This window comes from Schistocerca gregaria, chromosome 1, assembly GCF_023897955.1.
Source record: "Schistocerca gregaria isolate iqSchGreg1 chromosome 1, iqSchGreg1.2, whole genome shotgun sequence".
In the NCBI taxonomy this organism is placed as follows: Eukaryota; Metazoa; Arthropoda; class Insecta; order Orthoptera; family Acrididae; genus Schistocerca; species Schistocerca gregaria.
The window spans coordinates 1,157,711,879-1,157,856,057 of NC_064920.1; the positions used below are offsets into that span (position 1 = coordinate 1,157,711,879).

General features: G+C 41.8%; 2 protein-coding genes across 2 annotated transcripts; both read left to right on the top strand.

The window, feature by feature from the left end:
- Positions 1 to 27,084: 27,084 nt before the first annotated feature.
- LOC126295487 (uncharacterized) lies at positions 27,085 to 29,454 on the top strand. The gene has a single exon (XM_049988088.1). It carries the CDS (start codon positions 27,085 to 27,087, stop codon positions 29,452 to 29,454), a length of 2,370 nt encoding a protein of 789 aa, XP_049844045.1.
- Positions 29,455 to 34,401: 4,947 nt separating this feature from the next.
- LOC126295618 (lysine-specific demethylase 9-like) lies at positions 34,402 to 107,051 on the top strand. Its single transcript, XM_049988089.1, has 5 exons — positions 34,402 to 35,266; positions 99,292 to 99,431; positions 100,874 to 100,945; positions 104,148 to 106,034; positions 106,080 to 107,051. The coding sequence occupies exons 1-5, from the start codon at positions 34,402 to 34,404 to the stop codon at positions 107,049 to 107,051; spliced, it is 3,936 nt and encodes a 1,311-aa protein (XP_049844046.1).
- The last annotated feature ends 37,128 nt before the right edge of the window (positions 107,052 to 144,179 follow it).

Consider the following 144,179-nt stretch of genomic DNA (forward strand, 5'->3'; position numbering starts at 1 on the left):
TCTGTACTTCGATCCTATGCAAAGTGATGGTGAAATATGAAATCGCGACGTTACTTTTAGCAACGAAATAAATTTCGGACTCGTAAGTTTCACATCTCTGCATTTTAAATTATTTCTCTCTTATAAAGACAGAATCCCTTAATTTCAACTCGCAATAGATTAAAAATATGGTTCAACTGGCTTTGAGCACTATGGGACTCAACATCTGAGGTCATCAGTCCTCTAGAACTTAGAACTACTTAAACCTAACTATCCTAAGTATACCACACACAACCATGCCCGAGGCAGGATTCGAACCTGCGACCATAGCAGTCACGCGGTTCCGGACTGAAGCGCCTAGAACTGCACGGCCACCGCGGCCGGCAATAGACTAAAACTTCAACAAAATATCACACGTGTGATCCGCAGGTATATATTAAAGTTCCATCTGTTTACATCAGAAAATGATTCATTTGTTTTGCGTACACGTTGACACTGTCGGTGGCCCTTTTACTCCAAGACTTCCTTGACACTATGAACTCGGAGTATCAAAGCATATCCTCGTGCAGCAAATGAGTGACACTCATCCCATGACGCACTCCGCTACTTTCGCTCGAACTGTTCACGTACCGTCTGTACAAACACAGACTGGAGCGCAGGGTATCTGCTTCTTTTGTTCGACACTGCTTTTCATATATCAACTACAACGATCATCTTTAGCTGGTACTAATATTAATAGGGGAGAAGCGTATTTTATAAAACGCCTTGATACCCTACCTATATCCGCACTCAGAATAAAGAAGTCGTCCCAAATTGACTATTGTACCCACGGAAAGGGATCAGCAGGTATGCAATGATGCGATTTAAAGTTTTGAGTGACAACTGAGGGTGCTAAAAAGGGGTTTCCTAGCTAGTTAAAAATTTACTATTTTGTTTACTCAACGTGTGTTTTATTTACACGTCTCAATATTGACTTACTTTATCGCATAATAAACTTTATCCAAAAACAAATTCGAAAGAAACATACATTCTTCATTATAAGTATCAGACGTCATATATGAGTCTTACACCGTATCATGATCAGTTTCTCTTGTACACTGAGTATAAAAGTTACTTAACTTCTCTCGGTAATTGGGTACAATTTGTTCTCGTAATACTTTATCGATTTGCTTTAAGTTATGTGATTCTTACTTTGTATATATTCTCGTACATTCTATCATTACAATTTCCTGTTTCAGAGATATCACAGATTGACTGGACCTTATTTGTCACGAGTACACATTCAAATTTCAAATATTTCTACGTTAATATGCGTGGAGATGTAGATGGTTTCCATAAACTGTATCTTAACTGGCTAGAAAACCTCTTCTTTGGCATCATCAGTTGTCATTCCAAATATATTTCATCGCGGAACTACTGATCGCTTTCCGTAGGTGCATAATATACAACCTTACTATTAATGATATCAAAGTGTCTCATACAAAATCCCTACCAATCTATTATACAGACCATTTTTACCCAAATGTACCTGATAAACGGCGTAGTTTATTTATTTATTTATTTATTTATTTTTTGATGGACCTGTCTATCCGACCTTTTATTTGTTGTTTGTACTAACGGGAGTACACTTCCCATTTTATTTTAAACCAATTGCATAACTCCTCCACAGTTTTTACCCCCTATTTGTCCAATGTCAACTAATACTGTTCCTCATTAAATACCTTACACTTCCTTATGCTCTAAGTAACTCATTTGATTCAGAACAAATCCACATACTTATAACATTTTATACAACAGTGCAACGTCCTACCTATTTCATTATCAGTAGAAGCCTTAAACCTACCTTCGTATTACCTACCATGGCTCACATCTCTCATTTTTTATCTTCATTAACGAAATCATTCTTTTCTACATGTCAGATAAGGTTACTTTGTTTTCGTAACTAATGTATGTTCTTGGGTCCGCGCATCCGCTATTCAAACAAAGGACGCTTCAGTCACCATGTGTTTAGCGCGTCATCTTCGTTGCATATTCCGCTTCACACCTGCCTACTACTCCGAAAATTTTTTAAGCGGCTAAACCTCTTGACACTTAAATTACTTGTCGTAGCTGTCAACTTCTTATGTCACACGCGAGCTGAGTTATCCCACCAATCCTTTGAAAACAGGTTGAAGGGTTCCATAATGGTATTGCTTATTAGAAGAGGCAAAGCAAAGTGGACCTTTAAAGAAGAAGAAAGGAAAACAAGGTGTGGATTTGTTGAAATATAAGAAGATTAGAAGACGGACTCCAAAGACACATTCCTATTCCACTCCTCATTTCAAAAAAGGACTCCGCATAGAGTGATAACATTCCTAATAGAAAGGCTTGTTTCGGCTTCACCTCACAGACTCCGAAAACTGACTTCGATAAATGCCTTTTGTATACCAGAAAAGGATTATCTGACACAATGTGTTAAAAGAGAAACCAAAAACGCTTCCTAAACCGCAGTTCTCAACTTCTTGTCTCAAGTCTCGTCTACCATCCTCTTTCTTCCACCATATGCGTACATTTACTTCCAAAATAACCTCTGTCTCCTAATTTGTTTGCAATGTATTTGATGCATGTAATAAATATTATTTATTAGTATGGAAACTAATCTTTAGATTAAGTGTACCCCTATGATTTGTTAAAGATGACGTAGCCCAACATCAGCCATATTATACTTGACGTGGATTTAACAGCAGCTGATAATAGTATCTCATAGTGTGTTAATTATATTGCATAATAGAAATAACTTCGGATTGTGTTCTCTTTACTGTCTCCACTTTTAAAATAGCGGTGGTTTATAAATATTTTTCTTATCTACGTTGTATATATCTTTTTCTTGACAACTTTTGGGATCCACCAAGAAAACAGCTTTTGGATGTGGTATGCTTAGATTTTGTATGGCCCACTGTAATGAGGAAAAAATTTAAGTTAGAACTGTCGTGTGTATCTATCACTAATACTAAGTCATTGTTATTAAATGTTGGTGATTTTTCATTCTCATTAAATTTGTTATGCAGTCCTTCAACTGTTTGCTGTAAATGATTCCTTACTACGTCCTTTAAATTTTCTCCCACCACCGTACTGTTGTTTTGCCATTTACATAATTTAAGCTACGTTTCACCACTAAATTTTCACTTCATTACTTCTGCTGGGGATAAACCTGTAGACAGATCTGACAAATTTAATATTACCTTACATTCCTATATCATTTGTGCCCAAGTGATATGTTTGGTGGAGCAATACCTTCTATTCAATCTTCCAATTTCCTTCATAATACGTTCACATCGATTCTATTTCAAGCTATACTTCCATGTAGTTATTTGACGTACGCCTTCCAAAGTTATCATGTCCTTAAAATTACGACTTGTAAAGCGTGACCGTCGTCAGTTAAGAGTCCTTTTGCTTTCCCAACGTCTGCGAAGGAACTGCGCATACAATTAATCACTGCATCCGTGTTTGTATGCTTAATGAGGTACAGTGTGACGTATTTTGATAACGTTCTATAAGTAACTAAATAGATGTTACGCCTCCCCTACCCATTGGTAAAGGGCTGTGAAACTCTGATGCGTTTAAGTCATGTAAACCCTTCGACAAAATACGATGCATTGCATAATTAATGCCACTGTGACCCTCCTAAGCTTCTTGACAAATTTGACTTGACGAAACCCCATAAAACAGTAAAACGTTTTTATATATTTTATACACTTGCGAATACCAAAGTGACCATAGCTTTTGTGTACGAATCATTCCAACTTGGTCTCCGCACAATGCGGAATACATAGCTTCCAGTATTGTGTGTTTGCATTTTCTCTCCAAAATAATGTTTTTACCACAAGTGTTATAGACATTGTGTTAATGACGCTAATAATGCACTTTTAAAGTAGTCATCGTTCCATCCTCATCTTGTTTGACTGGTTTGATGCGGCCCGCCACGAATTCCTTTCCTGTGCTAACCTCTTCATCTCAGAGTAGCACTTGCAACATACGTCCTCAATTATTTGCTTGACGTACTCCAATCTCTGTCTTCCTCTACAGTTTTTGCCCTCTACAGCTCCCTCCAGTACCATGGAAGTCATTCCCTCATGTCTTAGCAGATGTCCTATCACCCTGTCCCTTCTCCTTATCAGTGTTTTCCACATATTCGTTTCCTCTCCGATTCTGCGTAGAACCTCCTCATTCCTTGCCTTATCAGTCCACCTAATTTTCAACATTTGTCTATAGCAGCACATCTCAAATGCTTCGATTCTCTTCTGTTCCGGTTTTCCCACAGCCCATGTTTCACTACCATACAATGCTGTACTCCAGACGTACATCCTCAGAAATTTCTTCCTCAAATTAAGGCCGGTATTTGATATTAGTAGACTTCTCTTGGCCAGAAATGCCTTTTTTGCCATAGCGATTCTGCTTTTGATGTCCTCCTTGCTCCGTCCGTCATTGGTTATTTTACTGCCTAGGTAGCAGAATTCCTTAACTTCACTGACTTCGTGACCATCAATCCTGATGTTAAGTTTCTCGCTGTTCTCATTTCTACTACTTCTCATTACCTTCGTCTTTCTCCGATTTACTCTCAAACCATACTGTGTACTCATTAGACTGTTCATTCCGTTCAGCAGATCATTTAATTCTTCTTCACTTTCACTCTGGATAGCAATGTCATCAGCGAATCGTATCATTGATATCCTTTCACCTTGTATTTTAATTCCACTCCTGAACCTTTCTTTTATTTCCATCATTGCTTCCTCGATGTACAGACTGAAGAGTAGGGGCGAAAGGCTACATACTTGTCATACACCCTTCTTAATACGAGCACTTCGTTCTTGATCGTCCACTCTTGTTATTCCCTTGGTTGTTGTACATATTGTATATGATCCGTCTCTCCCTATATCTTACCCTTACTTTTTGCAGAATCTCGAACAGCTTGCACCATTTTATATTGTCGAACGCTTTTTCCAGGTCGACAAATCCTATGAACGTGTCATGATTTTTCTTGAGCCTTGCTTCCATTATTAGCCGTAACGTCAGAATTGCCTCTCTCGTGCCTTTATTTTTCCTTAAGCCAAACTGATCGTCACATAGCCCATTATCAATTTTCTTTTCCATTCTTCTGTATATTATTCTTGTAAGCAGCTTCGATGCATGAGCTGTTAAGCTTATTGTGCGATAATTCTCAGACTTGTCAGCTGTTGCCGTCTTCGGAATTGTGTGGATGATGATTTTCCGAAAGTCAGATGGTATGTCGCCAGACTCATATATTCTACACACCAACGTGAATAGTCGTTTTGTTGCCACTTCTCCTAATGATTTTAGAAATTCTGGTGGAATGTTATCTATCCCTTCTGCCTTATTTGACCGTAAGTCCTCCAAAGCTCTTTTAAATTCCGATTCTAATACTGGATCCCCAATCTCTTATAAATCGACTCCTGTTTCTTCTTCTATCACATCAGACAAATCTTCACCCTCGTAGAGGCTTTCAATGTATTCTTTCCACCTATCTGCTCTTTCCTCTGCATGTATCAGTGGAATTCCCGTTGCACTATTAATGTTAACACCGTTGCTTTTAAGGTCACCAAAGGTTGTTTTGACTTTCCTGTATGCTGAGTCTGTCCTTCCGACAAACATATCTATTTCAATGTCTTCACATTTTTCCTGCGTCCATTGCGTCTTAGCTTCCCTGCACTTCCTATTTATTTCATTCCTCAGCGACTTGTATTTCCGTACGCCTTACAATCCAGTATCTGACTTCGGAATCTCTGTCTGACCATGATGTAAACTAATTGAAATCTTCCCGTATCTCCCAGCCTTTTCCAAGTATACCTCCTCCTCTTGTGATTCTTGAACAGGGTATTCGCTATTACTAGCTGAAATTTGTTACAGAACTCGATTAGTCTTTCTCCTCTTTCATTCCTTGTCCCAAGCCCATATGCTCCTGTAACGTTTTCTTCTACTCCTTCCCCTACAACTCCATTCCAGTCACCCATGACTATTAGATTTTCGTCTCCCTTTACATACTGCATTACCCTTTCAATATCCTCATACACTTTCTCTATCTGTTCATCTTCCGCTTGCGACGTCGGCATGTATACCTGAACTGTCGTTGTCGGTGTTGGTGTGCTGTCGATTCTGATTAGAACAACCCGGTCACTGAACTGTTCACAGTAACACACCCTCTGCCCCACCTTCCTATTCATAACGAATCCTACACCTGTTATACCATCTTCTGCTGCTGTTGATATTACCCGATTCTCATCTGACCAGAAATCCTTGTCTTCCTTCCAGTTTACTTCACTGACCCCTACTATTTCTAGATTGAGCCTTTGCATTTCCCTTTTCAAATTTTCTAGCTTCCCTACCACATTCAAGCTTCTGACATTCCACGCCCCGACTCGTAGAACATTATCCTTTCGTTGATTATTCAATCTTTTTCTCATGGTAACCTCCCCCTTGGCAGTGCCCTCCCGGAGATCCGAATGGGGGACTATTCCGGAATCTTTTGCCAATGGAGAGGTAATCATGACACTTCTTCAACTACAGGCCACATGTCCTGTGGATACACTTTACGTGTGTTTAATGCAGTGGTTTCCATTGCCTTCTGCATCCTCATGTCTTTGATCATTGCTGATTCTTCCGCCTTTAGGGGCAATTTCCCACCCCTAGGACAAGAGAGTGCCCTGAACCTCTATCTGCTCCTCCACCCTCTTTGAAAAGGCCGTTGGCAGAATGAGGCTGACTTCTTATGCCGGAAGTCTTCGGCCGCCAATGCTGATTATTTATCATAATTTAGGCAGTGGTGTGGATCGAACCCGGGACCGAAGACGTTTTAATTATGAATCAAAGACGCTACCCGTAGACCATTTACTCCCACTAGGAGTCCTAGAAAGCTTAATTCTTGTCGACGAAAATGTGACTTTGCCAATTTAACAGTTATTCCTTTTTCATGGAGTTTTTGTAATGCCTTAAGTAATAAAGCAAAAAGATCGTCCAAAGTGTCGGATACTAATAAAATATGGTGTACATAATTTAAAAGTTCTTGTAAGAGTTCTCCTTCCAGAGCTTGATCAAGTGCTCTAATAAATACTGAAACGGAAATATCTAATCTAAAACTGCTGTATACAGCTTAGAATCTTCATTTAATCTTCAAATCCATCGAAATAAAGTATTTTCCTTGTTCGAACTTTGCCAGTATCTCATCGATACTTATAGGTCTATCACCTTGTGTTTCTGTGTGTGTTAAATTTCGTTTGTCCAACACGAGTAGATCTTCGCGTTTAGCTTTCTTAACCAATAGTAATTGGTTATTACAAACACTTCAACTAAGTTGTGTTACTTATTTGTCTATCATATTGTTGATTTATTCTTATACCCCTGCTTCCAATCCTGTTGGTATTAGTAAGATTTCCAAAAAAAATGGTTGTTTGCTTTTGATATTAAATCTACATATGCAGTCACCGAGGACAGTGGTTCACCGAGGACATTATAAGTCTGTCAGCAAAGGGCTTGGAAGAGTAGTTGAATGGAATGGACTACCCAGTATTTTATATTCTGTCTCTCTGACACAACGACAGATCTCCTTAATTACAACTCGAAATATTCCGAACCTTCATCACAATATTATTTGTGTGATCCTCAGGGCGTACGTTAAAGTTCTGTCTTCATACATCAAAAAGTGATTCAACTGTTTCGGGTCCCCGTTGACACTGTCGGTGTCCCTCTTACTTCAAGCCGTCCACGACACCGCCAACTCGGGTGCCAAAACACATCCGTATCCTTGTGCTGCAAATGAGTGGCGCTCATCCCATGGCTAATCGCCGCTGCTCTCGTTGTTGCCGCTTGAATGTCTTCTGTACAGAGACAGACCGGGGTGCACAGTACCTGCTCCTTTGTTTCTACACTACATAACGTGTATTAGCTGCCACGATCATCTTAAGCTGGCACCAATATTAATAGCGGGCCAGGGTATATGAAGAAAACGCATTGTTGCCCTACATATCACCACACCCAAGCTAAAAATAATGTCGTGATTACCTATTCATGCTTATCTATTCTGTTTACTCAACATGCATTTTATTTATGCATCTGACTAGCTGGAGTGCCCTTCTTCGCTCATACAGCTGATATGAGATTGTGTAGTAGTTGGAATAATAGGATAAACTTTAAAGTATAATAGGTAAAAAAATTATTTAAAACATATACTATGTACAATACTAGTTAAAGCATAAGAGGAAAAAATCTGTATTGGAAACATATTCTCAATATTTACAGTACCTGTTTGTAAACAACATTTTTCATTTTGTTATCCAGGGTATATGTGTCAAAATTTTTCTAATTTCCTACTCGAGGGCAAGATATGTAAAGTTGACCGTGAGAGAAGCAGGAGTGTTTGCGGTTGATGCCGCATTGTTTAAAGTTTGTCCATGCCCTTTGATAATTGCAGATCGGTAGGCTACTTTGATTGGAAATTGCTTGTCTTTGAAATTGGAATGGTGGTTCAGTAGAGATCAGTGGTAATCTGGGGATAAATAGTGTGTGTCCTTTGTACGTTCCGGTCGTAAGTTCGGTTTCTATGATGTTGTTCGATAGTTAATCCTTGTTTCATGAAGACGGTTTTGGCGTGTTGAGATTTACGAGGAGTATCATCGGAGATCCAATTTTAAGTCGAAGGCAGTGTAATGGGATTCCTGGTACTTGCAAAAAGTTTGGAAATCCTCTAGGGAAGTTCACACTTCCTTAAACGTTTACCATCGTGTCGGTCCATTTGTATTTTCTCTGTTTACCTGAAATTTTCATATGAATATTAAAGTTGATATAGTCCATAAAATTATTTTCAGTTGCCAAAATTACCCTTTCAGATTCGAATAAATTTGGTCGATTTGTTCGTTTCCAGCAGTGTCTATGTACCATAATGAAGCCAGTTGTCAGTATGATATGTGCCTTTACTGTTTCTAAAAGTTGAGAAAAATCTGTTGGTGTTTCGTCTTTCGATAGTTCAGCTCTCATATTTTTCGTTAGATTCCGTGTTTTTGTGTGTCTCTTGGGATGGTTTTTGAGCATGGAGTGATCTCGTCTGCTGCTGCTGGTGATAACTGGAAGTATTTGCCGAAAATCTCCTTAGGATATGAATTTAGCTCCTCCCATCACTTCAAAGTATTCTCTCGAGTCTTTTAATGTTCTGTCCATGGCTCTGAATGATTTTTTTTTTATTTGCCGTTGGGCATTCGTCACAGAAGATAATTTTAGCTCACTTCACCCCGTCCAGAGGCTCTTGAGATTTTGCAAGCTGGGAATTGTTCTTCGGTTGTATTGAGCGGTACGAGTTTGGCGGAAATGGCAGCTCTTCCTCCTTTCATAAGTGTGGCTGCATACACGCTAGGGAGAAGTTAATACACTTTTCCAGAGTAGGAAGAAGCGCCTGGTCCCCGGCACGAATCCGTTGGCGGACTTGTGTCGGGGTGCAGTGATCCAGTGGATGGTTTTTAAGGAGATTTTCCGTCTGCCTCGGCGAATGCGGGCTTGTTCCCCGTATTCCGCCTCAGCTACACTATGTCGGCGATTGCTGAGCAAACAAGTTCTCCACGTACGCGTACAGCACCATTACCACAAAAACATAGGGGTTACACTCGTCTGGTGTGAGACGTTCCCTTGAAAGGGGGGGAGGGGTGTTTACTGGGGACCGAGCCGCACAGTAGCCCTGGTTTCGGTGTGGGGTGGCGCAGGGGTGAAGTGGACTGCGGTAGTCGTCGTGGGGCTGTGGGCCACTGCGGCTGCGGCGGAGACGGAGCCTCTCCGTCGTTTCTAGGTTCCCGGCTAACATAAACATATATACTCTTCAGACAGCAGTTACATACCTGCTTTGGATTTGATTGATTACATGTTAGAATTATGGTGACTAAGTCTCTCATTTGTTGAGCTGAGGTTGTGAATGAGGCATCTTGTAGGGTAGATTCCAAGTGGTTATCGTTTTCCAGTAGTCCTAAGAATTGGCATGTTTCTCTGTACGTCAGGGATGGATAAACGTCAACAGTCTTGAGGTGTGTGAAAGCACTTCACGTAGCAACATCCCGAGATGGAAACATTCGACGTTGTTTGGGTGTACGATTTGTACTCAGCATAGTGCGCAAGTTTTTATGATTCCTGGATGATCTACTGGCATTCCTAGTTTTCGTCGTTGACATATTTTTCTTGTTTAGCTCAATGTATAAGAGATAGGGACGTCGACATACAGTAATGTTTCTCCGAATGGATCCGCTTGGCACTGTTGGTAAAATGCTGGTAATGTTGTCTTCTGAGGTGGTTCGCTTGCAATTTTTCTGGTGGTGTCTTTTGCGAAGTAAACCCACTGTCAAGCCTCAGAATGTAGTACTACATGTTGACCAGTTGGTTCGCGTTCGTGTGCCGGGAAACCAAACAACCGCCACCCTGCTTCGTTACTGTTGGTGTACCAACCAATTTGGTACAAAGGATCTCTGCGTTCCTGTTTCGTTGTTCCTTGTCTTTGCCTAATCGAAATACCGCCATGTCAATACGTTTGTTCACATAGAGACATATTTAATGCATTTCACTGAACTGCAGAATTCTAAGTTTATGCATACTTGGCACATTTTGTGAACTCGGCCTCATGCGCAAGTTTTTATGATTCCTGGATGATCTACTGGCATTCCTAGTTTTCGTCGTTGACATATTTTTCTGGTTTAGTTCAATGTAAAACAGATATACTTGATGACAATATTATGGAAATGGAAGAGGATGTAGATGAAGATGCAATGGGAGATATGATACTGCGTGAAGAGTTTGACAGAGCACAGAAAGATCTGAATCGAAACAAGGCCCCAGGAGTAGACAACATTTCATTAGAACTACTGACGGCCTTGGGAGAGCCAGTCCTGACAAAACGCTACCATCTGGTGAGCAAGATGTACGAGACAGGTGAAATACCCTCAGACTTCAAGAAGAATATAATAATTCCAATCCCAAAGAAAGCAGGTGTTGACAAATGAGAAAATTACCGAACTATCAGTTTAATAAGTCACAGCTGCAAGTACTAACGCGAATTCTTTACAGACGAATGGAAAAACTGGTAGAAGCCGATCTCGGGGAAGATCAGGTGGATTCCGTAGAAATGTTGCAACACGTGAGCCAATTCTGACCTTACGACTTATCTTAGAAGAAAGATTAAGGAAAGGCAAACCTACGTTTCTAGCATTTGTAGACTTAGAGAAAGAAATTGATAATGTTGACTGTAATACTCTCTTTCAAATTCTAAAGGTGTCAGGGGTAAAATACAGGGAGCGAAAGGCTATTTACAATTTGTACAGAAACCAGATGGCAGTTATAAGAGTCGAGGGGCATGAAAGGGAAGCAGTGGTTGGGAAGGGAGTGAGACAGGGTTGTAGCCTCTCCCCGCTGTTATTCAATCTGTATATTGAGCAAGCAGTAAAGGAAACAAAAGAAAAATTCGGAGTAGGTATTAAAATCCATGGAGAAGAAATAAAAACTTTGAGGTTCGCCGATGACATTGTAATTCTATCAGAGACAACAAAGGACCTAGAAGAGCAGTTGACCTGAATGGACAGTGTCTTGAAAGGAGGATATAAGATGGACATCAACAAAAGCAAAACGAGGATAATGGAACGTGTTCAAATTATGTCGGGTGATGCTGAGGGAATAAGATTAGGAAATGAGACACTTAAAGTAGTAAAGGAGTTTTGCTATTTGGGGAGCAAAATGACTGATGATGGTCGAAGTAAAGCAGATATAAAATGTAGACTGGCAATGGCAAGGAAAGCGTTTCTGAGAAAGAGAAATTTGTTAACATCGAGTATCGATTTAAGTGTCAGGAAGTCGTTTCGAAAGTATTTGTATGGAGTGTAGCCATGTATGGAAGTGAAACATGAACGATAAATAGTTTAGGCAAGAAGAGAATAGAATCTTTCGAAATGTGGTGCTACAGAAGAATGCTGAAGATTAGATGGGTACATCACATAACTAATGATGAAGTATTGAATAGAATTGGGGAGAAGTATGTGGCACAACTCGACAAAACGAAGGGACCGGTTAGTGGGACACGTTCTGTGGCATCAGGGGATCACAAATTCAGCATTGGAGTGCAGCGTGGAGGGTAAAAATCGTAGAGGGAGACCAAGAGATGAATACACTAAGCAGATTCAGAAGGATGTGTGTTGCAGTAAGTACTGGAAGATGAAGAAGCTTGCACAGGATAGGGTAGCATGGACAGCTGCATCAAACCAGTCTCAGGACTGAAGACCACAACAACAACAACAACAATGTTATATATTACTACACATTGATTATACACTCCCAGTTGGTCACTGCTTCTTATTCAGATTTTTGGGTGATCGTCTTCTGTATTTGGGATAGCCATCAACTTCTGCTTGTGCGTCTTCCCAGTATCGTTTTGGGTATTTTTTTTCTGCAATGTCGTGTGGATGCATGGGAGCTTGTCCGTATATTGTATTGTACTGTACTGTATGAGACTGGCGACCTAGAAACGTCGGATAGGCTGTGTCCTCGCCATAGCCCATAGTGGTACACAACCCCACAACAGGCAACAGCAGTCCATTCATCCCACCACCGCATCACACCGAACCCAGGGTTACTGAGAGGTTTGGCCCCCACTGGAACACCCACTATCGTCTCTCCCAGCCCCCTCCCCCTCCCACACCCCCTACCCCACGGATACGTTTCACACGAGACGAGTGTAACCACAATGTTTGCGTGGTAGATTAGTTATGGTGTACGCGGTCGGATTCGTGCCAGGGACCGGCACGCCTTCCCGCCCGGAAAGCAGTTAGATTGCATGGCTAACCAGGCGGGCATGTCTGTATACTAGTTTTCTTTGATTTCTGGCTTAACGAGTTGCATGTGAATGTTGTGAACAGGTCAGGTCGTCCATATTTTCTTATGTAGGTCATCGAATCTTGAGCGTATTCGTGCATGTGTCTCGCACTCCCTATCTATGACGAGGGTAAGATTTCCATTGCTACAATGCCGCCAATGATTCCGCCATATATGGTTGCGTCACGAAGGTGGATGTATTCTTCCGAGCATAGTTTCTTGTGATTCAGCCTTATGTAAAGTATCCGTTCCGCATCTACACTCCTGGAAATGGAAAAAAGAACACATTGACACCGGTGTGTCAGACCCACCATACTTGCTCCGGACACTGCGAGAGGGCTGTACAAGCAATGATCACACCCACGGGACAGCGGACACACCAGGAACCGCGGTGTATGCCGTCGAATGGCGCTAGTTGCGCAGCATTTTTGCACCGCCGTCGTCAGTGTCAGCCAGTTTGCCGTGGCATACGGAGCTCCATCGCAGTCTTTAAAACTGGTAGCATGCCGCGACAGCGTGGACGTGAACCGTATGTGCATTTGACGGACTTTGGGCGAGGGCGTATAGTGGGTATGCGGGAGGCCGGGTGGACATACCGCCGAATTGCTCAACACGTGGGGCGCGAGGTCTCCACAGTACATCGATGTTGTCGCCAGTGGTCGGCGGATGGTGCACGTGCCCGTCGGCCTGGGACCGGACTGCAGCGACGCACGGATGCACGCCAAGACCGTAGGATCCTACGCAGTGCCGTAGGGGACCGCACCGCCACTTCCCAGCAAATTAGGGACACTGTTGCTCCTGGGGTATCGGCGAGGACCATTCGCAACCGTTTCCATGAAGCTGGGCTACGGTCCCGCACACCGTTAGGCCGTCTTCCGCTCACGCCCCAACAACGTGCAGCCCGCCTCCAGTGGTGTCGCGACAGGCGTGAATGGAGGGACGAATGGAGACGTGTCGTCTTCAGCGATGAGAGTCGCTTCTGCCTTGGTGCCAATGATGGTCGTATGCGTGTTTGTCGCCGTGCAGGTGAGCGCCACAATCAGGACTGCATACGACCGAGGCACACAGGGCCAACACCCGGCATCGTGGTGTGGGGAGCGATCTCCTACACTGGCCGTACACCTCTGGTGATCGTCGAGACGACACTTAATAGTGCACGGTACATCCAAACCGTCATTTAACCCATCGTTCTACCATTCCTAGACCGGCAAGGGAACTTGCTGTTCCAACAGGACAATGCACTTCCGCATGTATCCAGTGCCACCCAACGTGCTCTAGAAGGTGTATGTCAACTACCCTGGCCAGCAAGATCTCCGGATCTGTCCCCCATTGAGCATGTTTGGGACTGGTTGAAGCGTCGTCTCACGCGGTCTGCACGTCCAGCACGAACGCTGGTCCAACTGAGGCGCCAGGTGGAAATGGCATGGCAAGCCGTTCCACAGGACTACATCCAGCATCTCTACGATCGTCTCCATGGGAGAATAGCAACCTGCATTTCTGCGAAAGGTGGATATACACTGTACTAGTGCCGACATTGCGCATGCTCTGTTGCCTGTGTCTATTTGCCTGTGGTTCTGTCAGTGTGATCATGTGAAGTATCTGACCCCAGGAATGTGTCAATAAAGTTTCCCCTTCCTGGGACAGTGAATTCACGGTGTTCTTATTTCAATTTCCAGAAGTGTATTTTTGGCCAGCCGCAGTTGGCCGAGCGGTTCTAGGCGCTTCAATCCGGAACCGCGCTGCTGCTACGGTCACAGGTTCGAATCCTGCTTGGCCATCGATGTGTGTGATGTCCTTAGGTTAGTTACGTTTAAGTAGTTCGAAGTCTAGGGGACTGATGACCTCAGATGTTAAGTCCCATAGTGCTTAGAGCCATTTGAACCATTTGTAGCTTCTATTTTTGTATAGATATACATCAGGAATTATTGGTGTAAACGGCAAGTGTTGAGAATGTCATTTATGTTTCATTGTCTCTGGTCATTAAGCGGTAAGCATAGAACCTCTTGGAAGTAATTTTTTTGTTTGTTTGTTCCTACAACTGTTTCAGGTTGGATTTGTTTCACATTAGAATAATATCCGTGCTACCTGAGCAGAAACGTTATTGGATGTTGGAGGGCATTGTATGAACGGTGTGTCTCTTTCCCTTCTTCATTCTTTAGTTATGTCGAGCTTGTGTTTTCATTGTCCACTATTACGATGGTCACTTCATCTACTTGAGATGCATTAAAACGACCGTCGTGTTCTCTATGTGGTATTTTGTCGGCTCGAATTATAACTTCATAGTCATCAGAAATCATTCGGTCCAGTGCTGTTTTCAATATGTGAATCTGTTGATTGTATTCGGATAAGATTCACTGCACATGTCGGACTGCTTCTCAGCACAATCAACTGATATTTGTGCATCACTGATACATTTCTGTTTCTCCATTCCCGATGAAATATACTTACAGATATTTATGGTCTTCGTAGCGTAGTGGTATTAATGATCCCATGTTGTGATAGATTTGGCTATGGATGGAAAAAACGAAGTCGATTTCATCTCGGTTAATGCTGATGGAAGTGACACCGAAAGAATAGGCAGGCACTGCGCTCTGATATTTTGAAGAAAGTGTTCCGATCCTTGAGTTTCTCCGGTCATTTAACAATTCCTGCGGAAGTGCTTCTTGTGGGGGTAATGGAATTTTTCCGTTCATGCAACAAGATTCTGGTGTTCCTCTGCTGAATTTTTTTCCCTTTACAAGATTGGTAGATGTTATCCATTTTTCCGATGACGACCTGTTTGTGTTTGTTACATTAATTCGTCGGGTCGCAGCGGATTTTTTTTTTTTTGTTAAGTTGTACTGTTTACTTATCCTCGTCCGCGCTTCTCATTCGGTGATATTTTAGTGGCTGGCTTGAATTCGCAGTCTTTTATTGTAAAATTGTGTCAGAATTCTTGATCCATCAGTTCGTCCAATTCATTATTGTTCTGTTTCTCTGCTTCTCACGGTTCTCTTTCTCGTGCGCTGGGAAATTAAACGTGCTTTGCGCTGTTCAAAAATGCTTCAAATGGCTCTGAGCACTGTGGGACTTAACGTCTGAGGTCATCAGTCCCCTAGAACTTAGAACTACTTAATTCTAAATAACCTAAGGACATCACACACATCCATGCCCGAGGCAGGATTCGAACCTGCGACCGAAGCGGTCCAGTCTGTAGCGCCTAGAACCGCTCGGCCACCCCGGCCGGCTTCGCGCTGTTCGTCTGCTTCGTTTTTTGGTTGTTCTTTTTTAATTCGCTGATTTACTTCAGAGCTGGAAAGATCTCCTCCTCTCTTTACGTTTGGACGTGGTGTAAAATATAAATAAAATCAGATTTTTATCTACAAATTCACCAAGTACACTTTCCACACTTTATTTTCGATTTATATTCAGTCACTGTAATATTTTGACTACTCACACTTCACTGTTTGTTTTTATTTACTCACTACCCTACTTTGTTACTTCCTCCCTTCATCACTGGTAAGGAATATACGTTCTAACACTCGACGAATCCTTCTTTATACACCTCTACCAATGGGTAACCCCAACAGAGGTGAATTCCGGAACATACGAAAACGGCTTCGAATGGTCCACAACGATCCAGAAAATTCAACAACATTCTAGAGTGTTCTGGAATATTCCACAATGATCTGGGATGCTACGGGATGTTCCCAAACATTCTGGAATTTTTCAGAATAGTTCAGATTATTCCAGAACATTCCAAAACATTCCGGATCGTTGTGGAACATACAGAAACAATCTGGAATGTTGTGGAATGCTCTCGAATACTCTCGAATGTTATGGAATGTTCTAGAAATTTCTAGAGGGCGAAACTTCATAGCCCTTATATGATCATACGGATTCCCTTCGGGTAAAAACAGGAACATTCTTCATGAATGGGGGATACAGGGCTACCACACCAAATACCTCCCTTGATCGTACCGGGACTGGTTTATTAATTTTAGCGTCACGCCCGTTGTACATTTACTTTTATAATATATATTGATTGTAGACTCTTACTGCATTTCATAATCAAACATATCTAAAAAATTACTCAATGGAAAACGTAAATTGTTCATTACAAGTACCACATGTCATATTCAAGTTTTACGCCACGCCATGACGTTTTTCCTTGTACAATGTGTGTACACTCGTTCTTTGAAACTGCTTATCTTCTCTCGGTAGGTCTGTATAGCTTGTTCCCTGAGTACTTACCTCATTCAAGAGATGGATTTTATTTGACTTAAGAGATTCTTACGCTATATATTCTCTTATACATACATTCATTACAATTTCCTGTTTCAGAGGAATCACAGATTGACTGTGCCTCCTTTCTTCCGAGCCCAAATTCCAATTTCAAATATTTCCGCGTTAATATGCATGGACATGGTAAAAGTCCCCACACACTGTAATTAGGAAACATACCTATGTTAACTAGCTAGTAAACCTCTTCTTTGGCATCAGCGATTGTCGTTCCAAAACTTTAAATCGTTTCATTACATAATTGCTCATCCCCGTCTGTGGGTGGATGTTGTATGATGTTACTCTTAACCATATAAAAGTGCCTTATACAAATTCCCTACGAACATGTGGTACAGACTATTTCTTTCCCGAATGAAGCTAACCTCGTGCATAGCTCAACGTCCTTCTTGAATCTGTCAATATTGTTGTTGTTGTTGTTGTTGTTGTGGTCTTCAGTCCTGAGACTCGTTTGATGCAGCTCTCCATGCTACTCTATCCTGTGCAAGCTTCTTCATCTCCCAGTACTTACTGCAGCTTACATCCTTATTTCCGGTTTCTTTTCGGAATGTGAAGCTACCTCTTAAGGATAGGATTCGCTAATGAAATTTCTATACAAAGTTTAAGATTGTTTTTGAGTTGGCAGAATGGCTGAGAGCCGCGCCTACTCAACTTGAATAATCAACCGTTAGAATGTTGCTAGGTACGGTCGATGCAGTCACATGTGAAATGCAGTGAAGTGTACTGTTGTGGAGGAAATATGGGGCTCGCAAGAGCTGTAGCGCACAATACCGTAAGCTGCAATGTCTGCTCTCTGCGCCGCTCGCTGCTGACAAATAAGATAACTCTCGTTCTATCTGGATTGACCTTCACCAATCAAACTCTCCCTACGCCTTGATGAGGTCAAGGACTCATATTCGCCCCTAGTCTAACTATTGGCGTGGTACACCGGTCAGATAACCAGTCCACCGCGATGCCACTCAAAAATTCGCTCACAGGCGTTTAACTATAACTCTGTCTGTTCACACTGCACAATAAGTGTGGCAGCCAACACAGTGAACTACACTTAATCGCAAGGACTCAGTATAGAGTCACACTCCAATTCGCTCTCGACAGAGGTGCTCTCCCAGAGAAGTACTGAGGAGAGACTTGTTCCTCGATCTTTTCAGTACACGTACGAGAGCGCACGCTCTCGTTACGTGTTCTCTCTTCTAGAGCGGCAACGGAACGGCCCCTCTCCACGCCAGACGTGTCAGTCTCTTCCATTACTCCTTCAGCTCAAGGCGTCATGAATATCGTCCGCCAATCAGCATGGCTCTTCTAAAACGGGAGAATGTCGTTTCGTTTAAGACGACCATTCCGGAAATCTGTAGCATCGGCGTTTGGCGTTTGCTGTCTCCTTGTGAAAAACCTCTGAAACTGTGTGCTATGTTAGTAAAGAATGCGTAGGCTGGGCGCTCCCACACAGTGTAGCGGAATTTGCTTTTAATCCGAACACGGGGTCGTTCTTCCTTTCACTCGGGCAAACGCTGTCCGCTTCACGGGCGGCCACCGGCTGATGTAGGTAGCCCCTTGTGAAAACCTCTGAAGGGACCAGCCTCCTGACGTGCGGTGTTTGCCTCTCCCGAACTAAAAGCTTTTGTGACTGTTGTGTCTTGAATGTGTGCGTGTGTATGCCAGCTTCGAGTATCTCAACCCCAGTGCGCACTTGTTATTTGCGCATCATTTACATGAATTCATACAACATTGACTTTATCTTATCGAGTTTGGGTTTGAATGAAGCGTCTTGATGTGGAGAATATGATTGTGAGGGCGGAATATGTAAGCAATGAAGGTCAGGAGACCACGACGTCTTACAGCCCTTACACCGGCATTTGGGACTTCAGTGGTGTCAAGAGAGTGTTCATTGTGTTAGCTGGTTCTGATTCTGTGCCGGTGATGGCCGTGTGTTGATTAGGAGAAGGCCAGTTGAGGGCAAGCGACCAACCAGTCATCGTGCTGGACACACGGGACCTACACCTGGAGCTACGGTTTGGAATGCAATTTCGTGTCACAGCAGGAGCACTCGTGTGGTTATCCCATACACCCTTACTGCAAAATTTGTGCGTCAATGTGTAGTTTCGACCTGTTGCGCTGCCATTCGTGAACAGTGTCCCAGGGGGAGTTTTCCAACATGATGCTGCTCGCTCACTTACGGCTGTTGTAACCCAACATGCTATAAAGTGCCCACTCACTCTCTCGGCCTATTGTGTCTCCAATTTGTCTATTAGAGCTTTCTTGTATCAATGTATGTGGGCTCCAGCGTAAGCAGTCAGAATCTTATACCATCTGCAACGTGCGACCTGTGTCCTGCAGACGTGCTTCGTGACCATAAGGCGCGACTGCAGCGTCTGATAGTGGCGGAGTGCGCTTACAGTGTAGTTACATTCTCTGGAACTATTAAAATTAATAACTGGTCTATAAATAGTCCGACAAACTTGATATTAGGTACATAGCCTTCTGTTGTGTAAAGGAACAATCTGTCAAAATCTGAAGTCAATAACGGTCATAATTTGGAAGTTACAAAAAAAAGTCATTAAAAACGTAATTATCCGACATTTAAAAAACTAAATCGTTAGTATGCTATTTAGGTTTTTATATTGGTAACGCCACGTAGCGCTCTGTATGAAAACACTAACTGTGCTGTGTTCAGCCTGTGGCTGGTTTGTATTGTTGAATTATTCGCTATTGTAGTGTTGGGCAGTTGGATGTGAGCCGCCAGCAGTGGTGGATGTGGGGGGAGAGCGGACGATCTGGACATGTTTCCACCGGAAAGAGTAAATTTGTAATACTGTGTTTCATGAAATGATGTTTGTGTGTGTGTGATGACTTTTGAATATTATTAAGGTAAATACATTGTTTGTTCTCTATCAAAATCTTTCATTTGTTAACCATGCCCATCAGTAGTCGGTGCCTTCAGTAGTTAGAATCTTTTATTTAGCTAGCAGCATTGGCGCTTGCTGTATTGCAGTAGTTCGAGTAACGAAGATTTTTTGAGGTAAGTGATTCATGGAAGGTATAGGTTAATGTTAGTCAGGGCCATTCTTTTGTAGGGACTATTGAAAGTCAGATTGCGTTGCACTAAAAATATTGTGTGACATTTTAGTGTTGATGAGAATACGTAAAGAGAGAAGTGTCTGAGTACGTTCAGTTCTGCTCAGCTGTTTAAAAATCAAATAACGTAAGAGGTTTATCAGCATAGGAATTCACTAATTTTTCTAAGGGGATGTTTCAAAATCACTAACTGTGACGATTTGAAAAGATATGAACACCTTCAGTGCTCAGATTCAAATATGGAAAGTTCTCATTTTAGAAAACCTTTCGTAATTTTGCTCTACTAATAGCTTCAAGAATTTCAAGTAGATATTTATGTTTTATGTTAGGACGGGTGTGAAAGAGAGTACCTGTGTGAGTGTATGTGGGACATTCGCCAATATTAAATTTTCAGTTTGTAGTTCTCTATAGGAACTTGCAAGTGTTCCAGCTTTGTGTCGTGGGAGCGAATCCACCAGTGGTTCCCGTGCTAGTGGATGGCGGATGTCCAGGCATGTTTGAATGTGTAAGAGACAGCCAGAACGTTCGCGATTATATAGTTAAATTCCTGGACGTTAAGTGCAGCTTAAAATTTATTTCATTTCATTTGTTTAACAAGGGAGTTTTGAGTTGTTTATTTTAATGATGTCAATGAACTGAGAGCAGTGGTTGGTTCTTTCTAGATTTTGGCGCGAGCCGCGCCCTGAAAGTCAGCTCTGATTGGCCGTAATTCTGTACAGCCAATAAGAAGGGAGACGGTTTGCCACCTAAGGTATGAGATAGAGGTGCTTGTAGAGGCAGAGAGAAGAACGGAATGGTGGACTAATTTGTATGGGGTGTATGGAGTCGCAATGGGACGTCATCTATAACCAGCATTAACTGTCCCTGTGTTGTCCGAGCAAGTGAAATAGGCACCGAATTCTGTCAAACAAACAGCCATCCGGCACCTGTAGAGCGCAACGCACGCACCTTTGCATCCTTGCAATCAACATTCTGGCGGCTACACCGATTATTAATGTATCAGAATTTCACATTTGCGATGGCCACCTTGCACTTTAATTTACCCTGAGATCTTGCAATACTGAGCACTTAAATATGTGACCTAGGCAAATATATTCCCTAAATTTCAATATTCTACGTTAATTATTTTTTGAAGTTGCGATTTTTCTCCGTCAGTGTCTATATCTGCAATCTTCGTTCAGGAAGGCAGTTCTGTTCTGGTTGTGAGCTAGTTTCAGTAACTAACGTGTTTCAAGTCTAAATATAGTACTTCATTGACCAACCTAACTTAAGAACTTGACTGTGGTTTCTACGTGACAATACCAGAACCGTTTAACAACTGCTAAAACTATTTCTCTATCTGAAAACTTTCCCTTCTTTTGGAACTACTCGATATTGCCACAAATTGGTTTTTTGCGGTGCTGAACACGCCATCTATTTCACAGTATGGTGACAACAGGAAAGATTCTACTGTGCAGCACAGTGCAGCAATTACTATACCGTAAACGATTCGGCAGCTTGTGGAACAGGCTCTTCTCTGCTGCAGATGGGTTGGAGGAGATACTGGACAGCGTGCTGTCCTTGTTTCGGCCGAAGGAAGACGATGCAGGGGCATCGACGGCTGGTCGAGTTGGAGCAGGTCACCAAAGCTCCGAAGGTGAGCACCACTCCGTTTCCTGACGACGTACAACACAGCAGTAGCACACACACACACACACACACACACACACACACACACACACACCATGTGCTCACTAACGGACGTCACTCACTTACGAAAATTTAGATGAACATCAACAAAAGCAACACGAGGATAATGGAATGTAGTCGAATTAAGTCGGGTGATACTGAGGGAATAAGATAATAAAATGAGACACTTAAAGTAGTAAAGGAGTTCTGCTATTTGAGCAGCAAAATAACTGATGATGGTCGAAGTAGAGAGGACATAAAATGTAGACTGGCAATGGCAAGGAAACCGTTTCTGAAGAAGAGAAATTTGTTGACATCGAGTATAGATTTAAGTGTCAGGAAGTCGTTTCGAAAGTATTTGTATGGAGTGTAGCCATGTATGGAAGTGAAATATGGACGATATATAGTTTGGACAAGAAGAGAATAGAAGCTTTCGAAATGTGGTGCTACAGAAGAATGCTGAAGATTAGATGGGTACATCACATAACTAATGAGGAAGTAATGAATAGAATTGGGGAGAAGAGGAGTCTGTGGCACAAATTGGCTAGAAGAAGGGATCGGTTGGTAGGACATGTTCTGAGGCATCAAGGGATCACCAATTTAGTACTGGAGGGCAGCTTGGAGGGCAAAAATCGTAGAGGGAGACCAAGAGATGAATACACTAAGCAGATTCAGAAGGACGTAGGCTGCAGTAGGTACTGGGAGATGAAGAAGCTTGCACAGGATAGAGTAGCATGGAGAGCTGCATCAAACCAGTCTCAGGACTGAAGACCACAACAACAATATAAAGATCTCTTTCCGCTGTCTTCAAACCTGTCCTTTTCTGCCTTAAGATGTTCAGGAATCAAATTTCTATATTGACCTATAAGGCTGTCCATTCTTTGTTCTGAATGTGGTTATTTCCAAGCGTCGCTTTTCCTGTTTTCTTCGCTATTGATCTTGTCTCTACTTTTTCATTGCTATGTGGGAGATTGCGACACTGTACCCACTAACACCAAGATACTTACTTCGACTGAGTTTTGGATTATTGCTGATGGCCGCTTTCTTTAACTTTACACAGCGCTCTATTTAACTATGTGATATGGCCGGTGAATTACCTTCATGTCAAGTATTTATTCCTACATCTGTATTTACTAGCCTTGAAGTACTCATACTCAATAAGCTGTATGCACTGGAAAAGTCAGTCATCACACTAGGGCCCTCCTCACTTCAAATGTAATTGGTTCGACATCAGGATCGATTCTGTAGCACTTTCCAGTCTATTTTATGTTGGTGTTAAATGGTTTCAGCTATAGATGTAGTCTGTAGTGTTCCTGTGGGTACATACGTTAACTACAAAAAATTTTTCTTTCGATTTTGTACAGATGCAGTGGGTCGAACATCTCCATTCGCATGCGGCAGCTGGAGAGTGCACTGGGCTTTTACGTGATGATCTGGTGAGTGGCGTACAGCACTTATCTTAAGCTGACTCTCGTAAATGTCTAATACTCTGCATCCCGAAGCAGTAATGAAACATGGGATATGTTTTGTCAGCTCATTTTTTACCTGCCTTACACAACTGGATAGATTCGATAATTGCTGAGGAGGTACTGAAACGAACTGGACAGAAATGAGATTTATGGCACAACTTACTAAAAGAGATATCTTTTAACGGGACACTTCATGTGGTATCAAGCAATCGTCACTTTGATTCCAAAGCGTCACGACGGTGAGGTGGTTCAAATAGGTGTAGCTTGCAGTAGTCGTACACAAATAAAGGAGCTAGCTGTTGAGTATAGACAACTGTGGTCAGATGCCTCAAAACGGTCTTCTGGCTGAAAACACCAAATGAAAAACTTTCACCGGAGTACATAAAAACGTCACATCCACTGCTGAACGTGCTGAAAGCAAACACATTACCTGTGTGATCCTTGAATACGCAGTACTGTTCAAAAACACGCCTCCCACAATAACAGGATCAGAAATTGCTCTGATCTGACAATCACTGATCAATTATATCACCCAGTGCAGCGAAAAATACTTTCTTCATTAACACACCCATAACACATCCATGGAAACTTCTCACAAAAGGAAGTAAATAGAAGTAATCACACCACTAGAAGTTAGCAATAGCTTACAAACAAAGATTGCTTTATCTGTGCGACTAGATTCTAAACAATGTTAAGAAATGTAGTTAGCTTTTCAAATGGCTCTACCACTGAGCTCACCAAAAGAAGAAATGAAGCATACCGCCATAATGTATTCAGGAACCGTCTCTCGTATAATTGCTACTTTGTGCAACACTGTTTCTGATTCAATATAACAGCCCAGTGTAACATTTCCCTTCACTTTTACTGATGACAGCAGTGCCACCACTGAATCTTACCACTGACATCCTTCCATCCTGAATTTAAACCCACACATGATCCTTTCATTTACTTTTGTCATCATTTCGCTGATGGGCAGACTGAATAGTATGGGCGAAAGACTGAGAAACTGAAACATATTCCACTATTTTACATCGTGGAACTCTTTTTGCAGTCTTGCTTCTACAATAATGAGCGACGTCAGAGGTGCCTCTCTGGTGCCTTTTCCTACATCAACATCCATACTCCGCAAGCCACCTGACGGTGTGTGGCGGAGCGTACCTTGAGTATCTCTACCGGTTCTCCCTTCTATTCCAGTCTCGTATTGTTCGTGGAAAGAAGGATTGTCGGTATGGCTCTGTGTGGGCTCTAATCTCTCTGATTTTATCCTCATGGTCTCTTCGCGAGATATATGTAGGAGGGAGCAATATACGGCTTGACCCCTCGGTGAAGGTATGTTCTCGAAACTTTAACAAAAGCCCGTACCGAGCTACTGAGCGTCTCTCCTGCAGCATCTTCCACCGGTGTTTATCTATCATCTCCGTAACGGTTTCGCGATTGCTAAATGATCCTGTAACGAAGCACGCTGCTCTCCATTGGATCTTCTCTACCTCTTCTATCAACCCTATCTGGTACGCATCCCACACTGCTGAGCAGTATTCAAGCAGTGGGCGAACAAGCCTACTGTAACCTACTTCCTTTGTTTTCGGATTGCATTTCCTTAGGAGTCTTCCAATGACTCTCAGTCTAGCATCTGCTTTACCGACGATCAACTTTATATGTTCACTCCATTTTAAATCACTCCTAATGCGTACTCCCAGATAATTTATGGAATTACCTGCTTCCAGTTGCTGACCTGCTATATTGTAGCTAAGTGATATGGGATCTTTCTTTCTATGTATTCGCAGCACCTTTCCTCAATCAAAGCTTTCTTTTCCATTCTTCGGTGTGTTATACTAGTCAGTCGATTTTTCGGTAGTTCTCGCTCTTATAACCCTTCGGAATTTTGTGTAGTTTGTAGACTAAAAAATCCTTCAATCGAACTTGAAAAGTTGTTTGGTTTTCACTTTCACTCATGATTTTAGAAATTTAGATATGCAGTCGACGTCTGTAGATTTATTTGACCGTATGTGCGTCGAAACTCTGATAAGTGCCATTACTGGCCCCTACGTCTATCATCTCAACATCCATTTCTATCCCTCGTAGAGGCCTTCAATGAACTCTTTCCACCCATTCGCTCACTCTGCCCAGCGTTTAATAGTGGAATTCCTGTTGCACACTTAGTGGCTTATACAGCTGTTTTGCTCTGTTTCGGGGTAATGATTTAATCCTTGCTTAGGTAAAGATGTAGTAATTTGAGGTTTCCATGTTTCAGGTTTCTCCTGCACAAATAATACGTAGTTAAATTTTAAGAGAACTAGTTGAGGAAGATGGAGAGTAGTTTTAGATTATCGGTTAGTGTTTATTGGCTTTGCCTGATGAACTGTTAGTGACTGATATAACAGCATAATAATGCCCTTACATTGTAAATCATTATCATCTTTACAGTCCTCTCTAAAAGTCCTATGTTTGTTACTTAGAGCTGGTGGTGGAATAGTCTGACGAAGACCAAGGCTTATCACTAACAGTTGGTGGTGGAAGTCTTTTCAGCGGATGGTTACTCTGCTTCCAGTACAAACAATTTCCCTCTTCCGAGAACTTTTAACTTAATGCGGCGCTAACCAGTATGTCTTTTCTCAGGGAGTTACAAAACTCACTTCAAGTGCAATTTTTGTCTGTCGTTTCTGTGTTCTATTTACTTCCGTGCATATCCGTTTACAAGTGAGAAACGCCCTTTGAGTTTGCCTTTTCCGGTATCCTGTCAATGCACATTGGATTCACGCTGTCACCTTCGAATATGTTTGGGTCCACCAAACAGTAGGTGGTCTCGTTACTGTATGTCACAAACCACTGCAGCTTCTTCTTTGTAATAGTTGGACTTCATTGGAATAGCGTGCACTACTTTTCAGAGGGCAAGTGCCTCCCAAGTTATTTCATATGCTTCACGAGAACAACCACAATCGATACAAACAACGTTACCGCTGGTAGAAAGGCTCCCAAGTATGGTGTCGGATGGTATTTGTAAAGTCACAGTATTACCAAGTAGCCACTGAAGATTTATGTGGTGTCCCAGAAGACGACGAGCTTTTCCCTCGTAAAAATGCCGAGCTAGTTACACCACAAAATCAGATGCAACGCCGGTGAACCATTCAAGCAGGTATCGGCCCATAACAAGTGCGAGCTGTGAGGGTCAATAGATTTAATAGACTGAACTTGCCCACATAACCGTAACTTGTACGTATACATGACCATTACATAAAAAGTGGACACATCTTTAACTGCTGGGATAAACAGTATTAAATATACACGTAAATCGGAATTATATTTTGCATCGCGTTTGCCGTCATCTCCATTATTACCTGAACTCACACGCAACTGAAAAATTCGTACTGAAACATTAAACGCAAATAAGTACACACAAAAAGGTCCCGCATATTACAGCTGCGCCAAACGAACATTAATAATCAGACATCAATTATTTTTAAAATTGTTCTCCTTCTACCATAGTTAAAAGCAACAAACTGATAGTTACAGAATTATTCTAATTATGTACATTGAATACACATATATGATTTTGTGTTCCATGTCTCTTACCGAGCTTTCTGTATTCTGCCAACAGGAGTGGACTCGCCAACACCATCCCGCTCACAGAAGAAGACTAGATGAGAAAACAGATCAGCTCGAGACAATTGCCGTGCCTCCAGCATCAGAACCCGCGACTACTGCCGAATCCCTATCTGAGCCCCCCGATATGCAGTTAGGGATGGATGCTAGACCACCAGCACCCTCAGTGGCATCTCTTGCAGACTGGCATGACGAGCCAGTGGGTGAGGAATTAGAGAGTTATGCTGAGCCACCACCTGACTCAGTAGAAAGTACTGCACAATGGCCTGATGAGCCCTATAACGAGAAGTTGGAAAGAGATTCTGAGCCGCCACCAGACTCAGTAGAAAGTACTGCACAATGGCCTGATGAGCCCTATAACGAGAAGTTGGAAAGAGATTCTGAGCCGCCACCAGACTCAGTAGAAAGTACTGCACAATGGCCTGATGAGCCCTATAACGAGAAGTTGGAAAGAGATTCTGAGCCGCCACCAGACTCAGTAGAAAGTACTGCACAATGGCCTGATGAGCCCTATAACGAGAAGTTGGAAAGAGATTCTGAGCCGCCACCAGACTCAGTAGAAAGTACTGCAGAATGGCCTGATGAGCCCTATAATGAGAAGTTGGAAAGAGAATCTGAGCCACCACCTGACTCAGTAGAAAGTACTGCACAATGGCCTGATGAGTCCTATAATGAGAAGTTGGAAAGAGATTCTGAGCCGCTACCAGACTCAGTAGAAAGTACTGAACAATGGCCTGATGAGCCCTATAATGAGAAGTTGGAAAGAGATTCTGAGCCGCCACGAGACTCAGTAGAAAGTACTGCACAATGGCCTGATGAGGCCTATAACGAGAAGTTGGAAAGAAATTCTGAGCCGCCACCAGACTCAGTAGAAAGTACTGCACAATTGCCTGATGAGCCCTATAACGAGAAGTTGGAAAGCGATTCTGAGCCGCCACCAGACTCAGTAGAAAGTACTGCACAATGGCCTGATGAGGCCTATAACGAGAAGTTGGAAAGAGATTCTGAGCCGCCACCAGACTCAGTAGAAAGTACTGCACAATGGCCTGATGAGGCCTATAACGAGCAGTTGGAAAGAGATTCTGAGCCGCCACCAGACTCAGTAGAAAGTACTGCACAATGGCCTGATGAGCCCTATAACGAGAAGTTGGAAAGAGTTTCTGAGCCGCCACCAGACTCAGTAGAAAGTACTGCACAGTGGCCTGATGAGCCCTCTAATGAGAAGTTGGAAAGAGAATCTGAGCCGCTACCAGACTCAGTAGAAAGTACTGCACAATGGCCTGATGAGCCCCATAACGAGAAGTTGGAAAGAGATTCTGAGCCGCCACTAGACTCAGTAGAAAGTACTGCACAATGGGCTGATGAGCCCTATAACGAGAAGTTGGAAAGAGTTTCTGAGCCGCCACCAGACTCAGTAGAAAGTACTGCAGAATGGCCTGATGAGCCCTTTAATGAGAAGTTGGAAAGAGATTCTGAGCCGCCACCAGACTCAGTAGAAAGTACTGCACAGTGGCCTGATGAGCCCTCTAATGAGAAGTTGGAAAGAGAATCTGAGCCGCTACCAGACTCAGTAGAAAGTACTGCACAATGGCCTGATGAGCCCTATAACGAGAAGTTGGAAAGAGATTCTGAGCCGCCACTAGACTCAGTAGAAAGTACTGCACAATGGGCTGATGAGCCCTATAACGAGAAGTTGGAAAGAGTTTCTGAGCCGCCACCAGACTCAGTAGAAAGTACTGCAGAATGGCCTGATGAGCCCTTTAATGAGAAGTTGGAAAGAGATTCTGAGCTGCCACCAGACTCAGTAGAAGGTACTGCACAATGGCCTGATGAGCCCTATAACGAGAAGTTGGAAAGAGAATCTGAGCCACCACCAGACTTAGTAGAAAGTACTGCACAATGGCCTGATGAGCCCTATAACGAGAAGTTGGAAAGAGATTCTGAGCCGCCACTAGACTCAGTAGAAAGTACTGCACAATGGGCTGATGAGCCCTATAACGAGAAGTTGGAAAGAGTTTCTGAGCCGCCACCAGACTCAGTAGAAAGTACTGCAGAATGGCCTGATGAGCCCTATAATGAGAAGTTGGAAAGAGATTCTGAGCTGCCACCAGACTCAGTAGAAGGTACTGCACAATGGCCTGATGAGCCCTATAACGAGAAGTTGGAAAGAGAATCTGAGCCACCACCAGACTTAGTAGAAAGTACTGCACAATGGCCTGATGAGCCCTCTAATGAGAAGTTGGATATACATGATGAGCCCTCCAATAAGGAATGTTTGGCAACCACCTCTATCTTTGCAGAATATTGTCGTTTGAGAGCATCTCTTAGTGTTGGCCTTATGAAAGTAGCGCCCTTAAAAACAGGACCATTTCCGATCAAAACAGCCTTTATCGTTACAGGCCCACCGAAGAAGAGGGCCTTTACTGTACGGAAGGTGTGTCCTATTAAGGCAGCCTTCATAGTCACAGGGCCTCCAAAGATAAGAGCATTTACTCCAAAGAAGGTCTGATCAATTAAAATGTCCTTTTGTGTTACTGAACCACCGAAGAAGAAGGCATTCGCTTGTAAATTTCTTGTACCCAGTAAAACTCAAGTCCCTGGTTTTGATGTGACTAACAATGTGAAGTGCCCTTAAAAATTGGGTCAGTCTTGATTGTAGCTTTGCCATGAAGAAAATTTTAATGTACGCTTTTTAGAAATTGTTTGAAATGAATTTGCAAATGTTTCGAATAAATCAAAATTTAAAGTGAACATTCGTTTGCTTTATTTACTCAGTTGTTTCTTTGAATGACTGTTTTTGTGATGGTACTGGCTTGTATATTGCGCTAAGCTGCTATTTCGTCAGCACCCACACTTAACAAAAAGAACACAACAGTGGTTATTAATTGGTAGCAGCAACCAACAAAACGTAAATAAAAAAATTGGAATCTACAACCACATTTGTTCACAAACAACAAAACAGGGACAAGTCAGGGCAGTCTGTGAGTAAAATACATTGACTGTAAAGGCACAACCTCAAAATAGTGCAACATGAAAGTGTGTCTTCAGGGTCAACAGGAAATGAAACGATGTAGCAACCATCTTACAAACAAAGAAAATTCTTCTACCTAAGCCACTATCGACGAGATCAGTCATAAAATAGAATCTTAACACACGAAACACATTCAGTTCATCATCTAAAACCGAGGTCAACTGGTCTGTGCGTTGCGGCCCTAATTGCTTGGTATAAAGCGCATTTAGTTACAGTTTGGCGTAGGAAAAGGTTTGCACTACAAGAACTGTACACAAGTTGGTCGTCCTGCCGAAGGAGGGACCCATGCGTCAAAGGACAGTTTCTTATCCGGAGATGCGTTAAAAGTACTTGCTGCCGTCGCTGTCGCCTTAAGGAGATGCGCCGCGGTCGTGTCGTCGGTTTCGCCGGCCTCAGCTTTTTCTCCAACGCTAACCACTCCTCCCACAGACCCACGAAGTTGTCTCTCAATGGCGAGGGAGCTGCATGGGCAGTGAGAGGACATTCAGAAATTGTAATCTCCAGACAGGCATCATTAGCCGCTGCATATGTTGCGTTTGCCTAACTGAAAAGTAACTGTTTTTTTCTGTTTTTGAAGTACTGAACTTATCGAGGATTTCAAAGAGTTTTGAAGGGTTCTGCCCCGGACGGACCTACAATAAAAATTAAAGTAAATTTAACGTGAGAGCTAATCACTACGAGGTTTGCTGCTGGATCTACGTCAGCGTGGAATACGTAAACGACTGCAGCTACTTGCTGAAGCCTAAACGTCAAATTGGAGTTCACTGCTGCAACGGCTCAGAACAGCGAGGACGAATGTGCAGCTGCAGTAGTTTTAAATGTATCCATTGGAACGACAGATTTCATGACGATGACTGCATGACAATAAACGTAGGTTGAAGCTATACTGAAGAAAGACGAATGCTTATGAAGCTCGTTAGGTTATTTACTTCATTTCGTATCCATTCACATAGTGTTCATATTCTCGCTTCTCACTGCTAACAGATGCAATGAACTACTTTCCACGATTTCCTCCGTACCACTAAGCAATCGTCAGCACTTCGGAAAGCGATCGCTGAGGAGGAACAATTTTTTTTGACTGTCAGAGAAAGCAAATAGCGGTATTAAGAGCCTTTATTCAATGATCAGCCAGAACATTATGTCCACCAACCAACTGTCGACACAAGCCCGTCCAGGCGATGGCAGCGTCATCTAGCGAGGAATGACTGCCAGTCAGACACAAACATGGTGCATGTATTACATGTACATGTATGCTGCCTGTGTGTAGAATGGGGAAGGCGGTCGATCTACCTAAGTCTGACCGAGGGCACATTTTTAAAACCTCTGAGGCTCGGTTCAAATGGTTCAAATGACTCTGAGGTCATCAGTCCCCTAGAACGTAAAACTACGTAAACCTAACTAACCTAAGGACATGACATACATCCATGCCCGAGGCAGGATTCGAACCTGCGATCGTAGCGGTCGTGCGGTTCCAGACTGTAGCGCCTAGAACCGCCCCGCCACTGGGGCCGGCTCTGAGGCTCGGTAAGAGCATTTTGGAAACTGAACAACTTGTTGGGTGTTAGAGGGTTGCTTTGTTGAATGTCTTCAACACGTGGCGAAACCAATATTAAACGACGTCCGGACGTCGTCGGGTTGGGCGTCCACCCCTAATTGCAGTTGTCGGACGTGGCAGGCTGGGCAGACGAATAAAACAGAACAGGTGGCGGAACTGACATTGGACTTCAATGCTAGGCAGAGTACAAGTATGTCTGAACACAGAGGACACCGAATATTCCTAACGATGGGGCCTCCTCAGCCGACGCCCCATGCATGTCTCAATGTTAACACCGTGACATCGACAGTTACAGCTGTAATGGACACCTGTCCATCGATACTTGACGTTACCGCAGTGGCAGAACTTTTCACGGTCTGATAAATCCCCAAACAGCGTATCCAGACACTCTGGGATGATGATGGCATTGAAACAGAGGATGACACACACTGAAATACTAACCAACTTTTTCCAAAGCTGTTTCACACAGGAAAATCGCACTGCAGTTCTTTCTCTAAATCCTCGCACCAACTAGAAAATGGCTTGACCCAGGAATAAGTGCCCAAGGAATATAAAAGCAACTGAAATCACTCAACAGAGAAAGTCCACTGGATCTGACGGGATACCAATACGATTCTACACAGAGTACGCGAAAGAACTTGTCCCCCTTCTAACAGCCGTGTACCGCAAGTCTCTACAGGAACGGAAGGTTCCAAATGACTGGAAAAGAGCACAGGTAGTTCCAGTTTTCAAGAAGGGTCGTCGAGCAGATGCGGAAAACTATAGGTCTATGACATCGATCTGTTGTAGAATTTTAGAACATGCTCTTTGCTCGCGTATCACGTCATTTCTGGGAAGCGCGGAATCTACTGTAGGAATCAACATGGATTCCGGAAAAAGCGATCGTGTGAGACCCAACTCTCTGTATTTGTTCATGAGACCCAGAAAATATTAGATACATTCTCCCAGGTAGATGCCATTTTCCTTGACTTCCGGAAGGCGTTCGATACAGTTCCGCACTGTCGCCTGATAAACAAAGTAAGAACCTACGGAATATCAGACCAGCTGTGTGGCTGGAATGAAGAATTTTTAGCAAACAGAACACAGCATGTTGTTCTCAATGGAGAGACATCCACATACGTTAAAGTAACCTCTGGTGTGCTACAGAGGAGTGTTAAGGAACCATTGCTTTTCACAATATATATAAATGACCTAGTAGATAGTATCGGAAGTTCCATGCGGCTTTTCGCGGATGATGCTGTAGTATACAGAGAAGTTGCAGCACTAGAAAATTGCAGCGAAATGCAGTAAGATCTGCAGCGGATAGGCACTTGGTGCAGGGAGTGGCAACTGACCCTTAACATAGACAAATGTAATGTATTGCGAATACATAAAAAGAAGGATCCTTTATTGTATGATTATATGATAGCGGAACAAACACCGGTAGCAGTTACTTCTGTAAACTATCTGGGATTATGAGTACATAACGATTTGTAGTGGATTGATCATATAAAATAAAAAAAAGAGCGGCGCGTTTCTTCACAGGGTTATTTGGTACGCGTGATAGCGTTACAGAGATGTTTAGCAAACTCAAGTGGCAGGCTCTTCAAGAGAGGCGCTCTGCATCGCGGTGTAGCTTGCCGAGACATTCAGAACCTGCAATCTTCTTTTTCTTATAAAAATACTAGTCCGATGCAAAAGAAATACTCTTAGATTTAAATAATTGCCATTCTTTTACCCAGGCCACGGGGAATGATAGAACGTACGTGCCTCTAGTCTGAATGTACGTTCGCAATCTCCGAGTGTGTTACGACGAAATTATTTCACAATGAAAATTTCTCATCAGACCGCAACCACTCGCACGCTAATGTACGTACCCTCTGAATGTATCTAGTCAGTCACGCGCGTTGTTCAAAAGCTTTACTTTTAATATTCAGTGGATTACATTCCCGAAATTAATTTTTGTTTATGCTGCAAATCGTACTTCACGCGAAGTATTTATTACGTAAGTTTCAGGCTCAATTTAATAAAAAAAAAAGATTCCGAATAATAGAAATAAACAATAACAATCAAACAAATCAAACCTAAATAAACAGAAAGAGGGAACGTTACAATGGCGACCGAGTGCCATGACCATAATTTCAGTAAAAATCAGTAGAATTGTTAGTTGAAATATTTAAGTTTTTTTTCTTGCCATCCATTATTGCCACTACAACATATTGTTTCTGTTGCATGTCATGCGAGCTACGTACCAGAAACGAAAAACCACATGGAAATTACTAATTTTCGAAAAGAAGTTTTGGACCATTTAATGTTAATTCATCTCACTACAAAACCGTCAGAAAACACACGTAAGGTAAGAACAACAGCACTAATCCGCTTTAGTTGAAAGTAAATGTGCGACAGTTTTTTTTTATTTTTTCGACACCCACTGCGTAGAACGCATCAATTCCTTTTTCCAAATTCTTTTCCATTTCTTTTTAGTTTACGTAAAAATTGCATTAGTTCATTTTCTATTATATGTAAATGCATCACAAGATGGCGGACAATTTTTATTGATTGAGCGCGAAAAAAGTAAGAGACATTTATCAGTCTTCTGTTTTGCCAGAGACATATTTTACTACGTGAATTTTCACGGACGAGTGCAAAGCCATCTGTGATTTATTTACGTGTAGTACGAGCTGTAGTTATAGTGAAGTTCGGCTGCACGCTGTTTTGTGTTGTGAATCGGCATGGTGAAACTCAGATCTCAGACAAAAACCATGGATAGTTCGTCAGATGAGGAATCAATAGTCCAACCCTTACAAAACTTTGAGGCCGAAAGTACTGCGAATACCGAAAACACAGTCACAGCGACCGGCAGTGCTCAGTCGCAGGCGACGGGCGACAATATGTCGACTACAGAAACAGATACGAATACTGACAATACACAAGACCCAGTAGAAACAAACCTTATACGCATGTTTAGAGAGATGCAGACAAATTTAATGTCGCAGTTTGCAGCTCAAGTTGTAGAAAATGTTGCGTCACAAATGCAAGCTCACACAGAAAATGTTGCAGCTCAGATAGGTACTGTTAACAATCGAGTAGAAAATGTTGCAGCACAAATGCAAGCTCACACAGACAATGTCACAGCGCAGATAAACGCTGTCACTACCCAGATAGCCAGTGTAACGACACAAATGGACAAAATAGACAATGACGTGAAGAACCTGACCGACATGCAAAATAATCTGACGACTCAACTGACCCAGTTAAAAAGAGAGGTAGCAGATCAAGTGATAGAGGTAGTACGCGAAGATTTAAATTACATGAGCCAAAACATTGATAACTTAAAGTCCACAGTTAAGGATATGCCAGAACAGATCCGTACCTTAACCGAAAATTTTGAAGCTATGAGTTTTCAACAGACCGAGCTTAGTGTCAAAATGCAGGAGGCTGTAGACCAAGTTGATGACATGACGAAACAACAAAAACAGCAGTTTGACGAATTTTTAGAGGAAAAAGACAAACATATCAACCATACATTAGAAACAGAACTGAAAAAAGCAATAACTAACACTGTAGAACAGGTGTACACTACCCAAAACACGTCTGTAACTAAACTTCAAACTGACCTAGCTCAGTTACAAAAGACTCTGACACAGGACTTACCTGACTGGAAAAAACATGTAGACGAGCAACTAAAGAGTAAACACCATACACAGAACGAAAGAGAACAACATTCAGAAGAGGAATTTGATGACAGACGCACAGGTAAGAGTGACGACGCAGCAAACAGTTATCTTTATCCCGATGTACCCATGTTTTCACCAAACCAAGGTCGTTACGGTAATCAACATTACCGCGACGAACGAGAGAGACACCAGACAACCGAACCAACTTTGTCGGCTGTTCTGTTAGAGGAAAGCCTTATAAAACACAGGCAGTTTCAAGTGTTTATCCCAGAAAAAAAATCCGTCCACCCGGTAATTTTTATAAAGTCATTTAAGAATGTGTTGCCTAAGACCTGGTCTGAAAAGCAAAAATTACAGTATGTAACTGGATATATTCAAGGGGATGGTGCCCTATGGGCAATGGAAATGTCGGAAAATTGTCAGACATTAGAACAATTTGAAGCTGCATTTTTATCTAAGTATTGGTCCCATGGTGTACAAGAGAGATTGAGAAAAGCTCTGTTTAACCCGGAGCCATACAATCCAAAATTTGGATCACTCCGGAAGTATTTTGAAAAATACTTAAACAAAACGCGATTCTGGGACGAGCCCGTCACACACACAGACGTACTGCGCATCCTGAAGGCAAAATTACCGATCAGTATCAGAGAAAAATTAGTACAAGTACCAGAGAGCAATCTCGAATATTTCCTATCTGTATTAGATTCTATCGATTTAATTAATGAGGATGCTAGGCAAAATCAAGCCTACCAAAACAATTTTCGTGGCAGCGGTAGCAACCAGCCTATACAGCGCCAGCCGCATTACGGCGTCAACAATGTAGCGTGCGCGGCTGAATCGCGACCGGCTTTTGTCGATCGCGCCCCTACAGCACAGATGCCAGGCCCGAGTTCGGGAGGAAATTACAACTGCTACAATCAGACCTGCCATCCGCAATACAATAGAAAAAGAAAAAACGGGGATAGGAATTTTTCTGGTTATTCCGGTGACCGAAAACGTAACTGGTACAGAAATGGCAATAGGAACCAGTGGGGAAATAGTTATAATAATTTCCAGCCTGAATTTAGCCGCAACCACACGGGAGATCATCAAAGTAGGCAGTGGCAACATCCTGCTAACAGCCAAGCCTATCAATCAGAAACGCTAGGTGACACTATTCCGCTAAACTCAGGGCAAAACCACGACAGAAATACTCAACTAAGGAGCAACACGTCAGGGGTAAACATAATTGAAGTCGCAAACGAAACACAAACAGATATGAACCGTGGAGCGTTAAACTAAACATGGCCTCATTATGCTCCCCAATGTTGGCCATAGATTGTCGTGGGGGCGATCCATGCTGTCATGAAAGTAAATTGCTCAGGTACCAAGATGAAACGGATATGCGTGATTTATTGACCAAGGAGGAAGAACCACAGTCATGTGAAGGTGATGGTATAGTACAAGCTAATTTACAGGCCGTAGTAGGAAAAGTACCTACGCATATCCTTGTAGATACTGGTGCGAAAATTAGTGTGATGTCCAAGGCACTATTTAAAGAGATTAATATCCACACGACTTTACCGACCTATCCAGTACAAAATTGTAGGATATTAGGAGCCATAGGCGGTATATCCAAGTTAATTAAAATGCAAACCATGGTCGAAGTGCAGATTGAAGACATTGTTTTTCAGTCAATTTTTCTAGTTGTAGAAGGGTTGACAGAACGGTGCATTTTCGGCATGGACTTCTTAAGGGAAAAGTGTGCTAAAATTGACTTGGAATCTGGAAAGTGTCATTTATATATTAACGGAAAGAACTGTAGTGTGGATTTAATAAAAGTCAAGAGTAGTAACGACAAAGCTTGTCGAAATATACACATCCAAATCCTAAAGGTCAATACTTCACGAAATAGCGACTCGAGTGAACTGTGGTATCAGCAGGTAGAGCAGCATGAAATTGAACAGAAAATATCTGAATGCTCGGAAATCTCACAACAACAGAAGGGTGATCTTAGAAGTGTATTGTTACGCTATGCTCGTGTGTTTGATAAAAGACCCGGGGTCATTAGGACGTATCAGTATAGCATGGATGTCCGGCCCCACGACACTTTCTGTAAGAATACCTATTCTATACCTTGGTCACAAAGAGAGGCAGTGGCTCAAGAAATAAAGAAAATGCTCTCGTGGAATATCATAGAGACTTCATTATCGCCTTATTGCAGTCCACTATTAGCGGCCAAGAAAGCCGACAATTCGGTGAGACTCGTTCTCGACGCAAGGGAAATTAATAAGATTATAGTTCCAGTAACCACCCGAGCTGAAAACCTGGAAGAACAGCTGCAGCGTTTTCATGGGGTGCAATATTTAACTAGTGTAGACCTCCGTAGTTCATATTGGCAAATCCTACTATCACCTGATAGTAGGAAGTATACAGCATTCATATTTGCAGGTAGGTCCTACCAGTATTGTGTTCTACCGTTCGGATTGAACGTTAGTGCCGGCGTTTTCATAACTGTGCTCGACACTGTTTTAGGACCTGACCTTCTTGACAAACTCACAGTTTATATAGATGACATATTAATAGCAACACCTACATGGGATGAACATATAGAGATTTTGGAAAGAATGTTACAGAGGCTTTCAGCGGCAGGTGTCACAGCAAACCTTAGCAAATCAAAATTTGTGAGAAAAGACATAAAATTTCTCGGTCACATAATTTCGCCGGCAGGGATAAGACCCGACCCAGAAAAACTGTTAGCCATAAAAAACTTTCCCACGCCGTGCACAAAACGACAGCTAAAGGCATTTGTGGGATTGTGTTCTTTCTTTCGCAGGTTCGTGCCGAACCAATTGCTCAATAGACCTGCATTATTGGGCCTCTTAAAGAAGGACAAACAGTGGATCTGGACGCCTCAATGCCAGACCGAGTTTGAAAAAATAAAACATGCTTTGGTTAATTCTAAAATACTAGAACATCCTGACATGAGCAAAGATTTCTGTATAGCGGCGGATGCTTCATTTTCGGGACTAGGAGCCTGTCTATTTCAGCTGGACATAGGCGCTAGCTCCGACAATGTTAAGATAATTAGTTTTGCTAGCCGTACTCTGTCAGAATGCGATCGCAGGTATTCCACAACAGAATTGGAAGCCCTTTCTATTTTGTGGACTATTAAAAAATTCCACTATTATCTATTTGTCAAACATATACGAATCTACAGCGACCATCAGGCATTAAGCTTTTTACTCACTTGTAGGTTGCTACACAATCGCCTTGCGCGGTGGACGTTATTTTTGCAGTCTTATGATTTTGAAATGATATATGTGAATGGCAAGGATAACGTAATCGCCGACGCACTGTCAAGATTACCACAAGGACTACCTGAGTTCGAAGAATTGGTAGGAGAGAACACAGAATTTAAAGTTATGCTCATCAAGGACACAAAATTCAGGAAATATTTTTTGGATATGTGCAATAATATGGCCAAATTACAGGAAGAAAATGACCGGTGGAGAAAAGTTAGATTCCAGTTAAACAATAACCCCCCTTTACCCATAAGACAACATTACAGATTACACAAGGATGTATTATTTTACAGGAGGAACATGTACAGCGATACATGGTGCGTTTGTGTGCCCGAAGCATATGAGAAAAGTTTAATTTGGCATACTCACTACGCTTGGGGACACTACGGTACCTGCAAGTGCTGTAAGAAATTAAATATGTACTGTTACTTTCCCAATATGCTTCGACGCACACAACAAATTTTGAAAACTTGTATTATTTGTCAGAAGGTTAAGCCTGTCAATCTGAACTGCGAGACAGAGTTGCATCCTATTTTACCAAAAAACCCACTAGAGCTAGTATGCATAGATGCTATGGGTCCTTTACCCTCTGCCAGGGGAGGTGTAAAATATATTATTGGAGTATATGATGTATTTTCAGAGTATGTGAAATTATATGCCACGAAAACAACTGCAGCTAAGCCTATTATCAGACGTATGCTAAACGACTACTTCCTGTCTGTTGGGAAACCACAGGCGATGTTAACAGATAACGCAACCTATTTTACGTGCCATGCTTGGAAAAAATTTCTGAAAGAACAACAGGTTAAACAAATACTGATATCCCGGTATAGCCCGCAATCAAACCCTATTGAAAGAATATTCCGTGAATTGAATGAAAGAATATTCCGTGAATTGAATAGGTTTATGAGGACATACGTAGCCAACAAGCAGTCTAAATGGATTGAATACTTAAACGTTTTTGAACAGGTGGTAAACAATCTCCCAATATACGACACTGCAGTTACGCCGTCAGAACTAATTGCAATAAGAAAGAAAATAATGAATGGGTAAACCCTATCCCGTCTTTTCCTAGACAACCCGTCGACCTAAATGAAAAAATAAGGCAAGTATTAATCTCTATCACACAACAGGCCCAATGCCGAAAGAAGCATTATGATAAACGGCTACATGGTGTTACCAGATTTACAATCAGAGAAAAGGTGTTACTCAAAACTCACGTGAAATCTTCCTTGCTAGCTAAGAAAAACGCTAAGTGGCAAATGAAATATACTGGTCCGTACGTAATCGCACATATTCCGCACGACGGTTGTTATTTACTTGCATACCCTCACAGTGGTAAGATCAAAGGGCTGTATGCACACAGAGACTTAAGAAAATTCTACTATAATTAAGTATCATACGTCATATCTAATAATGCACAAGTATAAAATAAGTTACTGTAAAAAAAGGAACGAGCACGATTAGGATAAAGAAAATACATCTTATGCAGCTAAGTGAATCAGAGCATTTCACTATTTCTGTTTACATTTGTCAGTGAACGTGGACGCAAGACACAGGTAAGCTAGTACATACACGTCAGTTGGTGACTAGCGATGTTTAACACGAAGTGTACTTGTAAGTTTTGACGGAATGTTTTTTGTTTGGTCACAGTGGTATTTTAGTTTTAAGTTTATGTACGGAGGTATCTGGAGCGAACAATTGGCACAGACCTCACAGCAAAATATATGTAAGTTATTTATTCTTTTTTTTTTTGCCACTTGTGTATCAAGGCAGTAAGGTACAGGGTAAGTTACAAAGAAAAATATTGGACTCGCTAAGGTACAAAGGTTAAATTTGTGACGCAAGTACACGATAGGTTGCTGAGAAAGTATTTTGTGTCTTTGACGTATCCACACCACGAGTTTTTATCTATAAATATATCGCACAAAACACGACCTTAAATTTTTTTTGTATGCTGCAATTATAAAAAAGGATTCCTAACTGCTAATGAAAGTGTATATATATATATACACCATACGCACAGTAACTTGATCTAAGAAAAGTGCACCTAAAGATAGGATACATGAATAACAACTTGTGTGATCTTACTGTCATACAGATAATTTTTTTTTTAACTTTATATACATGTTTGAATGCAAGTACGATGTTGAGATACAATCTGTGAATGTTAACTGAAGCAAACATAACACCGTCCCTTATAAAAAAAATAAAGGAGTATGTATAAGGTAAGTTACAGGTAGCCAACTAGCCGAAAAAATGAGGTAACGCCGAAACAAACACAATTATTTACAGGTGGCGCTCGGCGAGATACTGCGAGACTTCAATCGGCGGGGAAAAGTCATGAAGTTACATTAATGTCACTATGACTGACGATTGACGTAATAAAACATTACCAAGATCACTGAGAAACATACTACGTGATACCCAGTAACGCCAAAGAATTTTAATAATCTATTTTTTTAGTATGAAAATACGAAGGATGTACGCTGACTTTAGAGGGATGTAGTACATTGATTATATTTTTTTATGTGTTTATAATATTTTGACCAATCTGAGCGGAAGATATTTGATGGAAGGAGAAGAAGTAACACAAATATGAACACAAAAAAAACACCATATACGCGAGCACATACTTTAGAGGCAGTAGCGAACAGCAGCCAAGCTTCATTATTAATCTGTTGTTTGTACTACCTAGCAATTTATGTATAGTGATTTATTTATGTCTGTTTACTCATTTCCTATTATTATTTTATTCCTTTATGTTTATGATGTGTGTGTACCATGCGTTGTTACAAACTTGGGTGACGAAAGAATGAAAGAATCCCCCCTCCCACATAGTAACTCGCGGGTAGAGAATGAACAAACTTTGCCTCATTTGGAGACAACTTCTAAAAGCACTTATAGTGCGTTCATGTCCTAGTATTGTTATTTCAATACATAAGTGCATCAGTAGCACGACATAGGGTAAAAAAGTGCTGTTGTTCTCAAACGTGTTCTCCTATGCTCTATGAGATGTCAGACAGTGTCACGATCGCGAAATATAGTATTAGAGGCACGTACTTTCTGAGAACACAATCACCTACCAATTTATGTAATAAAAATGTTATGAGCAAAAAGGTACGCCGACAAGGTTCAGTAAAAAATCGCTGGAACAAATAACGAACGCGGGCATTTATCATAAAAGACAAGCTAGTGATATCATGAGCTACAGTTTTGTTTCTGAATGGACAGGACAGTGAGACAATGTTATTCAGTGTCAGTGACCTGTGAGCTATATGCAAATAGACAAGTGAAAATACGTTTCATATCACGAACCTTTTCCTTCGAGGTAAAAGACACATAGTGAATCGACGAAGACTGCGGCGGTACAAGTGTTTGTGCACTACATAGGACAGTGTGCCGTTGCTAGCCAAATAGTGAAGTGCAGTACTTACCTTTGTGCAGTGGACTTCGGAGGCACCGAGTGGTCCCTTCCCACAGCCAAGGTGTACAGCAAGTGGAAACAAGTGCGGTTGGGTTTTTTGCAAACTCTGTGAACACTGCACGAGACACTGAAAAGTTTGGACCGAAACGCGCGGCATCGCCTTACGGCGGTGGGCCCGCGCAACTGCCGAGTTCCACACGGCGCGCAGCGCGCCACCAAACTGATTGTTGCGAGTGCACTTATGTGCATATGACACATTATTGGCTAACGGCATAACATAGAAGGACAATTTAAATGCAAAGCAAAATCTACGTTTAAATGGACACCCAACGAAGTGCCAAGACATGTAGAAACACAGATTCCTGAAACCCGAAATAAAGTCTGACTACCCCAGCTCATGATTCACGCCCCACGTTACCTTTGAACAACGCCTATGTTTATATGTATATATATGTATTAGTATTAAGTTAGACTAAGTATTAATCCATGTGAATTTTTGTTTGTTACATGTTTATATTACCCATGACGAGACAATAGTAAAATACGGAAAGGATGTCACGAAGCAGATCTTGGCGTAGAAGAGAGAAGCAGTGGAAAGCAGAACCAACTCTAAGCAAGAGCTAACGCCTCTTGCTGCCCCAGACACGACTATTAACCCACAATCTAGATCCGAACACTCTAATAAATATGTGACTCTCCTGAAAATTTTTTTAATAAAAAAAAAGACTTAGGAATTATGAATTTTATGAGCAGCAAGTGTAAAAGAAGACTGTTTATATAGCGATAGACTATGTATAAAACAATGTAATACCTTTGTATAATGCGATGTACCAAGAAATAATAAAATAATTTTGTGTATACAATACAAAAAAAAGAGAGAAGAAAGAAGGTAATAGGAGGATGTAACAATTATCCAAATGTGATGATTTTGTGTCAAGGACGATGTAATAATTTTGTGTGTATAGTATGTAAGTTTATGTGTGTTTTACATGTGTTCTGTGTATCCTTATATAAATGTTTTGTCCTCATTGTCATGTGTCAAAACTGGCATCAAAACCATGTTTGTAGAATGAAATGATCGGGAGAGAGACACTGACAGTGCAATCCCATTACGTGTGAATAACAGTCAAGGACTACCAGTGTGCAAAGTGTTTGGGCTCATTGCCCGCAAAATTGATATTTCTTCAGACAATTCGCCCAAGGGGGTGATGTAAAGGAACTGAAAATATTGTGATTTAATCGCAGAGGTGCTGAAAAATTGTTCCAGTGACACACCAGAGAAATATCTGGTAAACTTTTTATCTTTGAGAGACATAGGAACAATTTCGCCCTTCTTTTTTATTTCTTGTATGAACGACTACTTTTTGTTCTGATGGGCTGGTGGGATGTCGTACTGTCTAATTACTAGTGTGTGTGTGTGTGTGTGGTAAATGAATGAGGTAAAAGACGCAAGATGTGTTTTATATTATTTTCATCGCACAACAAGCCTTATTCCCATGCCTATGGAGTATTTATGTTAAGCAGAGAAGGCGAGTTTTAGATGGAACCGTAGATCTTCAAAACGGCGCTGCTCAACAATAGAGGTACGTGATTGTGCTATCTACTTTCCTTTCGTGGCCGCTAAAATTACTTCCGATTCGTTTTTCCGAGACATTCAGAACCTGCAATCTTCTTTTTCTTATAAAAATACTAGTCCGATGCAAAAGAAATACTCTTAGATTTAAATAATTGCCATTCTTTTACCCAGGCCACGGGGAATGATAGAACGTACGTGCCTCTACTCTGAATGTACGTTCGCAATCTCCGAGTGTGTTACGACGAAATTATTTCACAAGGAAAATTTCTCATCAGACCGCAACCACTCGCACGCGAATGTACGTACCCTCTGAATGTATCTAGTCAGTCACGCGCGTTGTTCAAAAGCTTTACTTTTAATATTCAGTGGATTACATTTCCGAAATTAATTTTTGTTTATGCTGCATATCGTACTTCACGCGAAGTATTTATTAGTTTCAGGCTCAATTTAATAATAAAAAAAAAAAGATTCCGAATAATAGAAATAAAGAATAACAATCAAACAAATCAAACCTAAATAAACAGAAAGAGGGAACGTTACAATAACGATTTCTAGTGGATTGATCATATAAAATTAATTGTTGGTAAAGCGGGTGAAAATCTGAGATTCATTGGAAGAGTCTTTAGAAAATGTAGTCCATGAACAAAGGAGGTGGCCTACAAACACCCGTTCGGCCTATAATTGAGTATTGCTCATCAGTGTCGGATTCGTACCAGGGCTGGTTGACAGAGGAGATAGAGAAGATCCAAAAAAGAGCGGCGCGTTTCTTCACAGGGTTATTTGGTACGCGTGATAGCGTTACAGAGATGTTTAGCAAACTCAAGTGGCAGGCTCTTCAAGAGAGGCGCTTTGCATCGCTGTGTAGCTTGCTGTCCAGGTTTCGAGAGGGCGCGTTTCTGGATGAGGTATCGAATATATTGCTTCCCCCTACTTATACCTCCCGAGGAGATCACGAATGTAAAACTAGAGAGATTCGAGCGCGCACGGAGGGTTTCCTGCAGTCGTTCTTCCCGCGAATCATACACGAGTGGAACAGGAATGGGAGGTAACGACAATGGCACGTAAAGTGCCCTCCGCCACACACCGTTGGGGGCCTTGCGAGGTATAAATGTAGATGTAGCTTCTTCATGATTCCGGTGGGAGGGCTCGAATCCGTCGTCTCCCAGGGGAAGAGCACCTGGGCACCTGAACTGCGTGACGGAGACAAGCTGGCGGCGGCTCCTTTGTGCTCTGGAGAACATTCAAGTGGGCATTGATGAGTCCAGTGGCGCTCGTGCAATGCACCATAACGGCCAAGGAGTATCGAACACTGGTTGCAGACCACGTGCTCCCTTTCACGACGATAATGTTTCCCGATGGCAGTGGCATTTTTCAGTAAGATAATGCGCCGTGTCAGAAGGCCAGGAGTGTGATGGATTGGTCCGAGAAAGACAGTTGCGAGTTCCACAATTGATTTGGCGGCCCCCAACTCACCAGATCTGAAACCAATCGAATACATCTGGGATGTGACAGAACGCGGCGTCAGAGTTCATCGCCCTCTCCCCGGAATTTAAGGGGAGTAAGTGATTTGTGTGCAGATGTGATGCCAACTCCTTGCAGCGACCTACCAAGGCCTAATCGCTTCCGTGCCACGAAGCGTCGCCGCTGTTATCCGTGCCAAACCTGGAAATACCGGCTATTACAGAAGTGGTCTCAATTATCTGGGCAATCAGTGTAAAACAGTTAGTTGTTCTTCCAGCGGCCAGCTGGTGCGTGATGGTCTCTGGTTCCAGCGCTCTGCTGTTTTCTCTGGGCTGACGGATGATCTCTGCCGCCATCTCCCCAACAAAGCTGTACAAGGTATTCTACTACTCCACAAACCCGCAACATACATTACACATAAAAAGTTGCAACATTTTACATGTCCCTTTACCAATGGTTTATTTGTCTCTTGCTGTTTCAGTAGATTGAAGAGAAACCTAAGAAAATTACATCGCAATAACATGCGAAATCATTCTGACCAAGTACAAATTATGCAGATGAATTCAATCGCTGTTGACAAGCCCTCATAGAACTCTCAAATTTAGGAAGTGCTGACTTCAGCGCTTTACTCGCTGTTCCCACAATCATGTCCATTATAATTATCCGGGCTGTTATGCCGTGGTCGGTTGATGAATTCTGTGTCAATTGCCAACGTTTCGTCTCCGACTGCGGGACACATCTTCAAGAGGGTCCGTAGCTCGATGGAAGGTCCAACACACCCACTGGTTCGCTACGGACTGCCGCTAAATTCCGTGACCGCGCGCTCCCGCGCCGCGGCGTGACGTCACGTGTTTTGAAAACGTCAGTGCAATTGGCCGCTGTCCGTCGCCGTCGATCGCCGTTGCCATCACCCAGTAGTGGACGGGTGGTACACATCTTCTTTAACACGGGCATCCATATACCGCTTAATTTCACGCCCTCCTCCTTTCGATTGAAATCATGAGGGTGTTTAGCGATTTCGATTACCTCCCTGTAGAGACTTTCGTAATATCCGCTTGTGGCCTCTAGTACCTGCGTCTCCTCGAAACGAATGTTGTGGTTCCCTGGCTGGAAAGCATGCTCCGCAACAGCTGATCGTTCCGTTTCTCCTCTTCTTATGATGGACGTGATATTTCCGGCCGTGAAAGTCTACATTTTAGTATGTTCCCACAATGTTTGTATGAGATAAAGTTTGTGCGATTGAAATGTGCTATCGAGGTGTGGTATAGTACTTAAGCTTCTTGCCTCCCCCCCCCCCCCCTCCAGAAACTGAAGTTAAAATTAATATGACTGAATAATGTCTAGTTATTTGAATGGAAACTTATGGGCGAGAGAAGTAGCTTTCCAACTAATTTTAAACGATCCCACACAGGAAGAAATTTGGTTACTGCTTTGAATTCCGAAGTCTATAAAACAAAATGATTACAAGTTACAGCTCATAATCATACTTTGACTCTCGTTGTCCAAGTTACCACCTGGAATAAAATCTCTGTGGCTCTACGGAATTGCGGCGATCTTAAAATAATCAGACGCACAATCTTACGCCGTGGGGAAATACGTATTGCGTGCTATGACGTTCTCACTGTCCAGCTTGGGAATCACTGTCCAAGTCGTGAGTCAATTTTCACAAAGTCCAGAATTTTACCTCTTAAAATAGAGCATGAACGACCGTAGTGCAGGCTCCACTGATTTCCCAGGATTCAAATTTCCCTACGAGTTACGATACAGCAAATATTGTTCCGAGCCACAGACAAGGGAGAAGTTAAAATAACCAAAGAACTGAAAATACTTCTTCCATTTACGAAATTATATTTTTCCGTAAGTGATCGTCCTAGCCACATTTCAGTATACATCATCCTATTGTATGAGATGAAATGTTGTCATAATTCATAAAAAAACTGCATTCGATATTCAAAAAGGCAGTTTTCAACAATGCCGCTAATCACAATTTCGGTGAGATCCTACTCTCCGCAATTCTACACCAGAAGTAATCAGTCCATTGTGCACGTAATGTTCCACATTATATAAACAGTCATTGTATCACGAGTCAGAGATAATCCGTCTCTCGCAGTCACAATAAGTTGCTGAGCAGTATAAATTACTTGTGACTGTACGTAAATCTAGTGACATACACTAATGCTTCTTTGTTAAATATAATGGAACTCTCTATGGTCCGAATTACATCAGCCACACATTGCGGGTGGAAAGCCATTGCTGACCGCCGAAAATTTGCGTCTTGTTCAGACTGGTGAAGACGTACATATTTACACTGACGAGCCAAAAACACTGTCCACGGCGAGACAGAAGCCTCATAGTGGTGTTGCGGCACGTGGCGCATCTAGAAAAAATAATGTAAGCGGAAGAGAGACGAATGGTCAGTCATTATAGAGAAGATACGGGCCACAATTGCGGAAATCGAATAAATTCTAGTGTCCGATTCTTCTCGTCGGCTTTGAGCAGTGAGTCACACCTGCGGCAAAGACGCTACGTATAGGTAGTCTATGAAAGCAGCGGATATCTAGAACTTCAATGCATTTAACAATACGTGTAACGACATTACTCTCAACAGAAAGTAGTTGGCCTTCCGTAATGTTCGCACATGCGTTGACAATGTGCTGACGCATGTTGGCAGGCGTTGTCGGTGGATCACGATAGCAAATATCCTTCAACTTCCCCCACCGAAAGAAATCCGGGGATTTCAGATCCGGTGAACTTGGAGTAGTGTGATAGCGATTGGGAGAGTATGTCTAGTGGTAGGGAAGGTACAAACAAGTATTTCCAGAGCCACATCGTTCATCGGAATGTATTTCCAATACTTCGCACATTGCGGAATATGCTTCAGTTGAGACCACGATTGTAAGATTTAATTGTAAGTATAATGACAGGAGATATACAGTATGTGAGGGTTTTATAGAATGTGTTCGTGTATGCAAAGTCTGTGGTGGTATTGATTCGCGTTCCCATGTTAATAGTAACAATCTTCCGAATGCAGAGGTCTGTTTTGGTGTAGGAATGTATCATAGTTAACTTTACCATCTTCTAGACGACTCAATAGCGAATTAATACTTTCTACGTGCTGGGAGGCTTTCGTGATCAAGTGTAACTTTGGAAAGATGGAGCGTTTGCGGTGGAGTGCTATACCCTCCCATGTAAATTGTTCGGTCGACTGCTTCTGTACATTTGGTGCATTTATTTAGTTGAGGGAATATCGATTGGGGTGTGTTCAACACACGTTTGCCTGTTCTCTAGACGTGTGAAAGACTGTAGTTGGTTTGTAAACAATATTGATCATCTGAAATCACTTACATCGCCGACTTCGGTATTCGAGAGTGCAAATATCAGTTTACTATACTTGTTTATAGTTAACCAATGGTCGGTAGCACGCTGCACATCGCTAAAGTTTGTTGTTTGTGGAGAAACAATTGACAGTCTATATCTTGTGCATTATGTTGCGTTAGCGATCAGTGGGGGGGGGGGGGGGGGGGGGGGCTACTGCTGTGTGCTTCATATCGACACGTGCAGCGAAAATTGTATAATATTATGCCGAAAATATGGTTGTTCGTTTAATAGAGGAGCCTGGAGATGTCTGTAGAAATGCAAGCAAGAAAACAGAAATAGTCGTATGTATTTGATGACCTTTAGACAACTTTGCGATGTTTAGTTCTCGGTGCGATATGGTGATCAGTGTAAAATTGTTTATTACCACTGAGTGTAGCGTCTGTAGAAAGAAAGAACAGGTTAGAGGTGTATGTATTGAGGGAACTGTCTGTGCAATTTAGCAATCTTTGCAAAATAACGACAGACAACCCCACAACGAAAATGTTCGATTGTTGGGGCGGGATATAGGAGCGGTGAGAACATCTGCGTATGTTGAGAACAGGAAGGCTATCACTTTATATCCGGGAGAAAGAATGGATGGGGCGATATTTTGATAAACAGGTTCTGTTAGGGCAGAGAGTGAAGATTAACTATTTCTGATGCAGTAAAAAATTACAGAGAGCTGGACTTGGCTGATATAAGCCAATTCTCGTTAAATGACGATGTATCAGTCAGGCTGGGGAGGGTACGTGCAGTTGAATGCATATGTCAACAACACTAGATATCGCGTGTTTTCGAATATGGTGACTGGCGTGAACGCGCTTTGGAGTGCTATGACAGTTATGAACGGATAGAAGTCATAGAAGTATGCAAACCTTTCACCGGTGTTCGACGAGAGCCGCAGGTACGCCCGACCTGCGGCTGACTCAATTCATGGGTGTTGTGGGCAGCAGCCCTAAATGGAGATCTGTGAAGTGCCTTAACAGCTGACGGCTCTGCGTCGGCTGTAGGTGCGATCGCGTCATCTTGGCCGTCAAGTGGATGCGGAAGTTTCTCAGGTTTTAAGTATTGAATAGGGGTACCCGCCACCTCCTCCTTGTGGGAAGCGAGCAGGGACTGTGCATGGTTTGACATCTGAGTGATGCGTCACTTATCGCTCACCTCCTGTGCCACTCTACTGGACAGGGTGCTTGCACACGTTGATGCATTATTTCTGGAGCTGCTTTGTAGCCCTGCTATTTGGACGAGGGTTTACGAGTACTGAAGCTTGTCTACCCATCGCGGGAAGAATTATTCTGGAGCAGGTCTGGTTATTGTGCACTGAAATTACGAGTAGATTAGATTTGATTAGATTAGATTAGATTAGATTAGTTAATACTTGTTCCATAGGTCATGAATACGACACTTCGTAATGATGTTGGAAACGTGTCAGGTTAATGAAAGATGTCTTGTACAAGATATTACATTACACAAAATATTGCATGACACTAATGATTAACTCAGTTTTTTTTCCCCTCCCTTAATTTTACATCTAAATATTCAGCCAATGAGTAGAAGGAGTTGTCATCTAGAAATTTCTTTTAATTTATTTTTAAATGTTGGTTGACTATCTGTCAGGCTTTTGATGCTGTTCGGGTAGGTGACCAAAAGACTTTTGTGGCAGCATAATTTACCCCTTTCTGTGCCAAAGTCATATTTAACACTGCATAGTGAAGATCATCCTTTGTCCTGGTATTATAGTTATGCACACTGCTATTACTTTTGAACTGGGCTGGATTATTAACAACAAATTTCATAAGTGATTATATATACTGGGAGGTTACTGTGAGGATCTTTAGATCCTTAAATAGATGTCTGCAGGATGACCGTGGGCGGGGCTCCAGCAATTATCCTGATTACACGTTTTTGAGCAATGAATACTTTTCTACTCAACGATGAATTACCCCAGAATATGATACCATACGAAAGCAGTGAATGAAAGTAGGGCATAGTAAGCTAATTTACTGAGATTCTTATCACCAAAATTTGCAATAACCCTAATAGCATACGTAGCTGAACTCAGACGTTTCAGCAGACCATCAATGTGTTGCTTCCAGTTTAACCTCTCATCAATGGACACACCTAAAAATTTTGAAAATTCTACCTTAGCTACAGACTTCTGTTCAAAGTCTATAGTTATTACTGGAGTTGTGCCATTTACTGTATGGAACTGTATATACTGTGTTTTATCAAAATCTAAAGAGAGTCCGTTTGCTGAGAACCACTTAATAATTTTGTGAAAAACATCATTTACAATTACATCACTTAGTTCTTGGTTTTTGAATGTTATTACTATACTTGTATCATCAGCAAAAAGAACTAACTTTGCATCTTCATCAATATGGAATGGTAAGTCATTAATGTATATCAAGAACAGTAAAGGACCTAAGACCGAACCCTGTGGGACCCTGTACTTGATAGCCCCCCCCCCCCCCATTTTGAGAAATCAGCTGTTGTATTAACATTACGTGATCCACTTATTTCAACTTTCTGCATTCTTCCAGTTAAGTATGAATTAAACCATTTTTGTACTGCCCCCCTCAAACCATAATGATTTAGCTTATCTAAAAGAATTCCATGATTTACACAGTCAAAGGCCTTTGAGAGATCACAAAAAATACCAATGGGTGATGTCCGGTTATTCAGAGCATTTAATATTTGATCAGTAAAAGCATATATAGCATTTTCTGTTGAAAAGCTTTTCTGAAAACCAAACTGACATTTGGTTAGTACTTTATTTTTACAAATATGGGAGGCTACTCTTGAATACATTAAATAAATAGAGTGTAAATTAAATAAATAGAGTGTACTCCAACCTTACTCTCCCCAGCCATCCAGAGCAGGCTGAGTCGGTTTCCCACCATCTTGGTTTATGTCACGAAACGGGTGAGAGCGTCCTCTGCTGGTGATACTTAGTATTAGACCTCACTGAAAACACACGGTTTACCGCCATCGTGGATAACTGTACTTCATCATCAGCTGGTGTCACAGAGGCGTCCTCTGGCGGCGGAGAAGTGTGCTAAGACAACTGGGGTCTGGAACTCGTGGGGAACCCACTAGGTGGCGCCATCTTAGATTACGGTACTTGCGTCATCACCTGACAGTCATTAGAGCGACCTCTAGTGGTATAGATATGGACTAAGTCACTTCGGCTATGGACTCAGTGGCGAATACAGTTGGTGGTGGCGCTGCCTTTAATTGTTTAAATAGAGACTGGTGTATGATTTCGACAATTGACGATTAGCGAGCAGAGTCTTTTAGATGGATTATTATTTTGTCAATTTACGAGCTGTTTGGCTATCTAGACGTAAATGCTTTGCATTATTTATGAGTGGTTCGCATGTCTGTAGGTTGTGCAATGTGTTAATTTTGATGTTTTACAATTAGCAAGCGTGTGTGTATAGCGTTATAGATGCGTTTTGTAGGACTAGTTAGCAGGTCTGTATGATGTTGTGGATATCAGAGCGTGTATTCTGTGATACATATACTCGATCCCTAAATAAGTTGCTCCCAAATAAATAAAGTACATTCCTTGCCCTCTCCATCAGCCTAGTGCGGGATGAGTCCTTTTACCAGCAACCCCTATGAAGAGGTTGCGCCCTTGAGGCCTAGGTTAGTGGTGGTGAGCTTTGTTTGCAACAATTTTCTTAGGTTGGTGGTGAAAGCGCAAGTGACCTTTCTTTACTGCCAGAATTCCTTTCGGCGTCCGTTCCTAGGAACAAGTGGCGGTCTGGATCTTGAAAGGTAGTTGAAACTAGATAGTTGAAAGTATAGTGAACACCTTTTCATACCTATATGAAGTCGAATCACGTGGCCAATAGGAGTGCAGCGTTCAAGGAGGGGGGGGGGGGGGGGGTGAGGGTGCTAGGTCATGAAGGAACACCACGCTGATAGTGGGAAAATGTGGAACTTCTCAGTTGCTCATAGAATATTAATATTGTAAATTGAATTATTGAATATGACTATAATTGAAATGGAATTAAGTATTTAGGTAAGTGATAGGTTAGATTCATGGTGTGAGTGTTAGCATATTTACAGAAGAGTATGTCCGGTGTGTGTACGGAGGTGGCGGCCAAGGGTGTGTGACGTAATCGGTCGCATGCCTGTGGGATGGAGGCGCGGCTCGTGTCCGGTTCTTACGCACACGCAAAAGAGAGCAGACGATCTTGCATCATCACCTGACGTCGCGGTGGCGTCCTCTGGTGTTGACGATATGAACTAAACCACTTGAGATCTGGAGTTCGTGGTGGATACATCGGGTGCGTCCATCCTGAATAATGGTACATGCGTCATTATCTGATGTCTGGAGAGCGCCCTCTGGTGGCACCAATATGAACTAAGCGAGTTGGAGTCCAGACCCAGAGGCGAACACATCTGCTTTAAATTGGTTAAATAATAAAGACATGTCCATTTTTCCCGCCACTTTCCTAGGTGTGACGCATTATCATGTTGGAATTTGAACTTCACGTAATTTTTCTGGGTGAAGGGGACGCGGCAATATCCGCCAAAATTCAAACTTCCCGCCAAAAGCCGCCATCTTGAATGACGTCATCACCGCCATCTTGGATGGCGCCATCGCCGCCATCTTGGATAATGGTACTTTGTTCCTGTATTCCCATTGTCTCAATACTTATGACTGTGGGAACACCTCATTCATCCATGCATCCTGCATGTCAGCAGGGATCTGTTCAAGCTTGTGGAGTTTATACATTTCCGGTAGCCTCCCCAGGCATGAAAATTATTCAGCATATTTGGGGTGCCTTGCAACACGATGTTCAGAAGAGATGTCCACCCCATCGTACTCTTACTGATTTACGGTCAGCCCTGGAGGATTCATGGTGTCAATTCCTTCCAGCACTACTTCACACATTAGTCGAGTCCATGCCACCTCTCGTTGTGGCACTTCTGAGTGCTCGCTAGGGCCCCACACGATATTAGACTGGTGTACCAGTTTCCTTAGCTCTTCAGCGTTAAATGAAAGCAACCGGCATGCCAGTTGTTCAGTGTTTCTTGAACGACTACACTACCGCCTAATGTGGTGTTTTCGCTGTTACTCCATGTTCGTAACAGGCAGTTCAGCAGGCAGAGTGGTACGTGTGCAGTCAGATGAACATAACGATAGTCAAAATGCAGATCAAGAAAAAACAAAAATATGTTCAACAATAGAAACGTGGCAGGGGTACATTGGTTAACGCATTAATCAACATCGCGTACTTAGGAAACCAACTGAACTATAATCCCAAACTTTTTCTGGTAAGTCTGATGTTAAGCCACGTAGTATGTCAAAAGATTGGTCATAAAGTAAAGGTGTGTAACGGGGAGAGTGCATTATCTGCGGAATTAAACCCTCTTCTGACGCTCTCGTTGCCGCCGGTAATTAATTTCAACGGCCATTAACATAAGTGTTTTTATTCACGATGTGAAGAGCTCTAAAGAAGCGTTGCTTATTTCCGGAAAGGTACAGCGTTTCAGAACAACTATACTTCTCATTTTATAGGTGCAATTTTTAAAAAATGTGCGACGTTATCACCAAGAATTTTATTAATCCAGGAAAACGTTACAGTTCAAAAAGAACTTCATCGATAATCTATTGAATTGGTGAGAGATCTGGAGAATGTGCTGGCCAGAGCAGCAGTCGAACATTTTCTGTACCCAGAAAGGCCCGTACAGGACCTGCAACATACGGTCGTGCATTATCCGACTGAAATGTAGGATTTCGCAGGGATCGAATGAAGCGTAGAGCCACGGGTCGTAACACATCTGAAATGTAACGTCCACTATTCAAAGTGCCGTCAATGCGAACAAGAGGTGAACGAGACGTGTAACCAGTGGCATCACATACCATCATGCCGGGTGACACGCCAGTATGGCGATGACGAATACACGCTTCCAATGTGCGTTCAACGTGATGTCGCCAAACACGGATGAGACCGTCATGATGCTGTAGACAGAACCTGGATTCATCCGAAAAAAATGACGTTTTGCCGTTCGTGCACCCAGGTTCCACGTTGAGTACACCGTCGCAGGCGCTCCTGTCTGTGATGCTGCGTTAAGGGTAACCGCAGCCACGGTCTCCGAGCTGATAGTCCATGCTGCTGCAAACATCGTCGAACTGTTCGTGCAGATGGTTGTGTCCTGCAAACGTCCCCATCTGTTGAACCAGTGATCGAGACGTGGCTGCACGATCCATTACAGCCATGCGGATAAGATGCCTGTCACCTCGACTGCTAGTGATACGAGGCCGTTAGGATCCAGCACGGAGTTCCGACCTTTATCAAAGTCGGAAACGTGATGGTACGCATTTCTCCTCCTTACACGAGGTTCTAATGGTTCAAATGGCTCTGAGCACTATGGGACTCAACATCTTAGGTCATAAGTCCCCTAGAACTTAGAACTACTTAAACCTAACTAACCTAAGGACATCACAAACATCCATGCCCGAGGCAGGATTCGAACCTGCGACCGTAGCAGTCCCGTGGCTTCGGACTGCAGCGCCAGAAACGCACGGCCACCGCTCGGCCCTTACACGAGGCATCACAACAACGTTTCACCAGGCAACGCCGGTCAACTGCTGTTTGTGTTTGAGAAGTCGGTTGGAAACTTTCCTCACGTCAGCACGTTGTAGGTGTCGCCACCGGTGCCAACCTAGTGTGAATGCTCTGAAAAGATAATCATTTACATATCACAGCATCTTCTTCATGTCGGTTAAATTTAGCCTCTGTAGTGAGTCATCTTTAGGCTATAGCAATTTTAATGGCCAGTACTGTGGATATGCACTGTCTGATACAAAGTATCCGAACACCGATACAAAAAGCAGAATTGACCACTAGATGTCATCAGTGTCTGACCTGGCAGTGTAAACGCAGTGAGGGAGTGCTGGGGTGTAACGGTAGAAGCAGTCAGTCAGGAGAGCTAAGCGGCCTCGAATGAGGAGAAGCCACTGGATGTCAGCTGAATAACAAATCCATCACAGACATTTCTACGATTCTAAAGCTGCTCAGGTCGACTGCTGGCGATATGAATGTGAACTGGAAAAGCGAAGGAACAACCACAGTTAAAAAAAAGAACAGGTGCACTTCGAAACTCGTCTGTTATATGTACCAATTTCCATGCATTAAGTTTATTACGTATCTACTAATCGTAAGCAATTTTTGCACCATATCTGCTCCCAGTGATCCACTTCCGTATACCCCCTCCTACGTCTTCTGCATCAATTTCTCTGCCTAAAATTTTTGTGGTGAGTGCGGCCTCGAGCGACAGAAGTGAGGCTCTGAGACATTCCACGTGGATTGTGAATTTTGAAAGTAAACAAAGCGTTCTTCTTCAGTTCTCTTCCGTTAGAGGTTGTTCTTGAGTGGAGGTGTGCTTTTGCCTGTAAGTGATACGGTGTGTTGATGAACGTGTTTGCATTGGATTATCTTCGGAAAGACCTACTGCTACGTACGACAGCAGTAGTGGCTTTCCATTGATGAAGCTATATCAAATCAGAATTATATACAGCTCTTTCCATGGGACTCTGGAACCCAAGTTGACATTTTTGTACTACTATATGCTTGATGAACCATGTTGGAGCACTGAGATTTCTTAGGCACTAAGGTCGAAACAAAAGCGGAGCGATTTTAGCGGTTATGACAAACATGGGGCACATTCCGTTCTGTTTACGTACTTCATTGGGTTTACGATCAGGTTTAGCAATCCGATACTTCATTCACCTAAGGTTTATGTATTTTATATGTTTTTAAAATGAGCGTTACGTATCATGTTTTTGTATGAACGTGCCAAGGGCTGACTAGTAACGCTTTGGCTAAATGGATGTAGAAGAGAACCTTTACCACACAGAAGCAAGAAAAGGTCTATAAAGTATATTTTCCACAGGTTTATGTGTCAAGGGTCTTTATCAAAATAAATTAGAAAAATAATTAGAATAATTAACTTCTACGGACACTATTGGAGAAGAATGGACAAATATTGAAAAAGCCATAAAACAGCTGTAAATGGGACATTAGGTAAGGAAAAAATCGCCAAATGCGTGTGATAAAAACTGGGTCAACAGGAATTAAGCAAGCAATACAAGAAAAACAAAGAGCATATAAAAATAAGTTTGAAAGGCTGTCCTAGAAGAGAGATCTATGACCAGAAAAGGCTTTACAAAAAAAAAAATAAGGATAGTGAAAAGATCCCACCAGTCAGCCTGAGACAAATACATTAGTAGAATGGAGCATGATATTCATGGCCATCAGCAGACAGTGGGTAAGACTTCGAGAACGTGAAATAGAACAGAAAAGAATACAATTCGCTTGAATAATATTACTGACACTAACATGGGACAGAAGAAAGAAAAAGGTCTAGGAATAGAAGAAAAAAGACTTAGATGAAAGAACAGTAAAAGAATTCACAGCAGCTTTGAAAGCCACAGAAAATCAAAAGGAACAGGTTAAGAAGGAATTAATGGTTAGTTAATAATGGAATGTTATCACTATACCTTACATTGCTACTCTTGTTTCTAACATACGCTGCAAGCTAAAAGATGTACCAGGACGTTGGAGTAAACCAGAGGTAATATCAATATATAAGAACCGAGAAAACATAACCAAAAAAAGTGGAAACTACAGGGGAACAAGCTTCCTTGACACAGTGAGAATCTTCATGCAAGAATTTTAAACACAAGTCTAAACAGAACAGCATAGTATTTGCTTGTGAAGGAACAAGTCGGATTTAGAAAGGGGCGATCAACGAGTGATACAGTTTCTATTTTACGACAGCTCACTGAAAAGCTGAAGAAGTTTAACAAAGAGACACAAACTGGGTTTAGAGACCTTAGAAAAGCTTTTTAAAATGTGGTTAGAGTAAAGTTATAGAGAATTGTAGAGTATCAGGGGCTACCCTTCGAAACTGATATCAGACATCAAAAGTCCACAATAAAAAACATCAGTAGTTTATCCCAAAAGCTGTTTTAATAATTACACTGACGATGTAATTCACAGATGGAATTTAAACATAAACACTGGGGTAAAAATTTGGTAAACCTAAAATCACTCCTCTACGCACTGACCTTACGATGATTTTTTTGAGAGAAGTCGATTTACAAAAAGGAATTTATGAACCAAAAAAATATGTAAAGAACATAACATGGAAATATCTTCGAGCAAATGTAAGAGATATAGGAGTAGCTGTTTAATAAGTCGCAGCTGCAAAATACTAACGCGAGTCCCTTACAGACGAATGGAAAAACTGGTAGAAGCCGGCATCGGGGAAGATCAGTTTGAATTCCGCAGAAACGTTTGAACACGTGAGGCAACACTTACATTACGACTTGTCTTAGAAGATAGATTAAGAAGAAACAAACCTACTTTTCTAGCATTTGTGGACTTATAAAAAGCTTTTCTCAATGTTCTGAAGGTGGTAGGGGAAAAATCAGGGAGCGAAGGGTTATTTACAATTTGTACAGAAACCAGATGGCAGTTATAAGAGTCGAGGGGCATGAAAGGGAAGCAGTGGTTGGGAAGGGAGTGAGACAGGGTTGTAGCCTCTCCCCGATGTTATGCAATCTGTATATTGAGCAAGCAGTAAAGGAAACAAAAGGAAAATTCGGAGTAAGTATTAAAATCCATGGAGAAGAAGTAAAAATTTTGAGGTTCACCGATGACATTGTACTTCTGCCAGAGACAGCAAAGGACTTGGAACAGCTGTAGAATGGAATTGACAGTGCCTCGGAAGAAGGATATAAGATGAACACCAACAAAACCAAAACGATGATAGTGGAATGTAGTCGAATTAAGTCGGGTGATGCAGAGGGAATTAGATTAGGAAATGAGGCACTTAAAGTAGTAAAGGAATTTTGCTATTTGGGGAGCAAAATAACTGATGGTGGTCGAAGTAGAGAGGATATAAAATGTAGACTGGCAATGGCAAGGAAAGCGTTTCTGAAGAAGAGAAATATGTTAACATCGAGTATAGATTTAAGTGTCAGGAAGTCCTTTATGGAAGTATTTGTATGGAGTGTAGCCGTGTATGGAAGTGAAACGTGGACGATAAATAGATTGGACAAGAAGAGAATAGAAGCTTTAGAAATGTGGTGCTACAGAAGAATTCTGAAGATTAGATGGGTAGATCGCATAACTAATGAGGAGTTACTGAATGGAATTGGGGAGAAGAGCAGTTTGTGTCAGGTCTTGACTAGAAAAAGGGATCGGTTGGTAGGACATGTTCTGAGGCATTAAGGGATCACCTATTTAGTATTGGAGGGAAGCGTGGAGGGTAAAAGTCGTAGAGGGCGACTAAGAAATGAATACACTATGCAGATTCAGAAGGATGTAAGTTGCAGTACGTACTGGGAGATGAAGAAGCTTGCACAGGATAGAGTAGCATGGAGAGCTGCACCAAACCTGCCTCAAGACTGAAGACTACAACAACAACAACATGGAACAATTAACAGAAGTCTAACGCATAAAAGAAGAAATGACTGAAATTTTATAAAATGTTGTTTGGCCAAACCTATGAAATGGAAGTGAATCGTGGGCGTTGACTAAAAGAAGGAAAAACAGATACAAGGAGTAGAAATGAGACTTCTTAGAGCAGTAGAGGAATGTAAAAGAACAGATAAAGTCCGAAAATTAGATATTGTAAGAAGTCGAAGATTAAGACTGTGAAAGAAAAACTGGAAGAAAACAAAAAGAAATGGAATGAACATCTTTAACAAATGGGTCCAGAGAGGCTACCACATCAGATAAAGAATTTTTAATCAAAAGGGAGAAAGAGATCCTGGCAGACCGAGGAAAAGATGGCAACCGTAACAGGCCACAACTGGCATAACACGGAAAGTGCAGAAGAAGAGGAAGCGCACATAACAATTAGTTGCAGTCAGTGTACTGTCTTCCCGATGACTTACGCTTGGGCTGTGAATTTGACCATAAAAATAGACGTTAGTTTCTGTACTTAATTACTATTGAAAGTATGAAGCTCGTAGTCGTTTTCGTTTGAATTCTGTGCAACTGAAACTAGCATTTGATCAGGCAATCAAGGAGAGGCTACACCCCGTGACTCACCGATTACTAAGAGCTTCGGTATACTAGCCTAGGACGATGCGCAAGTAGCTCCTGTAAAGGAGATGAGGTGAAAGATGGTGACGTAGGATACATTTCGAGCAAGCTTTAATCGTTAGAATCATAAGAAATTGGGAAATTTTATTTTTGTGTTTCGCAAAATTAGGAATCGTAAAAAATAGAAAAAAATTATTTTTGTGTTTCATTAATCAAGGGGCAAAGGACTTCGAGCTGTGACTGACATAAGCTACTAGTGGCTGCTAATGTGGGCTGTAGCCCGCACCTACATTCTCTTTAGAGTCGACATTTCGTATGCGTGAGTTCTAGTGGCACGTTTCCAAACAGGGTTCACTTTTTGGTAACGGAATAAAAGTTGTCCTGAATTTTATATACTGTTATTTTAAATAAAGTTACTCTACTGAGAAGAAAGAGAAAAAGTAATCAGCATTACATGCTTTTGATTTTTAACAACAGCGTTCTCTCTCTTTTCTCGGGGCAAAACAATGCCAAGACTTTCAGGGATCTGAAGAGTAAACTGGTGAAGGAACACTAAAGTACAATAGAAGAGGATTTCCGACAGAACAATACGCGAGACTTTACAGAACATTCAAGATTGCCTTAAGTAAATATTATACTCCAGACCTCAGATGTAAGAACAAAGAAGAGAAGGTAATAAACGGTGACATGAAAAACAGTCCGATCTTGGCCAAATACTTTCGAGAGCTCCAAAAGTGTGATGTGCCACCAGACATTCTCAGCTACAGCCAGTAAGAAACAAATTTCGCCTCAGACCAAACAGCTGTAGAAGAAGTTAGGAACATCACAAAAAGAATGAAGAATCATAAAACACCTGGGGAAAAATTCTTGAATTATAGTAACGAGGATACCTTCAGCGAACTTACACATACTGTAAGTAAGATTTGGAAAGGACGGCAACTACCAGAAGGGTGATCGTAGGCACTGATCGATACTAATACTATAAATGAGGAAGTAAGTCTATCCCTTACGTTTTCACGACTAACCCACTGAACACTATTATGCACTATTATGCGACGGTAAATCGACGATGGCTGCGACAAGTGGAACATCAGCGACCTTGGCTGGTAAATGTGTGGTGCGGCATTATGGGAGGAAAGATAATTGGCTCCCATTTCATCGATGGCAATCTAAATGGTGCAATGTATGCTGATTTCCTACGTCATGTTGTACCGATGTTACTACAAGATGTCTCACTGCATGATAGAATGGCGACGTAGTTCCAACATGAGGGATGTCCGGCACATAGCTCAAGTGCGGTTGAAGCGGTATTGAATAGCGTATTTCATGACACGTGGATCGGTCGTTGAAGCACCAGACCATGGCCCGCACGTTCACCGGATTTAACGTCCCCGGATTTCTTTCAGTGGGAAAAGTTGAAGGATATTTGCTATCGTTCCCTGAAACCCTAAACCCAAATGTTGCGTGGTTTCAGTTTCCTAAATGTATGGAACGTTGCTGATTAAGAGAAAACGACGTTTCTTAGATAGTCGGAATTTCGATCGATCCGGTCCAATGCCTCAAAAGCAACATCGAGATGAAACTGTAAGACACTTCGCTGCATTACTTGCACAACTTGAATCTTGTAAGCTTGCAAGGTAAGCAGCTTATGCAGGAAGTTCCCAGGCGTTGGCAAGGGGTGTTTAGTTCACAAGACAGTCGACAACTGATTTAGATGGGCTTCTTTGGGGGGTGTCTCCGTTCTCCTCAACCAATCCATCAAATGTGTTTTTTCTGCTAGGACCAGTCTATTTATACGCTTCGTTGCTACGAACTTACCATACAAACCATTGGCTGTGTTAACTTCTGTGGATTGCAGAGAAATTCACGCCGTTAACTTTTTTGGACAGTAAAGAGAAACGGTTAATTTTGTTTCCGCATATCACACCATATACTGGGAAAAGTATGCAGTGTGTAGTAATTTCTTGTAACCATTTAGCACACAAGTCAAAGCAAAACGAACGGCATTGAAAAAATCTACGCAAAAGATTTTGAGTTGCTTCAAATGGTACTGCAAAACAAAAGCAGTTTTTCCTTTTTTTTAATCTTCAACCGGTGTTCCCACGCCTTTTGCGTAAGTCTGTTGAAATGTCAATATTGTGCGATCTTATTTTCAGTACAGAGGCCACTCCTACAGCACTTTGGGGTCAACTGTGGTTGGTTTGCTTAGCCCCTACTAAGAAGAATACTTTGGGGTTATCACCAACAGTTGTAACACCACGAAAGAGCAACGATTTTCAAAACGGTTTGGGATCCCCAATACCGATAACAACAAAATATTGTGAGACAAACAGTTTGTTACTGACACACTAACATAGCACAATCTCTGGCAGAATTTATTTTTATGCTAAGAAAATTTGTAAAATTTTAGCACTGGACCGAAATTTGACTTAAAGAGATTTACATGATGTCTCTCTCAACGGAGGCAAGAAATCAGTGTCACTGTGCCTTGAACTCCTTACGCTGGCAATATACACACGAATAGAGTAGATTACGTCGTAGGTTAGGCGTAGCAGTTGAATAGACCACTGCTTCATACAGGCCCTTATCTCGTCCCTTCTCAGACGATGGGGGTGCATCATGAGATGTTGCCAGCACTAAATGCAGCACAACCTTTCCTTATCTATTTATTTATTTATTTTGATTCATCACTCATGTAACTGGTTTGATGCAGCGCCTCACGAATTCCTTTCCTGTGCCCGCGTTTTCATCTCGTAGCAGCACTTGCAACCTACACCCTCAGTTATTTGCTTGATGTACCCCAGTCTCTTCCTCTACAGTGTTCGTCCTCTGTAGCTCCCACTAGTACCACGGAAATTATTCTCTGATGTCTTACCAGACGTTCTACCATGCTGTCCCGTCTCCTTTTCACTATTTTACATATATTCCTTTGCTCTCTGATCCTCTGGAGAACCTCCCCATTCCTTACCTTACCAATACATTTAATTTTAAACATTATTCTGTACCACCACATGTCAAATGTTTCGATTTTCTTCTTTTCCGATTTTGTCTGGCAAGCCCTTTGTGTCATCGATAGTCTTCTTCTGATGTCCTTCTTGTTCCTTAAATCGTGAGTTACTTTCTTGCCTTGGCAGCAGAATTCCGGAACTTCGTCTACTTCGTGGTCACCAATTCTCATTTTAACTTTCTCTTAATTCTTGTTATTTTCGTCTTTGTTTACTCTAGTCCGTATACTGTACTACTAAACTGTTCATTCAATTCCATAGATCCTGCAATTCCTCTTCGCTTTCTTTCAGGGCAACAATTCTATCAGCGAATCTCATCGCTGATACCTACTCACCCTCAATTTTAATCCATCTCTGGAAATTTTCCTCCATTTTCGTCATTGCATCTTCGCTGTATAGATTGAACAATAGGTGCGAAAACCTACGTCTTTGCCTTATACCTATTTCAATCCTTTCACTTCGTTCTTCATCTTCAACTCCCATTTTTCTTTCAGGGTTTTTGTACATACTATATGTTACCCGTTTTCTCTATAGCTTACCTCTTCTTTTCCTCAGGATTCCTAACCTTTGCACCATTTGACGCTGTCGATCGCTTTTTCTAAATCGACAAATCCTACGAACATGTCTTTATTTTTCTTCAGTCTTGCTCACATTATCAAACGCCATATCAAACTGCCTGACTGGTGGGTTTAGCTTTCTTAAAGCCAAACTGATCGTCGTCTAACACATCCTCACTTTTCTTTACCATTCATCAGTATTTTAGTCTTGTCAGCAACTTGGATCTATGAGCTGTTAAGCAGATTGTGCGATAATTCTCGCACTTTTCAGGTTTCACAGTCTTCGGAATTCTGTGGATGATATTGTTCTCCAAGTCAGATGGAAAATCGCCAGCCTCATATATTCAGAAATCCAACGAGAATATTTCGCACACGACTTTAGGAATTCCAATGGTATATTACTTATCCTTTCTGCCTTACGCGATCTTCCAAAGCTCTTTTCAGATCTGGTTCTAAGACTGGAGTCGTCACTTCTTCTACGTCGGCTCTTGTTTCTTTTTATACCACGTCATAAGACGTGCCCCCCCCCCTCGAAGATGCTCTCATTGAATTCCTTCCACCCATCGCTCTCGTCTCTCTCCTCTGCCTTTCACACTACCACCCTTGCTTTAATTTCACCGAAAATTGTTTTGACTTTTCTATATGCTGAGTCAGGCGTTCCAAAATTCATTCCTTTTTCAATTTCTTCATATTTTCCATGCAAAACATTTATCATTTAGATTTCCTGCACCTCCTATTATTTCACTCCTAAATGACCTGTGCTTCTGTATTCCCGAATTTTTCTGAAAATTCTTGTGCGTCTTCTTCCACCAACCAACTAAAGTGTTTCTTCAGTTATTCATGGTTTCTTCGCAGTTACCTTCTTTGTACCAATGTCTTTTTTCCCAACTTCCGTGGTTGCCCTTTTAAGACATCTCCGTTACTCTTCTGCCGAACTACCTACTAAGCTATTCCTTACCGCAGCAACTATACACTCAGAGCACTTCAAGCCTATGTCTTCATCCCTTATCTCTTCCGTATCCCACTGATTCTTCCTGACTTCCGCCAATCCTTCACAACTGCTAAATTATGATTCGAATCTATATTTGTCCCTGGATACCCCTTACAAGCCAGTACCTTATTTCGGAATCTCTGCCTGACCAGAATATTCGCTATTACTAGCTGATGTTTATTCCTGAACTCAATTGGTCTCTTTACTCTCTCATTCCTACTGCCCTGGACAACTGCCCGTTCTTCTCTCTTTTTGAGAAGTCCGTTGGCATAACGAGGGTGACTTCTCATCCTGGAAATCTTGGTTGCTTACTTCAGCTCCAATAAGCGGCCATCGTACGCCAACAGTTAGATGTAGTACCCCATTTACTTTTTAAATCACCATCTTCGTGGAATAAACCTGCTGGTATCAAGATATTCTTTGTTAAGGCTCTCGTCTGTACATTAATCCGCATTGCTGCAGGCAAAGAGATTGTCCACTATGCCGATCAGTCCGTGCGTCAAATGCTGAACGCTGAAGGCGGAGGAGTATTTCAATATGTCGGATGGAAGGTCTTCCACAATTGACGTTGGTCACGGATTCCTGTCCGCTTTATACGTACCTGATTTCTCACTCATGAGTAGAAGTTACGTCTCAAAATCACGCATGACACACATGGATGAATGAAGGATACATGTAGGATGCAGAAAGTGCAACACTATGATGTAGCCCCCCGTTTAATTTTTAAAATCACCATTTCTCCGTTCAGTCGGCTTTCCTGTGAACATGGTAATGATTTTCTGATATTCCTTCATTTATTTCATTCCCTTATATATCTATTTTTCTAACTTCTATCTAGAGATTAACTAGCTCGGTCCGGCAGTACAGTATATTACACTATAAAATGTCTGTCTACAATTGATACTTAATTTACTAACTACAGAAAGCGTGAATCAGACGGGAGATTAGATATAACGAATCGCCGTCATCTAGGTCGTTAGAAATTGAGCACAAGCTCGGATTGTGTCGTGGATGGGACAAGGAAAACGGCCACGGCCTTTCACAGGAGCCATCCTTGCATTTGCAGGAGTGATTTAGGGAAATCACGGAAACCCTAAATTTGCTTGCGCGGTCGCGGTTTTTAACTTTCGTCCTCCAGAATGTGAGTCATGTGCAAAAAAAGTGATTTTGTATGTGTTTGTGTGGGGGGTGGGGAGAGGGGGGGGGGGCGCATGTGCTTAACCTGAAGTTCGACGAAAGTGTCAAACACGTAGATACCTTAAGTCTGTTTCCCTATACTAAGCATATTTTTCGGTATCAGTCACTTCTTCAAATTGTCTAATAATGGTAAACTAGTTTTCGGCAATACTTTATTATATTATCCTTCATGAATGTCGAAATAACGCCTTTGGTATCGAAAGATAGTGCTCTCAACCCTAACACCATTAGCAGTATGATCGCATACATGATATTCATCTCACTTACCGTAAGTAGTTACAATGCCAGATTAAAAATATAAAGGTTGAGGGAAATGCTTGATATGTATTCCTGTTTTATCTACACCACAACCACTTCCGGCGATGCTTAATCACAGACGATAATTTCTGGATTAAAAAGTTCATGTCATGCGATGGAGAAGTACCGCCTTCACTGTTAACAAGCGATGATGAGTGATGCTCTCAACAATAAGCAGTGGCTGGTCGCACTCATAATCGTTGTGTAGCAACAGTCTGAGACAGCTCGTGAACGCTTACGGATCGTTTTCGGTGTCAAAGTAGCTTGCTGACGAAGACTATCGCTGTAAGTATGATCTATAGTTAGTTTCGTTGTATAACTATGCCATCAATCACCCTCTGACCCACTGCTTCAGGGTTGTATACTGAATTAGCAGGTCAACCTCAGCGTTCTCATCGAACCAGTGGGTTTGAGCAGTGACGCAATAAGTGACATTATTGGTTCCAAAGCGTTCCCAGGCTACACTTATCACACTAGATCGCGTGTTCGGTCGGAAACACTGATTACACATTCCGCGAAAGTCGATGTATATGCCCGCATCTCGTGGTAGTGCGATAGCGTTCTCCGTTCCCGCGCACGGGTTCCCGGGTTCGATTCCCGGCGGGGTCAGGGATTTTCTCTGCCTCGCGATGGCTGGGTGTTGTGTGTTGTCCTTAGGTTAGTTAGGTTTAAGTAGTTCTAGGGGACTGATGACCATACATGTTAAGTCCCGTAGTGCTCAGAGCCATTTGAACGATTTTCGATGTATATAACAAAAGGAATTAGAACACAGGGGAAAATTTTGTTTTCTAGAACAAATAGAGGGTGGTCCATTGATAGTGACGAGGCCAAATATCTCAAGAAATAAGCACAAACGAAAAAACTACAATGGACGAAAGTCGTCTAGCTTGAAGAGGGAAACCAGATGGCGCTATGGTTGGCTTGCTAGATGGCGTTGCCAAAGGTCAAACGGATATCAACTTTTTTTTTAATAGGAACCCCCAGTTTTTATTAAATACTCTTGTAGTACGTAAAGAAATACGAATGTTTTGGTTGGACCACCTTTTTCGCTTTGTGATAGATGGCGCTGTAATAGTCACAAACACATGGCTCTCAATTTTAGACGAACAGCTGGTAAGAAGTAGGTTGTTTTTAATTAAAATACAGAACGTAGGTACGTTTGAACATTTTATTACGGTTGTTCCAATATGATACATATACCTTTGAGACCTTTTTATATCTGAGAACGCATTCTGTTACAGCGTCATTACCTGTAAATACCACGTTAATGCAGTAAATACTCAAATAGATCTCCACCAACCTCACATTTCTTTTGGTACTAAACGAACATATACTAAAAATGGGGGTTCCTATTAAAAAAAAAAAAAAAAAAAAAAAAAAACGAAGTTAATATCCGTTTGACCTATGGCAGCGCCATCTAGCGGACCAACCATAGCGCCATCTGGTTTCCCCTTTCAAGCTAGACAAGTTCCGTTCTTGTAGTTTTTTCGTTTGAAGCTTATTTCGTGAGATATTTGGCCCGGTCACGCACAATGTCCCACCCCGTATGTTTGCTAATTCGTATTGGAGAGCGACTCTCATTTGGTGAGTCCAAGTAGTAGCGTATTTCAGCTGCTGCTTGCGCTTGGTACATTTCGCCGTGTCTGACGTTCCACTCACCCTTATACTATTTTTGTTGATGTATGATCGCCTTTACGAACTGCTGTTGTTGTCGAGCTTCTGTCTCCCACCACTGTGAATGAACCCTTCCAGCTTCTGTACTTCGATCCTATGCAAAGTGATGGTGAAATGTGAAATCGCGACGTTACTTTTAGCAACGAAATAAATTTCGGACTCGTAAGTTTCACATCTCTGCATTTTAAATTATTTCTCTCTTATAATGACAGAATCCCTTAATTTCAACTCGCAATAGATTAAAAATATGGTTCAACTGGCTTTGAGCACTATGGGACTCAACATCTGAGGTCACCAGTCCTCTAGAACTTAGAACTACTTAAACCTAACTATCCTAAGTATACCACACACAACCATGCCCGAGGCAGGATTCGAACCTGCGACCATAGCAGTCACGCGGTTCCGGACTGAAGCGCCTAGAACTGCACGGCCACCGCGGCCGGCAATAGACTAAAACTTCAACAAAATATCACACGTGTGATCCGCAGGTATATATTAAAGTTCCATCTTTTTACATCAGAAAATGATTCATTTGTTTTGCGTACACGTTGACACTGTCGGTGGCCCTTTTACTCCAAGACTTTCTTGACACTATGAACTCGGAGTATCAAAGCATATCCTCGTGCAGCAAATGAGTGACACTCATCCCATGACGCACTCCGCTACTTTCGCTCGAACTGTTCACGTACCGTCTGTACAAACACAGACTGGAGCGCAGGGTATCTGCTTCTTTTGTTCGACACTGCTTTTCATATATCAACTACAACGATCATCTTTAGCTGGTACTAATATTAATAGGGGAGAAGCGTATTTTATAAAACGCCTTGATACCCTACCTATATCCGCACTCAGAATAAAGAAGTCGTCCCAAATTGACTATTGTACCCACGGAAAGGGATCAGCAGGTATGCAATGATGCGATTTAAAGTTTTGAGTGACAACTGAGGGTGCTAAGAAGGGGTTTCCTAGCTAGTCAAAAATTTACTATTTTGTTTACTCAACGTCTTTTATTTACACGTCTTAATATTGACTTACTTTATCGCATAATAAACTTTATCCAAAAACAAATTCGAAAGAAACATACATTCTTCATTATAAGTATCAGACGTCATATATGAGTCTTACACCGTATCATGATCAGTTTCTCTTGTACACTGAGTATAAAAGTTACTTAACTTCTCTCGGTAATTGGGTACAATTTGTTCTCGTAATACTTTATCGATTTGCTTTAAGTTATGTGATTCTTACTTTGTATATACTCTCGTACATTCTTTCATTACAATTTCCTGTTTCAGAGATATCATAGATTGACTGGACCTTATTTGTCACGAGTACACATTCAAATTTCAAATATTTCTACGTTAATATGCGTGGAGATGTAGATGGTTTCCATAAACTGTATCTTAACTGGCTAGAAAACCTCTTCTTTGGCATCATCAGTTGTCATTCCAAATCATTTCATCGCGGAACTACTGATCGCTTTCCGTAGGTGCATAATATACAACCTTACTATTAATGATATCAAAGTGTCTCATACAAAATCCCTACCAATCAATTGTACAGACCATTTTTACCCAAATGTACCTGATAAACGGCGTAGTTATTTATTTATTTATTTTTTGATGGACCTGTCTATCCGACCTTTTATTTGTTGTTTGTACTAACGGGAGTACACTTCCCATTTTATTTTAAACGTATTGCATAACACCTCCACAGTTTTTTCCCCCCTATTTGTCCAATGTCAACTAATACTGTTCCTCATTAAATACCTTACACTTCCTTATGCTCTAAGTAACTCATTTGATTCAGAACAAATCCACATACTTATAACATTTTATACAACAGTGCAACGTCCTACCTATTTCATTATCAGTAGAAGCCTTAAACCTACCTTCGCATTACCTACCATGGCTCACATCTTTCATTTTTTATCTTCATTAACGAAATCATTCTTTTCTACATGTCAGACAAGGTTACTTTGTTTTCGTAACTAATGTATGTTCTTGGGTCCGCGCATCTGCTATTCAAACAAAGGAAGCTTCAGTCACCATGTGTTTAGCGCGTCATCTTCGTTGCATATTCCGCTTCACACCTGCCTACTACTCCGAAAATTTTTTAAGCGGCTAAACCTCTTGACACTTAAATTACTTGTCGTAGATGTCAACTTCTTACGTCACACGCGAGCTGAGTTATCCCACCAATCCTTTGAAAACAGGTTGAAGGGTTCCATAATGGTATTGCTTATTAGAAGAGGCAAAGCAAAGTGGACCTTTAAAGAAGAAGAAAGAAAAACAAGGTGTGGATTTGTTGAAATATAAGAAGATTAGAAGACGGACTCCAAAGACACATTCCTATTCCACCCCTCATTTCAAAAAAGGACTCCGCATAGAGTGATAACATTCCTAATAGAAAGGCTTGTTTCGGCTTCACCTCACAGACTCCGAAAACTGACTTCGATAAATGCCTTTTGTATACCAGAAAAGGATGATCTGACACAATGTGTTAAAAGAGAAACCAAAAACGCTTCCTAAACCGCAGTTCTCAACTTCTTGTCTCAAGTCTCGTCTACCAACCTCTTTCTTCCGCCATATGCGTACATTTACTTCCAAAATAACCTCTGTCTCGTAATTTGTTTGCAATGTATTTGATGCATGTAATAAGTATTATTTATTAGTATGGAAACTAATCTTTAGATTAAGTGTACCCCTATGATTTGTTAAAGATGACGTACCCCAACATCAGCCATATTATACTTGACGTGGATTTAACAGCAGCTGATAATAGTATTTCATGGTGTGTTAATTATATTGCATAATAGAAATAACTTCGGATTGTGTTCTCTTTACTGTCTCCACTTTTAAAATAGCGGTGGTTTATAAATATTTTTCTTATCTACGTTGTATATATCTTTTTCTTGACAACTTTTGGGATCCACCAAGAAAACAGCTTTTGGATGTGGTATGATTAGATTTTGTATGGTCCACTGTAATGAGGAAAAAATTTAAGTTAGAACTGTCGTGTGTATCTATCACTAATACTAAGTCATTGTTATTAAATGCTGGTGATTTTGCATTCTCATTAAATGTGTTATGCAGTCCTTCAACTGTTTGCTGTAAATGATTCCTTACTACGTCCTTTAAATTTTCTCCCACCACCGTACTGTTGTTTTGCCATTTAAATAATTTAAGCTACGTTTCACCACTAAATTTACACTTCATTACTTCTGCTGGGGATAAACCTGTAGACAGATCTGACAAATTTAATATTACCTTACATTCCTATATCATTTGTGCCCAAGTGATATGTTTGGTGGAGCAATACCTTCTATTCAATCTTCCAATTTCCTTCATAATACGTTCACATGGATTCTATTTCAAGCTATACTTCCATGTAGTTATTTGACGTACGCCTTCCAAAGTTATCATGTCCTTAAAATTACGACTTGTAAAGCGTGACCGTCGTCAGTTAAGAGTCCTTTTGATTTCCCAACGTCTGCGAAGGAACTGCGCATATAATTAACCACTGCATCCGTGTTTGTATGCTTAATGAGGTACAGTGTGACGTATTTTGATAACGTTCTATAAGTAACTAAATAGATGTTACGTCTCCCCTACCCATTGGTAAAGGGCTGTGAAACTCTGATGCGTTTAAGTCATGTAAACCCTTCGACAAAATACGATGCATTGCATAATTAATGCCACTGTGACCCTCCTAAGCTTCTTGACAAATTTGACTTGACAAAACCCCATAAAACAGTAAAACGTTTTTATATATTTTATACACTTGCGAATACCAAAGTGACCATAGCTTTTGTGTACGAATCATTCCAACTTGGTCTCCGCACAATGCGGAATACATAGCTTCCCTCATGTCTTAGCAGATGTCCTATCACCCTGTCCCTTCTCCTTATCAGTGTTTTCCACATATTCCTTTCCTCTCCGATTCTGCGTAGAACCTCCTCATTCCTTGCCTTATCAGTCCACCTAATTTTCAACATTTGTCTATAGCAGCACATCTCAAATGCTTCGATTCTCTTCTGTTCCGGTTTTCCCACAGCCCATGTTTCACTATCATACAATGCTGTACTCCAGACGTACATCCTCAAAAATTTCTTCCTCAAATTAAGGCCGGTATTTGATATTAGTAGACTTCTCTTGGCCAGAAATGCCTTTTTTGCCATAGCGAGTCTGCTTTTGATGTCCTCCTGGCTCCGTTCGTCATTGGTTATTTTACTGCCTAGGTAGCAGAATTCCTTAACTTCATTGACTTCGTGACAATCAATCCTGATGTTAAGTTTCTCGCTGTTCTCATTTCTACTACTTCTCGTTACCTTCGTCTTTCTCCGATTAACTCTCAAACCATTCTGTGTACTCATTAGACTGTTCATTCCGTTCAGCAGATCATTTAATTCTTCTTCACTTTCACTCTGGATAGCAATGTCATCAGCGAATCGTATCATTGATATCCTTTCACCTTGTATTTTAATTCCACTCCTGAACCTTTCTTTTATTTCCATCATTGCTTCCTCAATGTACAGACTGAAGAGTAGGGGCGAAAGGCTACATCCTTGTCTTACACCCTTCTTAATACGAGCACTTCGTTCTTGATCGTCCACTCTTGTTATTCCCTCTTGGTTGTTGTACATATTGTATATGACCCGTCTCTCCCTATATCTTACCCTTACTTTTTTCAGAATCTCGAACAGCTTGCACCATTTTATATTGTCGAACGCTTTTTCCAGGTCGACAAATCCTATGAACGTGTCATGATTTTTCTTGAGCCTTTCTTCCATTATTAGCCGTAACGTCAGAATTGCCTCTCTCGTGCCTTTATTTTTCCTTAAGCCAAACTGATCGTAACATAGCGCATTATCAATTTTCTTTTCCATTCTTCTGTATATTATTCTTGTAAGCAGCTTCGATGCATGAGCTGTTAAGCTGATTGTGCGATAATTCTGACACTTGTCAGCTGTTGCCGTCTTCGGAATTGTGTGGATGATGCTTTTCCGAAAGTCAGATGGTATGTCGCCAGACTCATATATTCTACACACCAACGTGAATAGTCGTTTTGTTGCCACTTCCCCTAATGATTTTAGAAATTCTGGTGGAATGTTATCTATCCCTTCTGCCTTATTTGCCCGTAAGTCCTCCAAATCTCTTTTAAATTCCGATTCTAATACTGGATCCCCAATCTCTTATAAATTGACTCCTGTTTCTTCTTCTGTCACATCAGACAAATCTTCACTCTCGTAGAGGCTTTCAATATATTCTTTCCACCTATCTGCTCTTTCCTCTGCATTTAACTGTGGAATTCCCGTTGCACTATTAATGTTAACACCGTTGCTTTTAATGTCACCAAAGGTTGTTTTGACTTTCCTGTATGCTGAGTCTGTCCTTCTGACAATCATATATCTTTTTCAATGTCTTCACATTTTTCCTGCAGCCATTGCGTCTTAGCTTCCCTGCACTTCCTATTTATTTCATTCCTCAGCGACTTGTATTTCCGTATTCCTGATTTTCCCGGAACATGTTTGTACATCCTCCTTTCATCAATCAACTGAAGTATTTCTTCTGTTACCCATGGTTTCTTCGCAGCTACTTTATTTGTACCTATGTTTTCCTTCCCAACTTCTGTGATGGCCCTTTTTAGAGATGTCCATTCCTCTTCAACTGTGCTGCCTACTGCGCTATTCCTTATTGCTGTATCTATAGCGTTAGAGAACTTCAAACGTATTCCGTCATTCCTTGGAACTTCCGTATCCCACTTCTTTGCGTATTGATTCTTGCTGACTAATGTCTTGAACTTCAGCCTACTCTTCATCACTACTATATTGTGATCTGAGTCTATATCTGCTCCTGCGTACGCCTTACAATCCAGTATCTGACTTCGGAATCTCTGTCTGACCATGATGTAAACTAATTGAAATCTTCCCGTATCTCCCGGCCTTTTGCAAGTATACCTCCTCCTCTTGTGATTCTTGAACAGGGTATTCGCTATTACTAGCTGAAATTTGTTACAGAACTCAATTAGTCTTTCTCCTCTTTCATTCCTTGTCCCCAGCCCATATCCTCCTGTAACGTTTTCTTCTACTCCTTCCCCTACAACTCCATTCCAGTCACCCATGACTATTAGATTTTCGTCCCCCTTTACGTACTGCATTACCCTTTCAGTATCCTCATACACTTTCTCTATCTGTTCATCTTCCGCTTGCGACGTCGGCATGTATACCTGAACTGTCGTTGTCGGTGTTGGTCTGCTGTCGATTCTGATTAGAACAACCCGGTCACTGAACTGTTCACAGTAACACACCCTCTGCCCCTCCTTCCTATTCATAACGACTCCTACACCTGTTATACCATCTTCTGCTGCTGTTGATATTACCCGATTCTCATCTGACCAGAAATCCTTGTCTTCCTTCCAGTTTACTTCACTGACCCCTACTATATCTAGATTGAGCCTTTGCATTTCCCTTTTCAAATTTTCTAGCTTCCCTACCACATTCAAGCTTCTGACATTCCACGCCCCGACTCGTAGAACGTTATCCTTTCGTTGGTTATTCAATCTTTTTCTCATGGTAACCTCCCCCTTGGCAGTCCCGTCCCGGAGATCCGAATGGGGGACTATTCCGGAATCTTTTGCCAATGGAGAGATAATCATGACACTTCTTCAACTACAGGCCACATGTCCTGTGGATACACGTTACGTGTGTTTAATGCAGTGGTTTCCATTGCCTTCTGCATCCTCATGTCTTTGATCATTGCTGATTCTTCCGCCTTTAGGGGCAATTTCCCACCCCTAGGACAAGAGAGTGCCCTGAACCTCTATCCGCTCCTCCGCCCTCTTTGAAAAGGCCGTTGGCAGAATGAGGCTGACTTCTTATGCCGGAAGTCTTCGGCCGCCAATGCTGATTATTTATCAAAATTTAGGCAGTGGCGTGGATCGAACCCGGGACCGAAAACGTTTTGATTATGAATCAAAGACGCTACCCCTAGACCATTTACTCCCACTAGGTGTCCCAGAATCCTTAATTCTTGTCGACGAAAATGTGACTTTGCCAATTTAACAGTTATTCCTTTTTCATGGAGTTTTTGTAACGCCTTAAGTAATAAAGCAAAAAGATCGTCCAAAGTGTCGGATACTAATAAAATATGGTGTACATAATTTAAAAGTTCTTGTAAGAGTTCTCCTTCCAGAGCTTGATCAAGTGCTCTAATAAATACTGAAACGGAAATATCTAATCTAAAACTGCTGTATACAGCTTAGAATCTTCATTTAATCTTCAAATCCATCGAAATAAAGTATTTTCCTTGTTCGAACTTTGCCAGTATCTCATCGATACTTATAGGTCTATCACCTTGTGTTTCTGTGTGTGTTAAATTTCGTTTGTAGAACACGAGTAGATCTTCGCCTTTAACTTTCTTAACCAATAGTAATTGGTTATTACAAACACTTCAACTAAGTTGTGTTACTTATTTGTCTATCATATTGTTAATTTATTCTTATCCCCCTGCTTCCAATCCTATTGGTATTAGTAAGATTTCCAAAAAAAATGGTTCTTTGCTTTTGATATTAAATCTACATATGCAGTCACCTACAACGCCTGGTTTAATCGAAGTAACTCCTTCATGAGTACATAGAATCCGCTGTAAATATTTCTACTGTATATCTATCAACAGCCCAGATTCATATGCTTTTTTGGTGTGTATTACCACGAGACAGTTGATATAAAGCTTTTGTACTACCTTCGTGTAATGTTTCGGCACTAGCCACTAAACATACCTCAATTAATAATTAGTCGTCACTTTTATTCTGTTTTACGTCTTTCTATAGTTGCTGTAGTTCGTGTCGGTGTGTTCCGTCTATGCAACTAATTAAAGGCAGTTTGTTTATTGGTAATAACTGGTTTTCGTCGCTTACTGGCGGACTAGTTTTAAAGGTACTGCATTACTATAATTATCTAATTTACACTTTACGAATGTTTTACGGATGACGTACAAAATCCCTAAATCACCATTTACATAAGTTACTAGGTTACAACTAATAGTATTTGCATAATTACATTAGCCATTACAAGAAACGCCTCTAAAGAACAGAATATTCCTACTTTTATAGTTGTACTGTTTTCCTCTTGAATTTACCTCTAATACCAGTAACTCCTTCTATGCATACACCTGTGGTAAACTAGAAATAATTCCATCTTTTCATAAGCAGTCACTAATTCTTCTGAGATCAGGGCAATGTCGCTAGAGTCGATATAAATTTCTACTTTTCTGTATCTTATTTCGCCACTCACTGTAGGCTTCAATGTAACTTACTGTATTTCCTTATCTTCTTTTCGCTACAACTCTCTCGTTGAGAAAATGTTTTGCACTATAAATGAAACGCACATAACATGTGTAATATTCTACAATATTGCAGAGTATTGCACCAGCGTTGTGTCTCTTTAATTCATAACACTCTCGTCGGTGTTATGTGATTACAAGCAAACAAATGTACTTGTGTATAGGCCGAGTACTGATCAGTTACACCCAAGATATTGGCTCGTGGTCCACAATGACTGCGTTTTCCATTATTACAATTGGATAGTTATTTTGAACTGTACCCTTACTAGCATTTGTTAAGTCCCCTTTGTTACAATTAGTGTTTGTGTTGGATATATTATATGTCACGAAAACTTGTTAATGAATAGGGTTTTCGTCATGGCTTCTTGTGCTATTACTATTGTTATGTTGTTATTCAATCTGTATATTGAGCAAGCATTAAAGAAAACAAATGAAAAATTCGGAGTAGGCATCAAAATCCATGGAGAAGAAATAAAAACTTTGAGGTTCACCGAGGACATTATAAGTCCTTCATCACAATATTATTTGTGTGATCCTCAGGGCGTACGTTAAAGTTCTGTCTTCATACATCAAAAAGTGATTCAACTATTTCGGGTCCCCGTTGACACTGTCGGTGTCCCTCTTACTTCAAGCCGTCCACGACACCGCCAACTCGGGTGTCAAAACACATCCGTATCCTTGTGCTGCAAATGAGTGGCGCTCATCCCCTGGCGAATCGCCGCTGCTCTCGTTGTTGCCGCTTGAATGAATGTCTTCTGCACAAAGACAGACCGGGATGCACAGTACCTGCTCCTTTGTTTCTACACTACATAACATGTATTAGCTGCCACGATCATCTTAAGCTGGCAAAAATATTAATAGCGGGCCAGGGTATATGTAGAAAACGCATTGTTGCCCTACATATCACCACTCCCAAGATAAAAATAATGTCGTGATTACCTATTCATGCTTATCTATTCTGTTTACTCAACATGCATTTTATTTATGCATCTGACTAGCTGGAGTGCCCTTCTTCGCTCATAGAGCTGATATGAGATTGTGTAGTAGTTGGAATAATAGGATAAACTTTAAAGTATAATAGGTAAAAAAATTATTTAAAACATATAGTATGTACAATACTAGTTAAAGCATAAGAAGAAAAAATCTGTATCGGAAACATATTCTCAATATTTACAGTACCTGTTTGTAAACAACATTTTTCATTTTGTTATCCAGGGTATATGTGTAAAAAATTTTCGAATTTCCTACTCGAGGGCAAGATATGTAAAGTTGACCGTGAGAGAAGCAGGAGTGTTTGCGGTTGATGCCGCATTGTTTAAAGTTTGTCCATGCCCTTTGATAATTGCAGATCGGTAAGCTACTTTGATTGGAAATTGCTTGTCTTTGAAATTGGAATGGTGGTTCAGTAGAGATCAGTGGTATTCTGGGGATAAATAGTGTGTGTCCTTTGTACGTTCCGGTCGTAAGTTCGGTTTCTATGATGTTGTTCGATAGCTGTTTGACGTTAATCCTTGTTTCATGAAGACGGTTTTGGCGTGTTGAGATTTACGAGTAGTATCATCGGATATCCAATTTTAAGTCGAAGGCAGTGTAATGGGATTCCTGGTACTTGCAAAAAGTTTGGAAATGCTCTAGGGAAGTTCACACTTCCTTAAACGTTTACCATCGTGTCGGTCCATTTTTATTTTCTCTGTTTACCTGAAATTTTCATATGAATATTAAACTTGATATAGTCCATAAAATTATTTTCAGTTGCCAAAATTACCCTTTCAGATTCGAATAAATTTGGTCGATTTGTTCGTTTTCAGCAGTGGCTATGTAGCAGAATGAAGCTAGTTGTCAGTAGGATCTGTGCCTTTACTGTTTCTAAAAGTTGAGAAAAATCTGTTGTTGTTTCGTCTTTCGATAGTTCAGCTCTCATATTTTTCGTTAGATTCCGTGTTTTTGTGTGTCTCTTGGGATGGTTTTTGAGCATGGAGTGATCTCGTCTGCTGCTGCTGGTGATAACTGGAAGTATTTGCCGAAAATCTCCTTAGGATATGAATTTAGCTCCTCCCATCACTTCAAAGTATTCTCTCGAGTCTTTTAATGTTCTGTCCATGGCTCTGAATGATTTTTTTTTTATTTGCCGTTGGGCATTCGTCACAGAAGATAATTTTAACTCACTTCACCCCGTCCAGAGGCTCTTGAGATTTTGCAAGCTGGGAATTGTTCTTCGGCTGTATTGAGCGGTACGAGTTTGGCGGAAATGGCAGCTCTTCCTCCTTTCATAAGTGTGGCTGCATACACGCTAGGGAGAAGTTAATACACTTTTCCAGAGTAGGAAGGAGCGCCTGGTCCCCGGCACGAATCCGCTGGCGGACATGTGTCGGGGTGCAGTGAACCAGTGGATGGTTTTTAAGGAGATTTTCCGTCTGCCTCGGCGAATGCGGGCTTGTTCCCCTTATTCCGCCTCAGCTACACTATGTCGGCGATTGCTGAGCAAACAAGTTCTCCACGTACGCGTACAACACCATTAGCACAAAAACATAGGGGTTACACTCGTCTGGTGTGATACGTTCCCTTGAAAGGGGGGGGGGGGGGTGTTTACTGGGGACCGAGCCGCACAGTAGCCCTGGTTTCGGTGTGGGGTGGCGCAGGGGTGAAGTGGACTGCGGTAGTCGTCGTGGGGCTGTGGGCCACTGCGGAGACGGAGCCTCTCCGTCGTTTCTAGGTTCCCGGCTAACATAAACATATATACTCTTCAGACAGCAGTTACATACCTGCTTTGGATTTGATTGATTACATGTTAGAATTATGGTGACTAAGTCTCTCATTTGTTGAGCTGAGGTTGTGAGTGAGGCATCTTGTAGGGTAGATTCCAAGTGGTTATCGTTTTCCAGTAGTCCTAAGAATTGGCATGTTTCTCTGTACGTCAGGGATGGATAAACGTCAACAGTCTTGAGGTGTGTGTAAGCACTTCACGTAGCAACATCCCGAGATGGAAACATTCGACGTTGTTCGGGTGTACGATTTGTACTCAGCATATTGCGCAAGTTTTTATGATTCCTGGATGATCTACTGGCATTCCTAGTTTTCGTCGTTGACATATTTTTCTTGTTTAGCTCAATGTATAAGAGATAGGGACGTCGACATACAGTAATGTTTCTCCGAATGGATCCGTTTGGCACTGTTGGTAAAATGCTGCTAATGTTGTCTTCTGAGGTGGTTCGCTTGCAATTTTTCTGGTGGTGTCTTTTGCGAAGTAAACCCACTGTCAAGCCTCAGAATGTAGTACTACATGTTGCCCAGTTGGTTCGCGTTCGTGTGCCGGGAAACCAAACAACCGCCACCCTGCTTCGTTACTGTTGGTCTACCAACCAATTTGGTACAAAGGATCTCTGCGTTTCTGTTTCGTTGTTCACTGTCTTTGCCTAATCGAAATACCGCCATGTCAATACCTTTGTTCACATAGAGACATATTAAATGCATTTCACTTAACTGGAGAATTCTAAGTTTATGCATAATTGGCACATTTTGTGTACTCGGCCTCATGCGCAAGTTTTTATGATTCCTGGATGATCTACTGGCATTCCTAGTTTTCGTCGTTGACATATTTTTCTGGTTTAGTTCAATGTATAAAAGATATACTTGATGACAATATTATGGAAATGGAAGAGGATGTAGATGAAGATGGAATGGGAGATATGATACTGCGTGAAGAGTTTGACAGAGCACAGAAAGATCTGAATCGAAACAAGGCCCCAGGAGTAGACAACATTCCATTAGAACTACTGACGGCCTTGGGAGAGCCAGTCCTGACAAAACGCCACCATCTGGTGAGCAAGATATTCGAGACAGGTGAAATACGCTCAGACTTCAAGAAGAATATAATAATTCCAATCCCAAAGAAAGCAGGTGTTGACAGATATGAAAATTACCGAACTATCAGTTTAATAAGTCGCAGCTGCAAATACTAACGCGAATTCTTTACAGACGAATGGAAAAACTGGTAGAAGCCGATCTCGGGGAAGATCAGGTGGATTCCGTAGAAATGTTGCAACACGTGAGCCAATTATGCTCTTACTACTTATCTTAGAAGAAAGATTAAGGAAAGGCAAACCTACGTTTCTAGCATTTGTAGACTTAGAGAAAGCCTTTGACAATGTTGACTGTAATACTCTCTTTCAAATTCTAAAGGTGTCAGGGGTAAAATACAGGGAGCGAAAGGCTATTTACAATTTGTACAGAAACCAGATGGCAGTTATAAGAGTCGAGGGGCATGAAAGGGAAGCAGTGGTTGGGAAGGGAGTGAGACAAGGTTGTAGCCTCTCCCCGCTGTTATTCAATCTGTATATTGAGCAAGCAGTAAAGGAAACAAAAGAAAAATTCTGAGTAGGTATTAAAATCCATGGAGAAGAAATAAAAACTTTGAGGTTCGCCGATGACATTGTAATTCTATCAGAGACAACAAAGGACCTGGAAGAGCAGTTGAACGGAATGGACAGTGTCTTGAAAGGAGGATATAAGATGGACATCAACAAAAGCAAAACGAGGATAATGGAATGTGTTCAAATTATGTCGGGTGATGCTGAGGGAATTAGATTAGGAAATGAGACACTTAAAGTAATAAAGGAGTTTTGCTATTTGGGGAGCAAAATGACTGTTGATGGTCGAAGTAAAGAAGATATAAAATGTAGACTGGCAATGGCAAGTAAAGCGTTTCTGAGAAAGAGAAATTTATTAACATCGAGTATCGATTTAAGTGTCAGGAAGTCGTTTCTGAAAGTATTTGTATGGAGTGTATGGAAGTGAAACATGAACGATAAATAGTTTAGGCAAGAAGAGAATAGAATCTTTCGAAATGTGGTGCTACAGAAGAATGCTGAAGATTAGATGGGTACATCACATAACTAATGATGAAGTATTGAATAGAATTGGGGAGAAGTATGTGGCACAACTTGACAGAACGAAGGGACCGGTTAGTAGGACATGTTCTGTGGCATCAGGGGATCACAAATTCAGCATTGGAGTGCAGTGTGGAGGGTAAAAATCGTAGAGGGAGACCAAGAGATGAATACACTAAGCAGATTCAGAAGGATGTGGGTTGCAGTAAGTACTGGAAGATGAAGAAGCTTGCACAGGATAGGGTAGCATGGAGAGCTGCATCAAACCAGTCTCAGGACTGAAGACCACAACAACAACAACAACTATGTTATATATTACTACACATTGATTATACACTCCCAGTTGGTCACTGCCTCTTATTCATATTTTTGGGTGATCGTCTTCTGTATTTGGGATAGCCATCAACTTCTGCTTGTGCGTCTTCCCAGTATCGTTTTGGGTATTTTTTTTTCTGCAATGTCGTGTGGGTGAATCGCCGTAGCCCATAGTGGTACACAACCCCACAACAGGCAACAGCAGTCCATTCATCCCACCACCGCATCACACCGAACCCAGGGTTACTGTGAGGTTTGGACCCCAATGGAACACCCACTATCGTCTCTCCCAGCCCCCTCCCCCTTCCCCCCCCCTACCCCACGGATACGTTTCACACCAGACGAGTGTAGCCACAATGTTTGCGTTGTAGATTAGTTATGGTGTACGCGGTCGGATTCGTGCCAGGGACGGCGCGCCTTCCCGCCCGGAAAGCAGTTAGATTGCATGGCTAACCAGGCGGGCATGTCTGTATACTAGTTTTCTTTGATTTCTGGCTTAACGAGTTGCATGTGAATGTTGTGAAGAGGTCAGGTCGTCCATATTTTCTTATGTAGGTCATCGAATCTTGAGGGTATTCGTGCATGTGTCTCGCACTCCCTATCTATGACGAGGGTAAGATTTCCATTGCTACAATGCCGCCAATGATTCCGTCATATATGGTTGCGTCACGAAGGTGGATGTATTCTTCCGAGCATAGTTTCTTGTGATTCAGCCTTTTGTAAAGTATCCGTTCCGCATCTATTTTTGGCCGGCCGCAGTTGGCCGAGCGGTTCTAGGCGCTTCAATCCGGAACCGCGCTGCTGCTACGGTCACAGGTTCGAATCCTGCTTGGCCATGGATGTGTGTGATGTCCTTAGGTTAGTTACGTTTAAGTAATTCGAAGTCTAGGGGACTGATGACCTCAGATGTTAAGTCCCATAGTGCTTAGAGCCATTTGAACCATTTGTAGCTTCTGTTTTTGTATACATATACATCAGGAATTATTGGTATAAACGGCAAGTGTTGAGAATGTCATTTATGTTTCATTGTCTCTGGTCATTAAGCGGTAAGCATAGAACCTCTTGGAAGTCATTTTTTTGTTTGTTTGTTCCTACAACGGTTTCAGGTTGGATTTGTTTCACATTAGAATAATATCCGTGCTACCCGAGCAGAAACGTTATTGGATGTTGGAGGGCATTGTATGAACGGTGTGTCTCTTTCCCTTCTTCATTCTTTAGTTATGTCGAGCTTGTGTTTTCATTGTCCACTATTACGATGGTCACTTCATCTACTTGAGATGCATTAAAACGACCGTCGTGTTCTCTATGTGGTATTTTGTCGGCTCGAATTATAACTTCATAGTCATCAGAAATCATTCGGTCCAGTACTGTTTTCAATATGTGAATCAGTTGATTGTATTCGGATAAGATTCACTGCACATGTCGGACTGCTTCTCAGCACAATCAACTGATATTTGTGCATCACTGATACATTTCTGTTTCTCCATTCCCGATGAAATATACTTACAGATATTTATGGTGTTCGTAGCGTAGTGGTATTAATGATCCCATGTTGTGATAGATTTGGCTTTGGATGGAAAAAACGAAGTCGATTTCATCTCGGTTAATGCTGATGGAAGTGACACCGAAAGATTAGGCAGGCACTGCGCTCTGATATTTTGAAGAAAGTGTTCCGATCCTTGAGTTTCGCTGGTCTTTTAACAATTCCTGCGGAAGTGCTTCTTGTGGGGGTAATGGAATTTTTCCGTTCATGCAACAAGATTCTGGTGTTCCTCTGCTGAATTTTTTTCCCTTTACAAGATTGGTAGATGTTATCCAATTTTCCGATGACGACCTGTTTGTGTTTGTTACATTAATTCGTCGGGTCGCAGCGGAACTTTTTTTTTAAGTTGTACTGTTTACTTATCCTCGTCCGCGCTTCTCATTCGGTGATATTTTAGTGGCTGGCTTGAATTCGCAGTCTTTTATTGTAAAATTGTGTCAGAATTCTTGATCCATCAGTTCGTCCTATTCATTATTGTTCTGTTTCTCTGTTTCTCACGGTTCTCTTTCGCGTACGCTGGGAAATTAAACGTGCTTTGCGCTGTTCAAAAATGCTTCAAATGGCTCTGAGCACTGTGGGACTTAACGTCTGAGGTCATCAGTCCCCTAGAACTTACAACTACTTAATTCTAAATAACCTAAGGACATCACACACATCCATGCCCGAGGCAGGATTCGAACCTGCGACCGAAGCGGTCGCGCGGTTCCAGTCTGTAGCGCCTAGAACCGCTCGGCCACCCCGGCCGGCTTCGCGCTGTTCGTCTGCTTCGTTTTTTGGTTGTTCTTTTTTAATTCGCTGATTTACTTCAGAGCTGGAAAGATCTCCTCCTCTTTTTACGTTTCGACGTGGTGTAAAATATAAATAAAATCAGATTTTTATCTATAAATTCACCAAGTACACTTTCCACACTTTATTTTCGATTTATATTCAGTCACTGTAATATCTTGACTACTCACACTTCACTGTTTGTTTTTATTTACTCACTGCCCTACTTTGTTACTTCCTCCCTTCATCACTGGTAAGGAATATACGTTCTAACACACGACGAATCCTGCTTTATACACCTCTACCAATGGGTAGCCCCAACAGAGGTGAATTCCGGAACATACGAAAACTGCTTCGAATGGTCCACAACGATCCAGAAAATTCAACAACATTCTAGAGTGTTCTGGAATATTCCACAATGATCTGGGATGCTACGGGATGTTCCCAAACATTCTGGAATTTTTCAGAATAGTTCAGATTATTCCCGAACATTCCAAAACATTCCGGATCGTTGTGGAACATACAGAAACAATCTGGAATGTTGTGGAATGCTCTCGAATACTCTCGAATGTTATGGAATGTTCTAGAAATTTCTAGAGGGCGAAACTTCATAGCCCTTATATGATCATACGGATTCCCTTCGGGTAAAAACAGGAACATTCTTCATGAATGGGGGATACAGGGCTACCACACCAAATACCTCCCTTGATCGTACCGGGACTGGTTTATTAATTATAGCGTCACGCCCGTTGTACATTTACTTTTATAATATATATTTATTGTAGGCTTTTACTGCATTTCATAATCAAACATATCTAAAAAATTACTCAATGAAAAACGTACATTGTTCATTACAAGTACCACATGTCGTATTCAAGTTTTACGCCACGCCATGACGTTTTTCCTTGTACAATGTGTGTACACTCGTTCTTTGAAACTGCTTATCTTCTCTCGGTAGGTCTGTATAGCTTGTCCCCTGAGTACTTACCTCATTCTAGAGATGGATTTTATTTGACTTAAGAGATTCTTACGCTATATATTCTCTTATACATACATTCATTACAATTTCCTGTTTCACAGGAATCACAGATTGACTGTGCCTCCTTTCTTCCGAGCCCAAATTCCAATTTCAAATATTTCCGCGCTAATATGCATGGACATGGTAAAGGTCCCCACACACTGTAATTAGGAAACATACCTATGTTAACTAGGTAGTAAACCTCTTGTTTGGCATCAGCGATTGTCGTTCCAAAACTTTAAATCGTTTCATTACATAATTGCTCATCCCCGTCTGTGGGTGGATGTTGTATGATGTTACTCTTAACCATATAAAAGTGCCTTATACAAATTCCCTACGAACATGTGGTACAGACTATTTCTTTCCCGAATGAAGCTAACCTCGTGCATAGCTCAACCTCCTTCTTGAATCTGTCAATATTGTTGTTGTTGTTGTGGTCTTCAGTCCTGAGACTCGTTTGATGCAGCTCTCCATGCTACTCTATCCTGTGCAAGCTTCTTCATCTCCCAGTACTTACTGCAGCTTACATCCTTCGGAATCTGCTTAGTGTACTAATTTCTTGGTCTACCCCTGCCCTCCACTACTAAATTGGTGATCCCTTGATGCCTCAGATCATGTCCTACCAGCAGATCCCTTCTTCTAGTCAAGTGGTGCCACAAACTCCTCTTCTCCCCAATTCTATTCAATACCTCATCATTAGTTATGTGATCTACCCATCTAATCTTCAGATTTCTTCTGTAGCACCACATTCCGAAAGCTTCTAGTCTCTTCTTTTCTAAACTATTTATCGTCCATGTTTCACTTCCATACATGGCTACACTCCATACAAATACTTTCAGGAACGATTTTCTGACACTTAAATCAATACTCGATGCTAACAAATTTCTCTTTCCTTGCCTTTGCCAGTCTACATTTTATACCCTCTCTGCATCGACCATCATCAGTTATTTTGCTCCCCAAATAGCAAAACTCCTTTACTACTTTAAGTGTCTCATTTCCTAATCTTATTCCCTCAGCATCACCCGACTTAATTCGTCTACATTCCATTAACCTCGTTTTGCTTTTGTTGATGTCCATCTTATATCCTCCTTTCAAGACACTGTCCATTCCGTTCAACTGCTCTTCCAAGTCCTTTGCTGTCTCTGATAGAATTACAATGTCATCTACGAACCTCAAAGTTTTTATTTCTTCTCCATGGATTTTAATACCCACTCCGAATTTTTCTTTTGTTTCCTTTACTGCTTGCTCAGTATACAGGTTGAATAACACGGGGAGAGGCTAAAACCTGTCTCACTCCCTTCCCAACTACTGCTTCCGTTTCATGCCCCACGACTCTTATAACTGCCATCTGGTTTCTGTACAAATTGTAAACAGCCATTCGCTCCCTGTATTTTACCCCTGCCAACTTCAGAATTTGAAAGAGAGTATTCCAGTCAACATTGTCAAAGGCTTTCTCTAAGTCTACAAATGCTAGAAACGTAGGTTTGTCTTTGCTTAATCTTTCTTCTAAGATAAGTCGTAAGGTCAGAATTGGCTCACGTGTTCCAACATTTCTACGGAATACAACCCGATCTTCCCCGAGATCGGCTTCTATCAGTTTTACTAATCCTCTGTAAAGAATTCGCGTTAGTATTTGCACCTGTGACTTATTAAACTGATAGTTCGGTAGATTTCACATCTGTCAACACCTGATTTTTTAGGCTTTGGAATTATTATATTCTTCTTGAAGTCTGAGGCAATTTCGCCTGTCTCATACATCTTGTTCACTATATGGTAGAGTTTTGTCAGGACTGGCTCTCCCAAGGCCGTCAGTAGTTCTAATGGAATGCTGTCTACTCCCGGGGCCTTGTTTCGACCTAGGTCTTTCAGTGCTCTGTCAAACTCTTCACGCTGTATCATATCTCCCATTTCATCTTCATCTACCTCCTCTTCCATTTCCATAATATTGTCCTCAAGAACATTGCCCCTGTATAGACCCTTCTATATACTCCATCCACCTTTGTGTTTTTCCGTCTTTGCTTAGAACTGGGTTTCCATCTGAGCTCTTGATATTCATGCAAGTGGTTCTCTTTTCTATAAGGTCTCTTTAATTTTCCTGTAGGCGGTATCTATCTTACCCCTCATGAGATAAGCTTCTACATCTTTTTAAGACGTTTGTATTCCTTTTTGCCTGCTTCACTTGCTGCACTTTTGTATTTTCTCCTTTCATCAATTAAATTCAGTATCTCTTCTGTTACCCAAGGATTTCTACTAGCCCTCGTCTTTTTACTACTTGATCCTCTGCTACCTTCACTATTTCATTCCTCAAAGCTACCCATTCTTCTTCTACTGTATTTCTTTTCCCCATTCCTGTCAATTGTTCCCTTATGCTCTCCCTGAAACTCTGTACAACCTCTGGTTCTTTCAGTTGATCTAGGTCCTATCTCCTTAAATTCCCACCTTTTTGCAGTTTCTTCTGTTTTTATCTACAGTTCATAACAAATAGATTGTGGTCAGAGTCCACATATGCCTGTGGAAATGTCTTACAATTTAAAACCTGGTTCTTAAATCTCTGCCTTACCATTATATAATCTATCTGAAACCTTTTCGTAACTCTAGGGTTCTTCCATGTAAACAACCTTCTTTCATGTGTTAGTGTGTTAGCTCTGTGCAAAATTCTACCAGGCGGCTTCCTCTTTTATTTCTTACCTCAATCCATAATCACCTACTACGTTTTCTTCTCTTCCTGCTCCTACTGTCGATTTCCAGTCACCCATGACTATTAAATTTTCGTCTTCCTTCACTACCTGAATAATGTCTTTTATCTCATCATACAGTGCATCAATTTCTTCATCACCTGCAGAGCTAGTTGGCATATAAACTTGTACTATTTTAGTAGGTTTGGGCTTCGTGTCTATCTTGGCCACAATAATGCGTTCACTATGCTGTTGGTAGTAGCTTACCCGCACTCCTATTTTTTATTCATTATTAAACCGACTCCTGCATTACCCCTATTTGATTTTGTTTTTATAACCTTATATTCGCTTGACCAAAAGTCTTGTTCCTGCTGCGACCGAACTTCACTAATTCCTACTATATTTAACTTTAACCTATCCATTTCAAAAAATGGTTCAAATGGCTCTGAGCACTATGGGACTCAACTGCTGTGGTCATTAGTCCCCTAGAACTTAGAACTACTTAAACCTAACTAACCTAAAGACATCACACACATCCATGCCCGAGGCAGGATTCGAACCTGCGACCGTAGCCGTCGCACGGTTCCGGACTGCGCGCCTAGAACCGCGAGACCACCACGGCCGGCCTATCCATTTCCCTTTTTAAGTTTTCTAACCTACCTGCCCAATTAAGGAATCTGACATTCCATGCTCCGACCCGTAGAACGCGAGTTTCTTTCTCCTGATAACGACATCTTCTTGAGTAGTCCGCGCCCGGAGATCCGAATGGGGGACTGTTTTACCTCCGGAATATTTTACCCAAGAGGACGTCATTATCATTTAATCATGCAGTAAAGCTGCATGCCATCGGGAAAAATTACGGCTGTAGTTTCCCCTTGCTTTCAGCCGTTCGCAGTACCCCAACAGCAAGGCCGTTTTGGTTAGTGTTACAGGGCCAGATCAGTCAATCATCTAGACTGTTGCCCCTGCAACAACTGAAAAGGCTGCTGCCCTCTTCAGGAACCACACGTTTGTCTGGCCTCTCAACAGATACCCCTCCACTGTGGTTGCACCTACGGTACGGCTATCTGTATCGCTGAGGCACGCAAGCCTCCCCACCAACGGCAATGTCCATGGTTCATTGGCAGGGGGTGGGGGAGGTGAATCTGTGTACAAACCATTTTATTTGTACCGTGTACTAACGCGAGTATACTAACCTTTTTATTTGAAATCAATTGCGCAGCGCCTCCTCAGCTTCTCTCCAATTCTTTCCCTCACATCGGTTCGAAGAAGTTCCTTCACTCGACTGCACCCAGATGTCACCCTACACTCTTCCTCATTTCACACCTTACACTTTCTCAAACTATGAGTACACCTACAGTGGCTCATAAGTTTCATTATTTAACTTTCCTAACGACATAATACGTTATTATATGTGAGACAACGTTAAACTGTAATCGTAAATAGTGTAGGTTGTTGGGTGCGCGCGTCTGCTACTCAAACGCTTGACTTACCAAGTGTTTAACGCGTCACCTTCTATGCGCATTCCGCCTCACGCCTGCCTATTCCACCGAAAATTTCTGAAGCACCTTAATCTATTTGCACTCCAATTACTTCGTCGTAGTTGTCAACGTCTTACGACACACGGGGGTAGAGCCGTCTCGGGAGTCGTGTGAAAACGTTTTGAAGGTGAATGGAAATGAGAAGGCGCCCACAAATAGAGACTGTTGCTTATGGAAAGAGGCAAAGTAAGACAGGACGTACTCTAAGTAAGAGTAAGGAACCAGAACAAGATTCAGTTTGTTGAAATCGAAGAAGAAAACAAAGCAGAATCCAAAGACAGGTTCCTATCCCCTCCCCAGTCCAAAACAGGACATGAGTTTTCCGGACGTTTCGTCTCAGCGGTGATCCAGTGGCTAAATGTGGATGTGTCACCGCCTTAATTTGTTGTGGTGAACCGGGCGAAGTACCAGCTTTCTGAGTTGGAGTCTCGGCGTCTTTGTTATATTGACGTTAATATTTTTGTTACGAGTTCTCTGTGATATACGAGGGTTGCCCAGAAAGTAAAGTGCCATTTTTTTTCCTCAGCCGCAAACAACGCTACGAATGTGAAAAGTTATGTATGTATCATTTTCAGTCTCCTGAGTGAAAGCGCGAAGTCTCCGTTACTTCCGACAGATACCGTAGCTTCAGGAGAGTTTCAAATGGCGCCTGTAGGTAATGTACGTCATAGACAACATGCCGTCATTGAATTTCTCACTACAGAGAAAGAAAATGCGGGGAACATTCACAAATGCTTTTGCATAGCCTTTGGAACATCTGCTGTCGACAGAAATACAGTTAGTCGCTGCGTAAGGAGGGTGAGGTCGTCAGAATGCGCTTCGGCGGAGCTCCGCGATTTTCAGCGGTCAGGGACACCATCCACGGCTGTCACACATGAACCGTTGCAGCGAGCTGATGTTATCATTTGCGAAGACAGGCGCAGTACGACTCTGCAGTTGGGGTTGCATCTGTCAATCAGCAAAGGAAATGAGGATGCAGTTATCCGCACTCTTGGATATTCAAAAGAGTGCTTAAGGTGGGCCTCGCGGTGTCTAACGTTGGATAACAAATCGAACAGAAAAAAAACATTTGTCTTGATTTGTTGCAACGATTTGAAGCTGAGTGGGAGGCGTTCTTGTCCCGATTTGTGACAGGTGATGAAACCTGAGGCAACCATTCTGAGCCCGAAACGAAACGACAGTCGGGAGAATGGCTCTATTTCCACAACCCGCAGAAGAACAAATTCAAGACAACTGCTTCCACCGGCAAGGTCGTGATAGCAGTGTTCTGAGACTGGCAAGGTGCGATTCTCATTGATGTAATGCCAAGAGGTGTACCATTAATTCAGAATCGTAAGTCAACACATAAAAAAAACTCAAGACGCGTCTCCGGTGACTTCGACGCCACAGCAACCAAGCAGATACTTTGCTGCAACACGATGACACTCGGACCCACAGAAGTCTGAGGGCTGTTGAACACATCGCAAAACAGGGTTGGACAATGTTACTCCATTCACCCTACAGCCCTGACCTATTCCCCTCTCACTTCCACTTTTTTGGGCCTTTAAAGGATGCCATTCATGGAAGACATTTTGAGGACGATGAGGAGGAGATCCACACAGTGAAGGACTGGCTTTACCACCAGGACAAGGATTAGTACCGACAGGGCACACACGCCCTTGTTTCGCGCTGGTGGAAGGCCATAGAACGGGAAGTATATTACGTGGAAAAATAGGGTGTCTAGATAAAACACCAATCTTTCGTGTGTGTAATTCTCATTATGTTCAATAAAGATTTATCGAAGAAAAACATGCGGTGCATTACTTCCTGGGCAACTCTCTCATGGTATGCATGAAAGCAGTGCTTCTGAACGAACACTAATAGGTTGCTTTTCTTTCTGTTGAGCACTACGTGGTCAGTATATTAAATATAGTGGACCTATAAGGGGCCATGAGGTGATAGCTGAAACTGACGAATCATGTTCTGGTGAGGAGAAGGTGAGAGACGTAAGTTAAGGTCGGCGGCTGTGGTGATTCCTTTGATGTATTTCCGGAGGTCGCAGAAGCAACTGCTATAGCGTTAGATGCGTGTGCATTTTAACGGCGTTGGGCGGGAAAGATTATGGCCACCCTATTGTGAACGACAACTGGGAATTTAAAGACTATAAGATTGGGGCCTACACAAATATTATTGAGAGATTTCATTTGGCTGTGAAATCTGTTATAGGGCCGTCAAAAGATGCTGGGATTTTGTTTCGGTTTTTTCTCTTCTTTCAGTTTCTTAAATCTTCTGTCAAACTGCATGACTTTAATATGCCTGCAGGCTTTTCTCTACCGCGTAACTTTATTTCTGTTCATAAGCCTAGGTCTCGGTTACATGGCAAAATTAGAACATATTGTTTTTGTTACAGAATATTTTATGCCTAACTTACGATTCTTAAATTTCGTAATTGGAGGTCTTTGTCATGGTCATTATTTTAATACTGCGGTTCAAGTTTCTGAGTTTTTTTACCTCTGTGTTACATTTGCTACCAAAGACATATCAGGTATAATTAATTTCTTTGATTTGAGTTTCTTACATTGGAACCAGAATTTTCACTTGAGCTATATAGTTGAAGTGAAATTTTTGATACCGCGTAGATGGATGTAGATGTAGATGTAGAAGTGAAATTTTTGATACCGCGTTTCCGTAGCCACACCGATTTATGGTTTTACGTATTAATATAGCCTTTGGGTTTCTGTGATTATATCGGAATACTAGAACGAGCTATATAGCTGAAGCTGAACTGTTGTTTTCGATACCACCTCTCGGCAGTTTTCTCGATTTTTCCCTTTGTATACTGGTACCGACTTTTGGCATTATGTATCTGTATCAGTTTATGGCTTCTAGTATTAATATCTATCTTTTAAGTTGAGATGTTTAGGGTGGTCCATTGAGAGTGACCGGGCCAAATATTTCACGAGATAAGCGTCAAACGATAAAACTACAAACAACGAAACTCGTCTAGCTTGAAGGGGAAAACCAAATGGCTCTATGGTTGGCCCACTAGATGGCGCTGCCATAGGTCAGACGGATATCAACTGCGTTTTTTAAATAGGAACCGCCATTATTATTACATATTCGTGTAGTACGTAAACAAATATGAATGTTTTAGTTGGACCACCTTTTTCGCTTTGTGATAGATGGCTCTGCAATAGTCACAAACGTATAAGTACGTGGTACCACGAAACATTCTGCAAGTGCGCACGGTATTTCCTTCGTGATGCAGTAGCCGTGCTAAAATGGACCGTTTACCAATTGCGGAAAAGGTCGATATCGTGTTGATGTATGGCTATTGTGACCAAAATGGCCAACAGGCGTTCGCTATGTATGCTGCTCGGTATCCTGGACGACATTATAGAAGTTGTCGGACTGTTCAACGGATAGTTACGTTATTTAAGGAAACAGGGAGTGTTCAGCCACATGTGAAATGTCAACCAAATGATGATTCCCAAGCAGGTGTTTTAGATGCTGTCGCGGGTAATACGCATATCAGTAGCAGACAAATTGTGCGAGAATCGGTAATCTCAAAAACGTCGGTTGCACCCGTACCATATTTCTATGCACCAGGGATTGCATGGCGACGGCTTTGAACGTCGTATACAGTACTGCCACTGGGCACAAGGGGAAATTACGGGACGATGACAGACTTTTTGCACGCGTTCTATTTAGCGACGAAGCGCCATTCACCAACAGCGGTAACGTAAACTGCATAATATGCACTATTGGGCAGCGGAAAATTCACGATGGCTGCGACAAGTGGAACATTAGCGACCTTGGCGGGTTCATGTATATTGTGGCATTATGGGAGGAAGGATAATTAGCCCCCATTTTATCGATGGCAATCTGAATGGTGCAATGTATGCTGATTTCCTACGTAATGTTCTAACGATGTTACTAGAAGATGTTTCACTGGATGACAGAATGGCGATGTACTTCTAACGTGATGGATGTCCGGCACATAACTCACTTGCGGTTGAAGCGGTATTGAACAGCTTATTTCATGACAGGTGGATTATTCGTCAAAGCCCGCACGTTCTCTGGATCTGACGGCCCCGGGTTTCTTTCAGTGGGGAAAGTTGAAGGATATTTGCTATAGTGATCCATCGACAACGCGTGACAACATGCGTCAGTGCATTTTCAATGCATGTGCGAACATTACGGAAGGCGAATTATTCCCTGTTGAGAGGAATGTCGTTACACGTATTGCCAAATGCATTGAGGTTGACGGGCATCATTTTGAGCATTTATTGCATTAATGTGATATTTACAGGTAATCTGTAACAGCGTGAGGTGTCAGAAACGATACGTTCACAAAGGTACACGTATCACATTGGAACAACCGAAATGAAATGTTCAAACGTACTTCTGTATTTTAATTTAAAAAAGCTACGTGTTACCAACTGTTGGTCTAAAATTGTGAGCCATACGTATGTGAGAATTACAGCGCCATCTATCACAAAGCGAAAAAAGTGGTCCAACTTAAACATTCATATTTCTTTACGTGCTACACAAATTATGTAATAAAAATGGGGGTATCTATTCAAACAAAACGCAGTTGACAACCGTTTGACCTATGGCAGCACCATCTAGCGGGGCAACCATAGCGCCATCCGGTTTCCCCGTTCAAGCTAGACGAGTTTCGTTCTTTGTAGTTTTTTCGTTTGATGCTTATTATTACAAATTTGGCCCGGTCAGTATCAGTGGACCACCCAGTATACTGATGGAAAAAAATTCACACTACTTTCAAGATGTTGTCCGATATGAACGAAAGTTGGCAGGCGTGTTGCTAGTTCTGAAAGATGATGTCTCTTCAGATTTCGCACCAGTCGCCTAAGAGTGGCGCTGGTAGAGCCAGTATAAGGAAGCAGTTCAGGTTTGCTCTGTGTTCACTCTGTAACGGGAGTGAGTGTTAGTTAACCTTTGAGAAAGGACATGGTGAGCTGCTGTTAGTCAAGAATGCGTTGAAGGTGACAATGATGCCATTGTCGACAACTCACTAAGTTTGAAAGAAGTCGAGGGAGAGGGCTACGAGAAACTGGATGTTCCTTCTGCTGTTTAGCGAACTCCAGACGGTCACGTGGCACTACCGATTTGGAAAATCATCGTGGCACTGGCGCATCGCACTGCATCTGCAGCAACAATCTAAGCACCTGTTGGCACCACAGCGATACAGTGAACTGTTAAACATCGGTTACTTCAAGAACAGCTCCGACCCAGACTCCCTGTTGCGAACATTCCACTAACACCTGTGAGTCTGTGGGTGCTATTCTGTCATTCTGCGAAACGGATTAATCTGAGATGTACCCTTTACCCTGTGGCTCCTGCAAGATGCAATTTCCACCCCCACACTACTACAGAAGTCAGGCAGTCGCTGCTAACGTTCTAAAGAGAAATGCCTGAAAAACTTTCAGCGATAAATATCTTCTGCAGTCGCCCGCTGTAAGGAAATGACAAAAATTCACATAATTTCTTATGTAACTAGTGGGATACTTGGGTACTGGAGTAGTGCTAGTTAGTGTAAGAAAAACATGAAACTAACGAATATTATTATTTATTTTGCAAAAATTCTGAGAAATCACAATGGCACTTATTTCCGGTTTCTTTTCGGAATGTGAAGCTACCTCTTAAGGATAGGATTCGCTAATGAGATTTCTATACGAAGTTTAAGATTGTTTTTGAGTCGGCAGAATGGCTGAGAGCCGCGCCTACTCAACTTGAATAATCAACCGTTAGAATGTTGCTAGGTACAGTCGATGCAGTCACATGTGAAATGCAGTGAAGTGTACTGTTGTGGAGGAAATATGGGGCTCGCAAGAGCTGCAGCACACAATACCGTAAGCTGCAATGTCTGCTCTCTGCGCCGCTCGCTGCTGACAAATAAGATAACTCTCGTTCTATCTGGATTGACTTTCACCAATCAAACTCTCCTTACGCCTTGATGAGGTCAAGGACTCATATTCGCCCCTAGTCCAACTATTGGCGTGGTACACCGGTCAGATAACCAGTCCACCGCGATGCCATTCAAAAATTCGCTCACAGGCGTTGAACTATAACTCTGTCTGTTCACACTGCACAATAAGTGTGGCAGCCAACACAGTGAACTACACTTAATCGCAAGGACTTAGTATAGAGTCACACTCCAATTCGCTCCCGACAGAGGTGCTCTCCCAGTGAAGTACTGAGGAGAGACTTGTTCCTCGCTCTTTTCAGTACACGTACGAGAGCGCACGCTCTCGTTACGTGTTCTCTCTTCTAGATCGGCAACGGAACGGCCCCTCTCCACGCCAGACGTGTCAGTCTCTTCCATTTCTCCTTCAGCTCAAGGCGTCATGAATATCGTCCGCCAATCAGCATGGCTCTTCTAAAACGGGAGAATGTCGTTTCGTTTAAGACGACCATTCCGGAAATCTGTAGCATCGGTGTTTGGCGTTTGCTGTCTCCTTGTGTGAAACCTCTGAAACTGTGTGCTATGTTAGTAAAGAATGCGTAGGCTGGGCGCTCCCACACAGTGTAGCGGAATTTGCTTTTAATCCGAACACGGGCTCGTTCTTCCTTTCACTCGGGCAAACGCTGTCTGCTTCACGGGCGGCCACCGGCTGATGTAGGTAGCTCCCTGTGAAAACCTCGGAAGGGACCAGCCTCCTGACGTGCGCTGTTTGCCTCTCCCAACCTAAAAGCTTTTGTGACTGTTGTGTCTTGAATGTGTGTGTGTGTATGCCAGCTTCGAGTATCTCAACCCCAGTGCGCACTTGTTATTTGCGCATCATTTACATGAATTCATACAACATTGACTTTATCTTATCGAGTTTGGGTTTGAATGAAGCGTCTTGATGTGGAGAATATGATTGTGAGGGCGGAATATGTAAGCAATGAAGGTCAGGAGACCACGACGTCTTACAGCCCTTACACCGGCATTTGGGACTTCAGTGGTGTCAACAGAGTGTTCATTGTGTTAGCCGGTTCTGATTCTATGCCGGTGATGGCCGTGTGTTGATTAGGAGAAGGCCAGTTGAGGGCAAGCGACCAACCAGTCATCGTGCTAGACACACGGGACCTACACCTGGAGCTACGGTTTGGAATGCAATTTCGTGTCACAGCAGGAGCACTCGTGTGGTTATCCCATACACCCTTACTGCAAAATTTGTGCGTCAATGTGTAGTTTCGACCTGTTGCGCTGCCATTCGTGAACAGTGTCCCAGGGGGAGTTTTCCAACATGATGCTGCTTGCTCACTTACGGCTGTTGTAACCCAACATGCTATACAGTGCCCACTCACTCTCTCGGCCTATTGTGTCTCCAATTTGTCTATTAGAGCTTTCTTGTATGAATGTATGTGGGCTCCAGCGTAAGCAGTCAGAATCTTATACCATCTGCAACGTGCGACCTGTGTCCTGCAGACGTGCTTCTTGACCATAAGGCGTGACTGCAGCGTCTGAAAGTGGCGGAGATCGCTTACAGTGTAGTTACATTCTCTGGAACTATTAAAATTAATAACTGGTCTAGAAATAGTCCGACAAACTTCATATTAGGTACATAGCCTTCTGTTGTGTAAAGGAAAAATCTGTCAAAATATGAAGTCAATAACGGTCATAATTTGGAAGTTACAAAAAAAAGTCATTAAAAAAACGTAATTATCCGACATTTAAAAAAGTAAATTGTTAGTACGCTATTTAGGTTTTTATATTGGTAACGCCACTTAGTGCTCTGTATGAAAACACTAACTGTGCTGTGTTCAGCCTGTGGCTGGTTTGTATTGTTGAATTATTCGCTATTGTAGTGTTGGGCAGTTGGATGTGAGCCGCCAGCAGTGGTGGATGTGGGGGGAGAGAGGGCATAATTTTGAGAGCGGACGATCTGGACATGTTTCCACCGGAAAGAGTAAATTTGTAATACTGTGTTTCATGAAATGATGTGTGTGTGTGTGTGTGTGATGACTTTTGAATATTATTAAGGTAAATACATTGTTTGTTCTCTATCAAAATCTTTCATTTGTTAACCATGCCCATCAGTAGTCATTGCCTTCAGTAGTTAGAATCTTTTATTTAGTTGGCAGCATTGGTGCTCGCTGTATTGCAGTAGTTCGAGTAACGAAGATTTTTTGAGGTAAGTGATTCATGAAAGGTATAGGTTAATGTTAGTCAGGGCCATTCTTTTGTAGGGACTATTGAAAGTCAGATTGCGTTGCACTAAAAATATTGTGTAACATTTTAGTGTTGATGAGAATAAGTAAAGAGAGAAGTGTCTGAGTACGTTCAGTTCTGCTCAGCTGTTTAAAAATCAAATAACGTAAGACGTTTATCAGCATAGTAATTCACTAATTTTTCTAAGGGGATGTTTCAAAATCACTAACTGTGACTATTTGAAAAGATATGAACACCTTCAGTGCTTAGATTCAAATTTGGAAAGTTCTCATTTTAGAAAACCTTTCGTAATTTTGCTCTAGTAATAGCTTTAAGAATTTCAAGTAGATATTTATGTTTTATGTTAGGGCGGGTGTGAAAGAGAGTACTTGTGTGAGTGTATGTGGGACATTCGCCAATATTAAATTTTCAGTTTGTAATTCTCTACAGGAACTTGCAGGTGTTCCAGCTTTGTGTCGTGGGAGCGAATCCACCAGTGGTTCCCGTGCTAGTGGATGGCGGATGTCCAGGCATGTTTGGATATGTAAGAGACAGCCAGAACGTTCGCGATTATATAGTTAAATTCCTGGACGTTAAGTGCAGCTTAAAATTTATTTCATTTCATTTGTTTAACAAGGGAGTTTTGAGTTGTTTATTTTAATGACATCAATGAGCTGAGAGCAGTGGTTGGTTCTTTCTAGATTTTGGCGCGAGCCGCGCCCTGAAAGTCAGCTCTGATTGGCCGTAATTCTGTACAGCCAATAAGAAGGTTGACGGTTTGCCACCTAACGTATGAGATAGAGGTGCTTGTAGAGGCAGAGAGAAGAAGGGAGTGGTGGACTAATTGTCGAAGGAGCTGGTCATGCTGAAAGTGTCCGAACGCAGTATGTGCAAAATGAAGTGATATTGTGACTTCCGCGTTTCGGTACAGTGATAAATGCAGCTGGTGTTTACGATTAACTATTTGTGAAATTTTAAGGGTCGAGAGATATTTTGTTCTGGAGAAAATCGCGTGTGTAAACTTTGAACTAAAAGTGTGGCGGTACAAAGTAAATTTTTTTTACTGAGTATTTATGACGAGCTAAAACTTTATTTAAAGACAACCACTGAGTGCCGAGTGCAAAAGTAAATAGCAGTTTATTGCCTGTGTTATTCTCGTAAATGATTTAGGAATTGGATAGGAAAAGTTCTGACTGTTTGAGTGTGGCGAGGACTGTGAACAGTAACTTCAATGATTTGAACACATTGGGCTGATGATCGAGCTTAATATCAATAAAAAAATCTTAATGAAAGTTTAAAAGGACCTTTGAACTTAGAAATTTTAACAGCAACCCGTTTCCGATTTATTCTTTAGAGTTCACAGGACTATATTCAGCTTTTTGTACTTGTAGCGGCCGTCGACGTGTAGTTACGAAATCTCAGTTTCTTCAACATTGCTTTCCTGAGATCTCTTAAGGGGGGTAGGATGTCAAACGGGCCGACTTGGAGGAGGAGAAGCGTCACAGGACATTTTAATTTCCACTGTCTATACTTTTACAAATAAATTCATAAAACTTTGTCAGCATGACCAGGAAAGATTCAGAATAAACACTGATACAGTGGAAGTTCGAAAACATAACAAAATAAATTTTTTTACACGTAAAAGTCCATCTTTTTTCTCTCTTACTAATGGCAGCATTTGTTGCTATAGGTACACTTTTCTTCGTAAGTAAGAGAGATTCTTCGATGAATTTTCCACAGCATGCAAACCATACTCAAAGGTGTACAAAATCTATAATTTTACAAATCTATTAAAAACTGTGGTAAAAATTGAGGTAATTAACTAGAAAATTTGTGTTTTTTTCTAAACATGAAGTTTAAAATAAAAGAGCTCATTCGTTATTTCATAAATTAAATAAATTCTAGAGTTTCATACACCTGTAAGCATGGTTTGTATGCTGTGCAGAATTAATCGAAGAATCTCTCTAACGTATGAAGAAAAGTGTACCTATAGCAACAAATGCAGCCATTAGTAAGTGAAAGAATGATGAAATTTCACACGTAAAAAAATTTATTTTGTTATGTTTTCGATCTTCCACTGCAACGAGTGTGAATGTTGAATCCTTCCTGGTGATGTTGACAAAGTTTTATGAATTTATTTGTAAAAGTATAGACAGTAGAAATCAAAATGTCCTGTGATACCTCTCCTGATCCAAGTCGCCCCGTTTGACGTCCTACCCCCTTAAGTAGCTGCAGTCAGGAGTTACGTTTGCGGATCTGCAGCAGTTTCGAGGTAGGTGAACAATTTATGTTGCAGAACCGCCGTCGATGTGCGAAACAGAGCGTTACGTCGCAGTGGGACGTCATCTATAACCAGCATTAACTGTCCCTGTGTTGTCCGAACAAGTGAAATAGGCACCGAATTCTGTCAAACAAACAGCCATCCGGCACCTGTAGAGCGCAACGCACGCACCTTTGCATCCTTGCAATCAACATTCTGGCGGCTACACCGATTATTACTGTATCAGAATTTCACATTTGCGATGGCCACCTTGCACTTTAATTTACCCTGAGATCTTGCAATACTGACCACTTAAATATGTGACCTAGGCAAATATATTCCCTAAATTTCAATATTCTACATTAATTATTTTTTGAAGTTGCGATTTTTCTCCGTCAGTGTCTATATCTGCAATCTTCGTTCAGGAAGGCAGTTCTGTTCTGGCTGTGAACTAGTTTCAGTAACTAACGTGTTGACCAACCTAACTTAAGAACTTGACTGTGGTTTCTACGTGACAATACCAGAGCCGTTTAACAACTGCTAAAACTATTTCTCTATCTGAAAACTTTCCCTTCTTTTGGAACTACTCGATATTGCCACAAATTGGTTTTTTGCGGTGCTGAACACGCCATCTATTTCACAGTATGGTGACAACAGGAAAGATTCTACTGTGCAGCACAGTGCAGCAATTACTATACCGTAAACCCTTCGGCAGCTTGTGGAACAGGCTCTTCTCTGCTGCAGATGGGTTGGAGGAGATACTGGACAGCGTGCTGTCCTTGTTTCGGCCGAAGGAAGACGATGCAGGGGCATCGACGGCTGGTCGAGTTGGAGCAGGTCACCAAAGCTCCGAAGGTGAGCACCACTCCGTTTCCTGACGACGTACAACACAGCAGTAGCACACACACACACACACACACACACACACACACACACACACACACGCACACACACACACACACACACACACACACACACACACACACACCATGTGCTCACTAACGGACGTCACTCACTTACGAAAATTTAGATGAACATCAACAAAAGCAAAACGAGGATAATGGAATGTAGTCGAATTAAGTCGGGTGATACTGAGGGAATAAGATAATAAAATGAGACACTTAGAGTAGTAAAGGAGTTCTGCTATTTGAGGAGCAAAATAGCTGATGATGGTCGAAGTAGAGAGGATATAAAATGTAGACTGGCAATGGCAAGGAAACCGTTTCTGAAGAAGAGAAATTTGTTAACACCGAGTATAGATTTAAGTGTCAGGAAGTCGTTTCGAAAGTATTTGTATGGAGTGTAGCCATGTATGGAAGTGAAATATGGACGATATATAGTTTGGACAAGAAGAGAATAGAAGCTTTCGAAATGTGGTGCTACAGAAGAATGCTGAAGATTAGATGGGTACTTCACATAACTAATGAGGAAGTAATGAATAGAATTGGGGAGAAGAGGAGTCTGTGGCACAAATTGACTAGAAGAAGGGATCGGTTGGTAGGACATGTTCTGAGGCACCAAGGGATCACCAATTTAGTACTGGAGGGCAGCTTGGAGGGCAAAAATCGTAGAGGGAGACCAAGAGATGAATACACTAAGCAGATTCAGAAGGACGTAGGCTGCAGTAGGTACTGGGAGATGAAGAAGCTTGCACAGGATAGAGTAGCATGGAGAGCTGCATCAAACCAGTCTCAGGACTGAAGACCACAACAACAATATAAAGATCTCTTTCCGCTGTCTTCAAACCTGCCTTTTTCTGCCTTAAGATGTTCAGGAATCAAATTTCTATATTGACCTATAATGCTGTCCATTCTTTGTTCTGAATGTGGTTATTTCCAAGCGTCGCTTTTCCTGTTTTCTTCGCTATTGATCTTGTCTCTACTTTTTCATTGCTATGTGGGAGATTGCGACACTGTACCCACTAACACCAAGATACTTACTTCGACTGAGTTTTGGATTATTGCTGATGGCCGCTTTCTTTAACTTTACACAGCTCTCTATTTAACTATGTGATATGACCGGTGAATTACCTTCATGTCAAGTATTTATTCCTACATCTGTATTTACTAGCCTTGAAGTACTCATACTCAATAAGCTGTATGCACTGGAAAAGTCAGTCATCACACTAGGGCCCTCCTCACTTCAAATTTAATTGGTTCGACATCAGGATCGATTCTGTAGCACTTTCCAGTCTATTTTATGTTGGTGTTAAATGGTTTCAGCTATAGATGTAGTCTGTAGTGTTCCTGTGGGTACATACGTTAACTACAAAAATTTTTTCTTTCCTTTTTGTACAGATGTTGTGGGTCGAACATCTGCATTCGCAGGCGGCAGCTGGAGAGTGCACTGGGCTTTTACGTGATGATCTGGTGAGTGGCGTACAGCACTTATCTTAAGCTGACTCTCGTAAATGTCTAATACTCTGCATCCCGAAGCAGTAATGAAACATGGGATATGTCTTGTCAGCTCATTTTTTACCTGCCTTACACAACTGGATAGATTCGATAGTTGCTGAGGAGGTACTGAAACGAACTGGACAGAAATGAGATTTATGGCACAACTTACTAAAAGACATATCTTTTAACGGGACACTTCATGTGGTATCAAGCAATCGTCACTTTGATTCCAAAGCGTCACGACGGTGAGGTGGTTCAAATAGGTGTAGCTTGCAGTAGTCGTACACAAATAAAGGAGCTAGCTGTTGAGTATAGACAACTGTGGTCAGATGCCTCAAAACGGTCTTCTGGCTGAAAACACCAAATGAAAAACTTTCACCGGAGTACATAAAAACGTCACTTCCACTGCTGAACGTGCTGAAAGCAAACACATTACATGTGTGATCATTGAATACGCAGTACAGTTCAAAAACACGCCTCCCACAATCACAGGATCAGAAATTGCTCTGATCTGACAATCACTGATCAATTATATCACCCAGTGCAGCAAAAAATCCTTTCTTCATTAAGACACCCATAACACTTCCATGGAAACTTCTCACAAAATGAAGTAAATAGAAGTAATCACACCACACGAGGTTAGCAATAGCTTACAAACAAAGATTGCTTTATCTGTGCGACTAGATTCTAAACAATGTTAAGAAATTTAGTTAGTTTTTCAAATGGCTCTACCACTGAGCTCGCCAAAAGAAGAAATGAAGCATACCGCCATACTATATTCAGGAACCGTCTCTCGTATAATTGCTACTTTGTGCAACACTGTTTCTGATTCAATATAACAGCCCAGTGTAACATTTCCCTTCACTTTTACTGATGACAGCAGTGCCACCACTGAATCTTATCACTGACATCCTTCCATCCTGAATTTAAACCCACACATGATCCTTTCATTTACTTTCGTCATCATTTCGCTGATGGGCAGACTGAATAGTATGGGCGAAAGACTGTTAAACTGAAACATATTCCACTATTTTACATCGTGGACGGTGTGTGGCGGAGCGTACCTTGAGTATCTCTACCGGTTCTCCCTTCTATTCCAGTCTCGTATTGTTCGTGGAAAGAAGAATTGTCGGTATGCCTCTGTGTGGGCTCTAATCTCTCTGATTTTATCCTCGTGGTCTCTTCGCGAGATATATGTAGGAGGGAGCAATATACTGCTTGACCCCTCGGTGAAGGTATGTTCTCGAAACTTTAACAGAAGCCCGTACCGAGCTACTGAGCGTCTCTCCTGCAGCATCTTCCACCGGTGTTTATCTATCATCTCCGTAACGGTTTCGCGATTGCTAAATGATCCTGTAACGAAGCACGCTGCTCTCCATTGGATCTTCTCTACCTCTTCTATCAACCCTATCTGGTACGCATCCCACACTGCTGAGCAGTATTCAAGCAGTGGGCGAACAAGCCTACTGTAACCTACTTCCTTTGTTTTCGGATTGCATTTCCTTAGGATTCTTCCAATGACTCTCAGTCTAGCATCTGCTTTACCGACGATCAACTTTATATGTTCACTCCATTTTAAATCACTCCTAATGCGTACTCCCACATATTTTATGGAATTACCTGCTTCCAGTTGCTGACCTGCTGTAATGTAGCCAAGTGATATGGGATCTTTCTTTCTATGTATTCGCAGCACCTTTCCTCAATCAAAGCTTTCTTTTCCATTCTTCGGTGTGTTATACTTGTCAGTCGATTTTTCGGTAGTTCTCGCTCTTATAACCCTTTAATCCTTGCTTAGGTAAAGATGTAGTAATTTGAGGTTTCCATGTTTCAGGTTTCTCCTGCACAAATAATACGTAGTTAAATTTTAAGAGAACTAGTTGAGGAAGATGGAGAGTAGTTTTAGATTATCGGTTAGTGTTTATTGGCTTTGCCTGATGAACTGTTAGTGACTGATATAACAGCATAATAATGCCCTTACATTGTAAATCATTATCATCTTTACAGTCCTCTCTAAAAGTCCTATGTTTGTTACTTAGAGCTGGTGGTGGAATAGTCTGACGAAGACCAAGGCTTATCACTAACAGTTGGTGGTGGAAGTCTTTTCAGCGGATGGTTACTCTGCTTCCAGTACAAACAATTTCCCTCTTCCGAGAACTTTTAACTTAATGCGGCGCTAACCAGTATGTCTTTTCTCAGGGAGTTACAAAACTCACTTCAAGTGCAATTTTTCTCTGTCGTTTCTGTGTTCTATTTACTTCCGTGCATATCCGTTTACAAGTGAGAAACGCCCTTTGAGTTTGCCTTTTCCGGTATCCTGTCAATGCACATTGGATTCACGCTGTCACCTTCGAATATGTTTGGGTCCACCAAACAATAGGTGGTCTCGTTACTGTATGTCACAAACCACTGCAGCTTCTTCTTTGTAATAGTTGGACTTCATTGGAATAGCGTGCACTACTTTTCAGAGGGCAAGTGCCTCCCAAGTTATTTCATATGCTTCACGAGAACAACCACAATCGATACAAACAACGTTACCGCTGGTAGAAAGGCTCCCAAGTATGGTGTCCGATGGTATTTGTAAAGTCACAGTATTACCAAGTAGCCACTGAAGATTTAGGTGGTGTCCCAGAAGACGACGAGCGTTTCCCTCGTAAAAATGCCGAGGTAGTTACACCACAAAATCAGATGCAACGCCGGTGAACCATTCAAGCAGGTATCGGCCCATAACAAGTGCGAGCTGTGAGGGTCAATAGATTTAATAGACTGAACTTGCCCACATAACCGTAACTTGTACGTATACATGACCATTACATAAAAAGTGGACACATCTTTAACTGCTGGGATAAACAGTATTAAATATACACGTAAATCGGAATTATATTTTGCATCGCGTTTGCCGTCATCTCCATTATTACCTGAACTCACACGCAACTGAAAAATTCGTACTGAAACATTAAACGCAAATAAGTACACACAAAAAGGTCCCGCATATTACAGCTGCGCCAAACGAACATTAATAATCAGACATCAATTATTTTTAAAATTGTTCTCCTTCTACCACAGTTAAAAGCAAAAAACTGATAGTTACAGAATTATTCTAGTTATGTACATTGAATACACATATGTGATTTTGTGTTCCATGTCTCTTACCGAGCTTTCTGTATTCTGCCAACAGGAGTGGACTCGCCAACACCATCCCGCTCAGAGAAGAAGACTAGATGAGAAAACAGATCAGCTCGAGACAATTGCCGTGCCTCCAGCATCAGAACCCGCGACTACTGCCGAATCCCTATCTGAGCCCCCCGATATGCAGTTAGAGATGGGTGCTAGCCCACCAGCACCCTCAGTGGCATCTCTTGCAGACTGGCATGACAAGCCAGCGGATGAGGAATTAGAGAGTTATGCTGAGCCACCACCTGACTCAGTAGAAAGTACTGCACAATGGCCTGATGAGCCCTATAACGAGAAGTTGGAAAGAGATTCTGAGCCACCACCAGACTCAGTAGAAAGTACTGCACAATGGCCTGATGAGCCCTATAATGAGAAGTTGGAAAGAGATTCTGAGCCGCCACCTGACTCAGTAGAAAGTACTGCACAATGGCCTGATGAGCCCTATAATGAGAAGTTGGAAAGAGATTCTGAGCCGCCACCAGACTCAGTAGAAAGTACTGCACAATGGCCTGATGAGCCCTATAACGAGAAGTTGGAAAGAGATTCTGAGCTGCCACCAGACTCAGTAGAAAGTACTGCACAATGGCCTGATGAGCCCTATAACGAGAAGTTGGAAAGAGAATCTGAGCCGCCACCAGACTCAGTAGAAAGTACTGCACAGTGGCCTGATGAGCCCCATAACGAGAAGTTGGAAAGAGAATCTGAGCCACCACCTGACTCAGTAGAAAGTACTGCACAATGGCCTGATGAGCCCTATAATGAGAAGTTGGAAAGAGATTCTGAGCCGCCACCAGACTCAGTAGAAAGTACTGCACAATGGCTTGATGAGCCCTATAACGAGAAGTTGGAAAGAGATTCTGAGCCGCCACCAGACTCAGTAGAAAGTACTGCACAATGGCCTGATGAGCCCTATAACGAGAAGCTGGAAAGAGATCCTGAGCCGCCACCAGACTCAGTAGAAAGTACTGCACAATGGCCTGATGAGCCCTATAACGAGAAGTTGGAAAGAGATTCTGAGCCGCCACCAGACTCAGTAGAAAGTACTGCACAATGGCCTGATGAGCCCTATAACGAGAAGTTGGAAAGAGATTCTGAGCCGCCACCAGACTCAGTAGAAAGTACTGCACAGTGGCCTGATGAGCCCCATAACGAGAAGTTGGAAAGAGAATCTGAGCCACCACCTGACTCAGTAGAAAGTACTGCACAATGGCCTGATGAGCCCTATAATGAGAAGTTGGAAAGAGATTCTGAGCCGCCATCAGACTCAGTAGAAAGTACTGCACAATGGCTTGATGAGCCCTATAACGAGAAGTTGGAAAGAGATTCTGAGCCGCGACCAGACTCAGTAGAAAGTACTGCACAATGGCCTGATGAGCCCTATAACGAGAAGTTGGAAAGAGATTCTGAGCCGCCACCAGACTCAGTAGAAAGTACTGCACAATGGCCTGATGAGCCCTATAACGAGAAGTTGGAAAGAGATTCTGAGCCGCCACCAGACTCAGTAGAAAGTACTGCACAATGGCCTGATGAGCCCTATAACGAGAAGTTGGAAAGAGATTCTGAGCCGCCACCAGACTCAGTACAAAGTACTGCACAATGGCCTGATGAGCCCTATAACGAGAAGTTGGAAAGAGATTCTGAGCCGCCACCAGACTCAGTAGAAAGTACTGCACAATGGCCTGATGAGCCCTATAACGAGAAGTTGGAAAGAGATTCTGAGCCGCCATCAGACTCAGTAGAAAGTACTGCACAATGGCCTGATGAGCCCTATAACGAGAAGTTGGAAACAGATTCTGAGCCGCCACCAGACTCAGTAGAAAGTACTGCACAATGGCCTGATGAGCCCTATAACGAGAAGTTGGAAAGAGATTCTGAGCCGCCACCAGACTCAGTAGAAAGTACTGCACAATGGCCTGATGAGCCCTAATACGAGAAGTTGGAAAGAGATTCTGAGCCGCCACCAGACTCAGTACAAAGTACTGCACAATGGCCTGATGAGCCCTATAACGAGAAGTTGGAAAGAGATTCTGAGCCGCCACCAGACTCAGTAGAAAGTACTGCACAATGGCCTGATGAGCCCTATAACGAGAAGTTGGAAAGAGATTCTGAGCCGCCATCAGACTCAGTAGAAAGTACTGCACAATGGCCTGATGAGCCCTATAACGAGAAGTTGGAAAGAGATTCTGAGCCGCCACCAGACTCAGTAGAAAGTACTGCACAATGGCCTGATGAGCCCTATAACGAGAAGTTGGAAAGAGTTTCTGAGCAGCCACCAGACTCAGTAGAAAGTACTGCACAATGGCCTGATGAGCCCTATTACGAGAAGTTGGAAAGACATTCTGAGCCGCGACCAGACTCAGTAGGAAGTACTGCACAATGGCCTGTTGAGCCCTATAACGAGAAGTTGGAAAGAGTTTCTGAGCCCCAACCAGACTCAGTAGAAAGTACTGCACAATGGCCTGATGAGCCCTATAATGAGAAGATGGAAAGAGATTCTGAGCCGCCACCAGACTCAGTAGAAAGTACTGCACAATGGCCTGATGAGCCCTATAACGAGAAGTTGGAAAGAGATTCTGAGCCACCACCAGACTCAGCAGAAAGTACTGCACAATGGCCTGATGAGCCCTCTAATGAGAAGTTGGATATACATGATGAGCCCTCCAATAAGGAATGTTTGGCAACCACCTCTATCTTTGCAGAATATTGTCGTTTGAGAGCATCTCTTAGTGTTGGCCTTATGAAAGTAATGCCCTTAAAAACAGGACCATTTCCGATCAAAACAGCCTTTATCGTTACAGGCCCACCGAAGAAAAGGGCCTTTACTGAACGGAAGGTGTGTCCTATTAAGGCAGCCTTCATAGTCACAGGGCCTCCAAAGATAAGAGCATTTACTCCAAAGAAGGTCTGACCCATTAAAACGTCCTTTTGTGTTACTGAACCACCGAAGAAGAAGGCATTCGCTTGTAAATTTCTCGTACCCAGTAAAACTCAAGTCCCTGGTTTTGATGTGACTAACAATGTGAAGTGCCCTTAAAAATTGGGTCAGTCTTGATTGTAGCCTTGTCATGAAGAAAATTTTAATGTACGCTTTTTAGAAATTGTTTGAAATGAATTTGCAAATGTTTCGAATAAATCAAAATTTAAAGTGAACATTCGTTTGCTTTATTTACTCAGTTGTTTCTTTGAATGACTGTTTTTGTGATGGTACTGGCTTGTATATTGCGCTAAGCTGCTATTTCGTCAGCACCCACACTTAACAAAAAGAACACAACAGTGGTTATTAATTGCTAGCAGCAACCAACAAAACGTAAATTAAAAAATTGGAATCTACAACCATCTTGGGGTTGTCTTCCTCACATTTGTTCACAAACAACAAAACAGGGACAAGTCAGGGCAGTGTGTGAGTAAAATACATTGACTGTAAAGACACAACCTCAAAATAGTGCAACATGAAAGTGTGTCTTCAGGGTCAACAGGAAATGAAACGATGTAGCAACCATCTTACAAACAAAGTAAATTCTTCTACCTAAGCCACTATCGACGAGATCAGTCATGAAATAGAAGCTTAACACACGAAACACATTCAGTTCATCATCTAAAACAGAGGTCAACTGGTCTGTGGGTTGCGGCCCTAATTGCTTGGTATAAAGCGCATTTAGTTACAGTTTGGCGTAGGAAAAGGTTTGCACTACCAGAACTGTACACAAGTTGGTCGTCCTGCCGAAGGAGAGACCCATGCGTCAAAGGACAGTTTCCTATCCGGAGGTGCGTTAAAAGTAGTTGCTGCCGTCGCTGTCGCCGTAAGGAGATGCGCCGCGGTCGTGTCGTCGGTTTCGCCGGCCTCAGCTTTTTCTCCAACGCTAACCACTCCTCCCACAGACCCACGAAGTTGTCTCTCAATGGCGAGGGAGCTGCATGGGCAGTGAGAGGACATTCAGAAATTGTAATCTCCAGACAGGCATCATTAGCCGCTGCATATGTTGCGTTTGCCTAACTGAAAAGTAACTGTTTTTTTCTGTTTTTGAAGTACTGAACTTATCGAGGATTTCAAAGAGTTTTGAAGGGTTCTGCCCCGGACGGACCTACAATAAAAATTAAATTTAACGTGAGAGCTAATCACTACGAGGTTTGCTGCTGGATCTACGTCAGCGTGGAATACGTAAACGACTGCAGCTACTTGCTGACGCCTAAACGTCAAATTGGAGTTCACTGCTGCAACGGCTCAGAACAGCGAGGACGAATGTGCAGCTGCAGTAGTTTTAAATGTATCCATTGGAACGACAGATTTCATGACGATGACTGCATGACAATAAACGTAGGTTGAAGCTATACTGAAGAAAGACGAATGCTTATGAAGCTCGTTAGGTTATTTACTTCATTTCGTATCCATTCACATAGTGTTCATATTCTCGCGTCTCACTGCTAACAGATGCAATGAACTACTTTCCACGATTTCCTCCGTACCACTAAGCAATCGTCAGCACTTCGGAAAGCAATCGCTGAGGAGGAACAATTTGTTTTGACTGTCAGAGAAAGCAAATAGCGGTATTAAGAGCCTTTATACAATGATCAGCCAGAACATTATGTCCACCAACCAACTGTCGACACAAGCCCGTCCAGGTGATGGCAGCGTCATCTAGCGAGGAATGACTGCCAGTCAGACACAAACATGGTGCATGTATTACATGTACATGTATGCTGCCTGTGTGTAGAATGGGGAAGGCGGGCGATCTACCTAAGTCTGACCGAGGGCACATTTTTAAAACCTCTGAGGCTCGGTTCAAATGGTTCAAATGACTCTGAGGTCATCAGTCCCCTAGAACTTAAAACTACGTAAACCTAACTAACCTAAGGACATGACATACATCCACACCCGAGGCAGGATTCGAACCTGCGATCGTAGCGGTCGTGCGGTTCCAGACTGTAGCGCCTAGAACCGCCCCGCCACTGGGGCCGTCTCAGAGGCTCGGTAAGAGCAATTTGGAAACTGGACAACTTGTTTTGAGTTCGAGGGGTGCTGTGTTGAATGTCTTCAACACGTGGCGAAACCAATATTAAACCACGTCCGGACGTCGTCCGGTTGGGCGTCCACCCCTAATTGCAGTTGTCGGACGTGGCAGGCTGGGCAGACGAATAAAACAGAACAGGTGGCGGAACTGACATTGGACTTCAATGCTAGGCAGAGTACAAGTATGTCTGAACACAGAGGACACCGAATATTCCTAACGATGGGGCCTCCTCAGCCGACGCCCCATGCATGTCTCAATGTTAACACCGTGACATCGACAGTTACAGCTGTAATGGACACCTGTCCATCGATACTTGACGTTACCGCAGTGGCAGAACTTTTCACGGTCTGATAAATCCCCAAACAGCGTATCCAGACACTCTGGGATGAAGATCTGCAGCGGATAGGCACTTGGTGCAGGGAGTCGCAACTGACCCTTAACATAGACAAATGTAATGTATTGCGAATACATAAAAAGAAGGATCCTTTATTGTATGATTATATGATAGAGGAACAATCACCGGTAGCAGTTACTTCTGTAAACTATCTGGGATTATGAGTACGTAACGATTTGTAGTGGATTGATCATATAAAATTAATTGTTGGTAAAGCGGGTGAAAGTCTGAGATTCATTGGAAGAGTCTTTAGAAAATGTAGTCCATCAACAAAGGAGGTGGCCTACAAACACCCGTTCGGCCTATAATTGAGTATTGCTCATCAGTGTCGGATTCGTACCAGGGCTTGTTGACAGAGGAGATAGAGAAGATCCAAAAAAGAGCGGCGCGTTTCTTCACAGGGTTATTTGGTAAGCGTGATAGCCTTACAGAGATGTTTAGCAAACTCAAGTGGCAGGCTCTTCAAGAGAGGCACTCTGCATCGCGGTGTAGCTTGCTGTCCAGGTTTCGAGAGGGCGCGTTTCTGGATGAGGTATCGAATATATTGCTTCCCCCTACTTATACCTCCCGAGGAGATCACGAATGTAAAACTAGAGAGATTCGAGCGCGCACGGAGGGTTTCCTGCAGTCGTTCTTCCCGCGAATCAGACACGAGTGGAACAGGAATGGGAGGTAACGACAATGGCACGTAAAGTGCCCTCCGCCACACACCGTTGGGGGCCTTGCGAGGTATAAATGTAGATGTAGCTTCTTCATGATTCCGGTGGGAGGGCTCGAACCCGTCGTCTCCCAGGGGAAGAGCACCTGGGCACCTGAACTGCGTGACGGAGACAAGCTGGCGGCGGCTCCTTTGTGCTCTGGAGAACATTCAAGTGGGCATTGATGAGTCCAGTGGCGCTCGTGCAATGCACCATAACGGCCAAAGAGTGTCGAACACTGGTTGCAGACCACGTGCTCCCTTTCACGTCGATAATGTTTCCCGATGGCAGTGGCATTTTTCAGTAAGATAATGCGCCGTGTCAGAAGGCCAGGAGTGTGATGGATTGGTCCGAGAAAGACAGTTGCGAGTTCCACAATTGATTTGGTGGCCCCCAACTCACCAGATCTGAAACCAATCGAATACATCTGGGATTTGACAGAACGCGGCGTCAGAGTTCATCGCCCTCTCCCCGGAATTTAAGGGGAGTAAGTGATTTGTGTGCAGATGTGATGCCAACTCCTTGCAGCGACCTACCAAGGCCTAATCGCTTCCGTGCCACGAAGCGTCGCCGCTGTTATCCGTGCCAAACCTGGAAATACCGGCTATTACAAAAGTGGTCTCAATTATCTGGGCAATCAGTGTAAAACAGTCAGTTGTTCTTCTAGCGGCCACCTGGTGCGTGATGGTCTCTGGTTCCAGCGCTCTGCTGTTTTCTCTGGGCTGACGGATGATCTCTGCCGCCATCTCCCCAACAGAGCTGTACAAGGTATTCTACTACTCCACAAACGCGCAACATACATTACACATAAAAAGTTGCAAAATTTTACATGTCCCTTTACCAATGGTTTATTTGTCTCTTGCTGTTTCAGTAGATTGAAGAGAAACCTAAGAAAATTACATCGCAATAACATGCGAAATCATTCTGACCCAGTACAAATTATGCAGATGAATTCAATCGCTGTTGACAAGCCCTCATAGAACTCTCAAATTTAGGAAGTGCTGACTTCAGCGCTTTACTCGCTGTTCCCACAATCATGTCCATTATAATTATCCGGGCTGTTATGCCGTGGTCGGTTGATGAATTCTGTGTCAATTGCGTACGTTTCGATCCGACTGCGGGACACATCTTCAAGAGGGTCCGTAGCTCGATGGAAGGTCCAACACATCCACTGGCTCGCTACGGACTGCCGCTAAATTCCGTGACCGCGCGCTCCCGCGCCGTGGTGTGACGTCACGTGTTTTGAAAACGTCAGTGCAATTGGCCGCTGTCCGTCGCCGTCGATCGCCGTTGCCATCACCCAGTAGTGGACGGGTGGTACACATCTTCTTTAACACGGGCGTCCATATACCGCTTAATTTCACGCCCTCCTCCTTTCGATTGAAATTATGAGGGTGTTTAGCGATTTCGATTACCTCCCTGTAGAGACTTTCGTAATATCCGCTTGTGGCCTCTAGTACCTGCGTCTCCTCGAAACGAATGTTGTGGTTCCCTGGCTGGAAAGCATGCTCCGCAACAGCTGATCGTTCCGTTTCTCCTCTTCTTATGATGGACGTGATATTTCCGGCCGTGAAAGTCTACATTTTAGTATGTTCCCACAATGTTTGTATGAGATAAAGTTTGTGCGATTGAAATTTGCTATCGAGGTGTGGTATAGTACTTAAGCTTCGCGCCTCCCCCCCCCCCCCCCCCCCAGAAACTGAAGTTAAAATTAATATGACTGAATATTGTCTAGTTATTTGAATGGAAACTTATGGGCGAGAGAAGTAGCTTTCCAACTAATTTTAAACGATCCCACATAGGAAGAAATTTGGTTACTGCTTTGAATTCCGAAGTCTATAAAACAAAATGATTACAAGTTACAGCTCATAATCATACTTTGACTCTCGTTGTCCAAGTTAGCACCTGGAATAAAATCTCTGTGGCTCTACGGAATTGCGGCGATCTTAAAATAATCAGACGCACAATCTTACGCCGTGGGGAAATACGTATTGCGTGCTATGACGTTCTCACTGTCCAGCTTGGGAATCACTGTCCAAGTCAATTTTGATAAAGTCCAGAATTTTACCTCTTAAAATAGAGCATAAACGACCGTAGTGCAGGCTCCACTGATTTCGCAGGATTCAAATTTCCCTACGAGTTACGATACAGCAAATATTGTTCCGAGCCACAGACAAGGGAGAAGTTAAAATAACCAAAGAACTGAAAATACTTCTTCCATTTACGAAATTATATTTTTCTGTAAGTGATCGTCCTAGCTACATTTCAGTATACATCATCCTCTTGTATGAGATGAAATGTTGTCATAATTCATAATAAAACTACATTCGATATTCAAAAAGGCAGTTTTCAACAATGCCGGTAATCACAATTTCGGTGAGATCCAACTCTCCGCAATTCAATTTGAGCAGTCATACCTACGGCAAAGACGCTACGTATAGGCAGTCTATGAAAGCAGCGGATATCTAGAACTTCAATGCATTTAACAATACGTGTAACGACATTACTCTCAACAGCGAGGAGTTGGCCTTCCGTAATGTTCGCACATGCGTTGACAATGTGGTGACGCATGTTGGCAGGCGTTGTCGGTGGATCACGATAGCAAATATCCTTCAACTTCCCCCCCAGAAAGAAATTCGGGGATTTCAGATTTGAGTAGTGTGATAGCGATTGGGAGAGTATGTCTAGTGGTAGGGAAGGTACAAACAAGTATTTCCAGAGCCACATCGTTCATCGGAACGTATTTCCAATACTTCGCACATTGCCGAATATGCTTCAGTTGAGACCATGATTGTAAGATTTAATTGTAAGTATAATGACAGGAGATATACAGTATGTGAGGGTTTTATAGAATGTGTTCGTGTATGCAAAGTCTGTGGTGGTATTGATTCGCGTTCCCATGTTAATAGTAACAATCTTCCGAATGCAGAGGTCTGTTTGGGTGTAGGAATGTATCATAGTTAACTTTTCCATCTTCTAGACGACTGAATAGCGAATTAATACTTTCTACGTGCTGGGAGGCTTTCGTGATCAAGTGTAACTTTGGAAAGATGGAGCGTTTGCGGTGGAGTGCTATACCCTCCCATGTAAATTGTTCGGTCGACTGCTTCTGTACATTTGGTGCACTTATTTAGTTGTGGGAATATCGATTGGGGTGTGTTCAACACACGTTTGCCTGTTCTCTAGACGTGTGAAAGACTGTAGTTGGTTTGTAAACAATATTGATCATCTGAAATCACTTACATCGCCGACTTCGGCATTCGAGAGTGCAAATATCAGTTTACTATACTTGTTTATAGTTAACCAATGGTCGGCAGCACGCTGCACATCGCTAAAGTTTGTTGTTTGTGGAGAAACAATTTACAGTCTATATCTTGTGCATTATGTTGCGCTAGCGATCCGGAGGGAGGGGGGGGGCTACTGCTGTGTGCTTCATATCGACACGTGCAGCGAAAATTGTATAATATTATGCCGAAAATATGGTTGTTCGTTTAATAGAGTAGCCTGGAGATGTCTGTAGAAATGCAAGCAAGAAAACAGAAATAGTCGTATGTATTTGATGACCTTTAGACAACTTTGCGATGTTTAGTTCTCGGTGCGATATGGTGATCAGTGTAAAATTGTTTATTACCACTGAGTGTAGCGTCTGTAGAAAGAAAGAACAGGTTAGAGGTGTATGTATTGAGGGAACTGTCTGTGCAATGTAGCAATCTTTGCAAAATAACGAAAGACAACCCCACAAAGAAAATGTTCGATTGGTTGGGGTGGGATATAGGAGCGGTGAGAAAATCTGCGTATGTTGAGAACAGGAAGGCTATCACTTTATATCCGGGAGAAAGAATGGATTGGGCGATATTTTGATAAACAGGTTCTGTTAGGGCAGAGAGTGAAGATTAACTATTTCTGATGCAGTAAAAAATTACAGAGAGCTGGACTTGGCTGATATATATATATATATAAAGCCAATTGGCGTTAAATGACGATGTATCAATCAGGCTGGGGAGGGTACGTGCAGTTGAATGCATGTGTCAACAAGCTCTGTGCTATTCTGCCTTCAATGGTATAGATAAGTGATGGCTTGAAATGCTTCGAATATGTGACTGGCGTGAACGCGCTTTGGAGTGCTATGACAGTATAACGGTGACTGTATAGAAGTATGCAACTTTCACCGGTGTTCGACGAAGCCGCGGTACCCGACTTGCGGCTGCCTCAATTCATGGGTGTTGTGGCGGCAGCCCTAAATGGAGATCTGTGAGTGCTTTAACAGCTGACGGCTGCGTCGGCTGTAGGTGCGATCGCGTCATCATTGGCGTCAAGTGGATGGGAATTTCTCAGGGTTTAAGTATGAATAGGGGTCCCGCCACCTCATGCTTGTGTAAGCCGAGCAGGGACTGTGCATGGTTTGACATCTGAGTGATGCGTCACTTATCGCTACCTCCTGTGTACTCTACTGGACAGGGTGCTGGCACACGTTGATGCATTATTTCTGGAGCGCCTTTGTAGCCCTGCTATTTGGACAGTTTACGAGTACTGAGCGTGTCTACCCATCAGCGGGAAGAATTATTCTGGAGCAGTCTGGTATTGTGTACTGAAAATACGAGTAGATTAGATTAGATTAGGTTAGATTAGATTAATACTTGTTCCATAGATCATGAATACGACACTTCGTAATGATGTGGAACGTGTCAGGTTAATGAAAGATGTCTGTACAAGATATTACATTACACAAAATATTGCATGACACTAATGCTTAAGTCAGTTATTTTTCCCTCCCTTAATTTATATCTAAATATTCAGGCAATTTATTTTTAAATGTTGGTTGACTATCTGTCAGGCTTTGATGCTGTTCGGTAGGTGACCAAAGACTTTTGTGGCACCATAATTTACCCCTTTCTGTACCAAAGTCAGATTTAACCCTGCATAGTGAAGATCATCCTTTGTCCTGGTATTATAGTTATGCACACTGCTATTACTTTTGAACTGGGCTGGATTATTAACAACAAATTTCATAAGTGAATATATATACTGGGAGGTTACTGTGAGGATCTTTAGATCCTTAAATAGATGTCTGCAGGATGACCGTGGGCGGGCTCCAGCAATTATCCTGATTACACGTTTTTGAGCAATGAATACTTTTCTACTCAACGATGAAATACCCCAGAATATGATACCATACGAAAGCAGTGAATGAAAGTAGGGCATAGTAAGCTAATTTACTGAGATTCTTATCACCAAAATTTGCAATAACCCTAATAGCATACGTAGCTGAACTCAGACGTTTCAGCAGACCATCAATGTGTTGCTTCCAGTTTAACCTCTCATCAATGGACACACCTAAAAATTTTGAAAATTCTACCTTAGCTACAGACTTCTGTTCAAAGTCTATAATTATTACTGGAGTTGTGCCATTTACTGTATGGAACTGTATATACTGTGTTTTATCAAAATCTAAAGAGAGTCCGTTTGCTGAGAACCACTTAATAATTTTGTGGAAAACATCATTTTCAGTTACATCACTTAGTTCTTGGTTTTTGGATGTTATTACTATACTTGTATCATCAGCAAAAAGAACTAATCAATATGGAATGGAATGGTAAGTCATTAATGTATATCAAGAACAGTAAAGGACTTAAGACCGATCCCTGTGGGACCCCGTACTTGATAACCCCCCCCCCCCCCCCCCAGTTTGAGAAATCAGCTGTTGTATTAACATTACATGAACCACTTATTTCAAATTTCTGCATTCTTCCAGTTATGTATGAATTAAACCATTTTTGCACTGCCCCCCGCAAACCATAATGATTTAGCTTATCTAAAAGAATTCCATGATTTACACAGTCAAAGGCCTTTGAGAGATCACAAAAAATACCAATGGGTGATGTCCGGTTATTCAGAGCATTTAATATTTGATCAGTAAAAGTATATATAGCATTTTCTGTTGAAAAGCTTTTCTGAAAACCAAACTGACATTTGGTTAGTACTTTATTTTTACAAATATGGGAGGCTACTCTTGAATACATTAAATAAATAGAGTGTAAATTAAATAAATAGAGTGTACTCCAACCTTACTCTCCCCAGCCATCCAGAGCAGGCTGAGTCGGTTTCCCACCATCTTGGTTTATGTCACGAAACGGGTGAGAGCGTCCTCTGCTGGTGATACTTAGCATTAGACCTCACTGAAAACACGCGGTTTACCGCCATCGTGGATAACTGTACTTCATCATCAGCTGGTGTCACAGAGGCGTCCTCTGGTGGCGGCGAAATGTGCTAAGACAATTGGGGTCTGGAACTCTTGGGGAACCCACTAGGTGGCGCCATCTTAGATTACGGTACTTGCGTCATCACCTGACAGTCATTAGAGCGTCCTCTAGTGGTATAGATATGGACTAAGTCACTTCGGCTAAGGACTCAGTGGCGAATACAGTTGGTGGTGGCGCTGCCTGCCTGAATAATGGTACATGCGTCATTATCTGATGTCTGGAGAGCGCCCTCTGGTGGCTCCAATATGAACTAAGCGAGTTGGAGTCCAGACCCAGAGGCGAACACATCTGCTTTAAATTGGTTAAATAATAAAGACATGTCCATTTTTCCCGCCACTTCCCTAGGTGTGACGCATTATCATGTTGGAATTTGAACTTCACGTCAGTTTTCTGAGTGAAGGGGACGCGGCAATTTCCGCCAAAATTCAAACTTCCCGCCAAAAGCCGCCATCTTGAATGACGTCATCGCCGCCATCTTGGATGGCGCCATCGCCGCCATCTTGGATAATGGTACTTTGTTCCTGTATTCCCATTGTCCCAATACTTATGACTGTGGGAACACCTCATTCATCCATGCATCCTGCATGTCAGCAGGGATCTGTTCAAGCTTGTGGAGGCTCTGTTATGCAGTGGGACATGTGTAGGCGGAGTGATATGGGAATTCTGATACGTTAAGATACGATTGTGACTGGTGACGTGTACGTAAGCATCCTGTCTGATCAACTGCATCCATTCATGTCCACTGTGTTTTCCGACGGACTGGGACAAGTCCAGAAGAAGCTCCAGGAACACTCTACTGAGTTTATACATTTCCGGTAGCCTCTCCAGGCATGAAAATTATTGAGCATATTTGGGGAGCCTTGCAACATGCTGTTCAGAAGAGATGTCCACCCCATCGTACTCTTACCGATTTACGGTCAGCCCTGGAGGATTCATGGTGTCAATTCCTTCCAGCACTACTTCACACATTAGTCGAGTCCATGCCACCTGTCGTTGTGGCACTTCTGAGTGCTCGCTAGGGCCCCACACGATATTAGACTGGTGTACCAGTTTCTTTAGCTCTTCAGCGTTAAATGAAAGCAACCGGCATGCCAGTTGTTCAGTGTTTCTTGAACGACTACACTACCGCCTAATGTGGTGTTTTCGCTGTTACTCCATGTTCGTAACAGGCAGTTCAGCAGGCAGAGTGGTACGTGTACAGTCAGACGAACATAACGTTAGTCACAATGCAGATCAAGAAAAAACAAAAATATGTTCAACAATAGAAACGTGGCAGGGGTACATTGGTTAACGCATTAATCAACATCGCGTACTTAGGAAACCAACTGAACTATAATCCCAAACTTTTTCTGATAAGTCTGATGTTAAGCCACGTAGTATGTCAAAAGATTGGTCATAAAGTAAAGGTGTGTAACGGGGAGAGTGCATTATCTGCGGAATTAAACCCTCTTCTGAAGCTCTCGTTGCCGCCGGTAATTAATTTCAACGACCATTAACATAAGTGTTTTTATTCACGATGTGAAGAGCTCTAAATAAGCGTTGCTTATTTCCGGAAAGGTACAGCGTTTCAGAACAACTATACTTCTCATTTTATAGGTGCAATTTTTAAAAAATATGCGACGTTATCACCAAGAATTCCATTAATCCAGGAAAACGTTACAGTTCAAAAAGAACTTCATCGATAATCTATTTTTTAAATCTGCAAGGGCTTGACGGATTCAGAAATTTATTTTCATTCTAAAAGGATGTGGCATCTACACTTCTAGCCATTAAAATTGCTACGCCAAGAAGAAATGCAGATGATAAACGGGTATTCATTAGACAAATATATTATACTAGAACTGACATGTGATTAGATTTTCACGTAATTTGGATGCATAGATCCTGAGAAATAAGTTCCCAGAGCAACGACCTCTGCTCGTAATAACGGCCTTGATACGTCTGGGCATTAAGTCAAACAGCGCTTGGATGGCGTGTACAGGTACAGCTGTCTATGCACCTTCAACACGATACCACAGTTCATCAAGAGGAGTGACTGCCACCATTGACCAGACGTTTGAATTGGTGAGAGATCTGGAGAATGTGCTGGCCAGGGCAGCAGTCTAACATTTTCTGTACCCAGAAAGGCCCGTAAAGGACCTGCAACATACGGTCGTGCATTATCCGACTGAAATGTAAGATTTCGCAGGGATCGAATGAAGCGTAGAGCCACGGGTCGTAACACATCTGAAATGTAACGTCCACTATTCAAAGTACCGTCAATGCGAACAAGAGGTGAACGAGACGTGTAACCAGTGGCATCCCATACCATCATGCCGGGTGACACGCCAGTATGGCGATGACGAATACACGCTTCCATTGTGCGTTCAACGTGATGTCGCCAAACACGGATGAGACCGTCATGATGCAGTAGACAGAACCTGGATTCATCCGGAAAAAAAAATGACGTTTTGCCGTTCGTGCACCCAGGTTCCACGTTGAGTACACCGTCGCAGGCGCTCCTGTCTGTGATGCTGCGTTAAGGGTAACCGCAGCCATGGTCTCCGAGCTGATAGTCCATGCTGCTGCAAACATCGTCGAACTGTTCGTGCAGATGGTTGTGTCCTGCAAACGTCCCCATCTGTTGACCCAGTGATCGAGACGTGGCTGCACGATCGATTACAGCCATGCGGATAAGATGCCTGTCACCTCGACTGCTAGTGATACGAGGCCGTTGGGATCCAGCACGGAGTTCCGACCTTTATCAAAGTCGGAAACGTGATGGTACGCATTTCTCCTCCTTACACGAGGTTCTAATGGTTCAAATGGCTCTGAGCACTATGGGACTCAACATCTTAGGTCATAAGTCCCCTAGAACTTAGAACTACTTAAACCTAACTAACCTAAGGACATCACAAACATCCATGCCCGAGGCAGGATTCGAACCTGCGACCGTAGCAGTCCCGCGACTTCGGACTGCAGCGCCAGAACCGCACGGCCACCGCTCGGTCCTTACACGAGGCATCACAACAACGTTTCACCAGGCAACGTCGGTCAACTGCTGTTTGTGTTTGAGAAGTCGGTTGGAAACTTTCCTCATGTCAGCACGTTCTAGGTGTCGCCACCGGTGCCAACCTAGTGTGAATGCTCTGAAAAGATAATCATTTACATATCACAGCATCTTCTTCATGTCGGTTAAATTTAGCTTCTGTAGTGAGTCATCTTTAGGCTATAGCAATTTTAATGGCCAGTACTGTGGATATGCACTGTCTGATACAAAGTATCCGAACACCGATACAGAAAGCAGAATTGACCACTAGATGTCATCAGTGTCTGACCTGGCAGTGTAAACGCAGTGAGGGAGTGCTGGGGTGTAACGGTAGAAGCAGTCAGTCAGGAGAGCTAAGCGGCCTCGAATGAGGAGAAGCCACTGGATGTCAGCTGAATAACAAATCCATCACAGACATTTCTACGACTCTAAAGCTGCTCAGGTCGACTGCTGGCGATATGAATGTGAACTGGAAAAGCGAAGGAACAACCACAGTTAAAAAAAAGAACAGGTGCACTTCGAAACTCGTCTGTTATATGTACCAATTTCCATGCATGAAGTTTATTACGTATCTACTAATCGTAAGCAATTTTTGCCACCATATCTGCTCCCAGTGATCCACTTCCGTATACCCCCTCCTACGTCTTCTGCATCAATTTCTCTGCCTAAAATTTTTGTGGTGAGCGCGGCCTCGAGCGACAGAAGTGAGGCTCTGAGACATTCCACGTGGATTGTGAATTTTGAAAGTAAACAAAGCGTTCTTCTTCAGTTCTCTTCCGTTAGAGGTTGTTCTTGAGTGGAGGTGTGCTTTTGCCTGTAAGTGATACGGTGTGTTGATGAACGTGTTTGCATTGGATTATCTTCGGAAAGACCTACTGCTACGTACGACAGCAGTAGTGGCTTTCCATTGATGAAGCTATATCAAATCAGAATTATATACAGCTCTTTCCATGGGACTCTGGAACCCAAGTTGACATTTTTGTACTACTATATGCTTGATGAACCATGTTGGAGCACTGAGATTTCTTAGGCACTAAGGTCGAAACAAAAGCGGAGCGGTTTTTGCGGTTATGACAAACATGGGGCACATTCCGTTGTGTTTACGTACTTCATTGGGTTTACGATCAGGTTAAGCAATCCGATACTTCATTCACCTAAGGTTTATGTATTTTATATGTTTTTAAAATGTGCGTTACGTATCATGTTTTTGTATGAACGTGCCAAGGGCTGATTAGTAACGCTTTGGCTAAATGGATGTAGAAGAGAACCTTTACCAGACAGAAGCAAGAAAAGGTCTATAAAGTATATTTTCCACAGGTTTATGTGTCAAGGGTCTTTATCAAAATAAATTAGAAAAATAATTAGTATAATTAGCTTCTACGGACACTATTGGAGAAGAATGGACAAATATTGAAAAAGCCATAAAACAGCTGTAAATGGGACATTAGGTAAGAAAAAAAACGCCAAATGCGTGTGATAAAAACTGGGTCAACAGGAATTAAGCAAGCGATACAAGAAAAACAAAGAGCATATAAAAATAAGTTTGAAAGGCTGTCCTAGAAGAGAGATCTATGACCAGAAAAGGCTTTACAAACAAAAAAAAAGGATAGTGAAAAGATCCCACCAGTCAGCCTGAGACAAATACATTAGTAGAATGGAGCATGATATTCATGGCCATCAGCAGACAGTGGGTAAGACTTCGAGAACGTGAAATAGAACAGAAAAGAATACAATTCGCTTGAATAATATTACTGACACTAACGTGGGACAGAAGAAAGAAAAAGGTCTAGGAATATAAGAAAAAAGACTTAGATGAAAGAACAGTAAAAGAATTCACAGCAGCTTTGAAAGCCACAGAAAATCAAAAGGAACAGGTTAAGAAGGAATTAATGGTTAGTTAATAATGGAATGTTATCACTATACCTTACATTGCTACTCTTGTTTCTAACATACGCTGCAAGCTAAAAGATGTACCAGGACGTTGGAGTAAACCAGAGGTAATATCAATATATAAGAACCGAGAAAACATAACCAAGAAAAGTGGAAACTACAGGGGAACAAGCTTCCTTGACACAGTGAGAATCTTCATGCAAGAATTTTAAACACAAGTCTAAACAGAACAGCAGAGTATTTGCTTGTGAAGGAACAAGTCGGATTTAGAAAGGGGCGATCAACGAGTGATGCAGTTTCTATTTTACGACAGCTCACTGAAAAGCTGAAGAAGTTTAACAAAGAGACACAAACTGGTTTTAGAGACCTTAGAAAAGCTTTTTAAAAATGTGGTTACAGTAAAGTTATAGAGAATTGTACAGTATCAGGGGCTACCCTTCGAAACTGATATCAGACATCAAAAGTCCACAATAAAAAACATCAGTAGCTTATCCCAAAAGCTGTTTTAATAATTACACTGACGATGTAATTCACAGATGGAATTTAAACGTAAACACTGGGGTAAAAATTTGGTAAACCTAAAATCACTCCGCTACGCACTGACCTTACGATGATTTTTTTGAGAGAAGTCGATTTACAAAAAGGAATTTATGAACCAAAAAAATATGTAAAGAACATAACATGGAATTATCTTCGAGCAAATGTAAGGGATATAGGAGTACCTGTTTAATAAGTCGCAGCTGCAAAATACTAACGCGAGTCCCTTACAGACGAATGGAAAAACTGGTAGAAGCCGACATCGGGGAAGATCAGTTTGAATTCCGCAGAAACGTTTGAACACGTGAGGCAACACTTACATTACGACTTGTCTTAGAAGATAGATTAAGAAGAAGCAAACCTACTTTTCTAGCATTTGTGGACTTATAAAAAGCTTTTCTCAATGTTCTGAAGGTGGTAGGGGAAAAATCAGGGAGCGAAGGGTTATTTACAATTTGTACAGAAACCAGATGGCAGTTATAAGAGTCGAGGGGCATGAAAGGGAAGCAGTGGTTGGGAAGGGAGTGAGACAGGGTTGTAGCCTCTCCCCGATGTTATGCAATCTGTATATTGAGCAAGCAGTAAAGGAAACACAAGGAAGATTCGGCGTAAGTATTAAAATCCATGGAGAAGAAGTAAAAATTTTGAGGTTCACCGATGACATTGTAATTCTGCCAGAGACAGCAAAGGACTTGGAACAGCTGTTGAATGGAATTGACAGTGCCTCGAAAGAAGGATATAAGATGAACACCAACAAAAGCAAAACGATGATAGTGGAATGTAGTCGAATTAAGTCGGGTGATGCTGAAGGAATTAGATTAGGAAATGAGGCACTTAAAGTAGTAAAGGAATTTTGCTATTTGGGGAGCAAAATAACTGATGGTGGTCGAAGTAGAGAGGATATAAAATGTAGACTGGCAATGGCAAGGAAAGCGTTTCTGAAGAAGAGAAATATGTTAACATCGAGTATAGATTTAAGTGTCAGGAAGTCCTTTATGGAAGTATTTGTATGGAGTGTAGCCGTGTATGGAAGTGAAACGTGGACGATAAAAAGATTGGACAAGAAGAGAATAGAAGCTTTAGAAATGTGGTGCTACAGAAGAATGCTGAAGATTAGATGGGTAGATCGCATAACTAATGAGGAGTTACTGAATGGAATTGGGGAGAAGAGCAGTTTGTGGCAGGTCTTGACTAGAAGAAGGGATCGGTTGGTAGGACATGTTCTGAGGCATTAAGGGATCTTCTATTTAGTATTGGAGGGAAGCGTGGAGGGTAAAAGTCGTAGAGAGAGACTAAGAAATGAATACATTATGCAGATTCAGAAGGATGTAAGTTGCAGTACGTACTGGGAGATGAAGAAGCTTGCACAGGATAGAGTAGCATGGAGAGCTGCACCAAACCTGCCTCAGGACTGAAGACTACAACAACAACAACATGGAACAATTAACAGAACTCTAACCCATAAAAGAAGAAACAACTGAAATTTTATAAAATGTTGTTTGGCCAAACCTATGAAATGGAAGTGAATCGTGGGCGTTGACTAAAAGAAGGAAAAACAGATACAAGGAGTAGAAATGAGACTTCTTAGAGCAGTAGAGGAATGTAAAAGAACAGATAAAGTCCGAAAATTAGATATTGTAAGAAGTCGAAGATTAAGACTGTGAAAGAAAAACTGGAAGAAAACAAAAAGAAATGGAATGAACATCTTTAACAAATGGGTCCAGAGAGGCTACCACATCAGATAAAGAATTTTTAATCGAAAGGGAGAAAGAGATCCTGGCAGACCGAGGAAAAGATGGCAACCGTAACAAGCCACAACTGGTCTAACTCGGAAAGTGCAGAAGAAGAGGAAGCGCACATAACAATTAGTTGCAGTCAGTGTACTGTCTTCCCGATGACTTACGCTTGGGCTGTGAATTTGACCATAAAAATAGACGTTAGTTTCTGTACTTAATTACTATTGAAAGTATGAAGCTCGTAGTCGTTTTCGTTTGAATTCTGTGCAACTGAAACTAGCATTTGATCAGGCAATCAAGGAGAGGCTACACCCCGTGATTCACCGATTACTAAGAGCTTCGGTATACTAGCCTAGGACGATGCGCAAGTTGCTCCTGTAAAGGAGATGAGGTGAAAGATGGTGACGTAGGATACATTTCGAGCAAGCTTTAATCGTTAGAATCATAAGAAATTGGGAAATTTTATTTTTGTGTTTCGCAAATTAAGGAATCGTAAAAAATAGAAAAAAATTATTTTTGTGTTTCATTAATCAAGGGGCAAAGGACTTCGAGCTGTGACTGACATAAGCTACTAGTGGCTGCTAATGTGGGCTGTAGCCCGCACCTACATTCTCTTTAGAGTCGACATTTCGTATGCGTGAGTTCTAGTGGCACGTTTCCAAACAGGGTTCACTTTTTGGTAACGGAATAAAAGTTGTCCTGAATTTTATATACTGTTATTTTAAATAAAGTTACTCTACTGAGAAGAAAGAGAAAAAGTAATCAGCATTACATGCTTTCGATTCTTAACAACAGCGTTCTCTCTCTTTTCTCGGGGAAAAACAATGCCAAGACTTTCAGGGATCTGAAGAGTAAACTGGTGAAGGAACACTAAAGTACAATAGAAGAGGATTTCCGACAGAACAATACGCGAGACTTTACAGAACCTTCAAGATTGCCTTAAGTAAATATTATACTCCAGACCTCAGATGTAAGAACAAAGAAGAGAAGGTAGTAAACGGTGACATGAAAACCAGTCCGATCTTGGCCCAATACTTTCGAGAGCTCCAAAAGTGTGAAGTGCCACCAGACATTCTCAGCTACAGCAAGTAAGAAACAAATTTCGCCTCAGACCCAACAGCTGTAGAAGAAGTTAGGAGCATCACAAAAAGAATGAAGAATCATAAAACACCTGAGGAAAAATTCTTGAATTATAGTAACGAGCATACCTTCAGCGAACTTACACATACTGTAAGTAGGATTTGGGAAGGACGGCAACTTCCAGAAAAGTGATCGTAGGCACTGATCGATACTAATACTATAGCTGAGGAAGTAAGTCTATCCCTTACGTTTTCACGACTAACCCACTGAACACTATTATGCACTATTATGCGACGGTAAATCGACGATGGCTGCGACAAGTGGAACATCAGCGACCTTGGCTGGTAAATGTGTGGTGCGGCATTATGGGAGGAAAGATAATTGGCTCCCATTTCATCGATGGCAATCTAAATGGTGCAATGTATGCTGATTTCCTACGTCATGTTGTACCGATGTTACTACAAGATGTCTCACTGCATGATAGAATGGCGACGTAGTTCCAGCATGAGGGATGTCCGGCACATAGCTCAAGTGCGGTTGAAGCGGTATTGAATAGCGTATTTCATGACACGTGGATCGTTCTTTGAAGCACCAGACCATGGCCCGCACGTTCACCGGATCTAACGTCCCCGGATTTCTTTCAGTGGGAAAAGTTGAAGGATATTTGCTATCGTTCCCTAAAACCCTAAACCCAAATGTTGCGTGGTTTCAGTTTCCTAAATGTATGGAACGTTGCTGATTAAGAGAAAACGACGTTTCTTAGATAGTCGGAATTTCGATCGATCCGGTCCAATGCCTCAACAGCAACATCGAGATGAAACTGTAAGACACTTCGCTGCATTACTTGCACAACTTGAATCTTGTAAGTTTGCAAGGTAAGCAGCTTATGCAGGAAGTTCCCAGGCGTTGGGCGAGGGATGTTTAGTTCACAAGACAGTCGACCACTGATTTAGATGGGCTTCTTTGGGGGGTTCTCCGTTCTCCTCAACCAATCCATCAAATGTGTTTCTTCTGCTAGGACCAGTCTATTTATACGCTTCGTTGCTACGAACTTACCATACAAAACATTGGCTGTGTTAACTTCTGTGGATTGCAGAGAAATTCACGCCGTTAACTTTTTTGGACAGTAAAGAGAAACGGTTAATTTTGTTTCCGCATACCACACCATATACTGGGAACACTATTCAGTGTGTAGTAATTTCTTGTAACCATTTAGCACACACGTCAAAGCAATCCGAACGGCATTGAAAAAATCTACGCAAAAGATTTTGAGTTGCTTCAAATGGTACTGCAAAACAAAAGCAGTTTTGCCTTTTTTTTAATCTTCAACCGGTGTTCCCACGCCTTTTGCGTAAGTCTGTTGAAATGTCAATATTGTGCGATCTTATTTTCAGTACAGAGGCTACTCCTACAGCACTTTGGGGTCAACTGTGGTTGGTTTGCTTAGCCCCTACTAAGAAGAATGCTATGGGGTTATCACCAACAGTTGTAACACCACGAAAGAGCAACGATTTTCAAAACGGTTTGGGTTCCCCAATATTGATAACAACAAAATATTGTGAGACAAACAGTTTGTTACTGACACACTAACATAGCACAATCTCTGGCAGAATTTATTTTTATGCTAAGAAAATTTGTAAAATTTTAGCACTGGACCGAAATTTGACTTAAAGAGATTTAGATGATGTCTCTCTCAACGGAGGCAAGAAATCAGTGTCACTGTGCCTTGAACTCCTTACGCTGGCAATATACACACGAATAGAGTAGATTACGTCGTAGTTTAGGCGTAGCAGTTGAATAGACCACTGCTTCATACAGGCCCTTATCTCGTCCCTTCTCAGACGATGGGGGTGCATCATGAGATGTTCTCAGCACTAAATGCAGCACAACCTTTCCTTTTCTATTTATTTATTTATTTTGATTCATCACTCATGTAACTGGTTTGATGCAGCGCCTCACGAATTCCTTTCCTGTGCCCGCGTTTTCATCTCGTAGCAGCACTTGCAACCTACACCCTCAGTTATTTGCTTGATGTACCCCAGTCTCTTCCTCTACAGTGTTCGTCTTCTGTAGCTCCCACTAGTACCACGGAAATTATTCTCTGATGTCTTACCAGACGTTCTACCATGCTGTCCCGTCTCCTTTTCACTATTTTACATATATTCCTTTGCTCTCTGATCCTCTGGAGAACCTCCCCATTCCTTACCTTACCAATACATTTAATTTTAAACATTATTCTGTACCACCACATGTCAAATGTTTCGATTTTCTTCTTTTCCGATTTTGTCTGGCAAGCCCTTTGTGTCATCGATAGTCTTCTTCTAATGTCCTTCTTGTTCCTTAAATCGTGGGTTACTTTCTTGCCTTGGCAGCAGAATTCCGGAACTTCGTCTACTTCGTGGTCACCAATTCTCATTTTAACTTTCTCTTAATTCTTGTTATTTTCGTCTTTGTTTACTCTAGTCCGTATACTGTACTACTAAACTGTTCATTCAATTCCATAGATCCTGCAATTCCTCTTCGCTTTCTTTCAGGGTAACAATTCTATCAGCGAATCTCATCGCTGATACCTACTCACCCTCAATTTTAATCCAGCTCTGGAATGTTTCCTCCATTTTCGTCATTGCATCTTCGCTGTATAGATTGAACAATAGGTGCGAAAACCTACGTCTTTGCCTTATACCCATTTCAATCCTTTCACTTCGTTCTTCATCTTCAACTCCCATTTTTCCCTCAGGGTTTTTGTACATACTATATGTTACCCGTTTTCTCTATAGTTTATCTCTTCTTTTCCTCAGGATTCCTAACCTTTGCACCATTTGACGCTGTCGATCGCTTTTTCTAAATCGACAAATCCTACGAACATGTCTTTATTTTTCTTCAGTCTTGCTCACATTATCAAACGCCATATCAAACTGCCTGACTGGTGGGTTTACCTTTCTTAAAGCCAAACTGATCGTCGTCTAACAAATCCTCACTTTTCTTTACCATTCATCAGTATTTTAGTCTTGTCAGCAACTTGGATCTATGAGCTGTTAAGCAGATTGTGCGATAATTCTCGCACTTTTCAGGTTTCACAGTCTTCGGAATTCTGTGGATGATATTGTTCTCCAAGTCAGATGGAAAATCGCCAGCCTCATATATTCAGAAATCCAACGAGAATATTTCGCACACGACTTTAGGAATTCCAATGGTATATTACTTATCATTTCTGCCTTACGCGATCTTCCAAAGCGCTTTTCAGATCTGGTTCTAAGACTGGAGTCGCTACTTCTTCTACGTCGGCTCTTGTTTCTTTTTATATCACGTCATAAGACGTGCCCCCCCCCTCCCCTCCCCTCGAAGATGCACTCAATGAATTCCTTCCACCCATCGCTCTCGTCTCTCTCCTCTGCCTTTTACACTACCACCCTTGCTTTTAATTTCACCGAAAATTGTTTTGACTTTTCTATATGCTGAGTCAGGCGTTCCAAAATTCATTCCTTTTTCAATTTCTTCATATTTTCCATGCAAAACATTTATCATTTAGATTTCCTGCACCTCCTATTATTTCACTCCTAAATGACCTGTGCTTCTGTATTCCCGAATTTTTCTGAAAATTCTTGTGCGTCTTCTTCCACCAACCAACTAAAGTGTTTCTTCAGTTATTCATGGTTTCTTCGCAGTTACCTTCTTTGTACCAATGTCTTTTTTCCCAACTTCCGTGGTTGCCCTTTTAAGACATCTCCTTTACTCTTCTGCCGAACTACCTACTTATCTATTCCTTACCGCAGCAACTATAGACTCAGAGGACTTCAAGCCTATGTCATCATCCCTTATCTCTTCCGTATCCCGCTTCTTGGCCCACTGATTCTTCCTGACTTCCGCCAATCCTTCACAACTGCTAAATTATGATTCGAATCTATATTTGTCCCTGGATACGCCTTACAAGCCAGTACCTTATTTCGGAATCTCTGCCTGACCAGAATATTCACTATTACTAGCTGATGTTTATTCCTGAACTCAATTGGTCTCTTTACTCTCTCATTCCTACTGCCCTGGACAACTGCCCGTTCTTCTCTCTTTTTGAGAAGTCCGTTGGCATAACGAGGGTGACTTCTCATCCTGGAAATCTTGGTTGCTTACTTCAGCTCCAATAAGCGGCCATCGTACGCCAACAGTTAGATGTAGTACCCCATTTACTTTTTAAATCACCATCTTCGTGGAATAAACCTGCTGGTATCAAGATATTCTTTGTTAAGGCTCTCGTCTGTACATTAATCCGCATTGCTGCAGGCAAAGAGATTGTCCACTATGCCGATCAGTCCGTGCGTCAAATGCTGAACGCTGAAGGCGGAGGAGTATTTCAATATGTCGGATGGAAGGTCTTCCACAATTGACGTTGGTCACGGATTCCTGTCCGCTTTATACGTACCTGATTTCTCACTCATGAGTGGAAGTTACGTCTCAAAATCACGTATGACACACATGGATGAATGAAGGATACATGTAGGATGCAGGAAGTGCAACACTATGATGTAGCCCCACGTTAAATTTTTAAAATCACCATTTCTCCGTTCAGTCGGCTTTCCTGTGAACATGGTAATGATTTTCTGATATTCCTTCATTTATTTCATTCCCTTATATATCTATTTTTCTAACTTCTATCTAGAGATTAACTAGCTCGGTCCGGCAGTACAGTATATTACACTATAAAATATCTGTCTACAATTGATACTTAATTTACTAACTACAGAAAGCGTGAATCAGACGGGAGATTCGATATAACGAATCGCCGTCATCTAGGTCGTTAGAAATTGAGCACAAGCTCGGATTGTGTCGTGGATGGGACAAGGAAAACGGACACGGCCTTTCACAGGAGCCATCCTTGCATCTGCAGGAGTGATTTAGGGAAATCACGGAAACCCTAAATCTGCTTGCCCGGTCGCGGTTTTTAACTTTCGTCCTCCAGAATGTGATTCATGTGCAAAAAAAGTGATTTTGTATGTGTGTGTGGGGGGGGGGGGGGGGAGAGGGGGTTGCGCATGAGCTTAAGCTGAAGTTCGACGAAAGTGTCAAACACGTAGATACCTTAAGTCTGTTTCCCTATACTAAGCATATTTTTCGGTATCAGTCACTTCTTCAAATTGTCTAATAATGGTAAACTAGTTTTCGGCAATACTTTATTATATTATCCTTCATGAATGTCAAAAAAACGCCTTTGGTATCGAAAGATAGTGCTCTCAACCCTAACACCATTAGCAGTATGATCGCATACATGATATTCATGTCACTTACCGTAAGTAGTTACAATGCCAGATTAAAAATATAAAGGTTGAGGGAAATGCTTGATATGTATTCCTGTTTTATCTACACCACAACCACTTCCGGCGATGCTTAGTCACAGACGATAATGTCTGGATTAAAAAGTCCATGTCATGCGATGGAGAAGTACCGCCTTCACTGTTAACAAGCGATGATGAGTGATGCTCTCAACAATAAGCAGTGGCTGGTCGCACTCATAATCGTTGTGTAGCAACAGTCTGAGACAGCTCGTGAACGCTTACGGATCGTTTTCGGTGTCAAAGTAGCTTGCTGACGAAGACTATCGCTGTAAGTATGATCTATAGTTAGTTTCGTTGTATAACTATGCCATCAATCACCCTCTGACCCATTGCTTCAGGGTTGTATACTGAATTAGCAGGTCAACCTCAGCGTTCTCTTCGAACCAGTGGGTTTGAGCAGTGACGCAATAAGTGACATTATTGGTTCCAAAGCGTTCCCAGGCTACACTTATCTTTGATTGTCCTAGTAACGGTCGGAAACACTGATTACACATTCCGCGAAAGTCGATGTATATGCCCGCATCTCGTGGTAGTGCGATAGCGTTCTCCGTTCCAGCGCACGGGTTCCCTGGTTCGATTCCCGGCGGGGTTAGGGATTTTCTCTGCCTCGTGATGGCTGGGTGTTGTGTGTTGTCCTTAGGTTAGTTAGGTTTAAGTAGTTCTAGGGGACTGATGACCATACATGTTAAGTCCCGTAGTGCTCAGAGCCATTTGAACCATTTTCGATGTATATAACAAAAGGAATTAGAACACAGGGGAAAATTGTGTTTTCGAAAACATATAGAGGGTGGTCCATTGATAGTGACGAGGCCAAATATCTCAAGAAATAAGCACAAACGAAAAAACTACAAAAAACTACAATGGACGAAAGTCGTCTAGCTTGAAGAGGGAAACCAGATGGCGCTATGGTTGGCTTGCTAGATGGCGTTGCCAAAGGTCAAACTTTTTTTTTTATAGGAACCCCCAGTTTTTATTAAATACTCTTGTAGTACGTAAAGAAATACGAATGTTTTGGTTGGACCACCTTTTTCGCTTTGTGATAGATGGCGCTGTAATAGTCACAAACACATGGCTCTCAATTTTAGACGAACAGCTGGTAAGAAGTAGGTTGTTTTTAATTAAAATACAGAACGTAGGTACGTTTGAACATTTTATTACGGTTGTTCCAATGTGATACATATACCTTTGAGAACTTATTATTTCTGAGAACGCATTCTGTTACAGCGTCATTACCTGTAAATACCACGTTAATGCAATAAATACTCAATGTGATCTCCACCAACCTCACATTTCTTTTGGTACTAAACGAAGATATAATAAAAATGGGGGTTCCTATTAAAAACAAAAACGAAGTTAATATCCGTTTGACCTATGGCAGCGCCATTTAGCGGACCAACCATAGCGCCATCTGGTTTCCCCTTTCAAGCTAGACAAGTTTCGTTCTTGTAGTTTTTTCGTGTGACGCTTATTTCGTGAGATATGTGGCCCGGTCACGAACAATGTCCCACCCCGTATGTGTGCTAATTCGTACTGGAGAGCGACTCTCATTTGGTGAGTCCAAGTAGTAGCGTATTTCAGCTGCTGCTTGCGCTTGGTACATTTCGCCGTGTCTGACGTGCCACTCACCCTTATACTATTTTTGTTGATGTATGATCGCCTTTACGAACTGTTGTTGTCGTCGAGCTTCTGTCTCCCACCACTGTGAACGAACCCTTCCAGCTTCTGTACTTCGATCCTATGCAAAGTGATGGTGAAATATGAAATCGCGACGTTACTTTTAGCAACGAAATAAATTTCGGACTCGTAAGTTTCACATCTCTGTATTTTAAATTATTTCTCTCTTATAAAGACAGAATCCCTTAATTTCAACTCGCAATAGATTAAAAATATGGTTCAACTGGCTTTGAGCACTATGGGACTCAACATCTGAGGTCATCAGTCCTCTAGAACTTAGAACTACTTAAACCTAACTATCCTAAGTATACCACACACAACCATGCCCGAGGCAGGATTCGAATCTGCGACCATTGCAGTCATGCGGTTCCGGACTGAAGATTCTAGAACTGCACGACCACCGCGGCCGGCAATAGACTAAAACTTCAACAAAATATCACACGTGTGATCCGCAGGTATATATTAAAGTTCCATCTTTTTACATCAGAAAATGATTCATTTGTTTTGCGTACACGTTGACACTGTCGGTGGCCCTTTTACTCCAAGACTTTCTTGACACTATGAACTCGGAGTATCAAAGCATATCCTCGTGCAGCAAATGAGTGACACTCATCCCATGACGCACTCCGCTACTTTCGCTCGAACTGTTCACGTACCGTCTGTACAAACACAGACTGGAGCGCAGGGTATCTGCTTCTTTTGTTCGACACTGCTTTTCATATATCAACTACAACGATCATCTTTAGCTGGTACTAATATTAATAGGGGAGAAGCGTATTTTATAAAACGCCTTGATACCCTACCTATATCCGCACTCAGAATAAAGAAGTCGTCCCAAATTGACTATTGTACCCACGGAAAGGGATCAGCAGGTATGCAATGATGCGATTTAAAGTTTTGAGTGACAACTGAGGGTGGCTAAAATGGGGTTTCCTAGCTTGTTAAAAATTTACTGTTTTGTTTACTCAACGTGTGTTTTATTTACACGTCTCAATATTGACTTACTTTATCGCATAATAAACTTTATCCAAAAACAAATTCGAAAGAAACATACATTCTTCATTATAAGTATCAGACGTCATATATGAGTCTTACACCGTATCATGATCAGTTTCTCTTGTACACTGAGTATAAAAGTTACTTAACTTCTCTCGGTAATTGGGTACAATTTGTTCTCGTAATACTTTATCGATTTGCTTTAAGTTATGTGATTCTTACTTTGTATATACTCTCGTACATTCTTTCATTACAATTTCCTGTTTCAGAGATATCATAGATTGACTGGACCTTATTTGTCACGAGTACACATTCAAATTTCAAATATTTCTACGTTAATATGCGTGGAGATGTAGATGGTTTCCATAAACTGTATCTTAACTGGCTAGAAAACCTCTTCTTTGGCATCATCAGTTGTCATTCCAAATCATTTCATCGCGGAACTACTGATCGCTTTCCGTAGGTGCATAATATACAACCTTACTATTAATGATATCAAAGTGTCTCATACAAAATCCCTACCAATCTAATGTACAGACCATTTTTACCCAAATGTACCTGATAAACGGCGTAGTTTTTTATTTATTTATTTTTTTTTTTTTTTGATGGACCTGTCTATCCGACCTTTTATTTGTTGTTTGTACTAACGGGAGTACACTTCCCATTTTATTTTAAACCAATTGCATAACGCCTCCACAGTTTTTTCCCCCAATTTGTCCAATGTCAACTAATACTGTTCCTCATTAAATACCTTACACTTTCTTATGCTCTAAGTAACTCATTTGATTCAGAACAAATCCACATACTTATAACATTTTATACAACAGTGCAACGTCCTACCTATTTCATTATCAGTAGAAGCCTTAAATTTACCTTCGTATTACCTACCATGGCTCACATCTTTCATTTTTTATCTTCATTAACGAAATCATTCTTTTCTACATGTCAGACAAGGTTACTTTGTTTTCGTAACTAATGTATGTTCTTGGGTCCGCGTATCTGCTATTCAAACAAAGGACGCTTCAGTCACCATGTGTTTAGCGCGTCATCTTCGTTGCATATTCCGCTTCACACCTGCCTACTACTCCGAAAATTTTTTTAGCGGCTAAACCTCTTGACACTTAAATTACTTGTCGTAGCTGTCAACTTCTTATGTCACACGCGAGCTGAGTTATCCCACCAATCCTTTGAAAACAGGGTGAAGGGTTCCATAATGGTATTGCTTATTAGAAGAGGCAAAGCAAAGTGGACCTTTAAAGAAGAAGAAAGGAAAACAAGGTGTGGATTTGTTGAAATATAAGAAGATTAGAAGACGGACTCCAAAGACACATTCCTATTCCACCCCTCATTTCAAAAAAGGACTCCGCATAGAGTGATAACATTCCTAATAGAAAGGGTTGTTTCGGCTTCACCTCACAGACTCCGAAAACTGACTTCGATAAATGCCTTTTGTATACCAGAAAAGGATGATCTGACACAATGTGTTAAAAGAGAAACCAAAAACGCTTCCTAAACCGCAGTTCTCAACTTCTTGTCTCAAGTCTCGTCTACCATCCTCTTTCTTCCACCATATGCGTACATTTACTTCCAAAATAACCTCTGTCTCGTCATTTGTTTGCAATGTATTTGACGCATGTAATAAATATTATTTATTAGTATGGAAACTAATCTTTAGATTAAGTGTACCCCTATGATTTGTTAAAGACGACGTAGCCCAACATCAGCCATATTATACTTGACGTGGATTTAACAGCAGTTGATAATAGTATTTCATGGTGTGTTAATTATATTGCATAATAGAAATAACTTCGGATTGTGTTCTCTTTACTGTCTCCACTTTTAAAATAGCGGTGGTTTATAAATATTTTTCTTATCTACGTTGTATATATCTTTTTCTTGACAACTTTTGGGATCCACCAAGAAAACAGCTTTTGGATGTGGTATGCTTAGATTTTGTATGGTCCACTGTAATGAGGAAAAAATTTAAGTTAGAACTGTCGTGTGTATCTATCACTAATACTAAGCCATTGTTATTAAATGTTGGTGATTTTGCATTCTCATTAAATTTGTTATGCAGTCCTTCAACTGTTTGCTGTAAATGATTCCTTACTACGTCCTTTAAATTTTCTCCCACCACCGTACTGTTGTTTTGCCATTTAAATAATTTAAGCTACGTTTCACCACTAAATTTACACTTCATTACTTCTGCTGGGGATAAACCTGTAGACAGATCTGACAAATTTAATATTACCTTACATTCCTATATCATTTGTGCCCAAGTGATATGTTTGGTGGAGCAATACCTTCTATTCAATCTTCCAATTTCCTTCATAATACGTTCACATGGATTCTATTTCAAGCTATACTTCCATGTAGTTATTTGACGTACGCCTTCCAAAGTTATCATGTCCTTAAAATTACGACTTGTAAAGCGTGACCGTCGTCAGTTAAGAGTCCTTTTGATTTCCCAACGTCTGCGAAGGAACTGCGCATATAATTAATCACTGCATCCGTGTTTGTATGCTTAATGAGGTACAGTGTGACGTATTTTGATAACGTTCTATAAGTAACTAAATAGATGTTACACCTCCCCTACCCATTGGTAAAGGGCTGTGAAACTCTGATGCGTTTAAGTCATGTAAACCCTTCGACAAAATACGATGCATTGCATAATTAATGCCACTGTGACCCTCCCAAGCTTCTTGACAAAATTGACTTGACAAAACCCCATAAAACAGTAAAACGTTTTTATATATTTTATACACTTGCGAATACCAAAGTGACCATAGCTTTTCTGTACGAATCATTCCAACTTGGTCTCCGCACAATGCGGAATACATAGCTTCCAATATTGTGTGTTTGCATTTTCTCTCCAAAATAATGTTTTTACCACAAGTGTTATAGACATTGTGTTAATGACGGTAATAATTCACTTTTAAAGTAGTCATCGTTCCATCCTCATCTTTTTTGACTGGTTTGATGCGGCCCGCCACGAATTCCTTTCCTGTGCTAACCTCTTCATCTCAGAGTAGCACTTGCAACATACGTCCTCAATTATTTGCTTGACGTACTCCAATCTCTGTCTTCCTCTACAGTTTTTGCCCTCTACAGCTCCCTCCAGTACCATGGAAGTCATTCCCTCATGTCTTAGCAGATGTCCTATCACCCTGTCCCTCCTCCTTATCAGTGTTTTCCACATATTCCTTTCCTCTCCGATTCTGCGTAGAACCTCCTCATTCCTTGCCTTATCAGTCCACCTAATTTTCAACATTTGTCTATAGCAGCACATCTCAAATGCTTCGATTCTCTTCTGTTCCGGTTTTCCCACAGCCCATGTTTCACTACCATACAATGCTGTACTCCAGACGTACATCCTCAGAAATTTCTTCCTCAAATTAAGGCCGGTATTTGATATGGCCAGAAATGCCTTTTTTGCCATAGCGAGTCTGTTTTTGATGTCCTCCTTGCTCCGTCCGTCATTGGTTATTTTACTGCCTAGGTAGCAGAATTCCTTAACTTCATTGACTTCGTGACCATCAATCCTGATGTTAAGTTTCTCGCTGTTCTCATTTCTACTACTTCTCGTTACCTTCGTCTTTCTCCGATTTACTCTCAAACCATTCTGTGTACTCATTAGACTGTTCATTCCGTTCAGCAGATCATTTAATTCTTCTTCACTTTCACTCTGAATAGCAATGTCATCAGCGAATCGTATCATTGATATCCTTTCACCTTGTATTTTAATTCCACACCTGAACCTTTCTTTTATTTCCATCATTGCTTCCTCGATGTACAGACTGAAGAGTAGGGGTTAAAGGCTACATCCTTGTCTTACACCCTTCTTAATACGAGAACTTCGTTCTTGATCGTCCACTCTTGTTATTCCCTCTTGGTTGTTGTACATATTGTATATGACCCGTCTCTCCCTATATCTTACCCTTACTTTTTTCAGAATCTCGAACAGCTTGCACCATTTTATATTGTCGAACCCTTTTTCCAGGTCGACAAATCCTATGAACGTGTCATAATTTTTCTTGAGCCTTTCTTCCATTATTAGCCGTAACGTCAGAATTGCCTCTCTCGTGCCTTTATTTTTCCTTAAGCCAAACTGATCGTCATATAGCGCATTATCAATTTTCTTTTCCATTCTTCTGTATATTATTCTTGTAAGCAGCTTCGATGCATGAGCTGTTAAGCTTATTGTGCGATAATTCTCAGACTTGTCAGCTGTTGCCGTCTTCGGAATTGTGTGGATGATGCTTTTCCGAAAGTCAGATGGTATGTCGCCAGACTCATATATTCTACACACCAACGTGAATAGTCGTTTTGTTGCCACTTCCCCTAATGATTTTAGAAATTCTGGTGGAATGTTATCTATCCCTTCTGCCTTATTTGACCGTAAGTCCTCCAAAGCTCTTTTAAATTCCGATTCTAATACTGGATCCCCAATCTCTTATAAATCGACTCCTGTTTCTTCTTCTATCACATCAGACAAATCTTCACCCTCGTAGAGGCTTTCAATGTATTCTTTCCACCTATCTGCTCTTTCCTCTGCATTTAACAGTGGAATTCCCGTTGCACTATTAATGTTAACACCGTTGCTTTTAATGTCACCAAAGATTGTTTTGACTTTCCTGTATGCTGAGTCTGTCCTTCCGACAATCATATCTTTTTCAATGTCTTCACATTTTTCCTGCAGCCATTGCGTCTTAGCTTCCCTGCACTTCCTATTTATTTCATTCCTCAGCGACTTGTATTTCCGTATTCCTGATTTTCCCGGAAAATGTTTGTACATCCTCCTTTCATCAATCAACTGAAGTATTTCTTCTGTTACCCATGGTTTCTTCGCAGCTACCTTCTTTGTACCTATGTTTTCCTTCCCAACTTCTGTGATGGCCCTTTTTAGAGATGTCCATTCTTCTTCAACTGTGCTGCCTACTGCGCTATTCCTTATTGCTGTATCTATAGCGTTAGAGAACTTCAAATGTATTCCGTCATTCCTTGGAACTTCCGTATCCCACTTCTTTGCGTATTGATTCTTCCTGACTAATGTCTTGAACTTCAGCCTACTCTTCATCACTACTATATTGTGATCTGAGTCTATATCTGCTCCTGCGTACGCCTTACAATCCAGTATCTGACTTCGGAATCTCTGTCTGACCATGATGTAAACTAATTGAAATCTTCCCGTATCTCCCGGCCTTTTCCAAGTATACCTCCTCCTCTTGTGATTCTTGAACAGGGTATTCGCTATTACTAGCTGAAATTTGTTACAGAACTCAATTAGTCTTTCTCCTCTTTCATTCCCTGTCCCAAGCCCATATTCTCCTGTAACGTTTTCTTCTACTCCTTCCCCTACAACTCCATTCCAGTCACCCATGACTATTAGATTTTCGTCCCCCTTCACATACTGCATTACCCTTTCAATATCCTCATACACTTTCTCTATCTGTTCATCTTCCGCTTGCGACGTCGGCATGTATACCTGAACTGTCGTTGTCGGTGTTGGTGTGCTGTCGATTCTGATTAGAACAACCCGGTCACTGAACTGTTCACAGTAACAGACCCTCTGCCCCACCTTCCTATTCATAACGAATCCTACACCTGTTATACCATCTTCTGCTGCTGTTGATATTACCCGATTCTCATCTGACCAGAAATCCTTGTCTTCCTTCCAGTTTACTTCACTGACCCCTACTATATCTAGATTGAGCCTTTGCATTTCCCTTTTCAAATTTTCTAGCTTCCCTACCACATTCAAGCTTCTGACATTCCACGCCCCGACTCGTAGAACGTTATCCTTTCGTTGGTTATTCAATCTTTTTCTCATGGTAACCTCCCCCTTGGCAGTCCCGTCCCGGAGATCCGAATGGGGGACTATTCCGGAATCTTTTGCCAATGTAGAGATAATCATGACACTTCTTCAACTACAGGCCACGTGTCCTGTGGATACACGTTACGTGTGTTTAATGCATTGGTTTCCATTGCCTTCTGCATCCTCATGTCTATGATCATTGCTGATTCTTCCGCCTTTAGGGGCAATTTCCCACCCCTAGGACAAGAGAGTGCCCTGAACATCTAACCGCTCCTCCGCCCTCTTTGTAAAGGTCGTTGACAGAATGAGGCTGACTTCTTATGCCGGAAGTCTTCGGCCGCCAATGCTGATTATTTATCAAAATTTAGGCAGTGGCGTGGATCGAACCCGGGACCGAAAACGTTTTGATTATGAATCAAAGACGCTACCCCTAGAACATTTACTCCCACTAGGTGTCCTAGAAACCTTTATTCTTGTCGACGAAAATGTGACTTTGCCAATTTAACAGTTATTCCTTTTTCATGGAGTTTTTGTAACGCCTTAAGTAATAAAGTGTCGGATACTAATAAAATATGGTGTACATAATTTAAAAGTTCTCGTAAGAGTTCTCCTTCCAGAGCTTGATCAAGTGCTCTAATAAATACTGAAACGGAAGTATCTAATCTAAAACTGCTGTATACAGCTTAGAATCTTCATTTAATCTTCAAATCCATCGAAATAAAGTATTTTCCTTGTTCGAACTTTGCCAGTATCTCATCGATACTTATAGGTCTATCACCTTGTATTTCTGTGTGTGTTAAATTTCGTTTGTCCAACACGAGTAGATCTTCGCCTTTAGCTTTCTTAACCAATAGTAATTGGTTATTACAAACACTTCAACTAAGTTGTGTTACTTATTTGTCTATCATATTGTTGATTTATTCTTATACCCCTGCTTCCAATCCTATTGGTATTAGTAAGATTTCCAAAAAAATGGTTCTTTGCTTTTGATATTAAATCTACATATGCAGTCACCTACAACGCCTGGTTTAATCGAAGTAACTCCTTCATGAGTACATGGAATCCGCTGTAAATATTTCTACTGTATATCTATCAACAGCCCAGATTCATATGCTTTTTTTTTGTGTATTACCACGAGACAGTTGATATAAAGCTTTTGTACTACCTTCGTGTAATGTTTCGGCACTAGCCACTAAACATACCTCAATTAATAATTAGTCGTCACTTTTTTTCTGTTTTACGTCTTTCTATAGTTGCTGTAGTTCGTGTCGGTGTGTTCCGTCTATGCAACTAATTAAAGGCAGTTTGTTTATTGGTAATAACTGGTTTTCGTCGCTTACTGGCGGACTAGTTTTAAAGGTACTGAATTACTATAATTATCTAATTTACACTTTACGAATGTTTTACGGATGACGTACAAATTCCCTAAATCACCATTTACATAAGTTACTAGGTTACACCTAATAGTATTTGCATAATTATATTAGCCATTACAAGAAACGCCTCTAAAGAACAGAATATTCCTACTTTTATAGTTGTTCTGTTTTCCTCTTTAATTTACCTCTAATACCAGTAACTCCTTCTATGCATACACCTGTGGTAAACTAGAAACATTTCCATCTTTTCATAAGCAGTCACTAATTCTTCTGAGATCAGGCCAATGTCGCTAGCTGAGTCGATATAAATTTCTACTTTTCTGTATCTTATTTCGCCACTCACTATAGGCTTCAATGTAACTTACTGTATTTCCTTATCTTCTTTTCGCTACAACTCTCTCGTTGAGGAAATGTTTTGCACTATAAATGAAACGCACATAACATGTGTAATATTCTACAATATTGCAGAGTATTGCACCAGCGTTGTGTCTCTTTAATTCATAACACTCTCGTCGGTGTTATGTGATTACAAGCAAACAAATGTACTTGTGTATAGGCCGAGTACTGATCACACACCCAAGATATTGGCTCGTGGTCCACAATGACTGCGTTTTCCATTATTACAATTGGATAGTTATTTTGAACTGTACCCTTACTAGCATTTGTTAAGTCCCCTTTGTTACAATTAGTGTTTGTGTTGGATGTATTATATGTCACGAAAACTTGTTAATGAATAGGGTTTTCGTCATGGCTTCTTGTGCTATTACTATTGTTATGTTGTTATTCAATCTGTATATTGAGCAAGCATTAAAGAAAACAAATGAAAAATTCGGAGTAGGCATCAAAATCCATGGAGAAGAAATAAAAACTTTGAGGTTCACCGAGGACATTATAAGTCTGTCAGCAAAGGGCTTGGAAGAGTAGTTGAATGGAATGGACTACTCAGTATTTTATATTCTGTCTCTCTCACACAACGACAGATCTCCTTAATTACAACTCGAAATATTCCGAACCTTCATCACAATATTATTTGTGTGATCCTCAGGGCGTACGTTAAAGTTCTGTCTTCATACATCAAAAAGTGATTCAACTGTTTCGGGTCCCCGTTGACACTGTCGGTGTCCCTCTTACTTCAAGCCGTCCACGACACCGCCAACTCGGGTGTCAAAACACATCCGTATCCTTGTGCTGCAAATGAGTGGCGCTCATCCCCTGGCTAATCGCCGCTGCTCTCGTTGTTGCCGCTTGAATGTCTTCTGCACAAAGACAGACCGGGGTGCACAGTACCTGCTCCTTTGTTTCTACACTACATAACATGTATTAGCTGCCACGATCATCTTAAGCTGGCAAAAATATTAATAGCGGGCCAGGGTATATGTAGAAAACGCATTGTTGCCCTACATATCACCACACCCAAGATAAAAACAATGTCGTGATTACCTATTCATGCTTATCTATTCTGTTTACTCAACATGCATTTTATTTATGCATCTGACTAGCTGGAGTGCCCTTCTTCGCTCATAGAGCTGATATGAGATTGTGTAGTAGTTGGAATAATAGGATAAACTTTAAAGTATAATAGGTAAAAAAATTATTTAAAACATATAGTATGTACAATACTAGTTAAAGCATAAGAAGAAAAAATCTGTATCGGAAACATATTCTCAATATTTACAGTACCTGTTTGTAAACAACATTTTTCATTTTGTTATCCAGGGTATATGTGTAAAAATTTTTCGAATTTCCTACTCGAGGGCAAGATATGTAAAGTTGACCGTGAGAGAAGCAGGAGTGTTTGCGGTTGATGCCGCATTGTTTAAAGTTTGTCCATGCCCTTTGATAATTGCAGATCGGTAGGCTACTTTGATTGGAAATTGCTTGTCTTTGAAATTGGAATGGTGGTTCAGTAGAGATCAGTGGTATTCTGGGGATAAATAGTGTGTGTCCTTTGTACGTTCCGGTCGTAAGTTCGGTTTCTATGATGTTGTTCGATAGCTGTTTGACGTTAATCCTTGTTTCATGAAGACGGTTTTGGCGTGTTGAGATTTACGAGGAGTATCATCGGAGATCCAATTTTAAGTCGAAGGCAGTGTAATGGGATTCCTGGTACTTGCAAAAAGTTTGGAAATCCTCTAGGGAAGTTCACACTTCCTTAAACGTTTACCATCGTGTCGGTCCATTTGTATTTTCTCTGTTTACCTAAAATTTTCATATGAATATTAAAGTTGATATAGTCCATAAAATTATTTTCAGTTGCCAAAATTACCCTTTCAGATTCGAATAAATTTCGTCGATTTGTTCGTTTCCAGCAGTGTCTATGTACCAGAATGAAGCCAGTTGTCAGTATGATATGTGCCTTTACTGTTTCTAAAAGTTGAGAAAAATCTGTTGGTGTTTCGTCTTTCGATAGCTCAGCTCTCATATTATTCGTTAGATTCCGTGTTTTGTGTGTCTCTTGGGACGGTTTTTGAGCATGGAGTGATCTCGTCTGCTGCTGATAACTGGAAGTATTTGCCGAAAATCTCCTTAGGATATGAATTTAGCTCCTCCCATCACTTCAAAGTATTCTGTCGAGTCTTTTAATGTTCTGTCCATGGCTCTGAATGATTTTTTTTTTATTTGCCGTTGGGCATTCGTCACAGAAGATAATTTTAACTCACTTCACCCCGTCCAGAGGCTCTTGAGATTTTGCAAGCTGGGAATTGTTCTTCGGCTGTATTGAGCGGTACGAGTTTGGCGGAAATGGCAGCTCTTCCTCCTTTCATAAGTGTGGCTGCATACACGCTAGGGAGAAGTTAATACACTTTTCCAGAGTAGGAAGGAGCGCCTGGTCCCCGGCACAAATCCGCTGGCGGACTTGTGTCGGGGTGCAGTGAACCAGTGGATGGTTTTTAAGGAGATTTTCCGTCTGCCTCGGCGAATGCGGGCTTGTTCCCCTTATTCCGCCTCAGCTACACTATGTCGGCGATTGCTGAGCAAACAAGTTCTCCACGTACGCGTACAACACCATTAGCACAAAAACATAGGGGTTACACTCGTCTGGTGTGAGACGTTCCCTTGAAAGGGGGGGAGGGGTGTTTACTGGGGACCGAGCCGCACAGTAGCCCTGGTTTCGGTGTGGGGTGGCGCAGGGGTGAAGTGGACTGCGGTAGTCGTCGTGGGGCTGTGGGCCACGGCGGAGACGGAGCCTCTCCGTCGTTTCTAGGTTCCCGGCTAACATAAACATATATACTCTTCAGACAGCAGTTACATACCTGCATTGGATTTGATTGGTTACATGTTAGAATTATGGTGACTAAGTCTCTCATTTGTTGCGCTGAGGTTGTGAGTGAGGCATCTTGAAGGGTAGATTGCAAGTGGTTATCGTTTTCCAGTAGTCCTAAGAATTGGCATGTTTCTCTGTACGTCAGGGATGGATAAACGTCAACAGTCTTGAGGTGTGTGAAACCACTTCACGCAGCAACATCCCGAGATGGAAACATTCGACGTTGTTCGGGTGTATGATTTGTACTCAGCATAGTGCGCAAGTTTTTATGATTCCTGGATGATCTACTGGCATTCCTAGTTTTCGTCGTTGACATATTTTTCTTGTTTAGCTCCATGTATAAGAGATAGGGACGTCGACATACAGTAATGTTTCTCCGAATGGATCCGCTTGGCACTGTTGGTAAAATGCTGGTAATGTTGTCTTCTGAGGTGGTTCGCTTGCAATTTTTCTGGTGGTGTCTTTTGCGAAGTAAACCCACTGTCAAGCCTCAGAATGTAGTACTACATGTTGACCAGTTGGTTCGCGTTCGTGTGCCGGGAAACCAAACAACCGCCACCCTGCTTCGTTACTGTTGGTGTACCAACCAATTTGGTACAAAGGATCTCTGCGTTCCTGTTTCGTTGTTCCTTGTCTTTGCCTAATCGAAATACCGCCATGTCAATACGTTTGTTCACATAGAGACATATTTAATGCATTTCACTGAACTGCAGAATTCTAAGTTTATGCATACTTGGCACATTTTGTGAACTCGGCCTCATGCGCAAGTTTTTATGATTCCTGGATGATCTACTGGCATTCCTAGTTTTCGTCGTTGACATATTTTTCTGGTTTAGTTCAATGTATAACAGATATAGTTGATGACAATATTATGGAAATGGAAGAGGATGTAGATGAAGATGGAATGGGAGATATGATACTGCGTGAAGAGTTTGACAGAGCACAGAAAGATCT

What these genes read in the sequence shown, in the direction of transcription:
- LOC126295487 (XM_049988088.1), top strand. Translation starts at nt 27,085, where the DNA reads ATGGATGCTAGACCACCAGCACCCTCAGTGGCATCTCTTGCAGACTGG.
- LOC126295618 (XM_049988089.1), top strand. Translation starts at nt 34,402, where the DNA reads ATGTCGACTACAGAAACAGATACGAATACTGACAATACACAAGACCCA. An exon ending in ATTTGATGACAGACGCACAG is followed by an intron (nt 35,267 to 99,291) that starts GTAAGAGTGACG and finishes ACCCTTCGGCAG; the next exon opens with CTTGTGGAACAGGCTCTTCT. An exon ending in CTGAGCCGCCACCAGACTCA is followed by an intron (nt 106,035 to 106,079) that starts GTAGAAAGTACT and finishes TAATACGAGAAG; the next exon opens with TTGGAAAGAGATTCTGAGCC.